We start from the raw sequence: 141,561 nt of genomic DNA, 5'->3' as shown, positions 1-141,561 counted from the left end.
AGAGAATTCTCCTCATGTGTCTGGCTGGTGGGTCTTGCCCACATGCTCAGGGTCTAACTGATCACCATGTGTGGGGTCAGGAAGGAATTTTCTCCCAGGTCAGATTGGCAGAGACCCTGGGGATTTTTTTTTTTACCTCCTTTGCAGAAGATGTGAACTAGAGCAAATGGTGGATTTTCTGTAACTATCAAGAATTGAGACTTTCAGTAACTCAACCAGAGATTAAGGGTCTGTTACAGGAATGGCTGGGTGAGGTTCTGTGGTCTGCGATGTGCAGGAAGTCAGACTAGATCATCATGATGGGTCCCTTCTGTTTTTAAAATCTGAATCTGTGATCCTGAGAGCATTCACATTCAGGAAAGCCTTTGAGTGAATGCTTAACGTTCCATTCAAAGGCTTAACTTTATGTTTAAGTGCTTTCTTGAACTGAGACCTATGGAAGCTACAGAAGGAGGTATTTAATTGAACTGTCCTTTTATCTTTAGAATGTGCCTTTTCTATGTTCTAGGCGCCAGTACAGACAATTTTAGATAAACATTCATAAATTTTAATTTTGATGTTGAAACCAGTGAGCCATCCTCTTTTATTGAGTATAGCTGGTGAAATGGATCTTATCAGGTAAAACCATGTTATGGGTTGACTTACAACCTCGTTAAAACTGATGTGTGAATGCACCCTTTACTTAAGGTAGCTGTTATACATGATGATCTGCTTGCTGAAGGTAGAGATCTAAGAGAACACGAATGACTTAAATAGAATATCTGTAGACCGTAAACTCTGTGGTGCAGGGACCATCTTTTTGTTCTGTTTTTATAAGTTGCCTAGCACAATGGGTCCCTGGTCCATGACTGGGGCTCCTATAAGCTATTACCACAGTACAAATAATAACTACTAGTAACTAATAATAATATTTTGCCCAATTCCCTTTTATGATCAACAAATTATTTCATAGCTTGCTGTCCAGACATGATGCCTATATGACTGAGCACAGACATAAGACAAAAGACCAGTTGTGCATGCTTGGAGGGAATCATCTACTTCTTGGAAAGAACTTTATTTCAGTAACAGCATTAGAGTAACAGGGCCTCACATCAGCACAATTCCACTGATTTCAGTAGAGTTATTTACATTGGTATAAGAGAGATCACAAACACACCCATGGATGATTTTTAAAAATGGAAGTTTAAATAGGACTCTGCCTTTTTGGTTATTTGAGCCTCTGACAAGATGCTCTACCTAGAAGGTCCACTGTGCCAGCTTGTGTTTTGGGTTATTTTGATCAGCTTCTGTTTATTTTATTTCCTGAGCTGCTGAAGACTTCAATTACTGCAAATGAACAAGGTCCAAATTTGTGCTGCCCAATAAACATTAGAATGAGGATTTTCCTGAACAATTATCTGCCACTATTCCGTGCCTCATTTCTCATGCTTCTAATGAGTGAGGAGATGCTGCCACCAGATCTCATGTATTCATTCTCCTCTATCTCCATATATAGGGACAAATACATCGCTGTGATGGTGCTGTAGGGGAGGGGAGGCAGCTTGCATCTCTCTCATTCTGGGGTTGCTGGGGAACAGTTCATTTTCAAAAACATGCCAGGAAAGCCCTTAGGGCTGCTGCTGAGCCACTGCAGGGAGCAGAATTGCCAGGACACATGATTGCCATGGTCACACCACTTCTCGCCTTGGTGTTCTCCCCTCCTCCAGCCCGCTTCTAACATTGTCCCCCTCCAATTGCCCTGGAAGGTCACTTGCTCCGGGTGTGTGTGGGGAGTAGAGTTGCCAACTTTCTAATTGCACAAAACCAAACACCAGTGCCCCACCCAACCCCTTCCCCAAGGCTCCTCCCCCCACTCACTCCATCTTCCTCCCTCACTGGCTCATTTTCACAAGGCTGGGGCAGGGGGTTGGGGTGGGGGGGGGTGATGGCATTGGCTTGGGGTGTGGGCTCTGGGGTGGGATCAGGTATGAGAGGTTTGGGATGCAGGAGGGGGCTCCCAGCTGGGGCCAAGGGGTTTGGAGTGCAGAGGGGTTTCCAAGTTGGGGCAGAGGGTTGGGGCACTGGAAGGTGTTTGGGTTGTGGGATCCAGGAGAGAGTTTGGGTGTAGGAGGGGGCTCAGTGCTGGGGTTGAAGTGAGGGTTGCGGGCTCTGGGAGGGAGTTTGGGTGCTGGAGGGGGCTTGCAGGAGGAGGTTGGGGCTGAGAGTGGGTATGGGCTCTGGAAGGGAATTTGGGTGTGGGAGGGGTTTTGGAGTTCAGGCTCTGGGCGGCACTCATCTCACGTGGCTCCCCACAAGTGGCAACGTGTCCCTCTGCTCCTAGACAGAGGTGTAGCCATGGCAGGAAGCTCTGTGTGCTGCCTCAGTCCGCAGGTTCCACCCCCGCAGCTCCCATTGGCCACGGTTCCTGGCTGATGGGAGATGCAGAGCCAGCGCTTGGGGCAGGGTGGGGGCAGCACAAGAAGCCTCCATGGCCATCCTTCTGTCTAGGAGCCGAGGGACTTGTCACTGCTTCCAGGGAGCTGCGCAGAGTCAGGTAGGGAGCCTGCCAGCCCCGCACCAACCAGACTTTTAATGGCCTGGTCAGCAGTGCTGACCGGAGCCACCAGGGTCCCTTTTAGACCAGGCATTTTGGTTAAAAACCGGACACCTAGCAACCTGAGTGGTGAGAGCAGGGGAAAAGCGGTTCAGCAGGTGCAAAACAGACCTGACACAAGGCTGGACCATATGGTCCCTTGGTTGCTACTTTGTGCAAATTAAGCTGATACAAAGTGTTTGCTGCTCAGGAGTGAATTCTCTCAAGAGCCACACTATTATGTAGAATACTATATGTAAGGACTTTGAGGAGGGCTGTGGAGTACTCTAGCACATGATGCATCTAGACATCTAAATACATGTCCATTCTAGGGCTGATCTGGTAATCTAATGAAAAACATTAAACTTCAAAGGGCTGCAGGATAGCGCAGGGCATCATGTGCAGTCTCCCTGAGTGCTGGATGGCTTGGGAATAGATTCTGCCTCTCAGAATTCTCTATAGGCGGCTGCACAGCTCCCCCTACCAAGGTTGATGGCTAAATTATCCCATAAATAAATGATTCCAAGTGACGATGTATGATTCCAAGTGACAACAAGGCTGTACGCTAACAGACAGATCTGCATAGTCACAAGTCTTTCTACAACAGAGTGAAAAATATTTGTAGCATTGATAAAATCTCCCGATGCTAAATTTTCCACTAAGTGGGAGAGGGATGGTTCAGACATTGCATATTAGATATACAAATCAGGCATTTTCTTGAATCAGAAAAAATTAGTCTTGGAGAATTCTACCTCTCCAAAACAAGCTCAGCAATTAGTTTGGTACAGATTAACTGAGCACTGTGAAGATTTGAAGGCAATTGTTGGAGCCTCTAGCTGGTTATATTTGTGTTGATAATGCTCTCAGGAGAGTCATAAGGAAGAATTAGAGGCATATGAGGCTTACATTTCATGTGGATAAAACTAGTAAATCTCAGCATAGGAGCAAATAGATTGTTTTTTCAATATTTTAAAATTTTCTGGAAAAAGGGCATCTGTTTCTTTTTACTGAATTTTTGGAACACAGGGAGAGGGACATGGGGCAATAACAGTGACACTTGGTATTATGAGACAACACTGCTGGGAAGAAGAAGGCAGGCTGATGTACTGGGGTTATAATATCGGGAGAAGGGTGTTGTTATTATTTCAAATAGATGATAAGGGGAAATTGAGAGAGGGAATGTGATAACTCCACATTCTTCGGGGCAGGCACAATGACTACTTTTGTGTTTGTACAACACCTAACACAACAGGAGCCCAATGGCACCCAGAGCTGGTAGGTGCTTTACAGACAAATTAAAAAATGAGGTCCCTGCTCTGATGAATTTGCAGTTTCAATAAATGGCTGTCCCTATAAAGAAAGCCTGGAAGATTCCTTCAAACCTCACAAGAATTTTTAGTTCACTCCAGTACCACGTGCAGTGAAAAATCACCTTCTTCTCCTGCATCTGCTAATGGGGGGCACAGGAAAAAATGTACTTCTACCTAGATTGTTTTATGGCTCTCATCACCATAGTTGCTCAGAGCGTAACAACTATTAATGTATTTAATCTCACAACATCCCTATGAGGTAGGTATTTATTATCATCACCATTTTAGATTTGGAAATTAAGATGCAGAAAGCTGACTTGTCCACGGTCCATGCAGCAGATCAGCAGAAAGAGTGGGAAAAGCTCCCATAAATTGCACTCTTGGGCCTTTGCATAAGATCTTATCTTTTCTATAAGCTATTTGGAGCAGTGAACTTTGAGCTGTATGTAATGAACAGGGGAAGGTGAAGAATATGGGATTCCAGCCATTTCTGTAGCAGCTAGAAGTGACAATTGGGATCAAGCAGTTGAGAATGACAGTTGAGACTCGGGAACTTAAGGGTGGGCATTTGAGGTTGGATAAGCAGTTGCTGTGTTGCAGGGGTGACAGTTGGGAATGGACAGTTGGTTATGGTGCAGTTGAGAGTGGCAGATGGTTATTGATCAGTTGGGGCAGTGGATTATGGGTCAATGAGAGAGCATAGGAAATTATTTAAGGAAGTGTAGTGAGAGCAGCAATGCCCCAGTGGGGAGGAAAGAGTCAGGGAATCTGGATCAGTTGGTGACGTGGGAGCAGAGTAAAATGTGTGAGAACACCCTCTTGTGGAGGCAAAAAAGCTGATGACAGAAAAAGCACTGGAGCAATGAAACCAGGAGCATTGCAGAATGGGGAAGGGCCACCAGACTGAGAAATTTCTCAGGAATAATGAGCCAGTTCTTGGTCTCTAAGGCCCTTTGCTTGGAGATGTTGACTTTACTATGTCTGGTCCACACAGCCTTATCTCCCCACAAGCCCAGGCAATCCAATATCTCCTGTGAACTCCAGGCCAGAGAACATCAGGAGCATGTAGCCAGCATGGGCAGCTGCTCACACCAGAGAGCTGCTGCTAAGGTGTTCTTGCCATCACCTAGGTAGTGTGACAAAGTTGTTCCTCTACCTTGGTGGGTCCTGCACTTATTGGTGGATTTGCTCACCTCAGTGATCTTCCCCTCTGGTGGAACCCACAGTCTGGGCCAACTCCTCCTGTGTCGGATCAGGAGTTGAGAGGTTTGGGAGGAACCCAGGCCCACCCTCTACTCTTGGTTCCAGCCCAGGGCACTGTGGATTGCAGCTGTCCATAGTGCCTCCTGTAACAGCTACATGACAGCTACAACTCCCTGGGCTATTTCCCCACGGCCTCCTCCAAATACCTTCTTTATCCTCACCACAGGACCTTTCTCCTAGTGTCTGATAATGCTTGTACTCCTCAGTCCTCCAGCAGCTCACTCTCAGCTTCTTGTGCCTCTTGCTCCCAGCTCCTCACACGCACACCTCACTGACTAATTGGGAGGCTTTTAACTTGTTTCAGCCAGCCCGTGATTGGCTTCAGGTGTCCCAAACAATGTAGCTATCTCCACTGCCTTCTACAAGGATCTTAATTGGCCCCAGGTGTCTTGATTAACCTGGAACAACTGCCATTTGGTTACCATGGTACCAGRGATTTGTTTAGCGTGGGGCTAACATACCTGTTCCTCACTACTTTACTGTAGCCATCTGGCCTTTCCTCATCACAGTAGACAATCAGGAAAAAAGCATTTAAAAAATGTGCGGAATTTTAAGGGGGATGGGGACTTCCGGTTTCAGTGACCCCCAGGGCAGGGGAGTTCACAATTGTGACCACATGGTCAATGTGGAGCACTGTGGGAGAGCTGCCAGAGGACTGTTAGGCGTGGTCTACCCTACGAGTTTAGGTCGAATTTAGCAGTGTTAAATCAAATTAACCCTGCACCCGTCCACACAACGAAGCCATTTTTGTCAACATAAAGGGCTCTTAAAATTGACTTTTTTTACTCCTCCCCGACGAGGGGAGTAGCACTGAAATTGACATTGCTGGTTCGAATTAGGGTTAGTGTGGATGCAATTCGACAGTATTGGCCTCTGGGAGCTATCTCACAGTGCACCATTGTGACCGCTCTGGACAGCAATCTGAACTCGGATGCACTGGCCATGTAGAAAGGAAAAGCACTGCGAACTTTTGAATTTCATTTCCTATTTGCCCAGCGTGGAGAGCTGATCAGCACAGATGACCATGCAGTCCCAGAATCGAAAAAGAGCTCCAGCATGGACTTTACGGGAGGTACTGGATCTCATCGCTGTATGGGGAGATGAACCCGTGCTAGCAGAACTCCATTCCAAAAGATGGAATGCCAAAACATTTGAAAAAATCTTGAAGAGCATGATGGACAGAGGTCAAAACAGGGACTCAACACAGTGCTGTGTGAAACTTAAGGAGCTGAGACAAGCGTACCAGAGAGCCAAAAAATCAAACGGATGCTCCAGGACAGAGCCGCAGACATGCTGCTTCTGCACTGAGCTGCAGGCAATTCTAGGGGGAGGCCCACCACCACTACCCCACCCCTGTCTGTGGACTCCTATAATGGGGTACTCTCAGTCGCCATGCCCGAGGATTTTGCAGACGGGGAAGATGAGGAGGAGGAGAAAGGGGACGAGGTTGAGGAGAGCACACAGCACACTGTTCTCCCCGACAGCCAGGATCTTTTTCTCCCCCTGACTGAAATACCCCCACAACCCTCCCAAGGCTGTATCCTGGACCATGAAGCCGTAGAGGGGACCTCTGGTGAGGGGACCTTTGCATATATAAAATATGGTTTAAAAGCAAGCGTTTTCTAATGATTAATTTGCTCTGAGAACTTGGGATTCATTCGTGGCCAGTACAGCTACTGGAAATGTCTGTTAATGTGTCTGGGGATGGAGCGGAAATCCTCCAGGAACATCTCCGTGAAGCTCTCCTGGAGGTACTCCAAAAGCCTTTGCAGAAGGTTTCTGGGGAGAAGAGCCTTATACCGTCCTCCATGGTAGGATACTTTACCACGCCATGCTAGTAGTAAGTAATCTGGTATCATTTCATGACACAGCCTGGCAGCATATGGTCCCGGTGTTTGCTGGCATTCAAGCAACATCTGTTCTTTATCTCTCTGTGTTATCTTTAGGAGAGTGATATCATTCATGTAACCTGGCTGAAATATGGGAATTTAATTAAGGGGACATTCATAGGTGGCCGTTCCTACTGGGCTGTTTGCCTGTGTCTGAAAAGAAATCCTCCGCACAGTTAGCCAAGCGGTGCGAGGGAGAGAGGCATTGGTGCTGAGCTGTTCGCATTTGGCTAGCAGGGATCTTCCCTGATACCAGCCATGCAGTTGGGGAAGGGTTAAAGCGATCATCGCAGAGAAAAAGATGGAGGGGGGGCTTCACACTGAGCTGTTCGCATTTGGCTAGCAGGGATCTTCCCTGATACCAGCCACGTGGTGCGGTACGGGGAGGGTTAAAGCGGTCATCCAAGAGAAAAGGATTGTGAGGGGGTTAGTTTGGTTTCTGCTGCTGCACGTTAATACGAAAACCGCAGCCCTAAATGGACAACTCAACGGGCCTTGCTTGGTATGGGAAAGGAGGGCGCTGCTGTTATGAAGCTTGCAGAAGCCGAAAGACTATGGCTTACCATGGCCACCTACAAGCCGAATTCTGTTGCCCAGTGTTTTTGATCTCTAACACCAAAGCTGCTGGCACTCAATATAAGATGCAAAAAATGACCTGGTATCGAAATCACATGTGCAATGTAATGTGAATAGTGTTGTTCACCATGAAAGAGTATACCCATTGTTCTGTAAAATTTATCTTTTAAAATACTTCTCTCCCTTTTTTTTCTCCCGCAGCTGCAAATATTTCAAGCCTCCCTCCTCCGTCCCAAAGGCTATCTCAGATAAGGTGGCAAAAAAAACACATGAGCGATGAAATGTTCTCTGAGCTTATGCAGGCATCCCACACTGAAAGAGCTCAGCAGAAAGTGTGGACGGACACAATAGCACAGGACAGGAAAGTGGCCTGTGAACGTGAGGAGAAGTGGCAGCAGGAAGATCAGAGGAGGCAAGATGCAATGCTGGGGCTACTGCGGGAACAAATGGACATGATCCGGCGTCTGGTGGAGTTTCAGGAATGTCAGCTGGAGAGACTACCGCTGCAGCCCATTTAACCGCCCTCCCTCCCCCGCAAGTTCCATAGCCGTCTCCTCACCCAGACGCCCAAGAATGTGAGGGGGGGGCCCTCCGGGCCCCCAATCACTCCACTCCAGTGGACAGAAGGCTGTCATTCAACAAGTATTAAAGTGGCCTTTTCCTTCCCTCCTCCCCTCCTCCCACACCCCACCCAGGCTGCCTTGTCAGTTTTCTCTCTATTTTTATAATCAATTAATAAAGAATACATGGTTTTTAAATGATAGTGACTTTATTTCCAAGCTGTGATCGAAGGGGGGAGGGCGGTTGGCTTACAGGGAATTAGTCAACCAAGGGGGTGGGTTTTCATCAAGGAGAAACAAATAGAAATTGTCACACGGTACCCAGGCCAGTCATGAAACTGGTTTTCAAAGCTTCTCTGATGCGCAGCACTTCCTGATGTGTTCTTCTAATCGCCCTGGTGCCTGGCTGCGATCAGTGGCCAGGCGATTTGCCTCAACCTCCCACGCCGCTATAAACGTCTCCCCCTTACTCTCACAGAGATTCTGGAGCACACAGCAAGCAGCAATAACAATGGGGATATTGGTTTCGCTGAGGTCTGAGCAAGTCAGTAAACTGCACCAGCGACCCTTCAAACGTCCAAATACACACTCTACCACCATTCTGCACTTGCTCAACCTATAGTTGAACAGCTTCTTACTACTGTCCCGGTTGCCTGTGTATGGCTTCATGAGCCACAACATTAAGAGGTAGGCTGGGTCCCCAAGAATAACTAGGCATTTCAACATTCCCAACAGTTATTTTCTGGTCTGGGAAGTAAATCCCTTCCTGCAGCCATTTAAACAGACGAGAGTTCATGAAGAAGCAAGAGTCATGAACCTTTCCCAGCCATTCCACATTGATGTTGGTGAAACGTCCCTTGTGATCCACCAGTGCTTGCAGCACCATTGAAAAGTACCCCTTGTGGTTTATGTACAGGTTGCCTTGGTGATCCGGTCCCAAGATAGGGATATGGATTCCGTCTATCGCCTCACCACAGTTAAGGAATCCCAGTGCAGTAAAGCCATCTACTATGACCTACACATTTCTCAGAGTCACTACTTTTAATAGCAGCAGTTCAGTGATTGCGTTGGCTACCTGCATGACAGCAACCCCTACAGTAGATTTGCCCACTCCAAATTGATTCCTGACTGACCAGAAGCTATCTGGCACTACAAGCTTCCAGAGGGCTATCGCCACTCACTTGTGAACTGTGAGGGATGCTCTCATCTTGGTATTCTTGCGGTTCAGGGCAGGGGAAAGCAAGTCACAAAGTTCCATGAAAGTGCCCTTATGCATGCAAAAGTTTCGGAGCCACTGGGAATCATGCCAGACCTGCAACACTATGCGATCCTACCAGCCTGTGCTTGTTTCCTGGGCCCAGAATCGGCGTTCCACAGCATGAGCCTGCCCCAATAACACCATGATGCCCACGTTGCCAGAGCCCACGCTTTGAGAGAAGTCTGTGTCCATGTCCTCATCACTCTCGTCACCACGCTGCTGTCGCCTCCTTGCCTGGTTTTTCAGCTTCTGGTTCTGCATAAACTGTACGATAATGCACAAGGTGTTTACAATGCTCATAACTGCTGCAGTGAGCTGAACAGGCTCCATGCTTGCCGTGCTATGGCATCTGCTTGGGCCATCCAGGGAAAAGGGCGCAAAATGATTGTCTGCTGTTGCTTTCACGGAGGGAGGGTTGACTGATGACATTTACCCATAACCACAAGTGACAAATTTTTGGCCCCATCACGCATTGGGAGCTCAACCCAGAATTCCAGTGGGCAGCAGGGACTGTGGGATATCTACCACAGTGCACCGCTCGGAATGTCGACGTTTGCCACGGTACGATGGATGCACACCGCCGAATTAATGTGCTTAGTGTGGACGCATGCACTCAACTTTACACAATCTGTTCCCAAAAATCGACTTCTGTAAAATCGGAGTAATTTCTAGTGTAGACCTACCCTTAGGATCGACATGTAACTGGTGTCTAAACTTTCGCTTAGTCACACTCAGTCCATCACTGACCATGGCTCAACGCCACTCAGGGCCCTGATGTTACTATGTCGACATAACAGGGCAGTTACAGTGATGGGAGACAAATTTAAGTGTGGACTGGTGCCCCCCTAAGTCGATGGAAGGCAGCTTCCATCTACCTAACTTTATTAGAGTAGCCCTGGCAGCAGGGATGGGAGAACCCCACTCATTGCTGCAGTGAGTGTCTACATGGAAGCACTGTAGCTACAGCGCTGCGTGTTTGAAGTATAAACGCAGCCTGTGACAGGGACAACGCGCGCGCCCCAGAAGCGTGGACGAAGCCTGTCACAGGGACAACGCGCGCAGCCTGTCAAAGGAAGAACGGCGCGCGCCTCCCCGTTGCGGTCGCAGCCTGTCATAGGCAGAACGGCGCACGCTTCACAGGCACTAGTGACAGCCCCGCTACTGCAGCCCCATCCCAATCTTGGCTGAGGGGACAGCTCTGCGCATGCGCATAGGAACACGGCTCGGTCTGCGCGGGCATCTGATGCGCAGAAGAGTCGCTCCCCGAGCTATGGAAAACGTGCAAGAACTAGGTGCATGTACACAGGGAAACCGCTTCCCTTCTCCGCCACCTCCGGACGCGCCTCGGCGCCCAGCACGTTTTCCGCGGTGACGTAGTGATCTACGCCCCGCCCCCGGTATAAAAGCGTGCGCGGGCGGCGGGCGCCATTGTGCTGTGGAGCAGGCCGCACTTCTGGGAGGGTGCGGGCCCCGCAGCACCGAGCTCTTCTCGTCTTGCCTCCCCTCTGCCCTGCGGAGATGCCGCGCGTCTACATCGGGCGCCTCAGCTACCACGTCCGGGAGAAGGACATCCAGCGCTTCTTTAGCGGCTATGGCCGCCTGCTCGAGGTCGATCTCAAGAACGGGTGAGGCGGCGGGGGCGCACTGGGCAGTCGGGTCGGCGCGGGGGTGGGGGGCAGAGCGCGGCCCCGTCCTGAGCAGGTCCCTGGCGGGGAGGGGGCAATGGCCAGGCCCTTCGCAGGCCAGTGGTGGGGCCCGGGGCTGCCGCGTGGCGCCGCGTTCAAAATGGCGGCGGTGGGGGCGCTGCGGCGGGGCTGGCTCCATTGTCCCGCCGCGCGGAGCCCCGGGGCTGGTTAGTTTCCGTGGCGACCGGGCCTCGGTCCCTGACGGCCGATCTCTGACCCCGCAGCTACGGGTTCGTGGAGTTCGAGGACTCCCGCGACGCCGACGATGCCGTTTACGAGCTGAACGGCAAAGACCTGTGCGGGGAGCGGGTGATAGTGGAGCACGCCCGGGGCCCCCGCCGGGACAGGGACGGGTACAGCTACAGTAGCCGCAGTGAGTACAGCTCCTTGCCCCGGCTCTTAGCCTTGGCGGCGGGGGTGGGGGCGGTGTTCGGCCAGCCGCTGCTGCATTGGCCGCGTATCCCTCCTGCAGAGGGCTGCTGGGTGCGTGGGACCGGTCCCCTGGGGTGTGGGAGGGATGACACTGACCATCTCACCAGGCATGGTGTGCTTGGCTATTGGGGGTACCCCTTGTGCAACGCTGGCTGCAGGATGACCTGCCAAGCTTTGCCTTACAAGCTTCTTTGCTAGCACACGCCTTGTGCTTTAGGTACCTTACAATAGAACTGCACTCATTGGTACCTGTAATGGCATATGAAGCAGACTAGGGGGGCAATTTTATTTGCAAAGTTTAAGTGTAGTCTTAATTTAGTTAGGATTCCCTACTCTTCATTAGAAGAGATTGGTTATATTAACTTAAATATTTGGAAGCTTTTCAGTGAAAAGTTACATATCTGGGTATGGTAGAAACACTCAGCTGTGAACTGTAATGTGTTTCAATTGAATATAGGGAACTTAGTGGTGGGGGGAGGGAAGGGTTTACTTGAGACAGATTGTAGGAAATATGGGAAGTGGGAAGTATCATAAAAAGGGAAAAACTCATTTTGTGTAGTTCTTGCTATACAGCATGAGTAATTCAACTGACTATAGCTTAATTGGCATGGTATTGCAGTTTAAGAATAGTAAGTGTGATATATCTTTGAGTAAACTCTAGATCAGTGGTACTCAGACCTCAGTGGTTCAGGAGCCGAATTAATGATCTGCATTAGCCAAAGGAGCCACAGTAGTGTGAATTCACTGTTTCATTTACCATAGTATTTTTCATATTTAAACAGTATGATGGGAAATATTTAGTTTTTATGTATATATATATTATTCTCTCAGCAAAATGACTGACCAAGTATCATTATTTCTAACTACAATTGGTTTATAACATAGTATAAGTGTCCAGATTGGCTGCTAATGAAATCACACAGTGTTTTAATATCATGTGCTGCAAACAGCTGCAAGAGACGGGCTTCTGCGCATCAGTCTGAGTATCACTGCGCTAGATACTTGTGTTATTGGGTGGGTGGGAGTCTGTCTTTTACAAGTTTTTAAAAATTCAAATGTATGTTGTTTAAAATTGTTGCATGTCCAATTCAAACTTTTTAACAAGTCCTTGATGTTTCAATTTAAAAGTGACCAGTGGGGCTGAGGCTGTGTCCACTGAGGCTAAGATGACTGCCTTTCCTGATTGGCCATGGCTTTTCCATACATTGTGTGACCCTTGCCCTATGACCCTTTGGCTGACCTTACCGGAAGCCATGACGACAGCAGCCTTTTGCCATTAGACGCAGGGTGATGGTGAGGATTCCAAGGGTTAGACAAAACTGGTTAAACTGAACTAGGTGACTGTTACCTTGCGTGTTTTGTGGCCAACCACCAAAAACCTCATACTGTGATGTAAGTACTTAGCGTAACTAGTAAACGTTTTTGTAAAATGTAGAAATGCATGTAATCAGTTAAGTTTTATATTTTACAATGTTCTGTAAAATAAAACTTAGCAAGGTAAATCTAATAAAGGAGCAGTCACTCTCTAACAGATCTTAGGAGCACAGACTTGTAGGATTTTAGTCTGTTTGATTTGCCATTAATATAGATCATGGCAAAATTGCATCTTTGTTGGAGGTTTAGAAAGATAAAGTCCTACTGCAGTAAATATAATCTGTGTTTAACTAACTTTTTCAGAACATTTAGCTGCCTTCACATTATGAGACAATCTAACTTTCTTTCTTTGCACAATAAAGGTGGGGGTGGTGGAGGCGGTGGATATAGCAGTCGGAGACAATCAGGAAGAGATAAATATGGACCACCTGTTCGTACAGAATACAGACTGATTGTTGAAAACCTTTCCAGTCGTTGTAGTTGGCAGGATTTGAAAGTATGTATTAATGTGAAATCTCTTAATAGAGCCGCTTGTGACTAGCAGAAAGCAATACAAGATTTCATTTTAATTTGAACGTTCTTCATTATTTTGCAGAACTGTTTTGAAATGTAATCAGGCATGGCTGTTTACACAGTTAGTTCTTTGCATCTCTTGAGGTTTGATTTGCAGTGACCTGGTTGCGCTGCATAAACATGAAATGGTTATGTAGCTCTTCTTCTGCTTTCTAAGGATTTCATGAGGCAAGCTGGGGAAGTAACCTATGCGGATGCTCACAAAGAACGCACAAATGAAGGGGTAATTGAATTCCGATCTTACTCTGACATGAAGCGTGCTCTGGACAAATTGGATGGCACAGAGATAAATGGCAGGAAAATCCGGCTGGTTGAAGACAAGCCACGGACAAGCCATAGGCGATCTTATTCTGGCAGCAGGTCAAGGTAACTTTGAAACGCTTGAGCTTTATAGCAAAGACTATTAGCTCTAATGAGAGAGGGCCTGTTATGTGTACTCTTAACGTTAAGAGTAATCATTACCTTTATAATTTGTTGATACTTCAGGGATAAGATGACTCCCAGGGGTCTGGAAGGAATGTTTTTCCATGATGTAACATTGCATAGTTGACCAGGTGCATTATGGGGAGGACGTTTCACCTTCCTCTGAAACATCAAGTATAGGCTACTGACAGATGGTATTCTGGACCTAGATGGACCAATGATCTGCTCTGGTATGGCCACTCCTGTTGCTAAAAATTCTTCATTGTAAGACACTTTGGCTGTGCTAAAGTAAGGGGGGAGCAGGACATACCAGGCTAAAACAAAAAATCTCAAATTGTTATAGAATGTCATAGATACTTTTTGAAATGTCACTAGGTCACGATCTAGAAGAAGGTCACGAAGCAGAAGTCGTAGGAGTAGCCGCAGCAGATCCCGTAGTGCCTCAAAAAGCCGCTCGCGGTGAGTAATTTGTGTGTTTAATGGTGCTTTCTGTTAATCCGTCAATTATTACCTTTAGTTGGTAACTGTTCGTATGTAGAACTGTCATGGGTACATATCAGTTCATGTCGAATAAAGATTATGTTCTTTTAAAGATCTAAATCCAGGTCACGAAGCAAAGATCGTTCACGTTCCAGATCTAAGAGCAGGAAGTCTAGATCAAAGAGCAAATCTAAACCCAAGTCTGACCGGGGCTCCCGCAGCAGATCCAAGGAGAAATCTGAGAAGTCTCACAGCAGGTCTAGGTCCGTGTCTCGCTCTCCCAAAGAGAATGGTAAAGGAGAGGCTAAGTCTAAATCCAGGTCAAGGAGTAGGTCTCGCTCCAAATCACCACAGCAGCAACCACCTGCCAAGGCTCGCTCTGAGTCACCGCCCAAAAGAGCTGCGTCAAGGTCCCGCTCCAGATCTCGTTCAAAATCTCGCTCGCGGTCAAGATCTAGTTCAAGAGATTAAGACTAGAACTCTCCTCTTACTTCGCACACTATTATGGAACATTTTCCTACTTGCCAGGCCATTAATCTTTTATGTTAGTACTTAAGAAGTTGGTTTCTTCTCTTGCAGAAGAGAATGGCCTGAGAACCAAGTAATGAGGCATAAAGGTTTGATCCGTATCTAAATTTGATGAAAAGATGAAGTTGTACAGAAATGTACAAAGCAGGAAAAAGCCCCCCTTTTTGTAGAGATTAAGCTAAACTTTTAATTTTATAGCATTTCAGCAGGAATAACTTATCTGCTGTTGGGTGGAAAGTGGTTTTTTATATTAAGTATGAGGTTTAAGTTCAGGCATTTTGAGAACATTATTTTTCCTAATTTTTTCACTGTTTTAAAATTATGGATTTTAGTAGTTTAATGGGTTATGGCTTGCTACCAGAGGCATGACAGACAGCCTTGTTGAACAGGTCAGTATAGATGATGTGGCTATCTTAATTTGTGGAAGTAGAATGTGAACTGAACATATGGTTGACACAAAACAAGGCAAATTTCAGACCAGCAATAAACTCAATTTAGAGCACTTCAGTTGTGCTGTATCTTAATTCAGCTTGCCAAAAGTTTCTTCCTTTCCCCTTCCCCATAATGATTGTATTAAAAAGCTAATAAAGGTACTATTTTGTAGCTTGACATGATGCAGTATTGCCTACACTCATGAGTAACCAAGTTCACATAATGGAAGTAACATGACTTTTTTTAGTTTCCTTGAATTCCAGGAGACACTCCAATTCTCAGACACAGTGGTGTCTTTCTGGATGTGGTCCATGTCATTAGTGTCTTGTATTGTTTGCAGGCCTCTAAATATTTACCTATTGGGTATGTAAAACAAGCTGCCTTCCCCTACGATTCATTTAACACCCACTTTGCTTCAAAATATGAGAACCACAATCCTGTTGTGTATGAATCTAAACCTATGGGATCTTAATGTATTGGAGCTAGAGTTCTAGTCTTAACAAAAGGCTTTGCTAAACCAGAGTTTGCCAATTCACTAAAATTGTGGAGTAGAATCCATCTCAAAAGCCCCCTTTATAGCTAAATTGATATTTGTAACATGCAATAGCAAACATTAGAACTGCCTTGTAATCTTTATACAATGTGTAGTTTTACTTGTATAAAATTAAATCAGTGACTCAAACTCTTGTGCTTTTATTACAGTATAGCTTAATTCTTTTCTGGCTATATTGTGTTGGATCCACCTCCATGACAAACTGTGGCTTCTTCTGGGGTAGATGCTTACTATGTAGAGAACTCATCAGGTCTCTTGATAAAACAAATGAGATGCGGTAGGAAATACTTCAGTTTATTACACATGGTATTGATCTTACACCAATGTAACTTATTGTCTCTAAATTCCTTGATTGAGAATATTTTAATTGTGGGCAGGGATAAGCATTCAGAAAGCTTCTCTTATGTTGGATGCATCTTGCATCTGCGTATCTGTCCCTGGTGTGTGTTTTGTAGGCATAAGCGACACCTGCAAACAAGGTGATTTCAGCCTGGTTGAAAGTATATCCCTTAAACAAAACCATTTGCTTGATCAATCTTGAAATAGTATTTCTATTCTTTAGTACGACACCAGTGTACGTTAGGCAAATTATTTCTTCTGGTACATTGAATCTCAGCTGAGGTATGAGACTTTCAAGTGGGGAGGGGTGTTGAGGCTCCTTGCTCACAGGGTTGCAATGGTGGGGTGACTGGGCCAAGTTTCAGTTAATGGTATTGCAACCAGGAGCATCAGTTCGCAGTGCTTGCTAGCATTTGCTGCTGAAAATGAGAGAGATTGCTCTGAAAACTTTGGACCTTTGTGGTTAAGAGATGTGCTTTTAAGAGGTTTCCTAGCCCATGGGTGTTCTCAGCAAATTTTTGGATGGCCTCAGAGTGTGGCCACCAGCTCTTGCTGGTGGTCACTCTGTTTTTCCTAAGATACTTAATTTACTTTAGGAAAAACAAAAAAAAATGCACAGATACATGTCCAAATCATTGTAATTTATTTAGCGTTTTTTTTGCACACTCAGTAATAAAAATGTGCAGTTGTCTCTGATCTTTACTGGACTTAGAATAGAAGCACACAGTTTTTTTGGTTGCTTTTTTAAGACTTGCTAACTAGCAAGTCTACTATTGTGAAAAGTGACTGTATATTTAATATCACGTTTCACAGCAGACTTGCTAGGGACAATGGGAGGCTAAAGGAAGCAGCAGGTGATGGGGTGGGTGAGACCAGGGCTGGAGCGTGGGGTTCTGCTTCATGAGTTGGGGCTGGGAGAGCCAGTGGGGGCTAGGGATGATGTGCGGGGAGTGAGACAAGGGCCATGTCTCTGGGGCTAGAACCCAAAGCCCTGCAGGTGAGGGAAGGATCCTGACGCCCATCACTCCAGGAGTGAAACCTGTATCCCACCACCCCTGGGAAGGTGGAGAACTCACACTGGGGCCTGCTCCTACAGTGTTTGTGGCTCCAGAAGGGGTCAGAGACCAGCCCCTACTTGCAGCCCTGGGGGAGGAGTGCTACTTCAACCCCCCAGTCACTACCCAGGATGCTGTGGCCTCAAGAAAAGCCCCTAGGGGCTGCGTTTGGGGAACACTGTCAGCCTATGTACAGTAGACAGCAGGGTCAAAGGACTGTTTGATTTAAAGTAGAATCCCCTTTATTGGAAAACCATGCCCCCAGTTCCATCTAGATAACATTGGAAAGGCTCATTTTGTAAGGGGCTGACTATAGCTCAAGTTGGCCGGGGGGAGGGGGGGGAGGGGTAAATGGGATTGAGAGCCCCTGTTTTAATATAATGTTGCCTCATGCCTTTGGCAGAGGTGACAGACTACTTCAATTTGGCTGTAAGCAGTACCCCTAGTTACTTTGGGATACAGCAGAATTTGCTGCCACATTCACATCCCTCTCACAGAATTGTTCTATAATCTCAACTTTGTAATGAACATGTGTTTTTCCTCCTCTTGATTGTAAGGAGAGTATTGGAGAGATGGGGCATCTTTACTAGAAAGTTTAAAAATGTTAATAGGTGCTGTATGCTAGTATTCCTACCATTGCACTAGCTACTGCAGTTACCCTCAGACTATCAGCACATTGCTCAGATTGTGTAGATAAGTCCTTTGTCTGCCAACAGCTTGACACTTGAGTGTTCATGGTAGACCCTGAAGATGTCACACACACAGCTCAATATTTGGCAGAAACATCCACGCAGTGTGCTTGTCCCACAAATAGTCCCACACATCCCCAGCCATCTAGCTGCCAATCCTAGTTTCCCACGGAATTCAGCTCAGCTTATGCACCCTCAATATGAACACACATCACACAAAGTGAGACCCATGCGGTTAAATGTGATATCAAAGAATAATCCAAAGGCTATAGTACTGAATATTTAATTCAGTTAAACTTTCCATTTTTTAATGTTAGTGAAGCTGCTGTGGAACTTCCCTTCTGAACTGTGCAGAATCCAGAGTCCTTGCTATAGAATGCCATGATATGTGACTGCATAAAGTTATGGTGGTGTTTTAGAATCATAGAATATCAGGATTGGAAAGGACCTCAGGAGGTCATCTAGTCCAGCCTGCTGCTCAAAGCAGGACTAATCCCCAGACAGATTTTTGCCTCGGATCCCTAAATGGCCCCCTTAAGGATTGAACTCACAACCCTAGGTTTAGCAGGCCAATGCTCAAACCACTGATCTATCCCTCCTCTTTCTCTGTTTTAACTTAGTGGAAATTTCTCATTCCTACTGAAATTGTCACCTCAATTGTGAATTGTACTATAACATTGTAATTAGTGTCTTAGAGCAAGTTTTTGGTAACTGATTAAGATAAATTTTCCCCTCTTATACATGCCAGAAAATAAGTGATTTTTCATATGTGTGTTTGGACTTCAAAAATTGAGTTGAAGATGATCAAATAGCAGAAATCTATGCCTTTTTTTGAAGGGTTTTCTTAGCTTTGATGTATTTGGAATTCACACAGCTAAGGAAACAGAGTTGCAAGCACACTTCATTAACAAACACTTGAAACAGTATGCCAGTTCTAGGTTGAAATCTCTTATGGAATCGTCTCACACTGTTTCTCTGTTGGGATAGTCAGGAGAGAATAACCCTCATGAATGAAACAAAATTGAATTAAAAATATTGTAAATCTCCAAGATTAACCAATTGAGGTTGCCTGCAATAGCAGGGACCCTGGACTTGATGACCGAGGAGGTCCCTTCCAGTCCTATCTTCCTATGAACTTTTTAGTATTTAAAAAAATCCCATGGTGCTTGCTGTTTAAGTTGTTACTGGTATTGCAGGCCACCTGAGGGAGACTATAAATTCAGTGATATTTGGATATAGGTATTTCTGTAGCCCCTGCCTCCCGCCATCACCCCATAACCAGGGTATCCAGATGCTAAATGAGAGGGTAACACAATTACTACACTCGTACAACTGTACTGTGGAGCGCCCTTTTGATTTTTATGTAAACACAGCTCACCTGTAGAATTGGGTTGTCTGAGAGTATTGAAAGCCTTGTTTACAACTGGTTCTTCATGTTGAAATAGCTACATAAGCCTTACACAAACATTACGTTGTTAGTGCTAATGGGTAAGTCTGGAGGGATGTAGTAGTTCCATGCTTTTCGTGTGCTGGATGTAGCAATTGTTGCATTTGTAAAAGGCTTTTTCTCAAAGGTAATACTTTGGGTAGAGGCATCCATCTGATGTCCTGTCTTTGTATACAGCAGCACTGAATTGTTTGTCAAGTTTCATTTCATTTATTTTGCAATGCTGTGGCAATTGGAGAATATTCAAATTTTTAGCTATAGAACTTTGGTATTTAGCAATTGGGAGAAGAGAGATCTTTTGTTAAAAAATGAATACTTCCTTCTCTGACCCTTCACATAGGTTGTTAGGGTCATGATATTCTTTCTATATTGCCAAGATGTCCTTCAGCAAAACAGCCTTAAAATGCCTCATTTTTTGCAAACAAAAAGCCAGGCTTTCTTTGTGAATTGTAAAAGTGGCTAACATTGTCACGAGCCTGCCTTTACGTTATTTGCCCATTGCATTTAGGTACTGAGGCAATATTATTTTTAATCTCTTCTTTTAGTATAGGCACCAGCCAGATGCTGTTAGCAGTTTGCTCTTGGAATTATTCTTTGGAATGTCTGCCTGAGACCATTGCAACTTGGTCTTAGTAGCTGATCAAACAGCCAACCTCTCACTTCTTACCTTGCTTACTGACAGTTCTTAACAGCATATGCCTCTTTAGTGGCTTGTGCGAAATGGAGGTGGCTGTCCTACTGTTAGAGAATCACTACCTTCACCATCTGTATTTATCACTACAGAGAGCCTAGCTCAAGAGACTGAATTTTACCATATACTATGTAGATAGATAGAAGGAAATGTAGCGGAGAAGCTACTTCTTTTGTATCTTGCTTGTTCCTTAAATAAACAGAAGAATTCTTCAGGCTCTAAGGCTTACAAATACCTAAAAAAAGTTAAGAAAATAAAGTACTTCAAGCTGCTTGCTTTTAACATTACTGGTAACCCAATGGAATGAGTTTTCCTAGAAATGATTCTTATAATTAGAAATCCTGTTTGAGGGCCGTCTTCAGTAGGTTGTCGTGTGTTTTGCCATTCCAGGAAATCTTCATGGGAAGAGAACTAGAGCTATACCATATTGGTAGCACAGATTTTGAGCAAGTGCAACTTGATCGTGTTAAAAGTTGAAGAAGCTTTTACTTGAATTTTTCTGGGCTAGCTAAAGCTACGCTTGCTGCTCTGATGTAAAAATTTCACCTTGCCTCCAAACAAGATAAATGCGAGTTTTAAAGAATGATGTTTTAGGTAAACCCTATTTGTCAGGTGCTATAATGCTGATGGAAAGATGGAGTCCAATGCATGAAGGGGGAAACGTTAAATCAACCTTACATTTCTACATACGAGACTATCTCCTCTCCTTCCCCTGCCCTCCCTCCCGACCTAGTGAAAGTTGCCTTGGAGTGCTCCTAATCAAGACGAGTTAATTGTATGTAGTAAGGCACAAACCCGTTTGGGAGTGTGGCACAGTGGACTAGGTCCAGAGTCCCTCTGCTAGGGGCCTTAAGCCCTGCCTGTCCCTGACCCAGAATAAGAGCAGCAAGAAGTCCTCCAGGCAGCCTAGACTGGCTGCAGAGGAACAGCCAATCAGGCTGCTGGAGAGGTTGATCGGGGTCCAGAAAGGGACTATATAAGGTAAGCAGTGGAGAGCTGGGAGCTCAGTTGCTGTGTGGAGCTTGAGGAGTGACCAGGTGACTGGCTGGTGGGAAGAGCTACAGTACCATGAACAGCTGACTGGAGAGCTCACTGCAAGTAGGACTGAAGCCCAGGGAAGGCTGCTGAAAACCAGGTGCCTGGCTGGTGGGAAGAGCAGCAGGACCAGCAGAAGGTCAGTGCGGGCAGGCTGAGGCCCAAGGGGACTGGGCACAGAACCTGGCCAAGCCAGCTCGGGTACCAAGATGGGTCCTGCTGGTGTGGTTGCAAACCGAGTCCAGAGAGGCCTGCTGAAATAACACCAGCCGCGATTACTGAGATGGGCCCTAACTGGGTGCTTGAAGGCAGTGCCTCTGGGAGAAGCCTTAAGAGTGACGGCCCCATGCCAGGGCTGTGATAAGAACTTGTCCTGTATACACCAGTGGGGGGGCTTGGCCAGAAGCCGGAGGTGCTGAAGACCTGCCAAAGAACGTCGGCTGGAGGGAGGGACGCGTTCATGGTTGTGGAATCTCCCTGATTGGGTATTTTTAAGACCAGGTTGGACAAACAGCTCTCGCACGTGGTCTAGATAGTACTTAGTCCTGTCTTGAGTGCAGGAGACTGGACTAGATGACCTCTCAAGGTTCTTTCCAGTTCTTTGATTCTATGATACACGTCTACCCTGATATAACATGGGTTTACATATAGCACGGTAGCAGTGGGGCTGCAGCAGCACTTTAAAGAGTCCAGGGCTCTGGCTGCTGCAGTGAGCCCCAGGCCCTTTAAGTCACCGCTGGAGCCCTGCTGCCGCTACCCCAGGGCTCGCTGCAGCAGCCGGAGCCCGGAGCTCTTTAAATCACTGCTGGAGCCCTGCCGCTGCTACCCTGGGTCTGCGGCAGCGGGGCTTGCCGGTGATTTAAAAGGCCTGGGGCTCCGGCTGCTGCAAGGAGCCTCGGGCCCTTTAAATCACTGTTGAAGCCCTGCCACTGTTTACCCCGGGCTGTGGCAGCAGGGCTCCACTGGCAATTTAAAGGGCCTGGGGCTCCCCGCAGCTGGAGCCTCGGGCTCTTTAAATCACCACTGCAGCCCTGCCACCACTACCCTGATATAACGGCATTTCACCTATAACGCGGTAGGGATTTTTGGCTTCCCACGACCAGATTATGTTGGCTAGAGGTGTGTATGACCAAAAAACAAAAGCTCACACCTGACTGAGAAAAGGGGGCTATTGACAAGAGGTGGGTGCTGCCCTGTGAGAAAGAACTGTGTGTGCAGGCACTATTGACAAGAGAAAGGGGGTGCTCACGAGAGGCAGGATCCAACCCCGTTACAAGGTCTTCCAATTCTGATTCTCAGCTGTGTATTAAAGACTTTACTTGTAGTCATTTTGGGTGTAAGAATAATATAAATGCTTTGTAAGCTCTTTGGGGCAGGATTTCTTTTTTACGTGTGTGCAGTGCCTACTGCAAGAAGGCCCCTCTTAACCAAGTGCTGATCTCATGTAAATAATTCCAAAACACTCCAATACAAGTCCTAAAGGTTCCACTATGGATGGAAGGGTAGTATGTCAAATTAAGGCTGTGGAAGAGATCAACAATCTGTGCCAGGCTGAATAATATCCTGCTCTAGGTGCACACTGGTGAATTGATTTATGAAGCATATGGCAGACTGAGCATGCTGCTGGGTTACCACAAAATTGAACAATGACTATCTGAATGTTCTGCAGAAAGATGTACTGGGCCAGAGCGCATTCTGCTACTCTAAAGCAAATGTCTACTGTTTTAAAGTGCTGTTTACATTAAAACTCTACCATATTGGTACATTTATTACAAATCAGTTTTTTAAAAAACATCTAGATATGTTGTTGTAGCTTCTTATTTTGCACACATCAAAGTATTTCACACAGGAAACGCGAAGCCATGGTATTATAACTGGAATGGAACAGGGAGTAGTTTGAAAATCTAATGTACAGAAATATATCAATGGTTTATGAAAAAAGACCCATCTACAAACTTTGCGTATGAAGACTTCATTTCTGAATGGAAGTCAGCTGTTACCCAGTCCTTGCAAGTGTCCTTGAATCCTGAATGGAGATGGGATGTGTGTGAGGTACCTACTTGAATTAATATTTCATACACAGAGTAGCTTTTTGTTGAACTGTTTCCACATTCTGCTTCTCCAAAGTCCAATTGTTATTGGTCTGGCATTGCCAACATTCATGAAATATCTGCATGCTTATAAATCAAAGAGCTAAAGATGGAAAAAGTGGGAGTTTGGCTCAGTGGTCTAGAAGCACTCAATCAGAAGTCCTTACATTCAGGATGTCCTTGAGCGGAAAGTTATGGTGTTAATAAATGCAGAAAGCTCTGGTAATAAAATGGCATGGGTGCAGTTGAAATTACAATACACTGAGCAACACGAAAGGTCAGGCTCCCAGCACAAGGCCAATTTAACCATGTTGCATTTCCTGTCTGGTTTATAGTGTATATTTAATAACAGGAATATATTAAGCTGCACATTTAGGGGAAAAAACGGGGGATAAATATTACTGTGTGTAGCGCTATGAATTAATCGTGCTGTGGGAACTTTTCCATTGCCTGACCTGTGATTTTTATTATTATTATTATACCTGTTAACATTGCAATCACAAACTTTTCTCTTTTTATTTGAAGAGAGGGAGATGAATAAAAATGAGCAGAGCTTAGCAGTTCTTAACTCTTAAAGGCGGCCATGTCTGCACACACATTTGCATTGTTTTAACTAAAGGTGTTTGCTTAAATTGATTAGGTTGAAGGGGTGCAAGTTTGTGTGTGGACACTTTCACGTCAGTTGCATGGGTCATCTGGATTTAGCTTAATCCAGTCAAAGAAGAGGTTAAGCCTAACAACAATACCCTTTTAAACTGAAATCAGTTTCCACTGGTTTTGTTTGTAAACAATCTTATGTAAAGAGTCTAGGTGCACTGACCTATCTAAGAGGTGGTAGACCACAGCAATCAGAACAGTATGTATCACCCAAAAGGTTGTGTGTGGTTGATGCTTTGTGGATGGGTTGTGTGTATACAGTGGAAGTATGAAGGTGTCCATGGCTTTTATGGAAGTACTCCATAACTCAGTCCACTTACACACAAGGTTTTGAAATGCAGCCATTATTCAGTTATATGTATGTCTCTCTTCAGGCCAAGGACTTTATCATCATCTCTTCATGGAAAGTGGTTTTACATATTGGTGCTACTGTAATGTAAATAATTATTTGCAATAGGAAATTTTTAATGACTTCATGAAATAGGCTTAAACATTTCTCAAACATGTCCCTTTGGGCAGGACTCAAGCGCAGAGGATTTCAGCCCCAAATTAGTTATTGAAAAGTTCTGAGCAAGTGAAAAGATGGTCATAAATGTCCTGGGTGAGTGAAGACTTCTGGCGAGGAGAGGGGCAAATTTAATAAGACACATTAGTATCCCAATTCTGGCCTCAAATGCATGCAATTCTGATTTCTCCTATGAATGGGAGGGTAGAATTGTGTGTATGCGCATGCACTATTTAACAGGTAGGAATGCAATAGGATCATGGCTCATCCCACTGGTGTAGTAGTAACCACATATAATTGCACCAGGCTGGCTGAGTTGTGCTCTGATATAGTTTTTGCATTATTAAACTCCTAGCCGGGCAGTTTTTTTGCTACTGAAAATGAGGTGGTTGTATAAAGATGTGATGTAAGGTGAAAAAACTGCTACATTTTGTGCTACATTTGTGTTCCTCAGTCTTCTGTGTATTTCAGCCTCCTCAACGACACTGTGTAATGTCAAAATGAAGAGAAAAGGGTGTAGCAAATAGTCACTCCCAAGTGTGCTGAGCAGTGAACTCAGTGAAAAATTGCTCAATGAGTGTGAGGGGCAATACTCACTTACATGCTCCTAGGGGAATTCTGCACCACACATTAAAATTCTGTGCTCAGTGGAAAATTCTGCATATTTTATTTGTCAGAATATCACAGTATAATCACGCCAGTTTCAGTTATTTTGGTAGTTTATTTCAAAATACCTGTCAGCAAGCATGTTTGTAACAATACAAAACAAAAAACCCTCAGGAAATTTTTTTTGACAGATTCCTTACTAGCTGTATTAACACATAACTTTCAATAATTAATTTAATACTGAAGCATATTTCCCATAGCCTTCAGAAGCAATGTAAAGGCTTGGGGGAGTCGGGATAACAGAGGAGCTGAGGGTGCTGCAGCCCACCTCCCGTTCAGTCCCTGGCTCAGTGCTGTCACCTCACTACCTCCGGAGCCCACACCCCAGTCTGTGACGGGCCCATCAGTCCCACGTGCGCCAATCTGTCTGTCCCTTGCCTCACCTGGCTGGTTGCCCTCTCTTCTGGCACCATAGCAGCTCCTGGTGGGTGAATGGTGTAACTGCAGCGCTTCTGCAGAATCTATATGCTACAGATGAGAAAAAATCTGTAGGAGGACATGAATTCTGCACCTGTCTGGTGCTGCAGAATTCCCCCAGGAGTAAAGACTTGCAGATTTATAGTTGCCTGATAATATTCCGCTCCTCTCCCTCTCCCGCTCCCCGGTGGTAGATGGTGCAATAGGACTAGTAACTGTCCTCATGGATATCTAACCTGATAATGATAGTTACTGCTAGTATGGTGTTTGCCCAGCTCTCACTGCTCCCCTTCTGAACTAAACTAGGGAAACATCAACGGACCATGCAGGAAATTTAGAACAAAGCAATTTGAAAGAGCCTAATAAAACATGTAGCCTGGATCTGTTAGTTAGTAATGCTTCCTCTTGGGTTGACAGTGTAACTGCAATGTGTAAAGATTTTGGACATCGTATTTCACCATTTTGATGCCCAGGAGGGAAGAGACTTTGTAATAACATCTGTCTTACATATAACTTTTTATCCATATAGCTCAGTGCTTTGCAAAGGAAGTATTGTTATCCCTGTTTTACAGATGGGGAAACTGAAGTATGGAGTGAGATAACTCAGTAATATACCTGACTCTTAGCTAGAACTTTTTCATCCATAGTTCTCAAAGTGCTTTCCAATAGAGGGCAGTAACATCATCCTCATTTTACATCTGGGGAAACTGAGGCAGGTGGTGGAAAAAGTCACCTAGTGAGTCAGTGACAGAGCCAGGAATAGAACCTAGGGCTCTTGAGTCCCACTCCAGACTAGAATCACATTACTTCACATCTCATACAGCTCTATGCCATCCCTCATTCTCTAGCGAGAGAGGAAGTGACGGGGTGGGGGAGAGTATGTCAAAGGCAGACACTTAGGGGGTGGAATGTTCAGTTTTACACTTTTCCCGTGCCACCAACATTTTGCCATAGGTCACATCTCCCTCTGTCTCCCAGCAGCTTGTGGGCAGAAGGGAAACAGAATGTGAGCGGCTAATTGGAATGGAGTCCCAGACTTGGTGGCTAGCAGGAGGAGTGATCAAACAAGTGTCTTCACTGGTGAGCAGGAAAGAACGTGCAGGGTGCGCTGCTGCCCCCAGAGAGAAAAGAAGGAAAGCTATCCCACGCAGAGCTCTCTGGTCTGGGGTAGTAGCTGACCAGCAGCTTTGTATCTGATAGATCGATGGCTGTGTCCATAGAAGTTGGACAGTCTACATAGAGAGGGTGTGTTCTTACCACCTGTTAGCAGGTGGAAATAAGGAGTGTGGAGGAGTCTAGAGTTTTCCTTGTTTAAACTACAACATCCTGGTCCCTGCTGGGATTTTACCATCTCATGTTAGGTAGCATGAGGTAAGAACATGTCTGTTTTCCTGGTGAGACAAGGCCAGAGAGAACTAGGCTTAGCATGTTTGAGTGGCCCTAGTCAACTATTTTTTAGCACTTCTGTCCCAAATATAACTGATTTCTGTCCACCATGATCACTTCACTATGTACAGCTGCTCAGACACTGCAATCAATATCATATGAATGTCTAGAGGCATATGCAATGTTCTTAAAAGCCCATTAAAAGGCTAACCTTCACTGTATTTACCAACAGTTTAACAAGTTTTCCAAGGCTCAGGTAAGCTGAGAAATATGATTGAAATAGAGCCTTGGAATAAGGATGAAAACAATTTGTCTCTTCAGAGGGTGGCTGGAGGGCAACCAAATTGTAAATATGAATATTATATTTAGTTTTGCATCTCATGTGAAAATATCCCCTACTGTACACTCAATCATTAGCCATTCAGAAGGCTCTGAGGGCCCCATGCCACTTCCACTTCAGTCAATGAGATTTGTGCCCTTATCTTCAGTGGTTCAGGTCCTATTTGCGGTGATCATGTTAAATTAAAACATCCACTCTAGAATTGTGTGTTACATCCATGTCAATAACAGAAGAATGCATTGAAGTTAATGTCATGGCCCATCCCAGAGGAATTCTTACTAAACATTGTCCCGACTGCTTGCAGACTGGTCTGCCCAATTAAATCCAGTAGCACTGAGTTGGGGGTGTGGGGGTGTGTAAACAAGCAAAAGCCCCTAGAAATCTTATAGACTATTTTTAATCAGTAAATCCCAAGGCATTTTACCAAGGGGCTCAATATGATTATCTCTATTTTAAAGACAGGGAAACAAGCACTTACCAAGGTGAAGTAACTTGCCCAATGTAATCCAGCAGGCCAGTGGCAGAGCAAGGACTAGACCTCAGGTCTCCTGAGTCCTGTGCTGTATTCGCTAGGCCTACTGAGGTCTCACTGCTTCCCGTTCTTAAGTGTCTGAAATCATGATCCTTCATGGTAAACTGCATTCCAGGAACATGATGCTTTTTGCACGTGTCTTGCTAGCTGTGAGGGTGGAACGTTCTGTCTATTCATGAGTCAGCTTCTCTCAAAGTGACTGAGTCGACTCTTTCTCCCCGAGTTGAAGCTATATGTGAATCCCCCAGTACAGTAAAGCTGGCAGAACAAGCAGCCATTGCTACAAATAATTTACCCCTGTGACACTGAAGAAAAAAAAAAAAAGGAAGAGGAAGAGCCTATTTAAAGTCCTGAGTGCATTAAGCCAACTGCAATGATCAGCTCTGATTAGTTCATCAAAATCCCTGAACTGGGTCTCTTGTTCTTTTTATGAACAGATGAAGATGTTGGGGTGTGTAGGAGGAGCTATGTGATTCTGTGCTCCTGGGGATGCAAGACTGACAGGATTACCAGAGCCAAGGGCTTGCTTCTGCTCTCCTTGAAGTGAGTGGGAATGTTGCCACCGACTTCAATGGAGCAGGATTTGGCCCAGTATGAGGGAAGACAGTGCAAGCTTCTCCTCTTTTGTTCTGCGAAGGCACCTCAGTGCTAGTATCTGTGCCAGGCCTGGTCTCTCAGACAGGTTTGCCAAAGCACCTTGGGCACTGCTACTCCAGTCTGGAATCTTTCCCAGGCGGACTTCCAGTTCTGCCTAAGTAATTGGTGTCAGAGTTTTATAATGGGACCAACCAAGGACTTGCTCCTGCACAGTGCTCTGAGCAGTCCCTAAATGCTCGAGCGCTGGAAGTTAAAGCGTGCTGGACTGGGACCAGCATGTTCATCACGTCGCAAGTCAAGCCCCAAATTCCTCCCACAAGTGAGTTAAGCCGAACAGACTCTTCCCACTCAATCTCCCCCAGGATTATTACATGTTTATTTTAAAAATTTGAAGTGATTGGAGAGCTGCTCCAAGGTGTCCGCTTGGCAGCCCCAGAGAGTGAGTCCTCTCTCTCTTTCCATTCCCAGCACAGGAAACAGAAGCAATATGGTCTGTTTGGTTCAGCCTGGACCTGGAGTGACCACATCTGAAGTTCAATGTCCATGGCCCATTCCGTCTTTTCCCATTCAGCTGCCAGCCTGAGGGCCCAATGAACATAAGAACAAAGGCCATACTGGATCAGACCAAAGGTCCATCCAGCCCAGTATCCTGTCTACCGACAGCGGCCAATGCCAGGTGCCCCACAGGGAGTGAACCTACCAGGTAATGATCAAGTGATCACTATCCTGCCATCCATCTCCACCCACTGACAAACAGAGGCTAGGGACACCATTCCTTACCCATCCTGGCTAATAGCCATTAATGGACTTAACCTCCATGAATTTATCCTGTTCTCTTTTATACCCTGCTATAGTCCTAGCCTTCACAACCTCCTCAGACAAGGAGTTCCACAAGTTGACTGTGTGCTGTGTGAAGAACTTCCTTTTATTTGTTTTAAACCTGCTGCCCATTAATTTCATTTGTAAAAGCAGCAGAGAATCCTGTGGCACCTTATAGACTAACAGACGTTTTGGATCATTTGGTGGCTCCTAGTTCTTATGGGAACAAACAAATAACTTTTCCTTAGTCACTTTCTCCACATCACTCATGATTTTATATACCTCTATCATATCCCCCCTTAGTCTCCTCTTTTTCAAGCTGAAAAGTCCTAGCCTCTTTAATCTTGCCTCATATGGGACCCATTCCAAACCCCTAATCATTTTAGTTGCCCTTCTCTGAACCTTTTCTAATGCCAGTATGTCTTTTTTGAGATGAGGAGACCACATCTGTATGCAGTATGCAAGACATGGGTGTATCATGGATTTATATAAGGGCAATAGTATATTCTCTGTCTTATTCTCTATCCCCTTGAGCAGCTGCTTTCTGTAATGCACCTGCCCAAAAGGAACTGCACTGACACCACAGGTCACCATCAGATAGGAATGACTTTCAGTTACTATGACCTGGGCTGGATTTGAATTGGTGACCTAGAGATTAACCATTGTGGTCTTCAAGCCCTTTTGCCACCCACTTCTTCAACTAAGTCACATTTGAGCCTGAGTCTGAGGAGATTTAAAGAGTAAATATTTTATTTGTCACAGGGACACTTGCAGTATATGAAACATGCAGAACTCCCTGATTACTTCATATAGCTTTGCTTAAGTAGGTGAGACCTATGCCAACCAAATGTCCAGCACTAGAGAGCTGCATGATCAATGCAGAAGCTTCATGGCTTGGCAGCTAGGAAGATGTTTGTTCCTTGTCCTTTACGATGACTTTCAAGCACATCAGTTTCAGCCGTGTCTTTCAGCAGCAGCAAGGCAGGCAGAGCAGACTGGAGTCTGTGCAAGTACATGAAAGAGGGAATCTCTCCATGCTATTGCACACAGGGCAAAAGGGAAAAAAAAGCAAAGCACATAAGCCTGGGTTTTGATATTTTTTGTAACACATTGTCAAAGAACACAGGGAAACTGGTTAATTGCATTCCATTTTGGTACAAAAATGGGTCACAGTCCTTATCACTCAATACTGTTCCCAAATGACTTTTAGATAAGCATGAACGAAGTGACAATTTTTTAGTAGAGGGATCCTGTTACTAGGCTGTCCCTTGGTGGATGAATATATCTAGGTCACTGGGTCTGAACTTTGCTGTTATGTTCTGCAACAAAAGTGTAATTTCCAGTTCACATAGATGTACATTTGCTAGCTTTGACCTAATCCTTTTGTGCATCCCACAGAGTCCTTGGCTTTGATGCCTTGTGGCAGTGAGTTCCACAGGTTAATTAAGTGTTTGTGTAGTATTTCTTTCCCTCAATTTTTAATTTCATTTTTAATGTGCTTTGCTTTCTTCCTGTATTATAGGAAAGGGTAAACAGGAGCGTCTTATTCACCTTCTCTCTACCATTTCATTACTCTATATGTCTCCATAATGCCTTCTTAATTGTTTCCTGACTACATTAAACTGTCACTATTTTTTCAGTCTTTCTTCATATGAGTCTCTTCATGTCTCTCATAATTTTTATCTTCCATTTCTGAACTCCTAATATCTCATAGCAAGGAAGGACTGGAAGAAACCTTAAGAGGTCATTTAGTCCATCCCTGCCCATGCTGAGGTAGGATTAAATGTGCCCAAATCAGCCCAGGCAGATGTTTATCTAACATGTTCTTAAAAACCTACAATGTCGGGGATTCCACAACCTCCCTTGGAAGCCTATTTCAGTGCTTAGCTAGCCTTATAGTTAGAATGTTTTCCCTAATATCTGACCTAAATCTCCCTTGCTGCAAATTAAGCAAATTGCTTTTTGCCCTACCATTGGTGGATGGAGAACAACTGATCGCTGTCCTCTTTTTAGCAACCTTTTACATTTTTGAACACTGTGTCTCCACTCTTTCTTCTCTTCTCTGGTGAATAGGTGTGATTAAAATCTGAATAAAAATTTAAAATGTCAACATTTCTATTGCAATATCTGAAACACTAGAAAAATTTGTGGTGAAAAGCCCACACCACCCCTTTTTTTTTCCTTTAAACCAACAATAGAATTAGTTGAAATTTTCATTAATTTAAACATTTTGAAAAATTTGATTCTTTGTTGCTAATTTCAAAACAAAAGGTATTGGAGGGGTGTAAAAATGTGAGTTTCTATCTAATATTAGAGTGGGTGCCCAAGACTGAACACATTATTCTAGGTAAGGATGCACCATTGATGGATATATACCATTATAATATTTTCAGTCATATGTTTTTCATCTCACTCCTTATGCACCCTAACATTTTGTTTACTGTTTGTGACCACCACTGTGCAACATATTCCTATTATTTAAAGACACCTACCTACTCCAAACACAAGATCTAAAAAAACAAAACAAAAATCTTAGTTGCTGCCTTTGTCTAAGTTCCCAAGACACACCAAACAAGACCCCTCCAAACTGAGAGACCAGGTTGATATTTTTCTCTTACACAAGCAGAGTACAACAGTCAGTGATTTTTGACAGGTTGATTTGATTTTGAAACACGTTCCTAGTGCTTCCAGTTTTCCCCTACTTCAGTTTAAAACGATCTCGTCACTAAATGAGTGAAACTAACGGTTATTTATTGTTTACAATAGCCAAGCTTATTTGGAATAGTGTCTTTTGAATTCGTATGTAAAGGATATTATTAATACAGGACAACCACTTAAGCATTCATGTTGGAAATATTCAAGCAGATCTTAAAAGTCTGACATCGCTAGTGATTAGTGTATGTTTTATGTTTCTGTGAGGAGATTATCTCGCCATTTCACTCTAATTTTCCGAATATTCCCCTGCCCTAGGTTCAAGGGGAAAAAAAAAAAATCCCCGATCCAAACCCAAATGTAAACTGGATTCCATATGTATTTTTATCTCCACAGTTGTTATAGCAACCAAAGTTCTAAACCGATGCAATCACATTCCAAAATAATGTGATGTGATTAAAAATTGACACGGGCGCGTCGAAGAATAAACGTATTGCGTTGTTATGGCAACCGGAAGAGTTAAATTCTGCCTGCTTAAATTTAAATCTGCCAAATTATCTGAAAAACCTGGAGAATTTGCTAACATGGCCATGGAGATTAACCTCCGCACTGGAGTCTATTTAGAGAAAAGCCAGCAGCAAAATTAACGGTCGAATCGCTTTCTCGTTTGCCGTGTAAACCTACTCAGCCTCATTATTCTGATTACACTCCGCTTTCCAGTGCAGACCGGATTCGGGCAGGGACAGTTGCGGATTTGCATTTCCTTCAACGCTGCCTTTCAGCCTCGCCCCTGATGTTCCTGCCCCTACATAAGCTATAGGGGTTCGTACATTTCTCTCCACCGCTGCTTCCGAAGGGGAGGGGAAGCAGACAAGACTGCAGAAGGACGGGCTGGTTTTGGTGCTATGGACGCCAAGCCTGTAAAGCCCAGAGGCTGCTAGTCTCTCAGACGCTCCACCGCCCCTGTACCAAGCCCATTCCTAGCAAAAACTCCAGGATCCCATCCGTGATGATCCTGCAGCATGTTCCAATAAGCATGGTCGCCGTTATACAGAAGGTAGGGTCAGGGCAGAGGTCGTGTGATGCTTGAACGCAGCAATCCTTGCAAGTTCAAAGGGTCGGAGCTCTTTAGTCGCTGTGACAATTGGAGACATCTTTCTTCCCCTTCCACCCAAGGCGGCGGTTGGCCGGTCACTCACACCCGGGGAGTCAGCATGGGCATTGTCTTGAAAACAACAGAACTTCAGTGGTGACCTCACCACCTTGGATGCAACTGTGACATTGGCTGCATGGCACATTTGACTCAGAGAGAGAAATTCCCCCATGTCCTATGCTTCTCTCTGCTAGTTAGGCAAGCTGTTTTTTAATACCATGTTCCTGTGGGACCAGGATGGCTGCCCGTTGGCATGGACTTGAGCAAGAAGCCAGCCAGGACAACGTTTACTTTCCCACTCTGGACATTTATTCTTTTCAAAAGGTGGGGAGGGATTCTGGAAAGTTCGCTCCACTTGCCATCCAATTAAAGGGGCCAAACTTTGCTCTTAGATATGTCAGTCTAACCCCACTAGCGTCAGTGAGCTTTGCCTAGTGTATCTAAGAGCAAACCGTGACCCCCCCAGATACCACATACCCACAGTCAATGTATGACTGTCAGTCACACTTAAAATGCAAGCAAATATTTATAAACCCAATCCCCTTTTTCAGTGGCTAACCTCTGTGGCTGGCGCTCACCACCCAGGTGTTGCTCACAAGTTCCCTGCAGCTTCCAAAGGGTTCTAGAAGAGTTAGAAATCCTGCTGCCCACAGCCATCAGATAAGTTAATATAATGGAGTTCACCAAGTGGTGGCTTGCTGGATACATCTAAATCAGGCTGGGCAAACTAAGGCCCAGGGGCCACCTCCGGCCCTTCAGACAGACCTTGAGCTCCTGCCGGGGAGCGAGGTCTGGGCTTGCTCTGCTCTGGCGTTCCAGCCAGGGAGTGGGGTCGGGGGCTTGCCCCACTCCCTGCATGCTGTGGCTCGGTGCAGCTCAAGGAAGCAGCAGCGTGTCCCCACTCTGGCTTCTATGCGTAGGGGCAGTCAGGGGGCTTTGCATGCTGCCCCTGCCCCTGCCCCAAGCACCGTCTCTGCAGCTCTCGTTGGCCAGGAACCAGGGCCAATGGGAGGTGCAGGGATGGCACCTGCAGATGGGGCGGTGGCAGAGCCACCTGGCTGCACCTCTGCATAGGAACCGGAGAGGGGACATGCCACTGCTTCCAGGAGCTCCTTGAGGTAAGTGCTGCCTGGAGCCTGCACCCCTGATCCCCTCCTGCACCTCAACCTCCTGCCCCAGCCCTGACCCCCCTCCCACCCTCAGAACCCTTCGGTCCCAGCTGGAGCACCCTCCTGCACCCCCTCATCCCCAGCCCCACCCCAGAGCCTGCACCCTGAGCTGGAGCCCTCACCCCCTCCTGCACCCCAACCTCCAATTTTGTGAGTATTCAAGGCGTGACACACAATTTCCATACCCAGATGTGGCCCTTGGACCAAAAAGTTTGCCCACCCCTGATCTAGATGGTACTCTCTATTTTGCCATGGAAGAGCACTCCATATGAGATAGCCCTCCCATGTCAATTAGAAACCAAATAGATTGAAGGTCAAAAGTATAATTGGGTTCAAAAAAGAACTAGATACATTCAGGTAGGATAGGTCTATCAGTGGCTATTAGCCTAGATGGTCAGGGATGCAACTTTATGCTCTGGGTATCCCTAAACCTCTGACAGTCAGAAGCTGGGACTGGACAACAGGGATGGCTCAGTGGATAATTGTCCTGTTCACTCCCTCTGAAACATCTATTTAGCACTGGCAACTGTCAGAAAAGAGGACATCAGCCAGATGGGTCATTGGTCTGACCCAGTAAGGCTGTTGTGATGGATCGAGAATGGGTTTGGGTGGGGTTATTCTAAATGTAGGCTCCATAGGTTCCTGTTTATAACAACCTGCACATTTTAGGCAGCATATTTTGACTCTCCTGTCTCCTTGTTGCAAACTACCACCCTCAATAGCAACACAAAATACACTGCTGACGACCAGGGAGCAAACAGACAGAGGTTAGGGTACCTTTTATATGAAACATGGACTTTAAAAAAAAAGAAAAGAAAGGGCGATGGAGCTGATACATTTATAATTCTAATTAATTAGGTCTACATTTAACCCTGATCTTTAAAAAAAACCAACCCAACAACAAGAAAACCATCAAAATATGGATGTGCTGAGCAGCAGCAGTCCCCCTGGCAGAGAAAACCCTCTTGCACGGCAGCTTCGGAGGGGTTAATAGCTGGTTAATATTTATATAAAACGGGGATTGCAGCGTGGATAACACACGTCTCCCTCCCCCCAGCCCACCCCACTCTCGCTCGCTCGCTGTATATTAAATATGCTTTGCTTGTCAATTTCTTAGCCAGTGCATTTCTGCAGGGCAGGCGGCCCCGCCCCCCCGTGTGCGCAGGCGCGCAGCAGCCAAGGTTCCCGCAGGCTCAGCGTTCAGTGACCACAGGCTGATTATTGTAGGTAAGGAATCAGATAAGAAAGTAATTTATAAACCTCTTTAAATCATCAGAATGCACCCGGGAAAGGGTGTGCGCCGTGCTATGCCCACCTGTGCACCTGGTTTGCATGCAACGCATTGCTTTGAAAATTGCATTGCCTTTGCAACTAGCTCCTCTTACCAGCCTTTTGGTCTATTTTTTGGTACTGTATCTTTTGGGAACCAAATTTTGTAGATTTTTATTGGAGTTTTCCTTTTGCAATGGGCAGAGCAATAGAACAACTCAAGAGGAGAGGAAATCAGGAGGCAAAGGGGTTTGGCAGGGACAATGCGAGTGCTTGCAACCCCGAGATGCTTTTTGTATTCCATGTTTAAAGTGAGGGAGGGTTTCTTTTTTTAACCCCCTTCCTACCCCCCAAGATAGGCGAATGAGTTGAAGAGTTTGAAAGGAAGCGAGACAGGAGGGAGAGGGAGAGAGGACAGGGGAAGGTTTGCGATGAGTTCGGAGGGGAGAAAATGGGTCATTTTTGCAAACTTTCTCCTTCGTGCAATTTCCGCTCCCCAAATTAAAGGAATTTCTGTTTGTGCAAGAGAATTTTTTTAAAAAAGAAAGAGGGAATTCCGCCATTTTGATGTTTAAAAAAAAAAATTAAAGGCTTTTCGGAATGAAGGGCTGATGGGCAACCCGATGCTAGCCCAAGCGCCTAGATGTGGGGGCAAATGCAGGCAAGGCTGAGAGCAGCAGGCTGAGCAAAGGGGGAAGGGGGGGCAGGGAATGATACTCCCCCCTTGTTTATTTTTTGCTGGAGATTCTTGAAGTGAAGATTCTCTAGGAACAACTCTGCAGATCATGTGGCTGCATCAAAGCGCTAGATAAGCAGCAGCGTGTGTAGGTCCTTCATGAAAGGTCCCAAGGTTGTTTTTTGGGAGGGAGGTGTGTTACTGTAATCTCTTTCAGGTGTGGGAAAGATCAATTCTGGGCAGTCAGACCTGGATTTTTTCCTCCCCTGTTGTAGCAGAGGATTCATAACCTTTTTGGTCCCCACCCCCCCAACTTGGTATTTTGTCTAAGTGCCGTTAATATGCAGGGACAGGTTCAGTGTGTAAAAAGATTGTTGCACTTGCTCACATTTTAATTCTCAGCTGGCTGGCAGGAGAAGGCGGGGTGAAAGGCTGCTGTGCTAGCATCCTTGGAAATGTGTGCCTGGCAGGCTATATATTTGTGAAAGGCAAGGGGGAAAATATGTCTGTGTACTGTACTGAAGATACTGGCGGGCTGGGCATTTGCTGTGAATAAATGGAGAGCCCTTCCTCCTGGAGGAGTGAGCCTAGATTAGAACTGAGTCAGAGATGTGCTTCACACTGGATCACACAACTATTATAATAAAATATCCGACATGGAGCCCCTAGTAAATCAGAAGGTGGAATATAGAGCTTGCTTTGGACCATTTTATGACTGACATTTATGTGTAATAAAGGCATTTTTCCTGCACAAACCATTACACCAAGCATGGGGGGGGGGAAGGGAGGAATATGATACAAGTGCATTAAAAACAAAAGCATATGTCAGGGTATATTGTTTGTTATTGGAGAGCTGCTGCACTATTTCCTCCTGTGGTTATATGGGGAATGTAAGTCTGCCAGGCATCCTCACAGTGACTCCTGCTGGGGGGTCTATGAAATTGTGGGCTCCTTGTTTCTCCCCTGTTCCCTGTGGTGACTTCTGTTGTGGGTTTTGGGGCCACAGGAGCAGTAGTTTGCACAGTCAATTGATGCGCCTGCCTTATTCCAAATAGTGACTCCTGCAGGAAGCCACTGGAACTGGAGAACCAATATACTTTGCCTTCCTGCACTGTTCCCTTCAGTCACTGCTGCTGGGAGAGGCCAGAACGGGAGCTTCCCTGTGTCCTGTGCCGCTGTAGTGATTCCTCGGGCATGCTCTGAGGCCGGAGTGGCCAAAGAGTCCCTCCAGTGCTGCTGTACAGCTTTGCAATTTTCCTCTTTACTGGCGGTTTTCAAATCTTGTGTGAAACCCCGCTGTACGGTGCTTGAACACTGGGGCACTGCACAGCCTGAGTGACATAACAAGCGCCACGCGGAATCCAGGAAACCAGTTCAGCCTTCGTCTTCATCCATCCTGCGAAGGCATAGCCCAGGCTGCAGGAAAAGGGGCCGTGAGTTTAGGGCAGTATTTGGATTTATTTCTCAGCTGTTTCACAGAAAAATAATGGGTGAACCCTGGAAAATGTGAACATTTTTTTGGAATATTTGTGGACAGTGTTTCCCATCCCCTTTGATGCATCTACCCAGTGAGTAGGTGTATGTTTTAATTCCATGTGAAGTCAGTGGATTGTACCTTTTTGGCAAAGTACAGCGCCTCCTGCTGGCAGAGGCTGGATCTGGAGTAGCTGCAAGCTTACCCACAACCAGTGCTCCTGCCCTGCTCCATGCAGCAACTCCTGCTGGGAGATGCTGAGACTGCAGTAGTGGTGAGCTCCCCTACAACCAACCCTTTTAGACCAGTTCCTAAAGTGACTCTTATTGCAAGCGGATGAACTTGTTGTCAGAAAAACACCTGATCCAAACAGCAGCCCTGCCTGTGTCATGCAGCCTGCACTGGGATGTTAAGAATTCCTCCAAACACTGAGCATCTTGGGAGAGGTGAGAGCAATTAAAAAGTAAAAAACAGAGTTGTTGATGTTCATAAGCTGGGGTGTGCCCCTGTAGGACACCCCAGATCAGTTGGCCGGGATGACCCACTGGAATATTACATTAGTTACACTGAAAACTTAACCCACAGTTTGCACAGCTCATAAGTATGTAGAAGTAACCCATGCTAGCTCAGCACAGCGCTCTGTCCCTGTTAGTGGCTGACCCACTTTGAGTCTGCTTCAGCTAGCGTAGCCGGGTCCTTTAGCTCAGACGGTACAGAAGTTCGTGTCTATAGAGCTACAAGTCTGAGTTCAAGGCGTGATGCCAAAGTCCTATCCAGAGATGTCGTGCTAGGAAGTCCACAGGGTAAGAAGTGTTTCTGACCCAGAATTTACTGGTTTTGTTTCTTTTGTTACGTTCATGCATTTGTTTCATTAGTGGCACTTCTGAAGCTAGTGCTGAAGGTAGCAGTCTTTCTGCTTGTCTGTCTCCCACTGGGTTCTGTGCTCTGGCCCCCATTAGGTAAATTAAAATATACAATGCAAATAACAGTCCAGTATAATAAAGGACTTTGAGATGTAAATATAACAAGGATGACAGAAATAAACCCAACACACTCCAGCCCTCCCCTTCCCTAAAAGCTTGGGGAAAACAGAGTGGGTTTGGTGGGAGCCCCAAGATTAGCAAATCCATGTCTGATCCAAAGCGGGAGTAAATTGCACACTTGTGAAACTCAGGGCCAGATTTGATAAGGCAGAGAGAAGCCAGAGATCCACCTGCACTTGCATGATTACACACAGCCATGCAGTTACTGCCATTGGGCATCTGCGTATGCAAAGGGGTGTCTCAAGGTCTAAGCTGCCAGTTCATATATGAAGCTGCAGGATCTGCAACTGCTTGTGCATTTTTGTGAGTGGACCCTGTTCTTCAGCAATCTGGCCAGGGCAGTGCAGGAACCAGCTGTATCTCATCAATCATGCGTTGCCAATCCTTGCAATTTTATCATGAATCTTCTGCTGTTTGGTGCTTTTCATAAAGCCCCAGCTCCTGGAGGCAATTGATTATGTGATAATCTCAGCTTCCATTTAAAACAATGGAGGGTTCCAGCTCCCATGGTTATGGAGTAAAATATCACCAAAGAGCACCCTAAAGGTTCAGGAATCAAGAGGTAAATGAAAAGGAACCTCATGATTTTTAAGACAATCTCATCATTTATTTGTGGCCAGATTCTTGATATTTTTGAAAGCTTGGGGTTGGCAATAGCCATGCAGGACCAGGCAGCCTGTGCCTTCAAGGGTGAGGAGGCCTTGGGCTAGCCAGCCCTGTTCAGTCAGCCATAATTAGCTACCTCCTGGCCTAAACGGGCAGGACAAACTGGGGTCAGATGGCAGATGAATAAACACCTGGGCCTCATCAAAGGGCAGAGAAGTTAGCGAACCACAGGGAAGCAGGGCTTAGAAGACGCAGAGGAAGTGGATGACAGAAGCAGCCTGGGGGTCAGCACTCTGTCCCAGGGCAGAGAGGTGTAAAGGGAGCCCAGAGGGCTGAACAGGACTCTTGTTACCCTGGAAGGGGTTACATTATAGCTGAGGCTAAGCCGTGCCACCAGCTCCCACCTGTATGGGGTTGAGGGGGCACACCTAGGAGGGGGAAATTAGGGTATGGTGTATGTGCAGTGTCCCATTTGGCCAACAGGGGGCACAACAGGTGCAGGCATGCTTGTGACACTGTGGTAGCTATACAAAGAGTTCACACTTTCTGCAGAGCTTTATTCCTGATGATTGACTATTAAAGCCCATTGGAAATTAATTTTTGGTCTCAGGCTGGGTCATAAGCAGCGTTTCTTCTCAGCAAAATGGCTGCTTCTAGCACCTCCACAAAACACTTCGGTACTTGCAGTTCTCCTAGGTTGGCTATTTCGCTTTGTCCTCCCGGAGGCTCTAAGCAACAAGACATTTCAGGGATATATTTGTACTTTGCAAATTTCCCCCAGACTTCACTGTGGTTGGGGATGTTGAATTACAACAGAATTTGGGCCAGTCCGTGTATGAACAATACAGATGTTTACTGGGAGAACCCTGCAGCTAGCAATGGCCCAAGGTGCTGGAGTAGCTAAAGCTCAGTGGAAAATTTATTTCCATTTTTTTAAAAAGAAAAATGGAAACCTTTGGAGGTGAAAACTTTCGTGGACATTTTTCCCCCTATCTTTCACTCACTCTCATGGTAACATCAGGCCCAACGCTGGTTCCTTAGCAGGTTTCCTCATTCCACCAACCATGTTTTCTTGGTCTCTTAAGTGGTCAAGATAGGAGTACCTGTAGCTTACATTAGGCCAGTGATTTAAGAGGTGTAGTGCTAATTGTTATTCTGGTGGTTCTTGCTGGATTGGCTTTCTGTTTGTCTGTCAGATTGTCTGTGCTTTCCCACAACACTCAGTACCAATTGGGGGAGCTCTACTCTGCATGGGGGCTAATCCATGGCTGACCTGAGGGGAGAGCAAATGCCACCTGTGTGATCCAAAGAGCCAGTTTTCATGCACTCGCTGCATGTGCTGTATGCAGTACAGGATTGTCAGAAACAAAAAATCCATGTTTTTGAAAACCCTGCCTGTTCTGTGCAAAGCTTTAGCAATAATGTGGAAAGTTCTTAAAAACAAAAGACCTTCCATTTTCTGTGCGTCTTATAGTGCAAACCTCAGAGAAATACAGTGCTAAATAAAGCCTAGAATATGCCACATCCCCTCAGCTCAATGAGCTTAGTAACGACAACAACAACACATCGTGGTTAGTAGTACTGAATCAAAGTGGAACTTCTATAATAATCAAGGGTTTGGGGCACAATCCTGCACCCACTGAATTTATGTTTTGCCGCTGGCTTCAGTGAGAGCAGGATTCCCTCCCCCCCCCACATCCAGCCATCCACAAATAGTTCCTTTGCAGTCACACGCTCTGACTAATACACATGATGGGTTCCCTAAAGTCTTGATTGCACAGCTGCTCGCGGGAACAGACAGTCCTGCTGGCTTCACACCATGCGGAGTATTGGAGTAACAGCAATGAGCATTATACTCGAGTAAGTGTTTCTGTGGGGTTGGGTCTTACTGTTGTCGTTTGCTTTCCTCTTGCTGTTCCCAGTTGCCCCGCCACCTTCCTCAGAATGCCACTTTCCACCTCAAACAAACATCTGCCATGAGAGATTTGTTCATCTTCGAAATTAAAAGTCACGGTCCATGTGAAACCCATGTATTTGTAAACAATACCGTGACCAACAGCATTAATAATTCCAGTCCTTATGTTACTAAATGGGGAAGAATTTTGAAAACCTAATTTATGTGTAATTGTTCGTTTACTTCCAGCATTTATTTCAGTCTGGAGGATAGAACTCCAGAAAGTCACTTTCACATTTGTTTAGAGTTGTTTCCACTTTTGCAGGTACTTCCTGCTGCTGGGTTAGCACTGCAGGGGGCTGAGTCCATGTATTTGAAAACAACTGGCTTTGGTGGGCTATTTTAAAGGTGATTTGGAGAATTGCCCATTGGTCCGAGGCTCTAGAAAAGTTTATTTAAATTGTTACCTAAATGTAAGTCAGCTGGGGACCTTGAATTAGAGATGGAGATGGGAGAGCTCTTTTGGTTTTGGAAACATCTTCTGGCTGATCTGGGGCCACGTTTTTTCTAATATGGCTTGGTTTAGACACATGCAGTGTGAAATGCTGGCTCTGCTGGAGCCAATGAGGCCTGTCAAACACTTGTCAAGGATGGTCTAGATCAGGAGTTCTCAAACTGGGAGTTGGGACCCTTCAGGGGGTTGTGAGGTTATTACATGGGGGGTCACAAGCTGTCAGCCTCCACTCCAAGCCCTGCTTTGCCTGTAGCATTTAAAATAGTGTTAAATATAAATGTGTTTTTAATGGGTGGGGGGGTTGCACTCAGTGGCTTGCTGTGTGAAAAGGGGTCACCAGTACAAAAGTTTGAGAACCACTGACCTAAATAATGCTTAGTCCTGCCATGTGGGCAGGGGACTGGCCTAGATGACCTCTCAAGGTCCCAGCCAGTCCTACGATTCTATGATTTTAGCCCAAATGTGGGTGCTTCAGTTATTTTTGGGTGGAGAGGGAAGATTGTGTGGTTTATTATAGAGCTGTTTGCTATGAAACGCTGAACAAAAACAACTCTGCCAAGTGCACGCTTAGTCCTTGAACCAGCAGGTGACTTGTAGGTGTCTCACTTTAAGCATGAGTCACCCCATTGAAATCGTTGCTGCTACTCACATTTTTAAAGTGGTCTTGTCAACCACAAGTGTTCAAAAATCATGATCCAGGCCCCCACAATCATGAGATTATTTAAAAGACAAAATAAAAAATGCTTGGTTCTTTATATTTGCCTTTCAGGATCTGAGTCTTTAGGAGTCATATTTTCTCCACAACCATGAGGCCAGAAATTCCCTTTAAAGAAAAAAAAGCTGAGACTGTCAGAGTCACCTGGCTCCAGGAACTGGGTCTCTAAGAAGAGCCCTAAATAGCGTGAGACTCACAATAAAATCACAAGAGTTGGCAACAGAAAGTGAGGCAGGTATTTAAATACCTTGCTGAAGTGCGGCCTTAGCTGATGAATTTGGATGGTCACCTACTGCACATCAGTGCTTATTGTGGCTTTCATGCTCTATAAGTACGTTTCTAGCTTCTCTTGACGCAGGTATGAAAATACAAACTGACAGCTAAGACGGAGAGTTGTCCTGGCAATCATTTGCAGCCCTGGCATAACTTCCTGTGCATTTCCAGTAGAGACCACAAATCCTCCCTTCTCATCTGATACAGCTGGATCCAAGTGCCATTTCTCACTGGTCTCATATCAGCCCTACCATCCATCTTTCCAGGCCATTTGTGACAGAAAGCACCATTTGTATAGCACCAGAACACACTCTTTCCATTCACCTTGTACTGTCAGTCTGAGCAACCTGTCTGCTTCATCTGCCTTCTATGCTCAGGCTGTACACCCCAAAATATCTACCTCCCACATCCGTCCAGATGGGATTAAGATCCCATGCATTGGAAACGGGCCTGAGACGGACCTTTACTCTCATGGCCCACATGGTGAGGTGGGTGTGGAGAACTCATTTGCAGTGAAATGAAGAGATGCGGCTAGGGATAAGGTGCATTGCTAGGACTTTAGCAAGCATTCAAAAATCAGGAGACATTTAAAAATAAGTAAATGTAGGGGTTTTTGAGCCTTTAGGGTCCATGATTTTCCAGCTTTTCTCCATCACCGTTGGAAACTTTTATTTTGAAATGAAAGCTGAGGTTGTCATATAGTACAGCCTCAGAGTTATGAACACCTCGGGAACAAACGGAGGTTGTTCGTAACTCTTAACAAAATGTTATGGTGGTTCTGTCAAAAGTTTGCAACTGAACATTGACTTAATACAGCTTTGAAGCTTTACTATGCAGAAGAAAAATGCTGCTTTCTCTTTATTTTTTTTTAGTAGTTTATGTTTAACACAGTACTGTATGGTATTTGCTTTTTTTTCCTTTTTTTTTGGTCTTTGCTGCTGCCTGATTGCATACTTTCGGTTCCAAATGAGGTGTGTGGTTAACTGGTCCATTCATAACTCTGGTGTTTGTAACTCTGAGGTTCTACTGTATTTTCATGTGACTCCGTTAGCTGGGGATTTACAAAAAACACCAATTATTGTTAGTCTTGTGATAAAATTTTGAGCGTTGGCAACACTGAACCCCAGTTTTACAAATTTGGCTGTAATGACCCTCTCTTAGGTGTGAAGTGACTTTGTCTCCCCGCCTGTCCTGTCCTGTCGTCCTGGATTTTATATCCTCCCCCAAATCTAGGAAGCTGTTGAGTGTCACCTGAACTTTTTGTAATCTCAAGATTTAGTTGCATGTTTGCTACAGATCTGTGTCCCAGTTAGGTGAGTGGCACGGGGTGGAGGGAAGGCAACAGTTGGGATGGTTGTTTACAGAACTTTCACTCCACATGTTCCGACTTTCGTATCTTTTATTTATAACTTCCCTGTTGTAACAGGAAACACAATGAACTGCTCCGACTTGAACTCTGTTTTAGTGATTTTTGGAGGAGAAATAAAATCTAAATCTAAATTTATTATTAGGTGTTTAAAAGGGAAAAATAGTAATGATGAGAGATCCTAATCAAAATGAGTACCGGTTGTTGAGGGCAAAATACACCCCCTGCAGCGAGCCAGCCAATGTCCATACATCACTTCAGTCCCACTGCAGCCTGTCAGAGTTTTGTAAGATATTTCTTACGATAATATTACTTTAAAAAAATGATTTTATATGTACATGCTGGCCCTCTGCACCAAGGTGAGGTGAGTTGCACTCCTGCGGCCTGCATATCGCTTGGCTTGGATACTGAAACTAGACTGGTCTATTTTGCTTTCTGTTTGTAGTCCTTTTCCCTTGGACTTCTCCTGCACTTGCGTAAGATTTTGTTGTGGTTTGGTGACCTGACTCTCCTCCAGGGTGATTGTTTCAATAATAGTAATAAAGAAACCTCATACCTTTCACAGCCATTAAAAATAGTGGATCTGGATTAGGTTTTGTAAAACCCATCCCATTAACAAAGCCTAAGTAGCTGATCTGGGGACAGATTCACAAAGTTGCCTGATAATGCAGATAGGTGCCCACTGGGGTTTACAAAAGCACCTAAGCAGGTAGATGCCTAACTCCCATTGACATTCAATGGGAGTTGGGTGCCTAACTCACTTAGGAGTTTTTGTAAAATCTGGCCTATGGTGCTTGATAGTGTCCATTAAATATTTCCTCCAGGAGCATCTTTAGAGGCTTTATCTTCCATTGGGTGGGGACGGTATGTTTTGATCCAGGAACTGAGCTGCATCCGAGTAGCTGGATATTCTCCTTTCTCACTCCTAAAGCAAATCTTCAGTTTAAAGGGATAAAAGAGTGCACCGTTCAGCCTTATCTTTTACATTCTTCTTGCAGTGGTCACAAATACACCTTCAGACATTGGGAAACAAGATAGAATAAAATCCCAAGCCCTGCAGTGGTGCTAACTTGGTAACATCTGGCTGTATTGCCTTGCTTCAAGGGCCACTTGTTCTGCAAAGAACCAGGTGCATTGCTGTTGCATATAAAAGATACACAGCTAGTTAATGTACAAAAACCACCTGCTGGCATACAAGACTATGCACTATAGACTCATAGACTCGTAGGTCAGAAGGGACCAATGTGATCATCTAGTCTGACCTCCTGCACTAAGCAGGCCACAGAACCCTACCCATCCACTTTTATAACAACCCCTAACCCATGACTGAGTTATTGAAGTCCTCAAAATTGTGGTTTGAAGACCTCAAGCTGCAGAGAATCCACCAGCAAGTGACCCATGCCCCATGCTGCAGAGGAAGGTGAAAAACCTCCAGGGCCCCTGCCAATCCGCCCTGGAGGAAAATTCCTTCCCGACCCCAAATATGGCGATCAGCTAAACCCTGAGCATGTGGGCAAAAATACAAAGTTCAAATAACCTCTTTGCTCCTCATAGGATATCAGTGTTGGAAGGGAACTCAGGAGGTCTTCTAGTCCAACCCCCTGCTCAAAGTAGGACCAATCCCCAGACAGATTTTTACCCTAGATCCCTAAATGGTCCCTTCAAGGACTGAACTCACAACTCTGAGTTTAACAGGCCAATGCTCAAACCACTGACCTATTCAACCCCTACCCCCCTATTGTTCAGACGCTTTTATGTTAGTGAAGTTGTTGTTATGCTGTGCAAATAGGTTCCAGAATCAGGCTGTTCATAGATTGATTGATTTATTTTTTAAAGGCGGAAGATTCTGTTGTGATCATCTGGCCCAACTTCCTGCATGGCACAGGCCAGAGAACCTCACTGGATAATTTTGACATTAAGCCCCCACCTTCTGTTTGAGCTCTATAGCATATTTTTTAGATGTAACATGGTGTAAAAGGTGGGATCCGAACCCAGAGCTCCTATAGTAAAGTTGACTCATAGCGGCAAGTATATTGTTAACTGAGATTGTTCAAATCCATTATAGGAAGAAAGTTGATGTGAGAGTTCAGTGTAATAAGATAAATAGATCTATTTATGTTTGTGTGTACAGTCTGTTAATATAAAGGGCATCCTCTACTGGCAAAGGGGAAGATGTTCATGATGTGGTAGGTTCAATGAAGTTGTAATTGTTACGTAGTGCAGATGTCCTCCTGAGTCCAGCTCTGAACAGCTGTGATCTGACGAGCCTTGTAACCAAGTGTGAAAACAGGTAGCCTTGTCCTGTCTTTGCTTTTTCAGGTGCCCCATCCCTGAACTTATGTTCCCTCATCTCAGCATAATTTCCAGGTCACTGTTATCAGTTGGATGACCTGACTGTGGGTATCTTTTCTGTTCTTAGGCCTGGGTCTATACTAGTGAATTTCTCTGGCATAACTGTGTTGGAAAAAACCACCCCCCTAATTTATATAGCCATGCTGGGATACTGCCTAGGTAGACATGGTTAGACTGGCAGAAAAATCCTTTTGCTGGACTAGCTTTTTCAGGTCTGCTCTTTGCTAGAAAGCTTTACCCGTAAACATGCCTTAGTTTGGCATATCTCCGCATGAGTCCACACTCAATTTTGAGTCCTGTCGATAAAACCCTTCCTCTCAGAAGCTCAAAACCACCTGCCCATGTGACATATGCCATCTGCTGGCACTGTTTTACCGGTACAGCACCAGTGTTGGTGCTCTTACCTCACCCGTTCGGGGAACTGGTTTAAGCTATACAAGCAAAATAATTCTTTTGCCAGTACAAAAGCTACACTAGGTTATTATTTTATTTTTTCGTGGTATTACTGCACCGGTATAGCTAGACTGGCAAACCTTTTGTAAGGTAGACAAGGCCTTAGTTAACAGAGCATCATGTTGATAAAATGTTGCTGCTGACCCATGTCTGTTTTACACACATCTCTGCTCTGCGGAATCCCTGCTTTCTAGATTATGTCCTGGTGCAGATCTCTGTTCCCTTATACTATTCCTACTCTTTATTATTTTATCTTTGCATTTCCATTGCACCTTTCATTTGAATAGGAACATTCTTTAATTACACTAATTAGTTTACCCTCCCCATACTCCTGGCCTATTATTATCTCCATTTTGTAGATGAGACCTGACTGGCATGTAGCCTTTGGCTAATATCACCCTTCCTATCTGTCATCCTCTCTGAAATGCTTAAACTAAATAAGCCTGATTGTGCTGGACCAGTCAGAAACTTGATAGTGTCACTGAAATACAGGCCTCTCTCCCAGGAACCAATGTTCCCTCTAATTTTTTACATCCATGTGTGGAATGAATTTTGTTATGTGCACCAGTATGGAGGTGATGTGGGGCTGAGGGGTTTGGAGTGTGGAAGGGGGCTCAGGGCTGGGGCAGAGGGTAGGGGTTCGGGGGCTTCAGGCGCTGGCTAGAGGGGTGGGTTCTGGGATGGAGCCGGGGATGAGGGGTTCAGGGTGCAGGAGGGGGCACAGGGCTGGGGCAGAGGGTTGGGATGCAGGGAGTGAGGGCTCCAGCTGGGAGTGTGGGTTCTGGGGTGGGGCTGGGGATGAGGGCTTTGGGGTGCAGCCTGTCCCAGGGCTACAGTAGGGAGAGAGGACTCCCCCCAGCCCTCTCTCACTGCAGCAGCCTGGGGCCAGGGCCAGGGGAGAGGTGCATCTCCCCGGCTGTGGCAGCTCTAGCACTGACACCGGGGGAGAGGTGCCTCTCTCCCCCTGTGTGGCCCTTGATAGCCTGCTGCGCGTCCACACAGCTTAGAGGGAATGTAGCCCAGGACTAGGGACCGTTTGTGAACCCTGGTTTAAATCAGGCATCGTAGCAAAGTTCAGTCTTCCTAACCATTCAAAAGAATATTAATTAAAAGAATCAAGTTGTTTAAAAAACGTTGTCCCTAATGCCAGGAAAAGCCAGGCCCTCTCCTGGTCTGACAGCAGGGCCTTGGCTACAATATATTGAGCGATAGTTGAGGAAAAGTCATGACTTTTATGCTGTTGTCTATCATGGGAGCTCCTTCTGGAAGAGAGTGGGACTGGTGGCACTATGTGCCACCCATAGTTAGTGTTCCCACGCGGTTCGTCAGACTGAGTCCTGCTCCAACTCCTTCTGTCTTTGTTCCTTCCCTGAGTTCATACCACTCAGGCTCTAACTGGCCTCCATGCCTGCTGGTTGGATTCCAGGTTTATGCCACCTGCCCAGAGGAAGTGATGGATGGCAGAGCGGAAATGGAGGTCATGAGAAACACCAAGGCGAATGCCGCTGGAGAGGTCAGTGTCCATCTGGTCGCCAACGAGAACACATTGCAGAACACACACCTGCCCGCGACTGCCTTCATCATCCCAGGTGGGTGTTCCAGACGCCAGCGGTTAAGTATTTACCAGAGGTACATTAGACAGCCTCCATCACCGCAGTATTGGAGCACCTCACGATCTCAAATGTGTTCATCCTCACAATGCTCCTGTGAGGCAGGGCAGTGCCATTATCCCCATTTCACAGAAAGGCAGCTGTGGCACAGAGAGACTAAGTGATTTGCCCAAGGCCACTCAGAAGTCTGTTGCAGAGCTGGGACTTGAACTTAGGTCTTTCAAGACCTAGATTAGTGCCGTAACCGTAACCTTTCTCCAAATAGCTTGGGACGTTTCCTCCATTCATGGAGTCATCCCCTCCTTTGGGGCTAGATCTCTACCACTTGAGCCTCGAGAGCACCCCCATTAGACAGCAGCAGTAGGCTGTTATCATCTATGTGGACCAGCCATGGGAGGGGAAGGCAAGTTACAGTAATAGGCTTGTAAACTGTAAGAAATATTTGCATAGCAGATTCTCCCCCATGGGACATGCATCAGGGCTTGGGGCCGGGATGGTGTTCTGGGCATGCTTGTGCTATAAGTGTTAGTCTTGTTTAAGATCTTGTGTTGATCCATCCAACGGATACACCGCAAGCCGGGGAGCTGAGGCCAGGCCTGTCCCCACTTCTCAGGGTGCTGGCAGGGTAACAGCACCTAGGGTTCACTGTCAGGGCTACCAATGGGGATCAGAGCCCTTGGATATGGGTGAACATAACTGTGCAGCTCAGTTAGCTAGGCCATAGCCTCCCCCACAGCCCCTTCGCGCGCACTCTCCCTCCCCTTTAACTCTCCCTCCCATCCCGTCTTTGTTTCACTTTCTCCCCCACATCTCCCTCCTTCCTGTACCCAGCTGTGCAACGTAAGCCCTGAAAGTGACCCCTGCTAGGAAGGGTTTCGAGGTGCTTCCTTAGATTTTCTCCACCTCTTGGCCAAGGGGATGACTTGTGCTTCCTTGGAGACGTTCCTGGCCATTGGAGAGCTGGTGCTTCTCCCAGGATTCCTGTGTCAAAGTGATTCCCAGCACAGTTCCCAGGGGTAAAGTAGATGTTAGCTATCACCTGGGGGTGGGGGGGATGATCCAGCATGATTCCCACATGCTGCTAACACCCACCAGCCAGTCAGGACGATCGGCAGCTCTGCTTATCCCTGTCAATGTATGTCCTGGGCGCAGGTAGTAGCCTGATGCCTGTTGATTGCAGTACTTTGGAGTGGAGCGGAAAGACCGGGTGAGGGTTTCCAGTAGAAAGCAGGCATGGAGCCTGTTGAGGGGTGTCAAGATGAGGACCAGGAAGCCAGGATGGGGTATACAGAGCAGTGGGGTGTTCTCACAGACTTTAATTTAGCAGCTGGGCCATTGCATTCTGGGCAAGCTGCTGGGCTGAATGTGCAGCCCAAGCTTTGGCTGCACGAAATGGAGGGGCAGGGAAGAGCTGCCTGGAAGCCCTGGTGGATGTTAGAGCAGCTGAAGTCTTGCTCTAACTCACCCCAGTGAAGGAGAGATGCAGCAGAGCTCTGCTCTACCGTACAAATATATTTTACAGACCTCTGAGAAATAAGAGGAAGACCAAGGACGCAGTAGGCCCATTACTCAATGAGGGAGGGAAAAGCGATAACAGAAAATACCGCAGTGGCTAAAGTGTTTGATGCCTTTGTTTGTTTGTTTTTCACCGAAACTGTTAGCAGTGATTGGACAATGAATATCGGGGTAGGATCTGGCACTAAAACAGGGAAAGAGCAAGTTAAGAATTACTTAGATAAGTTAGATGTCTTCAGGCAGAGCCTAACAAAATCCATCCTGGAATACTTAAGGAACTGGCAGAAGAGATCACTGAGCCTTTAGCAGTTATCTCTGAGAACTCATGGAGGATGGGAGAGATCCCAGAGGACTAGAAAAGGGCAAATGTATTCCTATCTGTAAAGAGGGCAATAAGGACAACCCAGGGAATTATAGACCAGTCAGCTTAACTTCAGTACCCAGTAAGATAATGGAGCAAAGAATCAAACAATCAATTTTTAAACACCTGGGAGATAAGGTGATAACAACTAAGAGTCAACATGGATTTGTCAAGAACAAATCATGTCAAACCAACATAACATCCTCCTTTTACAGGGTAACAAACCTTGTGGATAGAGGAGAAGCGGTAGATATGATATATCTTGTCTTTAGTAAGGCTTTTGGTACTGTCTCTCACATGACCTTCTCATAAACAGACTAGGGAAACATAGCCTAGACAAACCGGTTATAAGGTGGGTCCAAAACTGGTTGGAAAAGCGTACTCAGAGAGTAGTTATCAATGGTTCACGGTCCATATTGAGTGAGGTCCCTCCAGGATCTGTTCTTGGTCCAGTTCTAGTCAATATCTTCCTAAATTATTTGGATAATGGCATAGGGAGTACACTTATAAAGTTTGTGCATCGTACCAAGCTGCAAGCACTTTGAAAGACAGGATTAGAATTCAAAATGATCTTGACAAACTGGAGAAATGGCCTGAAATAAATAGGATGAAATTCAAAAAAGACAAATGCCAAGTACTCCACTTAGGAAAGAACAATCAGTTGTATTTATACAAAATGATGATGTAAAAAAAGAAAGCTAAATACGAGTCAAGAGTGTTACACTGTCGCAAAGAAAGCAAACGTAATTCTGGGATGTATTAGCAGGCGTGTTGGAAGTAAGACACTAGAAATAATTTTTCTGCTCTACGCAGCAGTTGTATCCAGCTCTGCATGATACAGTTCAGGAAAAAGGTGGACAAATTGGAAGAAGTCTAGAGGAGAGCAACAAAAATGATTAAAGGGCTAGAAAACGGGACCGACGAGGAAAGATTGAAAAAATGTGGTTTCTTTTTTCTGGAGGAAGGAATACTGAGGGGGGACAGGAGAACAGTTTTCAAGTATGTAAAAAGTTGTCATAAAGAAGAGGGTGATAAATTGTGCTCTTTATCCACAGAGGACAGCACAAGAAATAATGGGCTTAAATTGCAGCAAAGGAGATCTAGGTTAGACATTAGGAAAGCTTCCTAACTGTCAGGGTGGTTAAGCACTAGAACAAATTGCCCAGGGAGATTGTGGAATTGCTGTCATTGGAGGTTTTTAAGAGCAGGTTAGACAAGCACCTGTCATGAATGGTCTAGATAATACTTAGTTCTGCCTCAGTGCAGGGGCCTGGACTAGATGACCGCTCGAGGTCCCCTCAGTCCTACATTTCTATGATTCTATGGCCCGCAGCACACTACCTCCATCCCCTTTTGCTGGAAGTGGCTGCACCGCTTTTGCCAGCTTTACACCTGCACAAGTTACTCTGTGCAGGAGGAATTCTCCGCTGGCTGCCTCCAGCCTGAATACTGTCACTTTCCACCATCTGAGCAATGCAGAGCAGCTGGGGCAGCTCAGGGAGTCTGGGTGGCTTCCATTGCAGCAGTCCTGCCACGAAGGAACCAAAACCTGGGTTGCTATGACCAGGCCTTTGTCTGTGAGGAGCAGCTGCTGTTTTTTCACTAGCTAGGGAGTCATTTACTGTTCCCAACCATTGCAGCTGCTCACGCGCAGGCCTGTGCCCAGTGTGCTCCATAGCCCAGGGAGTCATTGGAGCGCAGCTCCAGCCTTGGCCCTCATGGGGATGCTGAGCAGACTCAGAGGGCTGGAGGGGACAGAGGCACGGTGCTCATCCAGCTGATTCTAACTGGTGTAGATGAAGTTTAAAATGTCCTGGGCCTGATTCTCATTTGCACTGTGACCCTTTACACTGTGCTGACTTTACAGGTGTAGCCGTAACTGGCACCTGCATTAAGGTCCAGAGTGTGAATGTAAAGGAGAATCAGGCCCTGTTATTCCTGGAGTTATTCCTAACTGTAACCCAATGAACAGTTTGGTGCTCAGCCCCTCCTCTCCCTTTTCCCACCTGGCCTCAGTCCTCCTCTCTGCTCTTCTCCCATTGCAGCTCCTGCCCTGTCCCTCCAGAATTCAATGGGGGGCTGTAGAGGTGGCATGCAGCTCCCTCCCATGCCCACTGAGGTGTGTTAAGCTCAGAATTGGGGCTTGATTCTGCAGGACACAGAACAAGTAGCTGCTGCTGTAAGGCAGGTCAGACCTGGCGGATTGACACCTTTCAAGGAAACCCCTGGTGCAAACCTAAGAGTCGAGTGTGCGAACAGAGTGAGCGCAGACCATGTGCCTGGCATCCCTCACCCCCTTGTGCTGTATTTGTCTGCTGCCCTACTCCACGCCTGCTGCGTGTACGTGAAGTGTTTGTCCCTCTTTACCTTTTCAACCTTCTCCAGCAAACACAGCCACCATCAGCCTTCCCGCCAGCACCTTAGAGATCCAGCGATTTCCGCGGGAGCTGCAGAGAAGCGCCGGTGCTGAGAGACTGGAGAGGGGGGCAGGGAATGAGCCGATCACTGCGACCGTCATCCCCCAGATCAGTGGGGTGCAGACCTGCAACACCGTCCGGGTACTGGAATGGAAAGATGGAGTGGCCACTCTGCCTGGCAGCAACTTAAGAGTAAGTGTGGGGAAGCCAGACCCTTGTACACTAGCACCCTTAACCCTGGCTGGGCATGTCCATGGACAACTATGAACTGGCAGGTTATGCAGCTGTTTTCCTACGAGGGCAATAAGAGCATCTTCTTGGGCTCCTGCCCTCCCGGTTCATCCTTAGGATTCCACCTTCTGAGACTGTTCCTCATTCACAGAGAATGAGAGGGAGCCCTTTAAATCCCTGGCCAGCCTTTGGATGGAGGATGCTGCAGGTGTGCCCACAAACAGGTAACTGCACATGCTGACCTCAGGAGCAGACCTCAGTGGCTCTGCATGGTCCAGTGGCCTTTCAGAGCACAGCTATGGCGCCAGTGCATGTACGCTTTTGAAGGCCAAACCATGGCATCCACCATTGAAAGGCTGGCCCTAAAGGTATCTGATCAGGACTGTCTTTAGAGGTAGTTTGGCTGGTGTTTATGCTAAGCACTCACCGGGGCTGGCTTGGTAGCTTAGTGCTAGTGATCCATGCACAACACACAGCTGCGGTGCCTAGACTGTTACAGTAACCAGTGTACCCCATCCCCTCCACTACCTCACCCAGCACCCTGCCTCCTCTGGGCTGTTCCAGCCTCCAGACAGCACTTTGCCCCTCCCTGCTATGTCAGCCACCAGGCCAAACCCTGCCCTCTCCATGGCAGTGAAAAGCTTTCCCTGAGGTTGAACAGCGGGTCAGTGAAAGGGCTGGGTGGAGACCCCACAGCTCCCATATCCTCATCCTGTTCTTTGCCCCCTCTCTCACTTGGTAGAGCTGATCTGGCATGTCCAGCACCAGGGGAAGGGTTGACTTTCATGGGGGAGACAGGTCAACAATGTTACGTCTGAGTCCATTAGTCCTTTTTGCCTTATGTTTTTGTGATGGTCACCATCTTGGCTGTCACACCGGGGATTGAACTAGGAGCCTTCACATCTAAAAATCACAAGCTGCTACAACTTGAGCTAAGGCTTCCAGGTGGGGCTGTGCTAGACTCTCATCCCTTGTGGGTGGGCCCAAAGGGAGACCAGTGGGTTACGCTTTTATCTTTCTTCCCTTTTGTGTTTGCATTAATAACACAGTTTCGGATAAATGAATATGGGACGCTGAAAGTGGTGAGTGCAGATAAGATCCCCCCGGTGGAACCCCTAAAGGAGGGTCATGCGGAGAGAGATGGAGAGTTGGAGGTGGCACCCACCAGCAGAGACAATCCAGCTGCTGCTCAGGGTAAGGATTCTAGCTTGGTTGTAGGCACTCTGCTGGACACCATAACTTGCAGAGTGCGGGGAAGAGCCGGCACATTCTCGTACCTGTGGCTTGGTGGGTGGGCCTCGGGCTTGGGAGCTTCCAAGGGAGTCCCACTTGCTTGCACTGGCTCTCTTTGGCTCGGACGTCTTAAGCATGTGGAACGGTGTTCATGTCGGTGGTGGTGTTAATATATCTGTCATACTGGGCCATGGCGAGGGCGGGTTTCTGCTGGTGCCTCTCCTCTGAAGTGATCTCAGACCTTAAAGGGAGGGTGGGGGTGGGGGTGGGCTAAGTCACAATGGACTCTGGAACCACTTCAGCTCTGCCTCCCCAACCCTTCCAGAAAGATCCGCACTCCTGCCCCTATAGACCGGCGTTTGGTTTTCCCTAGTGGGAAATCCAGAAGGCTCCTTTATCCACTTGTTGTTGATGTCTTCTGGAGGGCCAGTAGCCCAACAGACATGTTGGCCTGTCCCAAAACCCCAATGGCCGGCTGGAACCAATGCATCATTTCAGGCAGAGTTTCCATGAGGCTTTCTCCACATAATCTTCTTGCCAAGGAGTGAGACAGTCCATCCTGTCCATGCCCAGCCCAGCAAGCAGCTGTCCACTAGACCTTGCTGACCACAGGGCCTGCTTCCAAAGAGCCTCCCTCAATCCTGCCCCAGAGCTTCAGCCTCCCCACGGTATGTGTGTAGTGACTATGCCTACCCTCGAGCCATATGGGAGGCAGGTGTCTCCTGACCTATGCAGTTCTCCTTCCCTGGCGGCTCTCGCCCTTTGGAGTTCACGTCCCTTTCACTCTGTCCTGCTGCAGATGTGCCTGAGCAGTCCAAGCTGCTGACAGCAGAGAGCATGTGCCACTGCGATACCTGTGGCCGGAGACATGTGTCCGAGGGGGCCCGGGAGGGCAGGGGGTTCTGCAGCGAACACTGTCATCGGCAGTTCAAGGAAAGGTAATGGAGACGCTGCTTTGAGTGGGGAAAGAAGAACCTGCACCTTCAGAGGCAAATGTGCTGAACCAAACCCTGTCTTTCTCAGTCCAGCCTTTGTTCTCTAGAGGAGGGGGATACAGGCATGAGTCTCCATGGGCTGGGAGACCCCTCTTGTTCCTGCGGGCAGGTTATTCTTCAAGCAAACTCGCAGTGAGCGCACTGAAGTCAGGGTGGGTTTTGCAATTGATTGCAGCAGGGCCAAGCTTTCACTCAAATTGTTTGTGGTCTCAGTGTAGGAGTGGGCTGAGCTTGGCGCTATGAGAAGCTTCCCCAGGGAAAGACGTCCTCACATTGGTCCCCGAAGGACACGTTTTCCCTTATCTGATTTCCCAGCTCAGAGATGAGGGCAGACCACCACATGTAGATCTGGATTTCCAGTGCCCTGTTATTCTGGGTTGCTTGGATCCAGGCATTTGGTCCAGACCGTTCTAAAGATCAGTCTATTTAGATCTGGATTTCAGGCACCCTAGTGTTCGAGGATACTTGGACGCAGGATTTTCTTCAGCTTATCTCTTAATTTTGACCTCAAGACACATGTTCTTGGTAGATTGCTTATTTTAATCATGAGGAACACTGTGTGTGTGTGTGTGTGCATGCATGCACGCACATATGTGTGTGTGTGTGTATAGGCACTGGAGGAGGGATTGAAAAGATGGTTGCTTCTCAGACTGGTGTTGGCCACACAACCTCCCTCCATGCCAGGCCCCTTCGAACCAAGTTTGCTGACATCTCATCTCTTTCCAATGTGCAGCATGGCTCCTCTCTGCTGATGGCATTACGGTTCCTTCTCCTCTGCAGGTCTGTCATAGTGGAGAACTCTGCTGGCAGCACTAACGCCACCAAAATCCTCAAGCCAGTGAAAAAACGGAAAAGAAAGGATTACCAGAGCCCTTCAGAGGAGGAGGAGTATGAATCAGAGCAAATGGTAGGGGAGAGGGCCGGCATGGAGGGGACAAGATCACACACAGATACTTCTCAGTGGAGAGACTAGGGCACCCTGCCATCGTGTGTGTGTGTCCCCCTCCCCCGCTTCTTTTTTTTTTCTTTATAATTGTCAGTGCTGTATCCATTATATGTCGAAGTATTAATCAGAAACTGACAACTTAATTCCAAAGAGCAGAAAGAGAGAGGAGGAAATAGACGTCCAAAGGGACTGACCCTTGAGTCCTGTAGATGTCTTGGGCCACATTTTCAGAGGTCTTAGCCCCTGGCTGGAGGTTGGGTGCTGAGCACTTCTGAAAACCGAGCCATGATGGTGGATGCTGAACACATCAACCCCCAGCCCTGAGCTCTGTGAGAACCCTGGCCTCGTGAGCACGAAGCACTGAGGAACTACACTTACAAACCAGAGCACATCTGCCTCAGTGATCCAGATGCTGCGTTCTGGGGCATAAAGCACCCACTGGCTGAAAAAATAAGGCGGCACTGCCCACAATTAATTCATCTTTAGTGAGGTCCTTTCAAATCCCTTTCTGACAGCTTCGGTCTACTCACAAGCCAGATCCTCTTGGCTGTCCCTTTCTTGGATTTGGGTGCCCAAAAATTCTTGAGCACCGTCATAGTCAAAGAAAGTCTGAGACATTACAAGGATGGTGAGTGACTGACATCAGTTCTCTCTACTTTCGTGGTTAGGAGGAGAAGCAGGAAGAGAGAAAGAACTCAGGGGGAGACCCCACCATCAGCAACATGGAGAGAGAAGAGTGGAGCATGAACCAGCACGGTAAGGGGTGTGGCAGGGCAGTCTCTGGTGGCTGCTTCCCATGCAGCAGCAGCTACAGGCAGGTAAAAGTCAGCTACAGTGATCTGCTCACCATCCAGCCGACAACAACTCGGAGGCATTTCTGTAGCTCATGATGCCACTGGAGTCCTCCCAGTGAAGTGATGTTACCTTGTATCACATGGATGATTAGCCATAGGAGCTACCAGATTGGTTCAGACCTAAGATCCGTCTAGTCCCATGTCCACTCTCTGAATGCGTCTAATTATAGGATTAAGATTTGGGTTCCTATAGCCCCTTTCCTACCAGAGATCTCCCCCAGTGAGGAGAAGATGGATGGCCCAGGGGTTAGGGTGCTGGGTCAGTGGTTAGGTAGACCTGGGTTCAATCCGTTTTTTGCCATAGACTTCTTGTGACCTTGGGCAAGTCAATTTGTTTTTCTATGCCTGAGTTCCCCCATTGTGCAATGGGGCTAGTAGCACTTGCCCTCCTCCCAGGGGTCTTTAATGTGTTAAAAATTGCAAGGTGCTCAAGTTCTACGGTGAGGGGACCCAGATAAACATCTCAGATAGGCACATACCAGTACAAATGCAGCAGCTCACACTCAGCCTTGCCAATTGGTTAGTCCCTGTGCTAATGGATCTGGCCTGTCTGTGGCTGCTTTGAGGACTCCCTCTTGTTTTTACAGCTGTTCCTGAACCTTTGCTTGGATTAAAAGGAATGGGACTTGGGTATTTCTCTCCTACTGGAGGCTGTGAAAGTCTCAGTTATTGATGCTGACTGGCTGCAGAATGTATCTGGATTCTCCTCAGGGGTTTCTGCACTGTATACAGTATGATTCTTTTATTGCATGACCCTGGGCCCCACTACAGGCAGTGACACCATGTAGAGGGATAGAAAGAATGCTGGGCTGGGTCTGGTCTGCATGGGAGATGGCTTTTCATTTCCCCCTTTCCAGCTGAGCAGATGGACAGACAGGGCTTTGGCCCAGTGTTAGGCCTGGATGAGCGGTGCCTGAGGTCTCTGGGGATGGGAGCAGGTCACAGAGAGCAGGATACAGCCCTTTTTGTCAAGGTGCATCACTCACTGGGAAGCCCACCTCTGCCTTCCCCCATCTCCAAACATGGGTGAAAGTGGTTGGATGCTGGTGACGGACCCTGCGGACTGCACACTAGGGTGAGGCAGGGGGATCTGGTCTGCCTTTCCCCTTGCCTGGACCTGCTGAAGGGTCAGTTCCAAAGCAAACTAACCAGATCTTCAGCCGCGTCTCTGAGTAGCTTGTCTGTGAGTTTCTGTCGAGCTCAGGTGCCAGCGAGGAGAAGAAAGAAGGCTGGTCCTGGGCATCCTACCTGGAGGAGCAGAAAGCCATCGCTGCCCCTTCAAATCTGTTCCAAGAAGTGAGTTGAGATTTTCTTTTCCAATTCCTCCTCTTCTCCTTTCCTTTTTTCTCTTCTCATCTGCTCTCCATCTCGTTCCTGTTTTCCTAGCTGTGGGCAATGCCCAGTCCTTCATCCTGGGGTAACTAATTGTCTTCCTCCGCTGCTCTCCAGCTTTCCTCTAGCCCTCCCCTTTGTGATTTTTGCCCCCCACTTGAAGTCTGTTTGATCAGCAAGTGCCCTATAGAGCGATGGCCCTGTCAATGCCCTTCTCCTCCATCCCCTTGATTCTACTCCACCCCAACCTTAGCCAGCTTCCTGCTGGATGGGAAAAGGTGAGTCTAATTCACTCGATGAACCGCTCTCTCCTGCCCTTGTCCGGGTAAGAGATGAGCCCACAGCTCCAGCTGCAAACACCCGTGCGCTTAGGGGAGGCTCATCTCTAGGCTGAGCAATAGAAAGCGCTCAGGGGAGCATGCATGGCAAGCCAGTGCTGTCATGTTTCCTGTCCCATCGGCAATGAGAAAAACAAATCACAGAAAACAGAGAATGGCTTTAAAAAAACAAAAAACCCATTGGTTAACCCCAGGACTCTGTCCTCCAATGGGCTGTGATGGGTGACTGGAGCACGTCTATTTTTCTCTCATTTTCAGTACCAGTCAGTTGCCCAGCACAAGAACGGCTTCAAGGTGGGGATGAAGCTGGAGGGGATTGATCCCCAGCACCCTTCGATGTACTTCATCCTGACTGTGGCTGAGGTAAGATGTGGGACTGAAAGGGACCTCCTGGCTTGTCAAGTCCAGTCTCCTGCTATTGCAGGGAACCTGGTCATGTGATCCTGTTGTTAAACGTATCTAGCTCCAACTTGACACTAGTTGCATGGTTTGTCCCCATTCCACCTACTGGGAGGCTGTTCCAGAACCTCCCTCCTCTGATGGTCTTCAGTGTGACACTGCCATTCCATGTCCTCCTGTGCAGCCGCAGCTACAGGCTGACAGCTCCTGCCTGCCTTTCCCAGCTCCTCCACTGCCCTTTCCTCACGCGTGCTCACAGCCGTGTTGTGTGAGGGGTTTCCAGGGAGAGAAAGGAAATGCTGTGCAGGAGGTGGCTCAGTAGACCACTCATGGGTCACACCGTTAGGCCATCCGTTCAAACCCAGGGTTGGCTGGCAGTCACCTAGACCGTTGCCTGGCCAAGCTGCTGGTTGTGAAATGCACTGGTGATTTGGCAGTGTAGGTCAAGTGAGTTGGGGGTGTCAGTCGGGTTGGTAGAGGACGGGTGGCCACATTGCAGAATCACTATCTCGGTTGGTGGCCATGTTAGCACGGTCATCAGAGGAACCCAGGAGTGAGTAGACCATGGAGACGAAAGTGCCCTATGGCCCCTTGATTTGCTCACTCTTGGACAGTCTGAGCCATGTTGGTGGGGCAGTGAGTAGGAGCTTGTTCTTCCACTGTCCATTCTGCACCCATGCTGTGGATAAACAGAGGCCTTCAGTCTCTAGGCGGTCAGGCCAGACCCTTCCATTTGCACTACATTCGTGTAAGGTGCACAGTCCGTGACCTACGGCACTCATGGGCCAGCAGTTGAAGTCTACTCAATCCTTCTTCAAGGTGAGAAATTCCACAAAGCAGCCGATTTGTTTGTTTGTTGCTGCTGGCATATTTTTGCCAGGGCAACAATCTCTTGCAAAACGCTTGGGAGAAGGAGAGAGGGGAACCTGCCCCTGTGAGGTCTTTCTAAGCCTGGATCCATGCCAGTGCTGACTGCGTCACCATTTCACCCTGTGGCCCGACAAGAAAGGCTGGCTATAAAGTCGGAATCTTTCTGTGGCTGTTGCTGAGAGTAGAAGTACTGGGGCCAGTGGCTCAGCGCCTGCCCTGTTCCTATGTTAAATGCACAGATCTCTCAGACTTCAAATGCACTTCCTGACTCCTGACACCAGTGTGTCAATATGGCTCCCCGGCCTTCTCAGCAAGCTGTGAAGGAGGTAAGTGATGGTGCTTGTGCGTGGGCTGCCGGACAGACTTCTTAGGCACATGTTGCTTGAAGGGGGTTAGAACACACACGGGGCAGTGCAGCTGGGGACACACTTATCCTTCAGTTCCTTTCCCCTCCTCGCTGCAGGTGTGTGGGTATCGGATGCGCCTGCACTTTGATGGCTACTCCGAATGCCATGATTTCTGGCTGAACGCCGACTCCCCCAACATTCATCCTGCCGGCTGGTCTGAGGAGACGAGGCACAAACTGCAGCCCCCCAAAGGTAAGAGGTCGGTGACCTCAGGACTGTGGACGCTGCTGCAGATGGGCCTTCCCCTTGTGTGCTGTCAGTCAGGATGCGTGGAGCCTGTGGGACCCCTGAGAGCAGGAGAAAGCCGGTTATGTCTTCATCAGTGCTCAAGCTGAGGGTGGAGGCCTGTAGAGAGAAGAGGAGACAGAGTTGCTACAGAGGGAGGAGTCAAATTCTCCCATATGGGAGGGCATGGCACAGTATGTTAAAGTAGGGCTCTGTCCCCTCTGGAGGACTGGGTTCAAATCCTGGTCAGATGCTGAGCCTTTTAGTCCCAGGTGTCATGGTCCCAGCCAGGAGTATGGTGGGCAGCACTGAAATGCAAATGTGTAGGGCCTGATTCGGCCAGGGGCTGAGCACGCACACCAATGGGAGTTAAGATTGCTTGTCGCCCTTTGCCCCTGTGGCTAGTACCAGTACTTCAGCATTCCCCATTCTGAGCATAGGAGGTGCCACAACCACTACGCTGCCATGCGCACCCATTCGGGAGCGATGATGGCTGCAGGATGGTAGAAGGGTAGATGTTGGGCAGGAGGTAGTGGCCGGATGCTGGTTCCCCAGTCTGATGCCTAGGCAGTGTTTTGAAGCACAGCACAAAGGCACCACGCCTGTCCTTGCGGGTCCTGCTGGCCTGTGGAGGAGGTGCTGCTCTCTCTGTACGTTTGCTTCTGTCTTTTCTTTTCCTGAGGGTGTTTAGGTTACAAGGAGGAGGAATTCAGCTGGTCAAACTATCTGAGGATAACGAAGGCTCAGGCAGCTCCCAGGCACCTCTTTGTGACCCCAAACAATGTGAGTGGCAGATCCTCTTCTTCCTCCTTCCAAGTGAACGCCTCTACGTTCACATGCATTTCCCCACAGATGGGATCTCCCCACCAGTTTTGCTTTGGCCTCTTTCCCCCAACATCTCCCCCCACAATCTCCCCCCAATCCCAATAGTAATGCTGTTCATGAAAGGGGGGTTGACCCACAGAGAGCAGGATCAACGTGTTCATGCACCGTGCACACAAAGAACACTGTAAGTTAGTGACTGTGTCACCAGTGTTGGGGGTAGTTCAGATAAGGGAGTTTTGTTAGGACCCATCGCTAATACAGCCTGTGTCTACACTTAGGGTGCCATGTGGAGTACAGGCATTACATGTGTAGCTACACGCCACAAAGAAAGGCTCCAGCAGTGGGGAAAGGCTCTGGCAGCATGGAGGTAGCAGTGTAGACGTGGGAAGCACTGCCTGGGTGTGTAGAGAACTGTATAAGATTTATACCAGGGGGTTCAGGCATGTAGTGCGCTTACTCCACTCCTACTCACCTAATCTGTCCCTCACCGCCTACACTGCTACTTATACCCGTGCTAGCAGGACGTGCAGTGCCCATACTCTATCTGCTGCCATAAATCTAGATGTTGCCACAGACAGAGATGGTCAAAAGTATTTGTTTAAAAAGATTTCCAGGAAAATTTTTTTAAATGTTCTAGATTTTTTTTTTCAAACCGAAAAAAAGGTTCAGTTTTTCACCTTTCTCCCTCTTTCTTCCATGTTCTCTTCTTTTTTCAGAGGCAAAAAGGAATAGAAAAGGGAGAGAAAGAGGTGTGGGGGGGTGAGACCTGTAATATTTTTACAAAGAACCCTGATCAAAATATACTTTGACATTTTCAAAATGTTTGGAAAAAAACCTTATCAGCCCTTAAACAATAAATAATAACAATCCATCCTTGTCTCACTGATAAATTCAATACCAACAAATGATGTGTGATTATCACAACAGTTTCTCACTCAGCTCTGTCAGTGCAGTATTTATGACACAGGGTTTTATGTAAATGTTATATCTGAGAAGACCAGACCAGGTGGGTGTGATGAGAGAGGAGTGCAGGAACTGTGGACCAGATGGGAGGGGAGTGCAGGTAAGGGAGATTTAGGATGAGAATACTACCACTGTCTTTCCTCATGTCAACTCCTAGTAATAAAGATTGGTGCTAGAGATTGGAAAGCAACAGTGGAAACAAGTGGCTTCTTGTAGATCCTAATTCAAAGGGAAGCTGTTCTTGTCTGGGACTGCAGCATCTAGCAGGGGCGTGGCAGTCTTGATTCATCTGTATCTTCCCAGATCTGTGAGCAACTTGCCCTGCGACCTAAGCCATGTCATGTAAATGTCCTGTGCCTCAGTTTCCTTACCTCTGCGTGCTTCCCAGGGGCACTGTGAGGCTAAATTCACTAATGTTAAAAGCACTCCGAGCCCCTCAGATGGAGGGCACAGGGTTACTGCTCAAGCATTCCATATGGTGCCAGCCAGCAGCTGCTCAGGGCATGGTGGGGACATAGCCATAAGAGCTAACTGACTGGTGCCCAGATGCACCTACCCTGTTTCTCTCCTTTCCCCAGAATGCCGTTCCCACGGGATTCCAGGTGGGCACAAAACTAGAAGCCGTGGACCGCATGAACCCTTCCTTGATATGCGTTGCCACGGTGACGGACGTGGTGGACAATCGTTTTCTGGTACACTTTGACAACTGGGATGATACTTACGACTACTGGTAAGAACACGGGCATGACCTTCCAGCACTGCCTCACCGTGCTGCTTCCTGCAGTGACTGATACTGGATGCTTCCCAGGATGTGGATAATGCACTTGTCTTGGCCAATTGTCTGGTACTGTCCTGAGGAAGTGAATTTCTTCCTGCAAGCATGAGGAAATATCAACCCTTAGAGGGACCAAGCAGGCCTAAGTGTTCTTGTTCCTCACTGCAGTCTCTTCTAGTCCATGATTCTATGTCTCTTATTAAAATAACTCTAAAGACAGGCCTGAACCAAACCCTGCTTCTGAGCCCATCTGAACTTTGAGAAAGTTCACGCCTCGAGCCAAAATTTGCAGCTGAGCTCAGGCCCATTGTGGACTAATTCTGCACAGTTTAAACTCTGCTACAAATGCAGAATCTCTAAGTCCAACCTCATAATCAGCAATCTCTGACCCTCTCACCACACACCTGGAGAGCGGCAGCATCACAGAAACTTGGTGGAATGATGAATATCTATGGGACACGGTAATACCAGGGTTCAAAATGTATAGAAATGTGCAAAATATATAGGAATGACAGAGTAGGTTGTGCTGGTGGGGGAGTGGCACTGCATGTGAAAGAAAGCACAGTGTTAAATATAGTAAAAATCTTAAAATGATTCAAACAGGCCCATAGAATCTCTATGGATAGAAATTCATAATGAGTATAGCAATGGGAATCTCTGATCAGTATGGTGACTGTGACTGAAATGCTCAGGGAGATTAGAGAGGCTACCAAAGCAGAAAACCCGGTAATAATGGGGGATTTAAACTATCCCATATTGATTGGATACACGTCCCCTCAGGATGGGATGCAAAGATAAAATCTCTAGACACCATAAATAACTGCTTCTTGGAGCCACTAGTTCTGGAACTCGCAAGGGGACAGGCAATTCTTGATTTAGTCGTAAGTGGTGCACATGATCTGGTCCAAGAGGTGAATGTAACTGATCCACTCAGTAATAGTGACTGTAATGCAATTAAATTTAATATTCTTGATAGGGGCAAAATACCAAAGAAACCAACCACAGTAGCAATGAGGAATCCGGTGGCAGTTTAAAGACTAACAGATTTATTTGGGCATAAGATTTCATGGACTAAAAAACCCACTTCTTCAGATGCATGGCATGAAAATGACAGATGCAGGCATAAATATACTGACACATGAAGAGAAGGGAGTTACTTTCCAAGTGGAGAACTAGTGTGAACAAGGGTCAGTTCAGTCAGGATGGGTGTGGTCCACTCCCAATAACTGAGGAGGAAGTGTCAGTACCCAGAGAGGGAAAATTGCTTTTGTAGTGAGCCAGCCACTCCCAGTCCCTATACAACACAGTAGCATTTAACTTGAAAAAGGGGAGCTACGCAAAAAGGAAGAAGCTAGTTAAATGAAAATTAAAATAAATAATCATGAGTGAAATGCCTGCAAGCAGCATGAAATTATTTTAAAGCACCATACTAGAGGCTCAAACTAAATATATACCCAAATTAAAAAAAACAAACAAACAGTAAGAGGACCATAAAAGTGCCCCATGGCTAAACAACACAGTAGAAGATACAGTTAGAAACAAAAAGACATTCTTTAAAAATTGGAAGTCAAGTCCTATTTAAGAAAATAGAAAGGAGCATAAACTCTGGCAAGTCAAATGTACAAATATAATTAGGAAGGCCAAAAAATAATTTGAAGGGCAACTAACAAAAGATACAAAAACTAACAGCAATTTTTTTTAAGTACATCAGAAGCAGGAACTCTGCCAAACAAAGAGTGGGGCCACTGGCCAATCGAGGTGCTAAAGGAGCACTCAAGGAAGACAAGGCCATTGCGGGGAGGCTAAATGAATTCTTTGCATCCGTCTTCACTGCAGATTATGTGAGGGAGAGTCCCATACCTGAGCCATTCTTTTAGGTAACATATCTGAGGTATTGTCCCAGACTGAGGTGTCAGTAGAGGAAGTTTTGGAACAAATTGATTAAACAGAGCACTAATAAGTCACCAGGACCAGATGGTATTCATCCAAGAGTTCTGACGGAACTCAAATATGAAATTGCAGAATTTAACTGTGGTATGTAACTTATCATTTAAATCAGCCTCTGTACCAGATGACTGGAGGATAGCTAATGTAATGCTGATTTTTTAAAAAAAGGCGATCCTGGCAATGTTAGGATAATAAGCCTAACTTCAGTACCAGGTAAATTGGTTGAATCTATAGGAAAGAACAAACACACATAGATGAACACAGTAGGCTGGGGAAGAGTCAACACAGCTTTTGTAAAGAGAAATCGTGCCCTACCAATCTATTAGAATTCTTTAACAACAGGTGAGCAAGGGTGATTCGGTGGATATAATATACTTGGACTTTCAGAAAGCCCACATCAAATGCTCTTAAGCAAAGTAAGCTGTCATGGGATAAGAGGGAAGGTCCTTTTGTGGGTTAATAACTGGTTAAAAGATAGGAAACAAAGAGTAGGAATAAATGGTCAGTTTTCACAGTGGAGAGAGGTCAATAGCAGGTTCCCCCAAAGATCAGTACTGAGACTAGTGCTGTTCAACATATTCATAAATTACACCTCTACCCCGATAGAACGTGACCCGATATAACACAAATATGGATATAATGCGGTAAAGCAGCGGGGAGCCCCGGGCCCTTTAAAGCGCCACCCAAGCCCCGCTGCTTTACCACGTTATATCCGAATTCGTGTGACGCCCCAGGCCCTTTAAATCCCCACCCGAGCCCCACTGCTAGAGCTCCAGTGGTGATTTAAAGGGCCTGGGGCTCCCCACAGCAGCTGGAGCACCAGGCCTTTTCAATCCCCATTGGGGCTCTGGCAGCCAGGCTCAGGCGGTGATTTAAAGAGCCAGAGGCTCCAGACACTGTGAGGAGCCCTGGGCCCTTTAAATCCCCACCTGAGCCCCGCTGCTGTAGCCCCAGCAGCGATTTAAAGGGTCCGGGGCTCCCCACAGCGGCTGGAGCACCAGGCCCTTTAAATCACCACTAGGGAAGCCGGTCCAGTCCGGCACGTACGCTCTACCAGATCAAACCCGATATAACACGATCTCACCTATAAAGCAGTGAGATTTTTTGGCTCCTGAGAACCGCGTTACATCGGGGTAGAGGTGTATCTGAAAAAAGAGGTAAACAGGTGGCAAAACGTGTGGACAATACAAAATTACCCAAATTAGTTGAAGTCTAAAGCTGACAGAAAAGACTTAGAGAGGGATCTCACAAAATTGGGTGGCTGGGCAACAAAAAAGGCAGATGAAATTCAATGTTAATAACTGCAAAACGGTGCACGCTGGAAAACATGATCCCAACTATAAATATAAAATGTTGGGGTCTAAAACAGCTGTTCCAGCTCAGGAAGGCTAACAATGTTAGGAACCATTGGGAAAGGGATAGATAATAAGACAGAAAATATGATGCCATTATATAAATCCATGGTACACCCACACCTTGAATACTGCATGCAGTTCTGGTCACCTCATCTCAAAAAAGATATATGGGAATTGGAAAAGGAACAGAGAAGGCCAACAAAAAATGATTAGGGGGATGGAACAGCTTTCACGTGAGGAAAGATTAATAAGACTGGGACTTTTCTGTTTAGAAAAGAGATTAGTAAGGGGGGGGCCGTGATAGAAGTCTATAAAATCATAAATGGTGTAGAGAAAGTAAATAAGGAAGTGTTAGTTATTCCTTCTCATAACACAAGAACTAGGGGTCACCAAATGAAATTAATAGGCAGCAGGTTTAAAACAAACAAAAGGAAGTATTTCTTCACACAATGCAAAGTCAATCTGTGGAACTCATTGCCAGGGGATGTTGTGAAGGCCAAAAAGCACAGGAGGGTTCAAAAAAGAACTAGATAAGTTAATGGAGGATGGGTCCATCAAGAGCTATTAGCCAGGATGGTCATGGACATGACCCCATGCTCTGGATGTCCCTAAACTTCTGACTGCCAGAAGCTGGGCCTGGATGAGAGGGAACGCATCACTCGATAATTGCCATGTTCTGTTCACTCCCTCTGAAGCATCTGTCACTGATCGCTGTCAAAAGACAGGATACTGGGCCAGATGGACTATTGGTCTGATCCAGTAGGGCTATTCTTGTGTTCTTATGATTACACCAATTTCTTTGTTTCAAAGCACTGAGAGGGAATGTTCAGCCATTACACCCACCTCTCATCTCTTATCCTGGAGATGTCCAGGGCATGGCCCCTTTAGCAAGAGTGTAGTCTGTTCGTGCCCTGGCTGTGGGAGAAGGAAAGGTTGCTGTCCTTCATTTTAAAAGACTCAGTTTTTCAATGGTTTGGGTTATGTTTCTCTGCAGAGCTTCAGGCCAACAGTGCCCAAATTTTGTCCAGCTGAGGCCTATTCTAGGGGGCTAGGAGCTGCCCCTACAGAACAGACAATGAAACAGATTTCCCGCCACTCTTGTCTGTAATACGGAGGTGGGACCTGTGGATCCTGTAGGTCCCAGTGTGCTGTGCTCCACCGGGATCTAAGTGAACGATCCAGGACTGGCCTCAAGCTCCACGCACCACTTAGCCCCGTGGATCACCTCCATCTGAAACTTCACGGACTGGCCCTGTCTTCCTCTCCAGAAGTAAAGGAGCAGGGAATAATTCACTCCTTTGCCTCTCCCAGCAGTGGGTCCATAGGAGTAGCGAGATCTGACTTGCACACAGGCCCATTGTAAAATTCTGGGCTTCGTTTATTTCCCCCTCGGAAATTTGGGGCCCCACATGTTGTAGCACTGACCCTGCCAGGACTTGCTGTCATAGGGGCCACTCCTCTCTGAGGAGGGTAGCCACAGGCTGTGTTGTACAATGCTTAGGTTGGCACATGGCTATTAGGCCGTGCTCTGGCCACCAATGTGCTGAGCTCTCCCAGCTGGTGCCATCCCTATGGCAGGACACCTGCCCTGGCTCTGAGGTCCTGTGCAGTGCCATGGAGAAATCATGTGCATGCCCTGGGTGTGACTGTACCTGCATCCCCTATGAATGTATATGTGTGTGCTGCAGGTGTGACCCCAGCAGTCCATACATCCACCCAGTCGGTTGGTGTCAAGCGCATGGGAAACCCCTCACACCTCCTCAAGGTGAGTACGCAGCCAGAGGCTGTATCCCCGTCTGGCTTCCATGAGCTGAACCCTAGAGAACTCCCACTGTGGTGTATTGAACACACTTGGGACCACGCGCTAGTGCCCTGACTTAGCTGAAGGCAAGGGGAGTTTCGCTTGAGTAATAAGGAACTCTGGATTTTTACCCATGGGAGGTGTTTTGTTGGGTTTTTTTTTTTTTTTAAAATAAGGACAGGCCTCGAGGTTGCTGCCAGCAATCCCTCATGTGCTATTTCTCACTTTTCCCCAACACAGAACACACACCTAGCTCCTTGCTAAGGACTCTGGGTAGTGTAGTCCAACAGGCATTTCCTGTACTGAAGTACTATAATGAGAACTACCACTAGAGGGCAATCAAAATACCATGTTTTACCCTCATGCCATGGCCAGCTGGGACCAATGTGAAGGGGAAATGCTGAAAAAACCCTGCTCTGGATTTAGCCGTGGTCATCCATGTGCAGTATGTTGGTTCTGACAGGCTAGTTAATGAATTAAGGGAGAGCCCAAGCTGTCGGACATGGGCACAGGTGTCACTCACTAATACGTCCCCTCCCAGGAGTGGACTTGGGGCACAGAAGGAATTGACATACATCCAGGAGTTTCCAGAGTTCCCTCTGGTCCCAGTGCAGACCTAATGCTGCATTGGTCCAGTGGGATAGCAGGGAATTGTGGGACACTCCCAGAGGAGAAGCAACTCAATATGCCCATTGTTTTCATGTCCAGACTATCCCAACCCTGACAGTTTCAACTGGGAAAAATACCTGATGGAAACTGGAGCATCTGCAGTGCCAGCTTGGGCCTTTAAAGTGGTGAGTGCTAGTGCCTGGCTCTGCCGGTGCAGTCGTGGGCCGGTGAGCATTGGGCCTCTGGAGACTCCACTGTTCTGATGTGGTCTTTAAAGTGGCGTCTAACATAGCCACTCCCTCATATAGAGTCTCAGCAGGGCTGGCTTGGACCATTAAAGCAGGGGCGCTGGGTCCGTGCCTTCTGCAGACACTGGATTTCAATTCACGCTCCAGGTCTCGTATTTGGAAACTGTACCTGTGCTTTGCGGGGTTTGCCTGGTGGGTTGAGCCACAGAAACCATTGCCACATATTGCCTGGGGGATCATTGCTGGGCAGTGCCACCCCCTGCGTTGGGGAAGGAAACAGCAGCTGTGTATAATCCCTCTCTCCTGGGTTTTGGGATGTGATGCCAGGAAACCAGATTATCAGCCTGGTTTGTTAGGACCAGGGGTGATGGGAGATAACCACAATGCACTGAAAGCTGCCTTCAGACAGACAATAGCGCATCCAACCAGCCCAAAAGGCCCCTCACCCTGAGCAAAGAGTTTTCATCATGCATCAGCACAGCACTGGTCTGGGCCTCTCATTGGCTTAATCCTGCTCCCAGGGCTGGCTCTACCATTTTTGCTGCCCCAAGGAAAAAAAAAAAAAGCTGCCCAGACTATGCCACCCCTTAGCATGTGCCACCTCAGGCACATGCTTTCTCTGCTGGTGCCTGTAGCCGGCCCTGCCTGCTCCCACCATGTCTGTTCAACTCGCTGAACTGCAGAGACCCACTCTGGGCTCCCAGGCCCTCAGTCATCACCTCTTGGTGAGAGACCCATGTTGCTCTCCCTTCTGATGGGTTTTTTTTTCAGGCTGCATGGTTCCCCACCTGCAGTGCGATATCCCCGGCAAGCAGGCTGCCTAACCAGGCCAGTGTTTGGGCTTTGCTTTCTCTCCAAAGGCTATGAACAATGTAACTGCCAGCAGTCACAAGTCACCACCCAGCTTTTTCTAAGCAAGCCCATTTATTCTTAACATGGGAGCATTATAGAGAAAACAATAGAAGTTCCTATATGTATGCTAAAAGAGATCACCCATCAGTCCTATGGAGTCTCAGGAGGCCAAAGTCCATCCAACCCTTGCTAGGCAGGATTGGGGCCCGCTTGGACAGAAGGCCCTGAGTCTTGAATAAATAACCTGCATTTATCCAAGTCCTTTCTCTGTTGGTCTCTGGACATTCTACTTTGACCCAGTGTATGTGATCCTCTCCAGGTCGTGGCAGCTCTCTGAAGGTGTAACAACCTGAGTGAATTGGCCCAATCACCCCCCTCTATTGTTAGTTCCTGGAGGTCTGTGGTCCCCCTCCTCCATGGAATTACAGACTATCGCTGTCCCACAATTACACTGTGACACCCTGCTGGGGTTCTCAAAACAGTGTGCCACTGTGTCATCCTGTAAGCCAGTGGGACTCACCCATGTGGCACCTCCTGCTGGTTGCTTCTGGGAATTAGCTCATCCAGCCTTCGGAGCACCCTCTGCAGGCCGGTGACCCCTGCCTCAGGGCCCCTGTGTCCCTCCTGGACCTGGTGCCCCATTATCTGGGGTGCTTCCCCCCTGGCAGTATGCCCCTCAGTCTTGGGGTCTCTCCTCCTTGGGGAACCCTCACCCCCCATTCCGCACCTCACCTCAGTCTTTGGCTACTGCCCAGTCTCAATCTAGCCCACTCATCACAGGCAAGGTTGGGTTTGGACCTGCTGCTTCTGCCTACCCCTTTTGGGCTGCCCCCTGCAACCTCAGTACCTATTTGGCCCTCCTCTAGGCCATAGCCTGGGGGTTTCCAGGCCAGAGCTTCCCAGCTCCCTGGGCCTCCCCCCCTGTTTCAGGTCAGGTACGCTCCCAGCAGCCAGGTCCCTCCCTCTCAACAAACTAGAGAGAGTCTTTCGCTCCTGGCTTCCCTGGCCTTTATGGGCCAGCTGGGTCTGTTTGGGGCATGGCCACAGCTGAGGCTGTTTCCCCAGTCAGCCCACCTTTTCCCCCAGCCCCAGCCCTCTTTTAAGCCCCTCCAGGCAGGAGCAAGTGACCACCCTGCTACACACCCTCTCAGCCGCAGCAACTGAGAGCTTTGGTGCTGCTAAGCTCTGTGTCAGCTCCCTGACAAACCAGCTTGTCTGCCCTGCCAGCAAACAGTTGAGGACTCTGCAAGTCCAGACCTTTCCTAGCAAGTAACAATCGGTGAACTCCAGTTCCCGAGTTCTTCAGAGACATCTTTCCGCAGTGCATAGCCCTTGCTCGCTGTAACCCTCGCAAAACCTTGTCAAGTTCACTGCTTTCAAGAGACAATAGCATAGCATCTTATTATTGTAACTGGGGTTGACAGACCCTTTACTCCAATCGCAGCACTGTGTTGGCTTACAGTAAAAGTAAAACAAGTTTATTAACACAAGGACAGAGGTTTCCATGTTACCAAGTAGAAGGCATTGAGACAGAAAGGGTTACAAACAAACAAAAGTAAAAACACACCTCTAAGATTAAATCTTGACTTAACCAACTAGAGCAGGGATGGGCAAACTATGACCCGGGGACCTCATCCAGCCCTCCAGATGTTTTAATCTGGCCCTCGAGCTCCCGCTGGGGAGCAGAGTCAGGGGCTTGCCCCACTCTGTGCAGCTCCTGGAAGCAGCAGCATATCACCCCTCTGGCTCCTACATGGAGGGACAGCCAGGGGCCTTGCACGCTGTGTCCCCCCCCCCTCGAAGTGCCTGCAGAGAAGGCAGCATGCAGAGCCCCCTGGCTGCACCTCCAGGTAGGAGCCGGAGAGGGGACTTTCTGCTTCTGGGAGCTGCTTGAGGTAAGTGCCACCCAGAGCCTGCACTCCTGCCCCTTCTTGCATCCCAGTCCCCTGCCCCAGCCCTGATCCCCCTCCCACCCTCCGAACCCCTTGGTCCCAGCCCAGAGCACCTTCCTGCACCCCAACCCCCTCACCCCTAGCCCCATCCTAGAGCCCGCACCCACAGCTGGAGCCCTCACCCCACCATACACACACACCAACCCCCTGCTCCAGCCCAGACCCCCTCCCGCACTCTGAACTCCTCATTTCTGGCCCCACCCCAGTGCCCGCACCCCCAGCCAGAGTCCTCACCCCAACTCCCAATTTCATGAGCATTCATGGCCCGCCATACAATTTCCATACCCAGATGTGGCCCTTGGGCCAAAAATTTTGCCCACCCCTGAACTAGAGTCTTTTGTTCAAAGAAGTTTTTATCGCCACAGTCATTCTTCCAGCATGGCTGGTCTGTTCTTTAGTCAAACATGGAGCTCAAAGCACTCGGTGTCTTTGGCTCCTCTGATGAAGGATAATTATGGGGTTTTCTCTGCTCCCTTTTATAGTCCAGTAAACCTTTGTAATGTATTCTTTGAAAAGCAAACCCAGATACCTTTCTCTCTCCTGCTGGGGTGTAGACACCATGGTGTCTTCTCCGTCACTTCTTAGTTTGATACAGGTTTTGACAACAGTGTTTTAGGTGTAGTAAGCATGTCAGGCCTGATGAGAGTTGCTGATGTAGAGTAATGAACCACCAATGGCCCTCTGTCACAGATACACAGTACAGTACAATTTCCCAAAGATATTACAGGAAATTGCCATTGTCCTCTCGATTCGCCTCATTAAGCTCCGAGGCTTCTAAAGCCAGAAGGTCTGTGGCTGTGGGCTGGCTTTCGCTGAAAAGCTACATCTCTCTGGGATGTGAAAAATCCACACCTGAGTGACGTAGTTAAGCCGTCCTAACCCCCATTGACCCAGCTACTGCCTCTCAGGGAGGTGGAATACCCACAGCAATGGAGACACCTTCTGTCTACACTGTGTAGTAAGCGTAGTTGTAGCTGTGACACTGTAGTTTTTTTAAGTGTAGACATAGCCTTTGATGGCAAGTGTGTTGGAGAGAAGCTGGGGGCATTCAGAGCTCCATGCTGGATGTGGCAGACCCAGCCCACAAAGAGGGAGGGGCTGGGGGAGGTACACAGAGAGTGATAGTGAAGGCAATAGGAGCTTCTTGGCTGTCCTCTGACCTTCTGCATTCTCTGCTCCAGCAGCCGCCCCACAGCTTTCTGGTGAACATGAAACTGGAGGCGGTGGACAGGCGGACTCCCTCCCTCATCCGCGTGGCCAGCGTGGAAGACGTGGAGGATTACCGGATAAAGGTGGGTTTCCCACTTTCTGCTTAACTGCCCCTGTAGCTTGCTCCTCCTGCCCACCCCCATCTTATAGTGACTGATGGAAAGATTTGAGTGCAAAATATGTGTGTGCGTGTGTGCATGCACCAGCCAGCCTGCCCGCTTGCACACCCCCGTAGGGAAGCTGAGGCTTTTCTCTTCCTAGGAGCAGACCCAAATTAAGACACCGCCACATGAGGACCTCTGTGACCCTGCTACCATCCCTCCTTGGTGCGGCAGCAAGTTTAGGATGAAAGGGGGCTGTTCACATCTCTTGGAGTGATTGTTTCAGGCTGTCTGCAGACTCTGGTGTGCATCTGTTACACTGGCTCACATTTTCATCATCCATGAGGCTAGAAATAAAAGCTGAGATTCTGATATTCTCACGTGACTCCAGGAGCTGGGGCCCGGAGCACAGACCTCCAATGCCTCTGTTTAATGCCAAGAAGCCCATGTGGGTTTAATACTCATTAGAGAGGGACTATGACGGTTAAGCAGTGACCTGTCACCTCATCTCCTCAGGTCCATTTTGATGGCTGGAGTCATGTCTACGATTTCTGGATCGATGCGGATCATCCAGATATCCACCCCGTGGGATGGTGCTTGAAAACTGGACACCCGCTGCAGCCTCCTCTCAGTAAGTACCGGTGCCGATGCCAGTGCTGTTACTGCAGGCCCATCTTGCCGGCGCTGTGCCCGAGGCCTCATGCTGCGAGCGTTTGCTCTGACATCGCCTGGCCAGTAAGTGCTAGAACCTATAGCAACTCTGTGCTGTCACTGCCCCCTGGGCCAGTGAGCACACTGACACCATGAGCAGTGCAGGAATACCCACTCCCCAGTGCAACGCCAGCAGAGCGGTGCTAGTATCCGAACAGACTCCAGCTGCACCCACTGTGCACCTCTCTCAATGGCATCTGGCACCAGCACTCCACACAGCAAATCTCATAGCCCCGCACTGCCCTCTTACGGCAGTGGGCATTTTGTCAATGAACCAAATCTGCAGTGGTGCCATTGAAGTCAATGGACTTACTCCAGCTTGATACTAGTGTCAGTGAGTGCAGAATTTGGACCATTCACTCCAATGGAAGCAGGATCAAGCCCTCGGTGTGTACTGGTCCCTGCGCTGATCCCAGCAGGTTATTATTCTTACCGCCAGTAGCAGTAACAAACTTTGTTGGTTCTTCCATGGAACCGCTTCCACTTTCCTTTTCTGGGGCAGTCCCAGGTATGTGGCGATTCGCAGCATTAGGCTGTGGGATGGTTTGCAAAGTGACTCTGCTGAAATGGCACCTTCACAGTCAGCAAATCTGCTCCCCGCGTGCCTGCAACCTGTCAGTTGGCTCTGGGGCAGACCCTGGGCACAGCTCCCTGAGCTCGGTGTGAGTTCCAGGAGAGGAGGGAACAAAGAACTGGGCCCAAACAGGGGTTCAGTACTGTCAGCACTACAAGGCTAGCACCACTAGGGGCTGTGAGGCCTGGGATCTTCTGCAGCGCTAAGAGCTGGCTCAGCTGCAGGCTGGTGCCAGAAGCAGGGAAAGCCCTGGCTGGAGTTCCAGAGGAGCGCTCCAACTTGCAGAGCCAGCAGTCTTTAAAATCAACGTGTTCACCAATCACCTGTGGTGGGAAGTGCCAGCACCCAGCAGCTTTGTTGTTAGCCTGGGGTAGCAGGCGGGTCATTGTGGCTCCGAACCCATGACCACATCTCTCATTTGCTCTAGGGCCAAAGGAACCCGCTGCTTCTGCCCACGGGGGCTGCCCGACCTTGGGCTGCAAGAGCATCCCTCATACCAAAGGCTCCAAGTACAGCTTTCACCACAGGTGAGCTCCCCACAGGCAGCCCAGGGGTTAGTCCAGGCCTCCTGTTCTGCTGCTGAAGGAGGCTGCAGCCCTGCCGGGCCAGCAGTGGGGGCAGCAAATGGGGGCTCTCCTCTGCAGCTGCTGACCTCTGCCTCATGGGGACTCCCACAGCTCAGAAGCCCCCACCTGGCTATGGGTCCCCTGTGCTCACACACCCCGGCCCACAGATTAACCTGACCCCTCAGGCTCCTTCCACCCAGCTGGCAGCCCTCCCCTCCATCCCTCTCAGTGCTCCCCCAGCCCAAGGCAACCCCTTCTCTCCTCCCCCCGGGCCTGGAGAAGTGAGAGCAGGGAGACCCCATAGCTGCAGGGAGCAGGGGTAGCATGTGCTAAATTAATGCCCCCTGGGTCTGTTATCCCTGCTCTGGACCTGCCCCTTCTGCTGCTGGTAGTTCACGCACAGCAGAGAAGCCTGGTGGGGCTGGAAAAAGCCCTGTGTGCACCAGGAATCCCCCCAGTGGTGGTCTCATGGTTCTGCGCCCTGCAAGGCAACCATACAGTATCTGTGGCATGGCTGATGAGGCAGGGCATTACTGGGGGAGCTTAGCCCTCTGTTTAGAAGCTGAAATCAGTGAGCGATATAAAGCACTGTAGGTTTAAGGAGATGTAGCAATTAACTTCCCCGTGTCCTTCCAGATGCTTTTCTGGCCCATTCTTCTGGGACTTCTAAGAGGATCCCGTTGAATCAGGAGTGGTAGGAGCCGGGCCCCTGCAATGCAGCATGAACTGGAGCAGTGGGAGATGTATGCTGCAAAGCTGCAAGTCATGAGAAACTCAGACTTTCCAGCCCCTGAGGATTTCTCTAGCCCTAGCCCGTTAGCCGGTCCCCTGAGACCTCACCCCTCCTCACTCCCCTGGCTTTGGGGCCGAAGGAGTCATCTGGATAGTGGGAAGGAGTAGAGATAATATGACCTCTGGTGCCTGTGACTTGCTCAGCAAGTGGCACGCAGTGCCAGGGTATTCCCATGGGAAGCGTGATGCTACAGGGGACCTGTCAGTTAAGCAGCATGCCCATGTGACTGGAATCCTGTGGGATTTGTGCAGGGAACTTTGTCCTTCCTATCCGTCAAGCACTCTGAGTGCCCAGGGCTGAGGCTGTTTGGTGGGGCAGAGATAGGGTAATGAGCAGCATGGGCAGCAGCAGGGCTCTTGCCCATCTTTCTCCAGGGCTGGTACCCATTTAAAGTGTCTCTTCCAAGTGTAACTCTCCGCTTCCCCTCTGTTCTCCAGGAAGTGCCCAACACCAGGCTGTGACGGCTCCGGACATGTGACAGGGAGATTCACGGCTCACTACTGCCTCTCAGGGTGCCCCTTGGCAGAGAAGAACCAGGGGAGGCTGAAGGCCGATCTCTCAGACACTGAGGCCTCGGCCCGCAAGAGGAACCTGATCGGCTTCTCTCAGCGAAAGAAATCCCGACATCATGGGAGGTAGGGAGCGTGAGGGAAAGAAGCCTGGCTCAGCGGAGCAGACAACCTCGCACAGAGGAGCGTCTGTGTGATGCCCTGGGTTAGTGGAACTTTGTCCTGCTCTGTGGCTGGTCAATGGAGGATGGCCACCTGCCTGAACCAAACTGTACCATAGAATCTCTATGGATAATAATTCCATGCTCGAATAATAAGAATACAGCAGTAGGGATATATTACCGAGCACCTGACAAGGATGGTAATAGTGACTGTGAAATGCGCGGGTGCTGTCACCGGTCGGGCACCCAGGATGGGATGCCGAGATAAAGGTCTGAACTTTAATGACTGCTTATGAGCACGCCTGTCCGACCCAAAGGAAGTAAGCAATTCTGATTAGTCGGATCAAGTCCAAGAGATGAATATACCTGGACCGTTTGGTAATAGTGACCATAATATAATTAAATTTAACATCCTTGTGGCGGGAAAAACACCCACAGTGACCTAAAACTGTAGCATTTAATTTCAGAAAGGGGAACTACACAAAAATGAGGAGGTTAGTTAAACAGAAATTAAAAGGTACAGCACCAAAAGTAAAATCCCTGCCAGCTGCATGGAAATTTTTTAAAGACACCATAATAGAGACTCAACTTAAATGTATACCCCAAATTAAAAAACATAGTAAGATAACCAAAAAAGAGCCACCATAGCGAAAAAACAAAGTAAAAGAAGCAGTGAGAGGGAAAAAGGCATCCTTTAAAAAGTGAAAGTTAATAGAAAGGAGCATAAACTCTGGCAAACGAAATGTAAAAATATAATTAGGAAGGCCAAAAAAGAATTTGAAGAACAGCTAGCCAAAGACTCAAAAAGTAATAGCAAAAAGTTTTTTCAGTACATCAGAGGCAGGAAGCCTGCTAAACAACCATTGGGGCCACTGGACGATCGAAATGCTAAAGAAGCACTCAAGGATGATAAAGCCATTGCAGAGAGACTAAATGAATTCTTTGCATCGGTATTCACGGTTGAGAATGTGAGGGAGATTCCCAAACCTGAGCCATTCTTTTTAGGTGACAGATCTGAGGAACTGTCCCAGATTGAGGTGTCATTAGAGCAGGTTTTGGAACAAATGAATGAACTAACCAGTAATAAGTCACCAGGACCAGATGGTATTCATCCAAGAGTTCTGAAGGAACTCAGATGTGAAATTTCAGAACTATTAACTGTTGTTTGTAACCTATCATTTAAATCAGCTTCTGCATCAAATGTCTGGAGGATAGATAATGTGATGCCAATTTTTAAAAGGGGGCTGCAGAGGTGATCCTGGCAATTACAGGTCAGTAAGCTTGACTTCAGTACCGGGCAAACTGGTTGAAACTACAACAAAAAACAAAATTGTCAGACATATAGATGAACATAATTTGTTGGGGAATAGTCAGCATGTTTGTTGTAAAGGGAAATCATGCCTCACCAATCTATTAGAATTCTTTGAGGTGGTCAACATGCATGTGGACGACAAGGGGGATCCAGTGGATGTAGTATACTTAGATTTTCAGGAAGCCTTGACAAGGTCCCTCACCAAAGCTCTGAAGCAAAGTAAGCAGTCATGGGATAAGAGGGAAGGTGCTCTCATGGATTGGTAACTGGCTAAAAGATAGGAAATAAAGGGTAGGAATAAATGCTCGGTTTACAGAATGGAGAGAGGTAAATAGTAATGTCCCTCAGCAATCTGTATTTGGCCCAGTCTTATTCAACATATTCATAAATGATCTGGGAAAAGGGGTAAACAGTGAGGTGGCAAAATTTGCAGATGATACAAAACTACTCAAGATAGTTAAATCCCAGGCAGACCGTGAAGAGCTACAAAAGGATCTCTCAAAACTGGGTGACTGAGCAACAAAATGTCAGATGAAATTCAGAGTTGATAAATGCAAAGTAATGCAATTGGAAAGCATAATCCCAACTATACATGTAAAATGAGTGGTAACAGCCACTTTAGATCCCATCAAGAGAGAGATCTTGGGGTTATTGTGGATAGTTCTCTGAAAATATCCACTCAATGTGCAATGGCAGTCAAAAAAGTGAACATAATGTTGGCATCATTAAAAAAGGGATAAATAATATGACAGAAAATATTATATTGCCACTATATATATCCATTGTACCCCACATCTTGAAAATTCAAAGCAGATGTAGTCACCCCATCTCAAAAAAGATGTATTGGAATTGGAAAAGATTCAGAAAAGAGCAACAAAAATGATTAGGGGTATGGAAAGGCTGCTGTATGAGAAGAGATTAATAAGACTGGGACTTTTCAGCTTGGAAAAGAGATGACTAAGGGGGGATATGCTAGAGGTCTATAAAATCATGACTGGCATGGAGAAAGTAAATAAGGAAGTGTTATTTACTCCTTCTCATAACACACGAACTAGGGGTCACCCAATGAAATTAATAGGCAGCAGTTTGTTTTAAAACAAACAAAAGGAAATATTTCTTCACACAACGCATAGTCAACTTGTGGAACTCCTTGTCAGAGGATATTGTGAAGGCCAAGACCATAACAGGGTTAAAAAAAAAAAACTAGATGAATTCATGAAGGATAGGTCCATCAATGGCTATTAGCCAAGATGGGCAGGGATGGTAGCATCTGTTTGCCTGAAGCTGGGAATGGGCAATAGGGAATGGATTACTTGATGGTAACCTGTTCTGTTCATTCTCTCTGGGGCACCTGGCATTGGCCACTGTTGGAAGACAGGATACTGGGCTAGATGGACCTTTGTTCTGACCCAATGTGGCCGTTCTTATGTTGCTCCTATGAGAGGCAGCACAGCCCACTGGACAAGGCACTGGGCTGAGAGAGGGGTTCTGTCTCTGGCTCTGCTGGTGACTTTGGGCACCTCTATGTGCTTCAGTTTCTCCTCCTGCTCTTTGTCTGTTTCATCTGCTTTGACTGGCAACTCTTTTGGGCAGGGACTCCCTCCCGCAGAGCGTTTGTACAGACTCTGTGGGGTCCTGACCTCAGGTGGGGCTTGAGGGAGCTATTGTAATGCTGCTCCTGACTAATGGAGTTAGTCCTTTTAGCTCAGGGGGTAGAAGTCTAGGTCTGTGATTTGGAATTAGGTTATGTCTGCATTTGCATGCCTCCCTGGATAATAGTCCAGGTACCGCTAGCACACGTACCTGCACCGAGTGACCATATATGCTGTGCTGAGCATGAGTGTATTCTGTGCACAAGCATATACTGGCATCCACATATACTGGTATCCACACTTTTTCAGTATGTGATGATAGCACTACTATTGCAGGGGTGCATCAGAGGAGACATTCTGGGAAACCCCCTTGCTGGTACTGTATGCTGCCTTCACACATTTGGCATCAGCAGCTCCTGGTTATCTCTCCCTTCTGCCTAACTGCATTGAAGAAATGAAGCAAGTCCATGAAGATATTGTTCTGCTCCTGCTGACAAAAGTTCATGTAGTCCAGTACTGGCTACTGGACAGAATAAGTCCAGAAAAATTGAAATCAGCAGATAGATAGATGACTGAGAGGGCGAAGGAAAATCCACTTGGTCCCATAGAACAGTTGAATGGCAGGATAGCAATGGTATGCCCATGAGTGGGCCACTGCTTCTGATCCCAAAGAACCAGCACAGTGTGGTGGGACCACATCATTTTGGAAACCTGAGATGACGACCAGTGGCTGCAGAACTTCTGAATGAAGAAGCAGAGCTTCATGGAGTTTTATAAGCAGCTCGCACCCACCTTCCACTGCCAGATCTCTCATTTTCAGAAAATCATACCAGTACAGAAACGGGTGGCTATTGCCCTTTTGTAAGCTGACGACACCTGCCAGCTACTGTTCAGTTGCAAAATTGTCTGGAGTTGGGAAGTCAACTGTCAGGGTGGTGATTTTACAAGTTTGCCAAGATAGCAATACTGTAATCTACACACAGGCAGTTGCCATAACCAAAGTCCTTGAAATTATAGTACGATTCAGAGGGTTTCTGAAATGTGCAAGAGCCATTAATGGAACACATCCCAGTCCTTTGACCACCAAAAAGGGTCAGTGAATATGTGAACCATAAAGGTTACTATTCACAGTTCTCCAAGGCTTAGTGGAAGTGCAACGTTGGACTCATGGGAAAGGTTCATGACACAAGGATGCTCCGGAGATCGGAATTGTACTACAGGGAGGAGAAGGGACTCTATTCCCCTGAAACAATGTGGTTCTTTCCCCACATTCCTCACGTACCTGCTTCTAATGTGGTTCAGGAAGCTGTAACTCAACCTTGCCAATCCAAGAAAAAGGGAATTCAACTATAGACTGAGTAGCTGTAGAATGATAGTGGAGTGCACGCTTGGACAGCTGAAAGCTCGTTGGCGATGCCTGCAAACCTGCTTGGATGCCAGTGAAGCCAACACAGTTTTCATTATCGTGGAGTGCTGTGCCTGCCATAACATGTGAAGCCAAAGGTGAATACTTCCAGAACAAGTGGGCACAGGACAGATCTGGCTTACAAAGCCTAAACAGGCTGCAGGCCCCCACCTGTGCGCACACTGCTGCTAGTTCCTGGCAAGCAAGGGAAATTCGTGATGCTGTTTACTCGTACATTATGGATCAACATGGAGCTAGAAGGTGACTTGGGACTGGACTGAAGGGCACTTTTGTGATGCTGTGGTGCTCCTGGAAAAGCTCAGTAGAGCAATGCCACATTACCGGTATTGTGACATACCTTGGTGGATTGGGATCCCCTGCAGCTGAGAGTGACTAACTGAAAGCAGAAAATTGGGTAAGGGCCCTCAAGGTTAACACCTCTGGCTGTGTTTTTGTGCTGCAAAGTGTAATCATTGAGCAATATTCTATGTCCCGGTGTTTTACACATTCCTTCTTCACAATGCTTATCCAGTGCTATGCACAAATACACACATGGCTGCCAGTGGTGATGATTTGTTGGAGGGTGGTAAAAGCTCTAGTGTCATGTATCTTCACTGTTCATTTCCTTTTGTATTGTCTATTAAATCATTAACTAAAACACCTTTTATAGCTGTTAACTTCTCTTTTGGTTTTCATTCCGGTGCTTTGGACAGCAACAGTTATTTCACAGCTTAGCTCATTGCCCTTGAACCCTGTTGTATTGTTCTATCAGTGCCAATAAAGCAGGTCTTCCAGGGTCCTTCTCTCCTTGCCTCTGCTGCTCCTGTCTTCCTGCCAGAACGGGTTCCCGATGGAATGCTGAGACATCGAAGATAAGGCCAGTGTCCCATTTCATTTATTCTTTCGAAGGAGCCTCCAGAATCCCCCCACATCCTGAAACTCTGCTGCTGAAGGCCACAATATTGATACTTGTCAGGATCCCAGGAATGCGACTGTCACAGCCCCCTTCCATCAGTCAGCATTTGCAACCCACGAGGAAGGAGCCGAGGGCAGAAATGGTAAGATACCTGCAGTACTGTTGTTCAGATTGACAGTGCAGCAAGGGCTGGTTGGGGTGGGGTTCAGATCCTTTCAGGGGTTACGTTCCTAGTTGCCTATTTCTTCTTTAATGGCTGGCCATCATCTGGAGAACTTAGCAGCATTCAAGACACTGGAATGGAAAAGAGAAAAATGGTTTTCCAGTCCAGTGGAGGAGACCCAGCCATCTGTGAACAAGAGATGCTTCTGTTAATGGTCACTCCTCTACATATTGCTGAATGTAGAGGTCTGGTGAGCTACGAAGGTGGACCAAGAACATTTGTCCTGCCACTAAATCTGAAGAACCACCTTGAATTTCTGCTACACCAGAATTTTTCTGAATTATGCTAAAGGTCTGGGAGGCAACTGACTGACTGTATTCTCAGCTAGCAGACTGATCTCCCATGGAAGAGGAATAGAGAACCACAGAAAACATCCATCCAATCAGTAACCTTCTCACCTTGCCGGCAAATCCGGCCCCTGTGTCCAGCAAACACCATTGAAAGGTGCAGGGAAACAGTCCCAAGTGTATATTCTTCCCTAAACTTTTGGATTAATACTGCACGCCAGTTGCCTCTCCACTGCTAAGGGACAGGGCACTGAGTTTGTGGAACCACCAGAGCAGACGCTTCACCCACCCATGCTTCTTCTGGCTACTTCAGAGAGACTCTGCATGGGGAGAGACTCTGCATGGGGAGAGACCAGCAGCAGGGACTGGGAACAGTAATAAATATTTCCAGTGGTACAGGGGGAATGGACTACTTTGATTTTCCTCGGACAGACAAATGGTTCCTTTTCCCTTCCCAGACCTAGGCGGGCCACCACCCAAGCCATCAACCACTGCACCCCTTTCTGCATGGCACCTGTTTGCAAGGAGAAGGAAAGAGGGAGGGAAGGGGTGTTTTGGGGGTCTTTAAGCAATCATAAATGTCATACAACTGTTCTATTCCCTCCCTCCCTTCCCCCTCAGTCCACGTGGCCCAGGGATTTGCTGTTCAGAATGCTGGCTGAGAAATGCACAGACACAGGGCACAGTGACTGCTTGTTAATAATCCTATTATAGCTCCCCCGACATGCTTTACACTGGTTTGTGGCATGTCTGTAAAATCATTGATTTGCAGCTATGCTTTGTTCGAGGACCATATTGGGGTGCAGTGGGGCAGATGGAGGGGGAGGGCTGCCTTCAGGCATGTGTTTCTGGAGCAGGAGGGGATATTTCCAGGGAGTGTGGGGATTTATTGTAACTTACCAGCCTCAGATTCTGGTTCCTGCCATGGCTCGGGGTCCCCCACAGGCTGCTCAGGTGTCAAGGTGCAGAATCACATACTCCTGTTCCTCCAGGTCTCTGGGACTTCCCCCACGGTCCCTTCTGCCTTGTTGCCTTGCCCCTCATCAGCGTCCCGTTGTCTGATGAGACCAGCATGGCTGAGGAGGGGTCATGATTCACTGCAGAATCACTACTCACAGACCGAGATAGCACCCGGTCCAGTTCATCGTAGCAGAGTCATGTGCTAGGGCCTCTCTCAGAGCAATTGCTGGAGTCCTTCACCCTTCAGTACAGGAGCCTGAGGGGCTTCATGTGCTCCTGGCACTGGGATGGACTCTGATGAATGCTTCCTACATGAAACCTCCCGGTAGAGGTGTGTGTTCTTGCCGATCCGGGTGAAGTTGTGGAGGGCGGTGTCCTCTGACCACACATTGATCAGCACCTGCGTGTGCTCTTGGAACATAAGCCATGATGGCTGGTGCTGATTAATACAGTTAATGTGAGACCGGATCTTAAGAGCTCAGCGCAGGTTGCTACTACCGCTAGTAACGGGAGGGTTAGGAAACTTTAGATTTGGGTAAGGGGGAAGCAGCAAAGGTATCAATGCGTGATGGGAATGGGGCTGGTTGATGTGGTACACACCCTTTGTCCATGTCCACAACGGGCTGTAGAACAGGTCTGGGGACATGCCACAGCACTGTCATGTACATACCCAGACTCCCCATGTGTGTTAGATTTCCCGTACTACACTGTCCTTCAGGAACCTGCTTCAGATGTGGACAATAGGGGGGTTATGGCACAACAAGGCACATATAACCGTTATAATCACAAGCGCAGACGTAGCCTTAGAGGTCCTTGGTTCAATCCCTGCTAAAGGATTGTTACCTGTGTCGGTCATTTGACGGTACAGTCCTCGCTGTGCCGACAGGCGGTGCAGTTAATGAACACACGCTGGTTCCTACAGCACCTCTGAAATGGTAAAGCAGACAGCTTGCAAATAAATCCTCTCTCGTCTCTCTAGAGGGCGACCTCCAAAGTATCGGAAGATCCAGCAGGAAGACTTCCAAAGTAAGCACCTTTACCCCATGCTGCTGTCTTTTCATGGAGAGAAGAGGGTCAGGGTGCCCCCAAGGATTTGGGAAGGGGATAAAAAGTTTTTGACCCCAGTATCACCAGATTGGACCTGGCCCAGGTCAGCAGCAAACCCCAACGCTGAAGGCTCTTTGGTGACCTCTGTGCAATGAGTTTGCGAGCGTTGGTCTATTTCCTGGTGGGCAGGTTTCATCACTACCATCAACAAAAAATCCAGCACAGTTTGCTTAATCTCAGCAGAGAGGCCAAAGAATGAGCCATCCTCATGGCTAGAGCCTGGGTGGCAGGGCTGAGCGAGGCACATTGTCAAAGCAATCTGGAGGTGCTGCCACTGGTGCGACTCCTACTATCCCTGTTCTGTAGATGCAGAAAGCCCTGCTCTGCAGGGCTGTCATGGAAAATCATGGAATATTAGGGTTGGAAGGAACCTCAGGAGGTCATCTTGTCCAACCCCCTGCTCAAAGCAGGACCAATCCCCAGGCGCTTGTTGCCCAGGCAGTATGTTCACTCCAAATCAGCAGGAGAGAGACTGGGAAGGATCCTGTGCTGAACCTGTGGGTATGGCTTTGGAACGGCTGGTCTGCCTGGGCTGAACTGCCCTGAGATTGGAAATAGAGACCAAAGTGAAGATCAAGATGTGGGGCCAGGTCCTCAGGTGGTGTAAATGGACATAGCTGCCCATGACTTCAGTGGGGCTATCCTGATTTCTACCAGTGGAGGATCTGGCCGCTGTAATGTGACTTGATTTTGTATAGAGGCTGGGCTCGCCATAGTGGGGCCCATGAAGGCCCTGACTCAGCAAACGTCGTAAGCACATGCTGCAGAGATGCACAGGCTTTAAGGACAGAAGAGAGCCTTGTGACTCTCTTGTCTGACCTCAGAAATGAAAGGTACCATAACTTCCTCATGCACCGCCTGCGAGAGCCAACGCTGGTGGGATTTAAGCACACGTTTGCAGTGCACGTGCTTAAGGGCTTTGCGATATCTGGGCCTCAAGCTGGACCCAGTTTTACTGAAACACGTGAGACATACGCAGACTGAGCTGTGAACTCCTCCAGCCAAACATGCACAACTGGCAGCTTGACCGCAGGGATGTTTGGGATGGGAAGTGACTCTCCCAGCCCTAAAGTACCAGCCTGCATAATTTCTCTCCCTCCTTCATCTTTCCATTTAAAGTTGTTTAATGTTTAGGTCTGACTATAAAACCCCTGTCCTCAGCCTGTCTTTATCCCTCACATAATGCCCAGCTTGAATGTTGAGGTCCAAATTGTTAAGGCTAAGATTTAATCAGGGGCATTTTTAGTAAAAGTCATATAGTGGTCAAGGACAATAAACAAAAATTCATGGCCCCTGACCTGTCCATGACTTCTTCTAAAAATACCCGACTAAATCTTACCTACTCCTAAGGTGCTGCTGCTCTTGGGGGGGAGGTTCCTGGGGCACCGCTGCTTCGGCAGTGGAGGCTGATTGCCTCTGGCTGCCTGCAGGGCCACCCTGGGACTGCTGCTCGGGTGGCCCTGGGGTCAACCGCACTGGCCGCTGCAGCTGTGGAAATCACGGAGGTCACGGAAAATCATGGAATCCATGACTTCTGCGACCTCCGTGACAGACTCGCAGCCTTACACATTGTCATTGGGTTTCTTAATACCCCCCCCCCCCCCGAACTGGAGACCATTAGATAAAAGGCAGAGTGTTATTAACGCTTATGGATCTAAAGGAAGCATCGAGTATTAATATTCTGGGCTGTGTACTGCCCCAGGAGATGTCCCTTGGTGCAGTGTGTGCTTTCTGGGAAAGCCATGCTACAGACAGCACCAAGCCAAGACTTAGTGCTGGACTTCTGTGCAGGGGAGAGGAGCTGCCTCTCCCAGGCCACTCTGGTCCTGAGCACAGAACACCTAAGGAATCTGCACCGGCAGATCCACCAGCCCTGCCCCTGTTTCTTCCCTGGTCTCAAAGCCATGTGACTAGGTGGGGAGGCACTGGAGAGCTGAGCTCCACGACCCACAAGCTATGCCTCATCTCACAGCAGAACAGACTCCTCTCTGTTGCTGCTATGCTGGGGCAGGGTCTGTCCCCTGCTGCATGTATACTGACTGTAAACTGCAAACCCCCCCACCCTGTAGCGGTGCCCCTTCACTATAGCTGGCTGGCATAAGTGCTTACGGGCATCTTTGAATATATCCCCAGTCCAGCTTTTTTCTTTCCCTCTTTCTGCCCTGCAATCCCCCCTCTTACCACCAGAGGGTTTGCTGATACTTCAGCATGTGACCAATATAACCAAATGTATTGGAATGGTTTTTAATCTTTCATGCCACAACCTGAAAGCTAATTCCATGCCATCCATCCCTTTGTGCATTATCACTGTGAGCAGAATGAGCTGCTGAGTGGCCACTAGGGGACAATAGCAGCTTTTACAGCAAGAGCTGATCTGATAGTGGCCATGCCATCCAGAATTCTGAATGAGTGAAACAAATGAGATCACTGATCATGAACTCAGGGAAGTCCTTACTAAACTCATTTAGTGAGGGAAGAGACCAACCTTGGTAAAAAATTAAAGGGACAGAGTTCGGCCTGAAATTCAGCTTTGATTTAAAATGAAAGTTGATGGGTGGGTGTTTGCAAAACGGACTGTTGAACAGAAGTGTTTTCATAATTAACAACAAAAAAAATCATGAAATCAGGCTTTTTGAATGTAAACACCCCTGCCTCATAGCACTGGGAACCTACAACACAGCAGCCAGGGGCTAGGGCAGAAGAAGCAGAAAGTGACACCATCTATAAACAGAAAGTTCAAATCTTTAAATTCTTCTCAGTTTAACTAATGGTAACTAATGGTAACCCAAGTAAGGAGATATACATAATTGTCCTTACATATGTGCTTATAAAATATAGGAACCTTTTGTAATAGAGAGATACCATCAAGTTAAATAAGTGCAGTTTGTTCTGCATTAACTATTGCTAATAGACATTTTTTTTCTCTGATTCAGCGTAACATCAGTCATGTCATGATAAAGAGATTTGCAGTGTTACTGTAGCCATACTGGTCTCAGGATATTAGAGAGACAAAGTGGGTGAAGTACTATCTTTTATTGAACTAACTTCTGCTGGTGAAAGAAACACATTTTTGAGCCCTGAAGAAGAGTTCTGCGTAAGCTCAAAAATGTGTTTTTCACCAACAGAAGTTGGTTCAATAAAAGATATTACCTCACCCACTTTGTCTCTCTAATAGAAAAAGACATCATCGTGATAGAAATCTTGATCATATCTCTTTATTCTGACATGGTTGAGGTTCTACTGTATTGGAGAAGAATGCCATCTGTTTAGCAATAGTTAGCACAGCACAGACTGTTCTTATTTGATACCTGAAACCCCTCCAGCTTCTGCCTTGAGCCCCCATGCCTCCTCAGCTCTTCTTTCAGGCACTGCAGGGCCTTTAGGATGAAACTGGATTTCCTTGGCCCTTCGCCTTGAGTAACGTTTTGAATTTTTCTTTGCCAGCTATTTCCTCGGACAATATGCACCAGTCCCTCTTCATGTCGGCCTTATCTGCTCACCCTGACCGCTCCCTGTCCCTCTGCTGGGAGCAACACTGCAAACTCCTGCCAGGAGTGGCTGGCATCACAGCAGCTACTGTGGCCAAGTGGACCATTGATGAGGTGAGGGGGTTTCAGAGACAGCTGGTAAAGCAGAGAAAAATGTAGACCAGGATGAAAGAAATAAAGGGTCAGATTTCTAAAGGCACATGTGCAAATCCCCCAGTCCACATGGCTCATTGTGTGCACATGTCCTCCCTGGCATGTTCACACGCTGTGGTTCATGTCCGGGTTAGGAAACAGCGAGTGTGTCCTTTTGCCCGGGGGGAATCAGCAGGGGTTGCCAGCGGGAGCTGCACAGGTTCCACAGCCTCTCCGATTCCTCCCAGCTCTCTGCTCCCTGTGAACCACTCATCTCACAGACTCGATCTAGGTGCCCCCACTCATCCCAGCCACGGGTCTGATTGAGGGGTACCGCTCTTCTCATGTGATTAGCAGTTTCCAGCTTGGCTGGAACCCATCGCTTGAGGCTGTGCAAGGACATGGCCGGCAATCAACTATTTACTTATTTATTTTATTACACATTTTCCAATAAATCCGTTTTTTTGGAGTTTTTTTTTTTTGGTAAGTGACAACTTAGTTGAAAAGTAAACCTCAAATCAGCAGAGAAAGGGACAAGTCAATCCCAGCCCCTCCCTGCCCACAGTTCTATCTGAGCTCCTTATTAACACCTGCTGCTGCTGACAAACACTGCTGTACTCCCCCACTCAGCTACTCTTGGACACTCCCACCACGCTGCCTCGCACTGCACTCTGTTGTCAGAGACCTACGGCCTTGGCCCCAAATGCTCCAGGGCCCATTGTTTAGGGAGTATATTTGTGAGGTACCTGATGACCTGTGTCGCCTTTCTGTGGACAGCAGGCATCTGCACTCAAGTATGGTAGAATAAAAGGCGCTTTGCATCCCGTTCGACCCACGGCTTATATAGAAAGCAGCAGATCTTGGCTGGAGCAGGGCATGCAGAATTCCGGAGACTCCCAGCTCTGTGGCTTGTCCTCTTAGACCCTGAAAAGGCAGCTCTGGCAGTGAGATTTCAGGCAGGCTAATTCCCTGATTCTGTGTTTCCCTCCTTGTCTCTTCCAAAGGTCTTTAGCTTTGTTCAGACGCTAACGGGTTGCGAGGACCAAGCCAAACTCTTCAAGGATGAGGTAGGGGGATGGGGTTCAGTGTGTGGGTGGGGGGAGCAAAGGAAGCCCATTTGCAGTTGGAGGAGGATGGGAGAACAGGCTGCCTACGTGGTTTCCTGCCACCAGCCTCTGGGACTCTGCCCTGTTGCTTCTAAAGCAACAGTCCTTGAGAGCATTTGTTTGGGATAGCACCGGCGGCAATGAGAGAAGAACACACTGATAGTGACCTCAGACCTCATGGATCCATCCAGATATAATTAATAGATACGGTGACACTCCATGTATGGGGCAAGCCCGGTCCCCTGTGAGCCGGGGGCTTGGGGTAGGAGAGCTCCAAGCAGTCAGTGGGGGAGCAGAAGCAGAGCTGCACTGTAGGCAGTGGAGCAGCCTTCTCCCAAAAAGCCCATGGGTCTGCTTAGTCCCAAGTCCCCCACTCCCCTCCATTCCTGTTGCGGGATCTCTGTTACTGGGGATTATGTGCCTAGCTGGAGTCCCAGAGCCAGGCTGTGTTTGCAGCTCCAGTGGTTGCAAAGATTTTGGCCCACACACAGGACTCGTTGGCAGAGAGAATCACTCGGACATTCATTCAGAGCTGCCGGGGCCGGCTGACTCAGGGTGCTTTGGTTGCTAGAAGCATCCCAGCCTGTCCAGTAGATGGCCTGCATTTTTACCTGCTGTGGCACCATTTTCCATTGCCACTTACCAGCCTCCTAGTGTGATGGGTCTGGGAAGGAGGCTAGGCTTTTCACTGAGAAGAAGGCAGGATCATATGTCCCGTGTTTGTAGCATCCCTAGCTAAGTCCATTCCAAGAGCCACCTTGCAGGCCACGCTCACGCATCTGCAACTGTGCGTCTCCACCCCCGCTTTGAAGGGCGTGCTTGTTTGAACACATGGCCCTGAGAGGAGGGGGTGGAGATGAGCAGCTCTGGAGCCCAGATTTCCTGTGAGCATGGTGCACACCGGACCCACCCCCCTCTCTCCTGCAGATGATTGATGGGGAGGCATTCCTTCTGCTGACTCAGGCCGACATCGTCAAGATCATGAGCGTCAAACTGGGCCCAGCACTCAAGATCTACAACGCCATCCTCATGTTCAAAAATGCCGACGACACCTTAAAGTGACCACATCCCACAGCCCGGGACTGCCCTCAGCACTGCAGCTGCTAAGCTGTCTGTCTGGCTCACTGGAGCGGAGACCTTCTCCACTGTAGCAGCTGTAAAATCCTGCACGCTCCTTCTCTCTCAGTCGCCTTCTCTGTCCTTGCACCAAACCCATCTCTCTCTGTCTTTCTCTTCACCTGTTACACTTCTCCTCTGGCCTGGTGGGGGAGCTCTAGTCTGGGTACTGCTGACCAGTGCTCTCTCCCACTGATGAGACAGAACACGGATTTGAGACGGGATGACCCCCTACCCTTCAAACGCTTCTGACTGACCCTGTTCCATAGGATGACGTGTGTGTGTGTTTCAGGACTGATGAGGTACAGAGGAGAAGGTGTGGGGCTTGAGGGATAGTGTTGCTGCTCAAGAAAGCAAGATCAGAAATTTTGGTGATCTCATAAGAAATAAACTGCCTCCACACACCCTTCTCTCACATACATGAGTGCACACATGCTCGTTTAGAGGGATGATTCATTTTCCCTTTTCTTAGCAGTTGAAGAGGATTTTCCCAGCGTATTTCACTGTGTTGGGGCGGGTATTTAATGCTCTTTCGAAGGAACATTCTCAAGTAGCTTTTGATAACAATCCATTTATTTTCTCTCCAGTTTTTGTGACTCTCACTTTGAAGCTGGGGAGTAACTGTGCTTTGCCCCCGCCCTGGTTCACCTTCGCCATGAGGCCAACTTGAATTTTCTTCCATTTCCTTCTGTTTCTCATGGGGAATGAGCCCATAGTGCTATTTATGCTGCAGATCTCTTCGCTGCTGGGGGAGGGAGAGGGGGGTCAGTGTTTTATTACTATTTATTATTTGTGCTGCAGTAGCAGCTAGGAGCCCAAGTCGTGGACCAGGACCCCACTGTGCTAGGTGCTGTACAGACACAGAACACAACAGTCCCTGCCCCAAAGATCTTACAGTCTAAGTATAAATATACCAGCCATGTCAGCACAGCTCTGGGAATAAGGTTAGTCAATTAAGTTGTGCCTCCTCTGCTGGGTAGGTGGCTGCTCTGCAGCACAGACATCCTTTGCAGAGGCAGAGTGGCCTTTTCCTTTCCGTCTCAGTGGTGGGGTTTTTATTTTCAGATCTCAGCAGCCCTTTGCCATCAAACTGTAAGAAAGTCAAGGTGGGCCAAATTTTTGCCCTTAGCTACTTGACACACGTCCCCCTGGGACAAGACTTGGAAACTGCTTTTTCAAATGACAATCACCTGCTGGTTATTAACTAGACAGTCTCTTGGGATTGTCTAAGAAAAGGTCAGTGCAGCGTGTGTGATGCTTTGCGACCAATTGCCTTTACTCCAGCCACGTAAAAGCTTCCTGAAGGACCAGTCAGAAGAGGTGTAGGCTGGGTGGAGGGACCACAGTCCCCAATCTGCACTCTGTCAGGTTAGAAATACTTGCATTCCCAAGGTCTGCAATTCCTTAAAGGAATCAACCTTTTCCTTTGCTTCCTTCCCCTCCCCACAGTCATTGAAGACAGGGGTGAGAGCTTCTACCATATGCACCAGCAACATGTCTCATAGCAACATGGCATATGAAGTCCACTTTCATGTACATATGGGTCAAATTCATGCTAGGCTTCCCATGGAAATGCAGCATTTGACTCTTTTTTATTATTGACTTTTTGGGGTCACATTTGACCTGCCATTCCAATATTTGCTGCTTGCTATTCATGAGAGATTTTACACAATTTATGGGGTTTTTTGGTAAGCGTTTGGATTTGTTTTGCAAGTTCTCTTTCTTTCCCTTTCATTTTCTTCCATCTGTTCAAATGCTGCCATATGTTCGTCTGTGGGGAGAAGCGAAATGGGAGGAGAGGAGTTGTGGGCTCTGGACCCAATCTTTCCCTAGATGCAGCCTGATTCTCAGCAAATGGTTCCAAACCGGCCTCCACGTCCAAAGAGGAGCTCTTCTCCTGGTTTGCTGTTGGTTGGGAGGAGAGGAATATGAGGAGCAGCCTCGGGATACAATATGGCTTCAGCTTTGGGACTCTCCATGTCAACCTCCCTGAAATATTTCCAAACTTTATCCTGAACACAAGCAAGTCTCCTGGTTAGCTCATTATATCCCTGCACAAGGCTCAGTCAGTGTCTATAGGAAGCATCTACTGCAGAGAAAGAAAGGAAGAAGTCTCCTGTTCTCATCAGCTGCAACTCAACCTGCTAAGTGACTACATTCCTCTTTTAGCTAAAGGTGAGCTAACCAGGCATAGTGCTGGCCGGATGCTGGAGGGGCACTCTGGGTTCGGCACTGGAGTGGAGTGTCAGATGCCTGAGTTGTGCTCTGCATTTGAAGCTACAACAAAAGATCGAGTGGTTGGTTCCTGTGGAGGCTGTTCCAACAAGTGGGCCATTTTGAAGGGGACGGGAGCTATAAATGTCCGCCCAGGATTGTCTCCAAAGAATCTCAGTGGCCAATGGGATTAAATCTCCTGTTCTATTACTGAGACACTGGGTGAGCTGTTCTCTGGCTACCTGACACCTTACAGACTTTCAGATGGATTTCTGGGCTCCTGTGAAAATAACTTCCTGATTACTGGTGAGACTCTTAGTCTGTAGCCACCTAAGAGCTCCATGGCCAAACTGTGCCTATCCAACCCTTGTATACTGTTTCTAAGAGGTTGACCTGAATGGCTTTCTCACCTCCTTGCAGTGTAACCTTGGACACAGACCGGACTGGACTCAAGTGGTATGCCCATCTGTAGGAATGGTCTCTCGGGGGGAATTCTCTTGGGTCAGAGCTCTCCAGAAAGATAATCCTCACTGGAAATATGAAATGAGATAGAACGTGTGTCTGTGTGTGTGTGTTTGTGTTAATGACAGCGTTCTTATATCACACTTTCTTAGCTGCTGTCTCAACCACGAGTCCATTCCCCGCTTGGGTTGACTATTTGAGGTATGAAGCTTCTGAATTGGTCTGGGTGAGAGAAATACAAATTTTTGTAGATGGCCAAGGGCTATGTACTGTTAAAGCTTGTAATGTTGTTATTTTCTTAAAAAAAACAAAAACCCAAAGCAGTGCGTGTATATGAGAGAGCGAGAAAATCTATTGATGCTGTTTCCTCTACTGTTTGTCCAACTCTGTGTTCTGTGGCACGCTCTGTTCCCTGAAGGGTTGTGGTTCCTGAGATGTGGCAGCACTTGAGTGTGGGAGCAGGAGGACAGCCCTTCCCTGATTGGAACTGGTTGGGAATTATCTGTCTAGATGGTTTTTTGTCAGAAAACATTGACTCATCAAAATTGAAACTTGGTTCTGATTAAACTTTTGGTGGGAAGGTTCCTCAGGTCCAGGATATAATTCCTGGTCAAAACCAGAGAGAAATCCCAGAATTCCTCATAACCTCCATGGCTATGATACACATGGACTTGACCCTGGATCTCCCATAGCCCAGCTGAGTTCCCTTGCCATGGGGCTATGGTGTTTTCTGGGAATGGGGCTCTTTTTCCTTTTTTTTTATTTTTAGAAGCCTGAAAGCTCTCAGTTTTGTCCCAGTGCGGACCAGAAAATTTTTTTAAATCTTAAAAACTGGATGGGAAAAACGTTCCCTGCCCAGCTTTCTCCCTGACCCCGATGGGAAGGCTGAGAAGGAGGAGCTTTATCCTCTGTTCTGAATGCCTTGTCAAAATCACTGTCGGTCTCTGTGGTACGTTTGTGCCAAGATCTCCTCCCTGTTTTAAACTAGTTAGAAGCCCCACCAGCTGAGGGAGCCTTGAGGCCCTTGCATAGGAAAAGCTAAAGCCCCCACTGAGGGTCTCAATCCTTAATCTCCCAACAGACCAGATTTCTCACTTGTGGCACTCTCAGAATTAATAGAGTTTCACCAGGGTTGAGCTTGGCCCAGGAGTCTTCTCAGCGCTCCTTTTGGGGGAGGCTAAAGCAGCTAAAAATGTCTCAAATGAACTTCTGAGTTGCAGCCTCTGACTATGCCTGCCCATCCGGAGGGAAGCATAGGGAAGTTGGTGGGACTGGGACCTGGTGGGGCAGAGGTGGCACAGAATTATCTGCTGGGGCCAGGCAGGACCATCAGCCAGTCCTTTGCCCCGTGACGGCAGCAAATTCCCCTCTCACGTTACAGTGACGGTTGCCATCGGGTGCTGATAACAGCTACGTTGACTGTGATTGTGACACTCTGCTGCCCTGGGAAGGCTGCCAGCGTTATGTGTGAGCTCAGCCAGGCGGTGGGGCTGGCCCCTGCTCTGGTTCTAATTCCCATAATCCCCGTGCCAGCCCAGTAGCCAGGCCCATGGGATGGGAGAAGAGCACAGTCCCCACACTTCTAGGATTTGTACGACTTTTGCCAGATACAAAGTGTCCCTGGGAGCAACTCTCGCTTCTGAAGCAGCCTGGTAGAACATGGGCCGAGGGGTGGGGTGAGGGGTGTTCTGGTCCTGTCCAGAAAGTGTCTGCCCAGTGTCATGAGGAATTTTCCAAGTCAGCAGGCTGACTATAGGATTTTCAGAACACTCAGTCTCTTCCTCCATTTCCTCCCCATCCCTTTTCCTCCATTTATTCTTGCCCTCCCCGCCCCTCCCATGTGAGAGGATGGAGAAGGAAGCAGCAGATCCCTTTCCCAGATTCCCATGGCAGACAGAAGGTCTGATGCCTGGTTCATTAATGACAACCTGTCAGCTAGACAGCCCATCACTCTTCCCTTGGCTAGTCTGGCGATAGTAGCGGGCCTATCACCACATGGACAGTCTAAGGCAGAGCCAGTTGGAGCAAACAGGGCCATGACCCTCAGTGGAGTTTGGTTCAGGCCCCTGTAAGGCAACATGGTCCCATGTCCAATTCAGGTCTGTTCCCAAAAGTGGCAGAGTCTCTTGATGATGGGTTGGGTAGTGGTTCTGCAGATCAGGGGGTTGAGCAGAGCAGCTTTCAGTGTAATGGGGCAGCATCTTGTTAGTCAGAAACTTTGTGGGGGGAGGGAAGGGTGGGAAACATACTAGCTAGGAACTCATGGGGGGAAGAATGGGGTGTCCTATCTCTTGCTTCTTTCCAGAACTATGAGATCCAAGCTATTTCTGCACCGACTTCAAGCACTTTTTTAAAAGAAAATAAATCCAAATTGTCCAGGAGATTAGGTAGCTAGGAGAACTCAAGGAGAACCTTTAGACTTGAGTGCAATGGTGGAAATCAGAAAGAGGAGGAGGGAGCCTTTGGAAGTCATTACTTGGCTGGCTTTTCTTCTTCCTGTCATCATAATTTCTTGGGCTGACGGTTTATCCCTCGATGCCAAGGAAAGGGTACTAGTAGAAGCCTGCAGCCCAGCTCTGCCCAGCCCCTTTATTTTGGGGAGTGGGGTTTGCTGTTGTTTGGTTGGGGGGAAAGGGGCTTGTGTTTTGGAAGGCACGTATTTATGACAACGAAGCTCTTTTGCACTTTCATTCATTTTGCACTCGTTTAATTTCTGTTTTTGTTTTTTGGGGATTGGCACCTTTTTTTTTGTGTTTTCATGACGAAAATATTCTCGTCGTCGCTGGTGCAGCTATTCTGGAACTTTGTGTCCTAAGTATACAGAGAATTAACAAACAAACAAATCAAGATGTGATGTGTTTTTGTCAGTGTTTTAAAATACAATAAATCAATGTGAACGATGGAATTATACAAACCTGGTGCCTGGTTATTAATTCTTAGCCCACGTGTTGCCCTTTTCAGCCAGACCTCTCCAAGTGCTCTGCAAAGGAAGGTAAGTGTCTTTATCTCCATTTTGCAGAAAGGGAAACTGAGGTACAAAGAGGAAAAGTGATTTGCCCAAGGTCATATAACAGAGCTAGGAATAGAAACCAGGTCTCATGACTCTCAGCATAGTCTGTCTACTGGACCACAAGTGCTGTTTAAGACAGAATATTGCACAGCCCCAGCCACCAATTAAAATTAGGCCAGGAGTACAAAGACCGGGCACATACCATATGGAGGACAATGGTAGATGAAGTCCGGGGCCAGAAGCTGATCTCAGTTATAGTACTGAAGGACATGGAGTTGCTCTGGATTTGCACCATTGGAATACAGCAGAATTTGTCTCCAGGGGGGGCAGTCTCTCTTCACCATTTCTGGCTAGGACAGATGCCCATTGGAAGGCTGTGCAGAAGTCCTGTAGGGTAAGGGGAGGATTGACTGCAGAGGGGGTGGCTGATCCATGCCCGAGGAGAGAGAGCGTGCTTCAAGCCTTGAGAAGGCCATGAGATAGTGCAAGGACAAGAAAAAGAGAAGGCCACAATGGGAGCAGAGAGAAATGAAGTTCCCCATCTGGCCTCGTCCCCCTGCCCCTACAGTAGCACAGCCAGAGGGGCTGGTAGCTCAGGGCTCTGTCTCCTCAGCAGCAGAGCCAGAGGGGAAGCAACACTACACAATCACCCTGCCCTTTGGTTGCTCTTGCTTCTCCTGGGCTCTCAGCCTACCTTGCCTCACCTCAGGCTTTTGTTCTGGGACTGTTTGGAGGGGGAATTTCTTGGACCAGCTCAGAAATCTCAGAGGTGCCATGAATGCTGTAGTTGGCACAACTGCCAAAGAGGCCAAGGAAAGGGAGGCCTGGGTGGAGAGACAGCAAATCCGACTGCTCCTGAGGAGCCCCATCTCCCATCCGTGTGCTCTGTGGCTCCCTCTCCGTTTGACACTGTGAGTCTGCTTGTCTTTCTAATATCCTGGGACTGATACGGCTACAACTATGCCGCATGTCCAGCTAGGGGCATTTCCCCTTCAGGCCAGAGTTCTTGTGGTGTCTCAGCTGCTGTGAAGGGCCTCGATATACGATTGGAAAATTCCACTCTGCCTCCAAAGCCATGATACCATGATTCATACCAGCCCCTTAACGCCGCCAGCACGGGCGTGGGGCATGAGAGACCTTTAAGCAACTGCTGAGCTGTCTGACATGATAAGATCTCTTTTGCATACCAGCATTTGCTGCCATGTTCAAGAGGTGCAGACAGAAATATTGGTGCAAGGTTAAACAGCGCCCTAAGGGTCAAGGCAACCACTGATTCACTCTGTGAAGGCGAAACTCCTGGGCATCAGGCTTTCTTACCAAAGGGGAAAGCAGCAAAGAATCCTGTGGCACCTTATAGACTAACAGATGTTTTGGAGCATAAGCTTTTGTGGGTGAATACCCACTTCATCAGATGCATGACTCTGATACTTGATACCAAAGGGGAGTTTCTATTCCACAGTAATCTGTGGCAGCAGGGAATACAGCCAAGTTTGACCAATTCCAAGCCTTGTAGAACAAAGCATGTACAATCTATCTCTGAGAGAGGCTTAAGCTGTCCCAGAGTTCGGGGTGCTGGGATCCAGCACCTTGATTCAGTGCATCAGAGAGTTTGGGGACTACCTGCAAAGTCCAGCCTTCCCCAGCTGTAACCTGTGTCCCTCAATCCATTGGCTCCTCGCTGTATGCTGCCCCCACAAAGCACTGTGTCCTTGCAGCGTATTATAACAAGAGTCGATCAGGAATTTTTTGATTAACCATTGTTTTTGCTGAAAAATGCAGATTAATCGAAACCTAAACTGTTTGCGAAACAGGGGTTTTGATGAGTCTCCTGACTTGTATAACTTTTGAGAAAAAAGTTTCAAAGTTGTTGAAAAGTTCTGTTTTGACATGTTCACACGGAAAAGTTTTGGGGACTTTTTCTAGTTGAAACAACTTCTTGTTTTGAAATGTCAGTATTTTTTTTAAAGGAACAAGCTCAAAATCAAAATGAAATGTATTTAACATGATCAAAGCAAAATGTTTTGATTGACCTAGATGGAATTTTTGCAGCCATTTTTGTGGTCAGTTTTTGTCCCAATTCAAGATGGGAACTTTTTTTTGACATCTCAAAAATATTCCCTACATGGAAAAGGCATTTCCTGCCAAGCTGTAATTGTAACATACAGCCAGGAGCTGGACACACCAACTATTCTGGTGGGAAAGCCTTTTATGTTTCCATTCAGGAGTCTCTTTATCTCCATAGAAACAACACCAAACCCTCACTTTTTCATGGTTCTTCGTACACCTGTGACTATTCCATACAGGGCTGCAGGAGGCTTGTAGGGGGCTATAAATCACAAGGCTATTAGGGAGCCATGAGAACAGGAGAATCCAGCATTTAATGGGGACCTTCCACTGATGTCATCCCACTTCCATTCTCTAGCTCGGGGTAGGCAACCTATGGCACACATGCCGAAGGCGGCATGCAAGCTGATTTTCAGTGGTACTCACACCGTCTGGGTCCTGGCCACCGGTCCGGGGGGCTCTGCATTTTAATTTAATTTTAAAGGGAGCTTCTTAAACATTTTAAAATCCTTATTTACTTTACATATAACAATAGTTTGGTTATAAATTATAGACTTACAGAAAGAGACCTTCTAAAAATGTTAAAATGTATGACTGGCACACAAAACCTTAAATTAGAGTGAATAAATGAAGACTCAGCACAGCACTTCTGAAAGGTTGCCGACTCCTGCTCTAGCTGTTAGCCGATGGCTTGTGTCTGGATTCAGGACTCCTGACATTCCCCTGCCTCTCTTGCTGCCAGCGTTTAGCAGGTGACACATGCTTAATTACCTCAGCTAGTGCCCAGCATGTGATCTGCCTTCGGAAAACAGAGCACTTTGTTCAGACCTTTTTCACTTCCTTTCTCTGCGGTGAGCTGCCCTCTAATTCTTCAGCAGGAGATTTGTCCTCACCACCCCCAACCCCCGTTGGCTCTCCGGGACCTCTGTGTCCCCTCAGAGCAATGGCAGGGTAATAATTTACTTCCTGGCGTAAGCTACTCCTTGAGAATATTCCTTTTGACCTTCAGACTAATTCACCAAAACAAAAACAGAGAGGGGGTGTGTGTAAATAACACCCTTATGCAACTGGTACTAGTTACACACTCAGCTTTCTCCAGTGCTGCATGACTGGACAACCCTGCCTGGTTGACTTTCTCCTTTTGGCAGGTAATGTTTTGGTTTATCTACTTATTTATTCCCTGATGGTCCCTCATTCTGGGGCGCACAAAGGAGCTGGTTTGAGGGAAGCTTGGTCCTTGATCATGGATCATAAAAGGGTGTCAGCAGGCATGCTGGAACAATTTATAGAGTGGGGGTGCTGAGACCCATTGAACCAAACTGTAAACCCTGTATATAATGGAAACCACTTCAAGCCAGAGTGTGCTGAAGTACTTACAGCACCCCTAGTTCCAGCACTTATGGGGGTCAGAATCTAGGGCCAGAGAATTGACTTGGGGCGGGGGCTGGTCCTTGGGCACAGACTTGTTGCTACAGGGGTGGCAGCAGCAGGCACGAGAGGCTGATTTCAGAAGCATGCTTGTTCCCCTCTTCAAAATGATCAAACTCTCAGAAACATTGAACAGAAGTGGGAAAAACTGCTTTGGGAGGGACAGTTTCTCTTGTTTTGGAGAGTGGTGTCATGTGTTCTCTCTCCCAGAAGGGAAGAGCCACTGTGTGCTCAGTGTAGAGGTGTCCTGTCATGTCCCCCCATTACCCTCGTTGTTTTGTCTGCTCCTCAGAGCTGATTTTCCCAGGATCCATTTTCAATAAGAAGCAGCAAGAAGCATTTTATATGATATGTGTAAATTGCTATTTAAAAACCAGAAAGGGCAGGGAACCCTGGATACAAAGCTAAATCCCCAGGGCAATCCAAGCCAGCCAGGGCTGAGAAAACAAGCCCTTAAGCCACGACAGACAGGACTGTGTCTGCACTAGGATTTTCAGCTGTATTTTCAGCTGGCTCCCTCTCAGCCCCTCAGGAACGGGGGCTCAGCTGGTTGTCCCACTGGTGCGTGCAGGGTGAGCAAAGTTCAACACCCCCATCCTCCCCAGTTTTAACAGCACAGCTTCATTCTAACACTGGCACCATGAGTGAGTTCAGCACCAGCCCACTGCAGGATAAGGGGGACATGTGTTGTCAAGCACATTGGGGGATTGAAGCACAGACACAAGTATTCTACTTTTATTTCAACAGCTAGCAGAAGGGCAGCAAGCTGTCAGGGTTGGGGGTTTAGCCCCTAGTGGGGCTTACTCTGCCCTTGGGATAATGGCTTTTGTCAACAGCTTAAGCATTGCTTGGTCCAATCTGGACTGGTCAGCCCAAGACTGATCCCTATAGACATAGGAAGGTGGGCAACGCCAGCCTGCAGCAGCCCCGCAGTCCATCTAGCTCAGCATCCTCCTGCTGACAGCGACCATCACTAGCTGCTTCCCAGAGTGATAGATCTTTGCGGGGGAGGGAGGGCGTTAAAACATCCCCCCCGCCATGCCTTGTGAGGTAGAACTGGCAGAGTCAGACTAACATCCTCCCCTCTCATGGAGGAGTTGGCACCCGTGCAGCAGGGGGAAGGGATGTGGCCAGTAAAAGGGCAGATCCCCTAGGTCTGCTCTGCTGCATGTGAGAAGGAAGGACCATGGAGTTTAGTACAAAGGGAAGGGAGTGCGCCCAGCTGGAATGTTGAGACGGGCTCAGCCCCCTCAACTGGACCAGGTTTTAGCACATCGAGTGCTATGCTTTTTTGAATATTTGCCCGTAAGTATCACTGTAACAACCTCTGGGTGCTGAGCCCTTTTGGAAAATCTGGACTATATGGTGGGTGCTGAGCACTTGGAAATCAGATCTGAGTGCTGCTGAAGGGCTGCCCCCAGGTCCTTTTCTTTATTACTGTGATTGAGCTGGAATTTTGGCCTTGTGCAGTGGCCCTTTGAGTTAGGTTATTTATTCTATGCATCCAATGAAGTGGGCTGTAGCCCACGGAAGCTTATGCTCAAATAAATGTATTAGTCTCTAAGGTGCCACAAGTACTTCTGTTCTTTTTGCGGATACAGACTAACATGGCTGCTACTCTGATAACTGTTATTTAAAAAGGCGTCCCACACGGACGGAAACATTACAGCTGGGTGCCCCTATTTTACATTTTTCTGCTGAATGAAGAAGACCTAGAAGCTTTGTTAGAAAATCTCCTGCATTTTAGATTAGCAGTTCAGCTCTTATCTACCCTGAAGCTCTATAGAGAAATAGAAAGCTATTTGATTAAGGTCAAAAAACTGTGCGGGGGGAGGCAGATTGTTTAAAACTCTTTGTTTGCTTGCTTTTGTTAATATTAACATTAAGCCAAACACCTAATAAATACTTGGAAGAAAGAAAGTCTTTGTGAAAATGTCAACAGCACTCCTTTAATTAAGATTTGAGAAATCTCCCAGTATTAATGTAAGACCTCCAGCAAGTCCTCCTGAAAAAAACCAAGGGGCACTAGATTTTTGATATTCTTATTTTAAGGCAAAACAAAATAGAAAATAATACTTTAAAAAACCCCAACCATCAACAAAATCTACTCAATCATTCTTATTTCTCATAAAGAGGCAAAAATAGGCAATATCCCATTTTTAAGAAATTACCTTGCTATTCTATTCTATATAGGTTCTTATACCACCCTTAGCACTGTAGTATCTGAGCACCTTCCAGAAGCGCATTAAGCATTTGTAGGTCATCTTTTCATGGCTGGCTGCAAGTAACTAATTTTGTATGCTAAAAAAAGGTGTTGTTTCAGAGTAGCATCCGTGTATTAATCTTGTTTGGACCATGTAGATTCTGGTTCATGTGGGCAGTGTTGTTTCTCGTAATGACGACAGTTAATATTATTACTATATAAGTGGATGTCTACAGAATGTGGTTCTCTATAAAACAGCCTCTGAAGGAATGGGCACAATATTTGGAAGCAGATGTGTGTTAGTGCGTGTGTGCTTGTTTCTGTGTACGGGTATGTGTGCACTACAGAGACTACACCGACATAGCCATGTCGGCAAAATGCTGTAGTGATTGCAACCGACCCTGATGGAAGCAGTTTTTCCGTGTAGGAACACCTGGTGCCTGAACAATAGTAGCTATATTGGTGGAAACATTCTTCCATCGACATAGCTGTGGCTACACTGGGAGTTAGGTCATCAGAGCTATGCTGGCCAGGGGTGTGGTTTTTAAAGACCTCTCACCAAAGTAGCTACGTGTTGACCTTGCTTTTAAGCGCATGAGTTGTTTATGTATGTGAGTACTTCTCTGTGGGGGGTGGGGGTTGGGCTGGACTGGGTTGTATAGGAACAGATGTTGCCTCCGTCTTGCAGTGGAGAGGTAAGTGTTCCTAGTACAGACAGGGCCTCAGATGGCAGTGCTTACAAATTAACCCCTTCATGGCTGTCTTCCCTACCTGCTAGGCAGGTCTAATCATTTCAAGGGGGGGTCTCAAATGAATACAACAGCAGGAGTAAATGTGGGTCGAAGGAGGAAGCAGCAAAGAGATTCAAGTTCCCAAACATGCATTTCATCTGACAAAATACTCAGCCTGTGTTATGAGCTAATAACAGCCTATTGAAGACCCATGTGTTGCGATTGGTAAATGCTCAAGGGGGTCCAGAGCTCACTCTTAGATGTGCCAAAGCTGTGTCCCAGTACTCGTGATACCACATGCTATTCATTTAATAATCAGGGAAAGGTGAGGGGGTTAAAATCTTTTAAGGATCACGCTGCCAGTTACATTGGGGAACACCGCTGGCTCGGATGGAGTCACACGGTACTTTAAAGGCATTGGGTGCTAGCAGCTGCTGTCTGAAACATGGCCTGGTTTATAGCCCGGGCACAAGAGGGGCCCACTGTCAGAAGCTGTAAAGCAACTCCCATCTAGGTCAGCTGCTGCCTTAACGTCAGAAGAAGAAGTTGGCTGTTTAATATTTAATTGCAATGTTTAATCATTAAAGAGCCTTGTTCCTCTTCTGACAATAAAGTCGACATCGAAGGGGAAGAAGGCATTGCACATTCTCTCACCTTCCCCGCTGCAGGCATGGCACAAACAATACAATTCCTCAGCAAGAAGGCCTGTCTGTGCAGACACAGTTTATAGCTCAATCCTGCTTGGCCAATTAAGCCTTGTGCCATCATGGGGCCTTTCCCGATACTGGGCTGGGAAATGGGAGCTCAGGGGCCAAAGTCACTCTTGGGGTAAGTGGAAATCAAAAGGACTGCACCTATTAAAGACTCTGAATTAATCCGATTAGTTAATAGGCCTAACACCCTTAGTGCAATGCACTGAATTGATGGGACTGTAGCAAGGATCAGAGTGGCCCAGTTGTGTGTGTACATCGCACTGGAAATGGAAAGGTCAATGCCATTCAGTGGCCTGCACTTTGTGACATGACCGAGGGCTGTATTGATCCCTAGCGATCGCTCTGAATTAAGAGACAGGTTCACCCCTGGGCTGGCAAAGGTGCTAACCCAGAGAGGAGAGGCAGCTCATGCCTTGCCTATTCAGTGAGTGTTGGGGTCAGTACGGCCCCACGGCACAGGCTAGGCCTGCTTCATGGGCCTCTATGTGATTTTGTGAGAGTACAACACTGCCAGGGAGCAGGTCTGCCCCAGTCACACCTCCTCAAACTTCTTACCAACCCCTGGCCTGCCCCTGCTCCACCTCCACTCTGCCCTGGAATTTACCCCGAGCTGGCAGAGTTGACTGTGCACCAGGCACAGAGGACCCGAGCCATGGGCATTATGTCTGCCCTTTGGCTCGGCCCCTGCCTGGCACAAAGGGGCACCTGGGGACAAAGCCAGGAGGGTGGCGGATGCGAGCTGTCTTCTTTTTTACCTTACGGCTCCCAGGCCGAGAGAGGTTGCAGACACAACTGCATGGCAGCCTTTCAGCAATATAGGTTGGCAGCCTTCTCTGGCTGGCTGGCTGGCTGCTGTCTCAGGAGAGTGCTGCCTCATCAGGCGTGTGGCCCATTCCCAGCTCCAGGCTGACTACAGAAGGGAACCAGTCCTTATAATCAATACACAAAAACAGTTACTAATGATTCACTAATTGTACATTGCATTTACACCATTCTTTTCATTTCCACTAGGCTGTGGGCCGGCCTGATCCTTGGTGCAGTCCCACTGAAGTTAGCGCAGTTGCACCAAGGATGAATTTGGCCTATTGACTAATCAGATCAATTAAATCATCAAATCCTTGCCAAGTAACAGAAAAGCCCAACCCTATGGATTTACCAAACACATTGTAAACCTTTTACCTTGTCTAGGAATCAGTCAATACCCACTGTGATGCTAGGGGATGGTGTGTAGTAAAGGCAGCTTCTTGGGTCATGTTCCTGAGACCAGGAGCTAATGTTGAGCGTGCTAGCACACCTCTGGGCATGTGCTCTGCTGGCTTCCAACCTGCATGACCTGATCTTCATCTTCACAGGAGAAGGCCAAGAAATTGCACAGCTTCTGCGAGTCTCCCTGCTGGACGTCTACCTGCCTCCTGGGCCCTGAGGAAGTGGAGCCTACTCACCTGGTGCCAATTGCTGAATTGATAGCAGAATTTCTCAGACAGTGTACATCTCTCTGGGCTGACTTTATGCCCATGCCCTGGTCAGAGGCCCCCTCCACAGCACTGGGGAAGACTAAGGGTAATGAACTTGACTAGTACATATCTCAAAAGTCAAGTGACTCTCCGGGCCTGGCTGTGGGAGGTGTGGGGCCCCAAGCTACAGGGTGGGTGGGAGGGACTGGAAAGGGGAATGAGGCTGGGGTTTGCCTCCCACTTCAGTATTGGGGCTAGAAAACAGGTGATGACAGGAATTGGGCCATGATATGAGTTGCTTTTAGGGGCCCTGCATTAACCTCAGCAACTCACAACGTACTACCCCCCCAGCCCTCCGACCCCAAGCCCATTGACGTCAGCAGGAGCCCCCAACTTCTCCAAAATTCAGCAGTTCTAGGCAGTCACTTGACTGGCTTTAAGCCTATCCCTGCAGTTTTTCTGTGGCCTGACATAATGTAGACCAGAGGGAGAATTGTAATATTGCTAGACAATGAGTCTGGACAGTAACCTCACAGCTGTACTGGGTGACTCTGCAAGCAGGGCTGTGCTGCACAGTATGTGGGCTGTAGCTTTATAATGCCTACAGCCTGGGATGAACTACAACCAAGGCCTGTCAGTCAGGTCCTACAGCTCTCTCAGGCATGACCTTAAATAACAACAGCAATGGCCTTGAATGTGCCTCAGCTCTCTCTGAGCTGGAAGTCTGTGGCCTTGATCCCAGGGTATGCCTACTTTATGGAGACTATACTGGCATAGGTCTGCCAGCACCACCCTGTAGTGTAGAGGTGGCCTATGCTGACAGAACAGGGGATTCCATCAGGGTAAGAACACGATCATCCCAAACGATGAAGCATGCTTCTGCTGACTTAGCTGTGTCTACTCAGGATTATGCTGGCATCACTACACAGGCCAGGGGTGTAGCTTTTCAGGCTCCTGTACCGATATGGCTTTCAAGAGTAGACCAAGACTAAGGGTTTGTCCACACTACTTCATCGCAAAAGTTTTGTCCTTCCGGGTGTTAAAAAATCACACACACACCCTGAATGACAAAAGTTTTACTGATGAAAAGTGCCGGTATAAACAGCTCTCCTGCCGACAAAGCTGCTGCCGCTTGTGAGGGGTGGAAGTTTTTTGTCTGCAGGAGAGCTCTCTCCTGCCAACAAACAGCAGCTACACTGCGCAGCTTTTAACGGCATGGCTGTATCTAAAAGCCTTATGCCATAGCCTTAGTGTTAAGGACCTAGCGAAACCTGCCCTGGGGTCAGACTGGCGATGCCTCTCCTCTTCATTGGGAAGGAGGAAGAGAACTCTCTTGATTGGATTTCTGGGGGCAGCTGACACAGATTCTGAGGCCTGGTCTACACTTCAGAGTTAGGTCAACATAAGGCAGCTTACATCACCCTAACTGTAAGTGTCTACACTATAATGATGCGCCTGTTGATGTAAGTTGCCCACTACACCGACCTAGTAACTCCACCTCCATGAGAGGCGTAGCGTTAAGGTCAATGTCAAGGTGATGCAGTGTCCCTCTACACACTATATTGCTTACATCACCTGTTGACTGCTAGCCCTATGCAGGGTTAACAGTTAGAACCCTGCTGCCTGGGGGAGAGCCCCCACCACAGCTGGAGCCCCCAGCCTGGAGCTGTCAGCCCCTGGCAGTGGGGCTCCAGCTGTCAGTGCCCCACACACTTAAGTCAATGGATGAGCTCTGCTGAGAACACGCATCGCCGAGAGCAGGAGCACAGTGTGGCGTGAACCACCACTGTAATTGCTGCAGTGGTTGTATGTCAACTTACCTGAAGTGAACTGATTTTTGTAGTGTAGACATGGGGCAGGATTCTTTTAGCCCCATTAATTCTCCCTTATGCACAACTTTCCTGCTTCCTTTATCCCACTTGCTGGCAGGAGACTATTTTCTCAGAGTCCTGAGTTCCTATTAGTTCCTAAAGAGCCAAAACTCCCCCCTTGTCCATGATTTTAGGAACCCTCTGGCTTTCTCCTCTTTTACCTCAATCTTTTCTTGTGCTCATTTCCTTCCTCGGCTTTGGGAGAGGCTCATCCTACCTCCCTTGCCTTTGCTTATCTGGAGTCACAGTTTCAGGCATCTGTGTCTCATTTGCACCTACAAGGTGAGCACAAAAATGGTGTGTGTGTGCATGTGCAAAAGGAGCAAGCCTTTACAACGGGTTTGCCATGGTCTAGTGGTTAGAGCAGGGGAACTGGAGTCAAAGGGAAAAAATCAGAAGAGCATAAATGTATGTTTTCAGATAGAAGGGGAAAAAACACAATTAAAAATATGTAATGTAAAGGCTTTTGACTGGATTAATTTCCTAAAGTTGAATGCAGTGGCAGTGCCTTTGTGTTTATCCCTTTTGGATTAGTCATACTTAAAGTGTTTAAGGTCAGAATTATGATTGCACCAACAGTCCTCTACCTAGAGCAGGGTCCCCTTGTGCTTGGTGCTGTACGAACGGAGTGTCAGCCCCTGCCTCAAAGTGCTTACAATCTAAATAGACCAGAGAGTCAATGAGGGAGAAGGCACAGGAGTAGAATCAACATTTTCCAGACTGTTATATGTTTACACCATTACACCTTGCGATTAGCACAGGCTGAAATCTTTCTCTCCAAAACATTTTTTGACAGAAAGTGGCTTTTTGACAAAAGCGAATTTTTTGTGGGGAAAAAAGATGTTTTTATCAACAATATTGAGGTTTTCATGTGGCGGGGGGAGAAGCAGAAAATTTTGATTTGAACACAAAACATTTTTGTTTTTGGTTGCTGAAAACCTGAAAATGTTTAGCTTACAGTTTTGTGATAAAAACCAGAATTGTTCTGAATAAAATTTTAGACAAAAATTATGTTTGTCAAAAATTTTCCTGGGAAAAAATAATCATTTTCTGCTCGGCTCTAATTGCAGTAGATTTTTAGCTAAGAACTTCAGGATTTGATCTCATGGGAATAAGAAAGGTTCAAGCCATATGATACTGCCTTTCACTTCTTACATGATAAGCAGCAAAACAGTTAACAATGTTGACATTTTAAAGTATCGTATCTGAGTTATCTTTGAAATGAAGGGAGCTGAAAGCTATTGTGTCAGCCACTCTTCAAACTCAGGAAGAGGTTGCTGTATCAGTTATACTTGGGTCACGTATGGAAGGTTTTCTTGGTAACCATGACTGACACAGATTTTTTTTTCTAATGAAAGCTGAAACTCTGGAGGAAAAAAAATCAGAATTCTGTCCTTGCCCCCACCCCAGTTAGACCCTTACACCCTCGGGGTGGGGGGGGGATATGTCCTACTTTGTCTCATAAGGTGTGATCCTACCCCCATTGAGTTTATGGGCATAGTATCACACACCCTTCATGCTTTGATGTCCTCAGTACTCACTTAGCATTTTACCTTAAAAACAATGCAAAGCACATTATTTTAGGATGACATTCTCTGTCACCTAAGAGTAGTAGATTTGATTGGCAATGAGACTGAAATCAAAGGGAAGATGTTTATTTTTAATGAAATGGGAGATGGTAGCCCCTTGATAATGGGTATTTCCTCCCTCCACTTCTGCTTTGTTTCTGTTACATCAGAAGATTATTGACACCTTCACTGCATGCTTCTGGCAGCAGTTTCTTTCTCTCTCTCTCTCTCTCTGTGAGTGTGCACGTGTGTGAATTTACTTCAAGTGAAAAGTGCCAGATTGATAGCCCTAGAAATTGAAATCTTTCCTTTTTGCAGAACTCAGGTAACAGCAAAAGTAGTAACCATTTGTGTGAACTGTCCCTCCAATGCACCTCCAACCTGTCTGTACTACAATGTATAGTTTTTAGCTGATGTGTAACCCAACAGCATTAGCAATTGTGGTGCAGCCATATCCCCTAGGGTAGATTAGTCCCCATGGCACCTGCAGCACTTAACCTCTCCCAGGATGCTAGCTGTGAACGTGTCTATTTTTGTGATGTGGGCACTTGCAACTGAGGCCCAGCAAACTCATTTCATACATGCCACCAAACAGCAGCTCAGTCTCCTACACAGTTGACCTAGTAACCTATATGGTCCATCTGCAGCTTTAAGAGAACAGCCATTCATTTATGAGTATGAGGAAGCCCACCCAAATCTAAGGCCTTGTCGTAGTGAGGACTTCAGCCATAAGTTGCCAGCCAATGGTGGAGCTACACCAGAGCAAACCCCTTCTGTAGCTAGCAAAGCAGCTGGCAGCCACAGTCTGCGGTGGTGTAGGTGAACCCTTCCTGAGACTAGAGCTCAGGTCAGGTCTACACTATAGATCTATATTGGAATAAAGACGTCGCTCAAAGATGTGGAAAAATCCACCCCTCTGAGCAACGTACTTACACTGACTTAACCCCCCGTGTAGACAGCGCTATGTCTATGGCGTAGCTTCTCCTGCGAATATAGCTACCGCCTCTTGGGGAGGTAGATTAACTACAGGAACGGGAGAAGACATTCTCATGCCGATAGGAGAGTTTCACTAAGGCTATCTCCACACTAGAGACTTTACAGCGGCACAGCTGGACCAGTAAGATCTCCTGTGTAGCTGCCCTATGACGGCAGGAAAGAGCTCTTCCGTTACCGTAATTAAACCACCTCAATGAGCGGCGGTAGCTATGTCAGTGGGAGAAGCATAGTGACTGAAGTAAATTTTGCCGACATAAGTGGCAGTGTAGACGTCGCCTAAAGCACTACCAAGGCCACTGAGCAGCTGTTGCACTGTACATGCAGACAAGCCCCAAGTGAAATTTTTCAGCCGAAACTTTTTTTTGAAAAACAAGGCAGATTCAGCAGCACCAAAATGTTTTGTGAATTCACATCAGTTTCACTGAATTGTTCATGTTGAAAAACAAACAAACAAATCCCCCCAAATTGAAATGATTTGATTTTGGGGGGGTCAAAATGACTGGATGTTTTTGAATTTTCCTTTAATTCTATTTTTTTTTTTAAAAAAAAGGTGAAAACATAAAAAACACTTGAAATCTAAAGGAAACATTTCATTTTGTGGTGAATAAAATGATTCATTTGACTTTAAAACAAATGTTTCTTAATTCCAAAAATGTTTGTTTTCAGGTCAACCTGAAACTATTCCCTCCCCTGCCCCAATTTTTCAGAACTGCCAGCAAACTGGAAAACCCATTTTTGGCACAATACTCCTTGAGTGCAGAGTAAGCTGCACCAGTACAGGCGTGCCTTAGAGCAGCTTTGCCTAGCTGCGCTAGGGGTTTGCCTGGAAGTAACAATACTAGGAGCTTTTACTGGGGCACCATTTTGTTACAGCTGAACTCTGGCCACAGTGGGGGGGAAAACTCAGAACAAGCTTGCAAACGTGGGTAGGAACATGTGGCAGGTAATCCAGCAGTGAAGGGGTTAAATGGCACAGTGAGCAGAAAATCAGGGGCTGTGGGTGATTTGTGTGTTCTGAAGAGGGGGGTGGGGAGTGGGAGACAGCTCCTCTCTTGCACTGTCCCATACTGGCCATCTGAACTCGGATGCCTGCCAGGCATTTCATTGGTTCTTACCAAATAGGCCCATCCTTCAATAAAACCTCCCTGCCTCATCATCACCTACATGCCAGTCTCAAACCTTGCTCTGCCTTATTTCTTCCAGCATGGGTGTCTTAGCAGCAGATCAACTCTCTCTTATGCTCCTTTCTTAGCTTCCTCCCCTTGGGCCTGCAATAGAGACAGCAGCCCTGGCAGGAAGGAGGATGTGTTAATTTCCTGGGGTAGGCCTGACCATTGTAGCAGCATTTGCTGTTTCACTACAGCCTTTAAAAGGCACATGCTCAGGGAGGGCAGCTGACTGCGGTGTGAGTGCCGGAGAGGATGGTAAAGCTGGCTGCTGAGATGTCTTTGAACCAGCCTGCTGTGGATTGCTTCCCTTACTCCAGGATGCTGGCTCTGCTGGTAGAAGTGATGACGGGTGTGTGTGCGCTCTTGATACTTCCTTTTCTGTTCTTATGGGTGTTTTTTGCAAAATGCCGGAGATTTTAAACACCTGGCTGTTATTCTGGCTTGTCGGGTGTATTTGTCTCGCTGTTCTAAGATGCGGGTGAGTTCGGCTGCCTGTCTGTGTGCTGATCCATATGGGAAAGAGGTGCCCTGTGCAAAGCACGGCGCTAGAGCTTGCCCTGCTGCTGCGACCTTTTTGTCGAGGAATCAGAACACAAGGGTTGTGTTTTATTCTGTGGGGTGCCTGCTCAGAACAAAGCTCCATGCAAATGTGGACAGGCCAGGATCTGTGGGATGGGTAACTCACCAATTAAAAGGGAAGATATCTCCCTCTGCTTATAGCCTTTCCTCATGTGGTTGGCTAGTTCCTAGCCCTGAGCTCTGCAAACCCCACTCAACTCTGGGGAGGTGAAAGTGTAACTGGGCTGTCTGGCCTTGGGTTTCTCTATCTCTTAGATACGTGGCAGGTGAAGTTGGAGCCTTGGTTGGACAGCTAAAGCAAACATTGGAGGAATGGCTGGTCATCCCTGAGCACTTGTACAATGAAACCTTAGCTGGGGAACAACTCTGTGCTCAGACTGTCTCTATCTGTGTTATAGGGCAGCAGCTCTCAGCCTTTCCAGACGACTGTCCCCCTGTCAGGAATCTGATTTGTCTGGCATACCCCAAGTTTCGCCTCTCTTAAAAACTACCTGCTTACGAAATCAGACATAAAAATACAAGAGTGTCGCCGCACACTATTATTGAACAATTGCTGACTTTCTCATTTTACCATATAATTATAAAATAAATCAGTTGGAGTGTAAAAACTGTACCTGCATGTCAGTGTATATTCAATAGAGCATTCACTCTATGAAATTTCAGTTTGTGCTGATTTTGCTAGTGCTTTTTATGTAGCCTGTTGTAAAACTAGGTAAATATCTAGATGAGTTGATGTACCCCCTGGAAGACCTCTGTTTAACACATACCCTGGCTGAGGACCAGTGTTCTGGGAAAGCTGTGGATTGGTTTTATGTGTCACAGGCCTTGGCTACACTGGCGCTTTACAGCGCTGCAACTTTCTCGCTCAGGGGTGTGAAAAAACACACCCCTGAACGCAGCAAGTTACAGCGCTGCAAAGCGCCAGTGTAAACACTGCCCCAGCGCTGGGAGCATGGCTCCCAGCACTGTAAGCTAATCCCCACGGGGAGGTGGCGTATCTGCAGCTCTGGGAGAGCTCTCTCCCAGCGCTGGTGCTGCAACCACACTCGCACTTCAAAGCGCTGCCGTGGGAGCTCTCCTGCGACAGCGCTGTACGGCTGCAAGTGTAGCCATACCCTCAGTGTTTTCTCTGTCAGTAATCACACCTCTCTCTGGTTAGCTGCAGGAGCTTGGTGACTCACCACACCCCTCTTTAATTCAGACCTTCAGGCTCTTAAACCTATGTTTCTTCCACAATACAAACTGCCTGCACAATTACAGCTTCCCCGTCCTTACTGCCACTTCCTGGCAAGAATAAGGCCAAGGTCCCTGCTCCAAGGAGTTTACAATGAGGTTAGATTGGACATGAGGAGGGAGAAATGACATCAGAGAAGAGGGATGGGGAGTAGGGCTCGCACAAAACAAGGCTATGAGGAGATTGTCTCTTCTTGCAAGGTAAGAATCATGTTTCTGATCTATATGGAGGGAGAGTATTAAATAATAGACTGGCACGGGAATGTGGGTCACGCTGGTAAAATTGTGGAAAGAGGGTTTTGAGGAGGCAGCTGCTTGCACTGTGCTCTGAACAGAGTATATTTTTGCAGGGGCTGTTATTAGCTATAGTGACTGCTTCAACTTGTGCGGTGGCATGGCTGCTGTGAGAATGGGTGCCAGCCACCGCTGAAGTGCCTCTGGTCTGCTGTGGAAAGTGACTCTTTCAGCAATAGGCTGGAGGTGGGGCAGGGGAAGATGGACAGGTGGATGGGTTCAGCAGCCCGTCTCCCACCGGTACAGCACTCCTGTTATGTAAGTGAACTCGCTGGGATTCGTGTGCCTTATCCAGTCTGGGGCTCTTGCTATTCCTCGAGCTTCCCTGCAGCCCCAACAGAGGCAAGAACATGGCAGCCTTTCTCCTTTTCGAACTGATTGCTTGTGTATCTTTGTGACCTATTTCTGGGCTTATTTTTAGTTTTAAAGTGTGCTGGGAAGATCTCCAGGCTTCAGGGCCAGGTGGATCTGTGACTGCCCGCGTACCTGCTGTTGGGTTTGAATCCCCCGGAGGGGCAGAAGCTGCCTTGACTTAAGAGAAGGTAAACCTCGTAGAAAAGGGATGTATGTGGACCAAGTGGGGAGGGATGGTAGGCCTGGCTCTGATCACAGCCATATCAATAGGTGCCTTGAAAATAGTACTATGTGCCCAGGGATGATCTCGAACTAAAACCAGCATAGTGTTACTCAAATGCATAAGAAAATGATGTCCCAGTCCCTGAGTGCTCCAGTTGATAGATACAAAGCAAGCGCTGCTATTCTCCCATAGTGACTTGTCAAGTAGTTTCACTGATTCCAGCAAGAAACCACTTGAGAGGACCTTAAAATGTGCAGAAGCTATGCTAACTCTGCCCCGCACTCCCAACTGACTGCCAATACTGTTCTGTTGTGACTGAGCCAACCTTCACAAGCCTCGTCCTGTGCCTTGCCTTGGAGGAAGAGACTAGAGCCCAGTGTCTTTTTGGCTTGCTGGCTGTTGAGAAAAGTAAAAAATCCAAACAAATATGTTTTGGGTCAAACAAAATGTTTTTTTTCTTTTCTTACTTTTAGTTTTATTTTAACCTGTTTAACTTCGAAATGAAGAAAAGCTGTTTCAAATCGAAGTCTCAACGTTTCACTTTGAAAACATCAAAATGAAAAACTTCTGAAAAAGTTGAAAAACTTTTTAGCTTGTTTGAGCAAAACAATTTGCTGAAATCAGCGCTCGCTCACGGAATGCATGGGGAGAACCTAATCTGCAGGGGGGGAAATGTTTGTTGAAAACTTTTGGCCAGCTGTAGAGGAGACTAGCTCTCTTGTGGTACAGGTACGTCTACACTGTGATAAAAGACCTGCAGCACAGCACAGCTGCCCTGGATCAGCAGGCTCAGACTCAGGCTGCAGGGCTATAAAATTGCAATGTAGATGTTTGGGCTTGGGTGGATCCTGGGCTCTGAGACCCTCCACCCTCACGGTTCTCAAAGCCCAGGCTCCAGCCCAAGCCTGGTTGTCTACACTACAATTTTATAGTCTTGCAGCCTGAGTCTCACAAGCCTAAGTCAGCTGAGCTGATTTGGGTTCCGAGACCTGATGCTCTGGGTTAACTCAGCGTAGAGTCCAGTGTTTCTCAGATGCGGCCACCAGTGGCTTTTCTTGTGGCCAGAGCCTCCTGGGCTGTGACTAGGGGGAGGAGAGGCAAAGCAGCAGCTCTTCCCCGTCCCAGTTGCTCCTGGATGCACCGACTTAGTGCTGGCTGCTGGGGCTGCAAGCAGGGGTTGAGCCCTGCCCCCCTCTGGAGACAGCTGGGGCACAATGCAGGAGGACCAGGCAGCTGGTGAATTCCCCACCTTCCTAGGGGTGGTGGGGCTCAGGCTTTGGGCTTCACCCCTAGAGTGGTGGGGTGGCAGGCTCCAGCTCCCTGGCTTCAGGCTCCATCCCTGTCTCCTAGCCATGGGTCTTTGGGCTCTGGGTACAGGACTTCAGACTCTGGCACTCCACTATCTCCTTTGCCCCCTCAACTCCGTTGCTTCTGGCCCCTACTGCCTACCCTGACCCCCCCCATCCAATTTGTCCCCAGGCTTGCCAGGGCTGAGTAAGTCTGCTGTGAAAAGTGATACTTTTATATTTGTTAATATCACTTTTTTACAGCAGACTTACTAGCTAGCAATAAATTAATTACAATGATTTGGACGTGTATATGTGCATATTTATTTGTTTTTCTTAAAGCTAATTTTCCTAAAGTGTGAGAGCATCCACCAGCAAAAGTTGGTGGCCGCACTCTTAGGCCACCAAAAAATTTGTCCTGAGAACCCTTTACCCTTAGTGACCTGGAGAGACCCTCTATTCTGCCTTCTAGGGGTTAAGCTCGGAGCTACCACTTCCTTCTCCATTATGACCGGAGTCTGGAATTTGAACCTAGCTCTCAGTTACATCCGTGCAAATCAGCAGTAAAATCAATGAGCTTACATGGGTGTGAAACTGATGTGAATGAGAGGAGAAGCAGGCTCATGGGCCAGATTTTCAGGAAAGCTCCATACTCAATGTGCTGAGCTGTCTTCAAAAGGTGGCTGCTGTGGCTTGTCTGCAGTGGTCACCGGAACAGAAATACCTAAACCACTTGTGCAAACTTCTTTGGTTTTGATACTAGTCGGCATAGATGCTCTTACTGCAGGGTAAGGTAACGCTATTCTGATAACTTTAATTGATTTTTTTTTTTTTTGCTGGTTTAAGTTATATCAGAATAGGGGTCTTTTATTTCACAGTAAGAGTATCCATGCACAGACTAGCATCAGACAACTACAACCAACTATTTCAGTCCCAGTTACCGCATAGCCAAGTCCATAGGCCCCAGAGATGAAAGACTTTGCATCCTTATAATTCCTCCCTGCCCTTTAAGGATGTCTGCTACTTGAGATGCCTCTCATTCCCCCAGTCCCTGTGGCTTGGGTTAAGGTGTTCTGCAATTCAGGGGCTGCCAGTGTGCTCTCAAAGCCAGTGGTCGCCATCTTATCCACTGCAAAACTGGTTTACTCTTCATATAGCTCTCCATTTTGACAGTGATATCTGGCCAGTTTATGTGACTCCCTTTCAGTGAGCAGCCTGGTCCGTGTCATCATAAAATACAGCCCTCTGATATCCCGGTAACCTCAGGGGAGGGCAAACAAACTCTAATGCAAGCTTTTACTGGTAGTGGAATGGAACAAACTTCTCCTCTTATCAGGGGAGAGAAAAGTCCAGGTAAATGTTACAGTCCAGTGCACTTATGTTGGGGGGGATCTGTATGCAAATGGAGTATGGTCTTTGGGCACCTGGGAAGATGTTCATGCAGCCGTCACTGCAACAGGAGGCACACCTAGCATCGCTTTCTCGTTCTCATGCAACAGCACAATGCTGCTATCTTACTGGGCTCATAATGCTACAGGGAAATGACCACATAAAGGTTCATTCCACTTCTCCCGCCCCGAATCTATAGTAGGAGCTTGTAAAGTTGGTTATGGCGTCACCAAATCTAAATCTTGGGTCCCAGACCCGCAGACTGTGCCCTGTTAACAACTATTCAGCGCACAACTACGCCTGTCTGTTCAGAGATTTGGCTCCCCTGCCAAATTCCCAGCCTGGTGTTTAGGCCAATATGGAAACATCTTCTGCAAAGTGTCATTTGTTCATGTTTATCTCCAGACATATTACCTGAGCAAAAGGAACTCCTAGCTTAGGAGGGCTTGTACATCTGCAGCCAGTGCTGCTGAGTTTGTCCTGTAGTACCGCTGTTCAACACCTTTTGAATTAAATACTATTTTTCATGAATATACCTTCTCCTTTTCTTTTTCTTTAAAAAAGGAATCTTCTGGTTTTTTTTTTTAAAGATTCTTTTTAAATAAAAAAGTTTTGATTTTCCTTTCTTTTCTTCTCCTACCCCACTATTTTCTGTGGCAAAGCAGGGGTGGGGGTTGAAGGCCCAGAATTTTTGTGAAAATATTTATTAGCTAACCAAAAAAATCATCCCTCTTTGAAACCTGCCATGTTTTTATATCTTGGGTATGTGTATGTATATGTGTGTTCAAAAATGCTCCCATTTTTGGATCCTATAGGATGGGGGACCAGGAGACAGGATTTCTGGGCCCAACTCTTCCATTGTCTTGAACTTATTGAAAAGTGACAGTAAAATGCCACTGAATCAGAAAGGCAACATTTGACACGTGCTTTGTGATGGTGCGACTGACGACACAAGATGCAGGACAACAAAATCTGGCCCCCTTAGGGTTTAATCCTGACTAACCCTGGCTTGCTGTATGTTGTTGTGCAAGTCACTTCAGTGCCATGACTGGGTGTGTGGAATAACAGGGCTTGCTTGAGGATGTTGTGAGGCCTGATTCATGCTTTGAAGTGCTAGGAGAGCCCTGAATGAACGGGGGGAGGCTAGAGCCAAGTATGATGTATGCCAGTGTAAACACATCTGTCTTGTGATTTTTTTTCCCTGCTGGGAGACTAAGACCCAGGGAATTTTTCTGAGAGGTGATTTGTGGGGGAGGCTTATGCAAACCAGACCTCTGGGGGGTCCCCATCTATCAGCACTCATTGGTTAGCTTGTAAACTGAGGAAAGGTCCCTGATGGAGGTGGAGGAAGCTGTCCTGGCCCCTATAAATGCCCGGCTAGTCTGGTGTGTGGGTAGAGGGGAGAAGGAGGTTGAAGAGCAGGGCAAGGTAAGCTAGGAACAAACAGGCCTCTGTGTTCTTGTGCTCTCACCACCAGCTAATCAGCTTAGTTTTCTAACTTTTCTTTCCCGCAGATCTTATAAAGCACGGGTGTGAGAGGATAGAACAGACCATCAAGGCCTCAGGCTCCAGGCTGTGCTCCTAGTGAGTATAAAAGCCTCTCAAAGGGACACTAGCTCTTTAAAACGCAGCCTACTAACCTCTGCTCTAGACAATAATTGGTGAGCAGAGTGGACTGGCACGGGCCAGAATTGTGGGCAGGGCTCTGGGAGCTGCTTCCAGCACAAACAGGCACAGCCAGGGAACGTCCCCTGCCATGGGACTGATTCTGCTTTGGAGAAGGGGCTTTCTCTACCTGCTGGGAGTCCAGGTGGCCCGTGTTTCTTGCAGAGGGGGAACGTCTTGCTGTGAGAGATCACACTGGGTGTGTGAGTGTGTGTGGGGAGACCTAGAGGGTGTTCAGTGTGCGGTTTGGCTGGCTGGTTACAAGGGGCGCAGAGGGGTGGGGGTTTTCATGGGCCTGGATAATGCTCCAGAGATGGATGGACCCACCCATATGTCTGCAGAGCTTCCTCCAAGACAATATGTGAAGCTTTTGGGGGGTGGGGTGGGGGGGAGGAGCTTGGTTTTGATAGTATTTAACCTTAGCTAAAGGTGAGGTGTGAGGGCTTAGAAAGGGAAGCGGGGCTGGGGCTGGCTCCCTTTGTTTTCATCTAGATGAATCCCAACTACAGAAAACCAGCTCCCAGGAACTAGAGAGGGCCAAGCTACAAAGTGTCTCTTTTGGTTCTTTCCTGTGCCTGTCGATCCAAAGTGGCATTTGGAGCTGGTGGCTCGGAACCACCACTGAGCCCAGCTCTTTCCTAAAAGGTGCCCCTGCTAATGCTGATTTAGCTCCTGCAGCCCAGAGCTCCTCCAGGTCCAGGCCTGCTTTGCTACCTGGGCTAGTAAAGTCTGTAAAACTGTGTCAGGTGTGTGGACCTGGTCTACGCTGGCTTGGGAAATGGCATCAAAACTGGGAAAAGCCGGGTGGTCCAACCCCGCTTGCATTATCTTGGCTTCCCTGCAGAGCCAAAAGGACCGTCTGGATCTGGAGAGGGGGATTGAGCCCCAGCACATCACGAGACTGAAAGCGTGGGGTGCGTAGCATCTCCTCTGTTCTCAGCACCTGCTTGAACTTCTATACGGTGGGTTGAGAAGAGTCCTCACCTGGGCTGCTGCACTAGATGGTCGCAGTTTTTGTTAGGCAGTAAGGTCCCCCCTCTTAAGAGCCTGTGAAGTGTGACTGTGTGAAAGGGTCACATTACCCCAGGGCCAGCTCTCTCTGCAGCAATTGGCCGAACCAGAGTTGCTCTGACGAGACACTGGCTGTGTTGGAATTCTGGCTGGGTCTGTTGCAGCAGCAACATCTGCACTCTGAGCTCCGTAGAAGTGTGGGAGGCCTCTTTTCAAAAGGGACCACTTTTTTGGAGGTGCCTTTTTGGGGGAGGGGCACCCAATCTGAGGCCCTGAGGGCCTGACTTTCAGTTGAAGCCAGTGGAAGTTTCTGGTGCTCAACAGCTGGGAAAATGCGGTGCGAGGCGTCACATGTAAAACACCCAAACACAGAGTGTCAGAATCAGTGGCCACTCCTGAAAAGTTTGGCCTGACAATTGAGTTTTAGATAGTCTTGTGGCTGCTCCTGGGCACTTAAATACCTTGGGCGTGATTCATCTTGGGCCTGCACCTTGTGCTGTCACTTACATGGGTGCAGAGTGAGGGCACTAACTGCTACCCAATGAGAGCGCTTTCTGTACCCCCCTCTGCACCAGTGGAAGCAGCTATACAAGCTGCAGGGCAATGAAGGATCAGGTCTCATGGCTCCAAACGTTGTGCTGGAAGTATGATCTGTGAGGCCCCAAGTTACTGGGTAGTGAAATCCTTTTTCCTGCTCTATTCATTCTCATCTGGGAAGATCATGCAGGTCCCCTTAATGGGTGCCTGCTTTCCGTGTGCTGAAGGTTGGCTCTGAACCCTGACAGGCTGGGGGCTAAGTGCTGACGAACAGTCTCTTTGCTGGTTCATTGTATTATCATTTATCTTTTTATTTCAAGTGCTGAAAGAGTTGCCTTCTTAATGGACCGTTCCAAAAACCCGGATAACAGCCCCCAGGTAAGGTTCCGGCTTGCTGGCTCCTATGCAGCATTACTGTTAATTGTAACAGGGAGGAAGGAGACATTTGTAGGAGAAATGTGAGCTGGAGAACTTAGCCTTAATCCTTCTCCCCTCTCAGAAAAAGGGAGGAGTTGGGGTGTCTCTGCAGACAAAGAGCAGTTTGTTTGGAATCGTTCCATTCCAGGTATAGGGGAGAGATGACCCTTGTCTTGCCATGGGTGGGAGGTGACTCACGACACCCCACTTTCGCAATCCCCTTGAGCTAGCTCCGGTTATTGCAGGATTCTTCAGCCACACTGGGAGCGTCACCATCAAGTTGACTGCAGATCTTGAGCCAGGACACGGTGCCCAAAAAACTGCATCAGGCTGGGCACTCTTAACCCCCCACCTGCATGTTTGATTCATTCCTGCCACGAGAATCCTGCAGGGCTTCAGTGCGTCCATGCTGATCAGGGTCCTTGTGCTTCACCTGTGACTGTTCCTCCAGCTTATCCCCTGGCAGGGCTGTAGATCCCCTTCACTTCCCCTGGAGCTCAGCTGGTCAATCACACCTCTCCATAGGTGGGGATTCTTTAGCTCCACCCCATGCTCGGAATGTGCATGTGTGTGTGTGTGTCTTCCCACTGGACAATCTCTCACTGCAAAGGGTGTTTTGGCAGGGTGGGGGGTGTCCCCAGGCTTTAGTCCTTGCAGACTCTACCCTATAAAACCAGTACACTCCTCCTGTTGGCCTTGACAGCCTCTGGGATTGCTTCCTTCTAGCACTGCCTTGTCCCTGTGGTCACTGATGGATGATGCTGGATGGAGAGGAGGGAGGGAGCTGCTCTGATTCTGACCAGGAGTCACTGTGGGAAGCAGGAGTGCAAGGAGCATGAAGGCCTGGCAGAGAGGGCTTATTTCCTGTAAAGTGTAGGGATAGGGAAAATCCCCCTGTGGCTAGAGGCGGGGAAGAGGAGGGAAAGGATCTGTGTGTATGGGGGATGGGCAGGAAGAGAATGGGCTCTATTCCCCACCCCTACTCCCAGCCCTGCCCAGTATTACCAGAGAAAAGCAAAATTCCAGAGCTTTAGCGAAGCTTTCAGTTCTGAGTGGTGCTTGAGCCATGGGCTGGATTAGTGCTGTTGTCAGGCTGTAGGATGATTAATTTCCTGGCTCTGAATTCCAGCCCTGAGTGTGCTTGGCAGGTGTCTAGGGTCCCTGCAATGTCTCTAGCAATGGGGTCTGTTAGTGCTACAGAAACCGGCAGCTCTCCCCATGTGTGCTTGCATGCGAGTCCATTGCTCAGCGCAGACGGTGGCAATCACCCATGTGTTCCTGCGGCCTGTGTGACTCGCGTGCAAAGAGGGCCCAGCGAGTGTAATGCTGCAAGTCGCTTTTCCTGGCGCCCAGGATGCTCGTCTCACACGAACCATGCTAGCAGCTAAACCTCCTCCTATCACTCCTTCACAAGAGTAGTTGCCTTCCGAGGGGCTAAGTCAGGCAGATGTGGGGCCTGCCTGGGTGCATGGGATTTGACTGATGCCATTGCTTTAGGACATGAGTAGAGCTTTGGTGAGGAAGAGAAATGAGATTTCCCCTCCCCCCGAACTCCCTTTCCCCCCATTTCTTGTGCACAGTGTCCAGGGATGGACCTCCTTCTTCCCTCCTTCTGGAGGGACTTATCCAGCCAGGTGCCAGAAGATTTGTTCCACTCTCACTGGTGAACTTGGAGGAGTTGGGGTCTGGTGTGGGTGAAGGGGTAGGGATAAAGCCAACTGCTCCAGTCTAAGGGCGGCTGTTAACTGAGATTCTGACTCAAAAATAGGCTGGCCATGTCTGTTTGGGGTTGTGACACATGACTTCGTGCAGCAAGTGAAAATATGTCTGCTTTGAAACTCCTCACTGGAATCCCATGTTCCTTCTCAGGGAAATGCTGACTAATTGCTTAATGTCTGTGTCCCCTCCAGCCTCTGACACCGACTGACAACATCAACCTTGGCCCGTCTGCTAATCCGAAGTAAGTAGCCTGCGTTTACCTGGGAGAGTATTGAACCCGGTGCACAAGGTGAACCGTGCAGTGAAAAAACTGATTGGTTTCCCATCTGATTTGCTCCATCTGAGCAAAGAAATCATAACTAGCAAATGGCCCAGGTGGACTCCCATATAGTGTGTATCTCAAAGGTCAGCACTCTGGGGGCTCAGCTGTAGCTAGTCACATGTACAGGTTTCTGCTTTGTCACTTTGACCAAGGTTACAATCCTAATCTCCTGCCCACACTCTAATGCCCCTGCCCCCAGCTCCTTGCTTTTGCTGCTTCCACCTGGTACTTTGGTTCCCTGTTAGGTGGGGGAGGGAGACTCTTCCTTATTTTGATTCTACTGCATCTCCCTGCTGTCTGCTTTATCAGCCAGAGCCCCTCCCAATCTTCAGAGAGAGAAAGCAAAGAGCTTCATTTGCACCTAACCTTCAGGTGCATTTGAGGATTTAACGGCTTTCTCTGCCACTGTCATATTCAGAAGAGCAGATTATCCGGGTGACTGGGATACTTGGCTAGGGATTCCACCCCACTGCTGCCCTTGTGTGTCTGTATTGCACCATACAAAACCTTTACCTGCTGGATTGCTGCATCTGTGACTGGAGGATGGAAGGAAGCTTATCTAGTGAATGAAGATTATGTCTTCCACCCAACTTCCAGGGCTGACCCTCCTTGTGTACTTTTGAAAAAAACCTTAGTTGACATTTAGCCAGTGGAATGGGTGGTAACCCGCTGTCTCCTTGTCCAACAGTGCCAAGCCAACGGACTTTGATTTTTTGAAAGTTATTGGGAAAGGAAGCTTTGGAAAAGTAAGTGAGTGTAGCTTGGGGTCGATCGTGGGTTTCTGAAGGCGTCCTTGTATGGTCTCCTCTTTTCCCTTGCTGAAATAGTTTCCAGCAGCAGCGGAGTGGGCTTCATTTACTCCTCCCTTGAGTAGCCCATCACCAGTGCTGAAACAGGCCTGGGAACAAAGAGGCATGGAAGAAGGTGAGTGGTATCTTACTACCCCACAGGTGGTAGGAGGGAAGGTATAAGAGCAGCATTTGAAATACTGCTCATCTTGGCACATTCTCACATAACTAGGAGAGTGTCCCTGGGCATGTCTGCTTTGTGAGATGACAGTGATCCTCTAGAAATGGGATTCTCTCCCTCTGTGTTCTGAAACTGCTCTAGCTGGATACTGGGTGGAATGAGGGGAAAGTAGCTGGGGAACTGAGGGGAAGCTTAGTTTGCTGTATGCCCTTGTCAAGGGATGGAAGGAGAAAACACCTGGCTGGCTTCTCATGCTCTAAAATCGTAGCCCGACCCCTTGTGCAGTCACCTGCACTAGTCGCAAAGGTGGTGTGAAACACTAACGAAATAAATCGGAATGGTGTAGAGCACCAGAGACCCACGCCCCTCGCCTCGCCCTTCTGCTGTAGGTTCTCCTGGCCAAACGCAAGTCTGATGGGATGTCTTATGCTGTGAAAGTCTTGCAGAAGAAATCCATCCTGAAGAAAAAGGAGGTATGTTACAGACAAGCCCTCTGGGGAGGGGAGGAGGGTTTAACTTCTCTTCTTGGTGCTTTTTCTTCATGATAAAAGCAAGGCATCATACTAGTGTGTCTGTGCCTCTTGCTCTAGTCACCACTGGTGTGCACCCCGACTGATCCTCAGTTTATCAGGAGGATCGTGGTGCAGATGAAAGGAAAGCTGAACAGCAATGGCTTGATCATGGTGCAAACAAGCTCTGCCACTGCTCAATCCTTGCCCACCCAGCCCCTATGTCTGCACTATAACTGTTAACAATATTTCTGCATCCACACCAAACCCTGGGCCTGATCTTGCAAATACTTACTAGCAAGCATAGTGCTTACAGCTGTGAATAGCCCCATTAACTTCACTGATGAGTACTCGCAGTTGTAGGCACTGTCTTGTGTTCCCAGGAGGAGGCCCTGGGCTGTAGACTATGGCTGCTAGTGCGTACCACAGTATGGAGTATGCGTGTGTTGTGATGTGCCGCAGAGAGGTAGGAGGGGGAGGAATTGTCAAACATGGTTCTGGAGGAATCCTGCTCAACAGGCCTTTGCTTGCTAGCTCAGTCATGCTCCAAGGCATCCTTCCGAGGGACTGGGTATTGACCTTTCGGATACTAAACCTAGTCACCCCTAGGAATGGCCAGTTGGCCTCAGAATGAATAACAATATCGAGAGCTTGTTGAGAACCTTCCATCTGAAGATCTCTCAGCACTAGGTGGCCACTCGCCTGCCAGACTCTGGAATGGAACCAACTGACCTACTAACACATCTTTGGCTGGTTCTGCGCAGCAAACCCACATTATGGCGGAACGCAACGTGCTGCTGAAAAACGTGAAACATCCTTTCCTGGTGGGCCTCCACTACTCTTTCCAGACCTCCGAGAAGCTCTACTTTGTGCTAGACTATGTCAATGGAGGAGAGGTGAGTGCAAGAGTACAGCTGTCATTTTAGACTCCCACTGTACATTAACAGTCCTGGATCTATTTGTCTCCCATCAGGAACCAAGCTGTGGATGTTTGTGCTAAAGCAGTGTCATGCCTGTTTCTGAAATGACCTTGTTCAGACTGGACACACACTACTGTGGCATTCATCAGTCCAGTCAGAGACCTATCTTAGGAACGCTGCGTTTTGAATGAGACTCTGGTGCCAAGCACCTTAGAAATAACATCTGGTAAAATCTTCCACATGCAGTAGCCTGGCCCCATAGGCACTCTCTGATCTAGATTGTAAAATAACCCACACACCCCTCACTTAACTTTCTTGCTTGTCTTGTGGCTTCAGCTCCAATCTGTCACATGTGGGCCTTCTCCTATTGGTGCACAGCAGAGGTCGAGCTGTCCATCAGTGAAGGAAGATCTGAGGCAAGGGTGATGAGGGAGGGGCATGGCAGTGTCTCAGACCACTGGGGGTCAAATCTGACTATAACTGGCTGCCAAAACTCTAGTGTGAGTCCCTCTCGTCCATCCTTTCTAGCGTATGGAAGCTGCTCTGTGGCACCACTTGCTCTCCCATTCCTGAACCTCAACTGAAAGCAAATGTTGAAGCAGCAAAGGCTCTTTCTATGCTCCATCACGAGGCCTGGTTGAACCTGACTGTTCCCTGAGGGGATCTAAGATGTGTCATTGCCAGACATTGTCTCTGATGATTAGCCTGTTTACAGACTGCACTTGAGGTCCAGTCTACACTACACGTTGTAGTGAGGTGGAGGCATGATTATGTTGTGACCAGATTGACTGTAATGGTGATGTTGGGGGTGGCATGACTGCACCCATCCAGGATGCTAAATAAGGCAGCTTGGCTCTAGCTAATTCAGTATGACTGGCAGAGTTTACTCTCTGCAAACCGCAGTAGTCACTCGGTGGCTGGCATTCAAATAGCTTCGCCTCTTTGTAGGAGGAGACTTCTTTCTCAACAAGCGAAGGCTTGAGATTAGTAGCCCAGCTGCCTCCGGAGCTCTCCTTCTTGGGAAAGAAATTTTAGTGGTGGGGAGAGGGGTTAGCTTTCAATGGGAGTGAACAGAAGGCAGAAAAGGGGCTGTTCAGAATGTCCCTGCACATGGCAGCAACACTGCGGGGAGGGGATGACGGGAGAGGGCTGCTCCCAAGTAACCAACAGGCTCTTTCCTCTCTGTTCAGCTCTTCTTCCACCTGCAGCGAGAGCGCTGTTTCCGTGAACCTCGTGCCCGCTTTTATGCAGCTGAAGTAGCCAGTGCAGTAGGGTACCTGCATTCCTTGAACATAATCTACAGGTAGGGTGCATGTCCCTGGTGAGTATAGCAGGCACGAGTAACTCCCTCTTCCCTGTTCCCTGCTCACCCTTGGCTGCACCTAAGTGTGTGTAAAATATTGAGGAGGGGCAGGAAACTACTTGATATTGTAACCGTGCAGGCATGTTACAAGGGGCACTCCTAAAAACAAAGTGCAGAACTACTGGGCAGGGCTGCGCTGTCTTCCTAAACTAGGCTTCAGAACTATGCTTTTGATCCAGGATCTCCTGTGTATTTCAGAACTTCTCATGTAGCATCTCCCTGAGCCCCTTCCCCTGATTTCCCTCTTTCAGTCCTTGAATGAGGCTTTGGCTTTGAGAAGGAGGGGACGAAGTTAGCTTGGCTTGTTTTGAATGGGAGGAGAAGGTAGTTTAGTACAACGCATGACAGGCAAAGTCTCTGGTCAGGAAATTAAAGATGTTTCCCACAGCAGCAGTAACTGCCACACTGTGCGACCAGATGCTATAGCATATGCCTAGCAGCCTCTCTAGCCTTACAAAAACACTAATATTTGTATATCAAACACATGCTGTGCTGATTCACTGCTGCTGCGGGAGCTATAACTCTAGAGTTCCTGATGGCCATGGCATTCTCATAGACCTCAGTGCACCAGACTGTCAACATTTCTCAGTCCCCTGCAGTCCCCATTCTTTTCAACTGGAGCTGTTGTGCGTTGAGCTCTTTGGAAAATCTGGTTCAGCATCACATCTTTCTCTTCTTCTAGGGACTTAAAACCTGAAAACATCCTCCTGGACTGCCAGGTATGTTCAGCTCTCTTGAAAACACGTCTGCTTCCTGCATTCTCTTCACAATTTTTTTTGTGCATGCTAGCTTGGGTATGACAGAGGAACCATGAGTAATTACTGCCTCCCTTCCCCCACTCACCAAAATTACTTGGTATACCCCACATCCGTTCAGTAGGGGGAGCCACAACACTGACTTGTAAAGCAAGCAGCTCTGTTAACTCTAAATACACATACTCCCTCCTGCTACTCAGTAGTTTCCCAGAGCTCAGATGTTAGCATTTTTGTTATATCCGAGCACTAACCCATGGAAAAAGCATTTTAAATATCCCATATGGCAGGTCTAGGCTTGAGCACTGTAAAGCTCCACCAACCAAGCAGTTCCCTGGACTGATGAAGGGCTAATTGTTCAACTGATCACAGGGCTTTGCTGGTCAGTCTGGCCAGTTTAATAGATACTTATACCTAAGCATGGCAGAATTTTGTTTCAGTTTTTTTTTAAATAATGTTGACATAAATTTTTAAATTTTCACAGTTGCAGGAAATTATGGCGGGGGTCATACACTGGGGGGAGATCAGATAATTATTTAATTATAGTTGACATTGAGATTCAAAAAGTCAAAGCTTAATAACTATTTTAAAATGCAGATTGTCAGTATCACGTCAAAATATACAAAGTACTGGTAAATATCCTTAAACTCTAAAAAGTTCTCAAGCAGCATTTTTCTAAAACTGAAAAAAGTGTACATTTTATTATTACGGATAGAAAAGTATATTTTTACATCTGTTTGTGGGTACAGTGAAATTGACATTTACTGATAAAAATCAAATCCTTACAAGCCTACATTTAAACCATATTTTTGTGAAACGTCTCCCGTCAGATTTCCTGTTCAATCTGTTTGTATGTATAAATGCCCAGCAGTTGCAAAGCTGAAAGGTGCACATGAAAACAGCAAAGGGGGCTAGAAATCCATGCACTCCCAGTAGGGAGAGCTTGATAAGGCTGAAATCCCTTCTCCTCTTTAGGGACACATAGTACTGACAGACTTCGGACTTTGCAAAGAAGGAATGGAGCCAGAGGAAACGACCTCTACTTTTTGTGGCACCCCAGAGGTACAGTATGGTCAACTTTCTTGTTAACTGAGAATTACTTAGGCACTAACTGCCTGACACATCAGAGCTGCAGGTGCTCAGCTCCTCACAGAGGTGTCAATCAGAGCTGTGTGTATTCAGCATCACTGAAAAATCGGGGACCAAGATCTGAGACAGTCTCAGCCTCTTTTTTGACATGCATGGTGCTGAATATGTTGGCATGTTGCATGAAAGGAACCAAGGAGGCTAACACGTCCTGTTTGTTCCCCATTGCTGTCATACTAGTTTGGGTCCCACTGAGTTCTTATACCCTTTTACAAAAGCATTATTCCCTTTAGCAATGTAACACTGCCACCCCCCATTTCTTCCCCTTCCTCCCCTCCACTTGCATTCCTACTGCAACTGGTGGGAGAGGGGTAAACTGCTGAAAAACAACCTTTACCTTGGGGCAACTAATGTGTCCAAGGTATCCTGAGGTAAAAACACAGTGGAGACAAGGCACTTTGGTTTTACCACAAGGTGAACTAGGTGAAGTCTGCACTAAAGTGTCTTCCCTGTGGTTTTTACCTCAGGATAGCTTGCATGTGTTAATTACCCTGTGGTTTTAGAAGTGAAGACAAGGCCTGAGTTTAATGTGTGTTTGAGGAGGGCCTAGTCTCTGTTCCCTGGAATGGTGCTGAAAACATGTCTGTTCTTGATGTGGGGTTTAGAAGGGTTGAGGAGGATCCATTGCTGATGACCATTATCAGTAGCAGGGCCCAAGTTTAGATTGGACCAATGGACTGTGAACCATTGCCTCTAAAAAGCTTACTCGTGTCAACTCGGTGTCCTCTGTGAAACCTAATAATGATGACTTTTTTTTTTCCAATGCCACCCTTGCAGAAACTGCTGACTGACTCTTATATCCTTACCGTGTTTTCATTTTAAACTTTGCTCCACAGGTATCAGGTTTCAAGACTTAAACATGCAAATAAGAGAAATTCACCAGGGCATTCAATTAACAAGAGAGAGGCCTGGTATACTCACAGATCTTTTTTGTACTGATATAAATATTTTAGTATGGATGCAGTTTTAGTATGGATGCAATACAAAGGTGACATGCATCTGACGAAGTGGGTATTCACCCACGAAAGCTCATGCTCCAATACGTATGTTAGTCTATAAGGTGCCACAAGACTCTTTGCTGCTTTTACAGATCCAAACTAACACAGCTACCCCTCTGATACAAGTATAAAGGTGCTTACACCAGTATAACTTTACACTGATAAAACTATCCACACTGGGGGGCGGCGGAGGGGAGGGAGGGACAGGGCTGTACTGTTGTCACTACATTATTATAGTTAAAGCATTACAATTTTTGCATGTAGACAAGGCCTTATTTTAACTTGTGACAGGATGGCTTTTACTAAACTGATTAGTACGTTGAATAAACTTGCTTTTAAAATGTTGCAACTTTTTTGGCGGGGGGAAATCCTGCTGATTCTGGAATGGGTGTTCCTGCAGAACCTGGCAAGACTTCCAGTAGCCATGGTGACAGCCTTGACACTGGAATCCAGGACCTTCTCTAGCTACGCTCCTTGATTATAATACTTACTCCTGTAGCTATGAGCACAGTGTTCCAGATATTTACTTGCTGCTGCCCCTTAATTCACAGAACACCAAGTTAATAGTCACATTGTCATTAGCGTCTCCTGATGACGCAGGTTGTGACCCTCTCTGCTGCCTTGGATCTTGTGACATTACCACTGCAAAATAGCTGTAAAATGCTACCAAGAAGAATAGGAAGTTTTGTTTCCAGCACAGGTGTAAATCATAGCAAGGTAAAATGTGTCTCCAGCCTTCGTAGAGCATAGTAGGGAAAGCGCTGCAATCTGTCCACACTGACAGCTGCAAGTGCACTGGCATTGTCACATTAGCAGCTCTTGCAACAGCCACAGAGAGCAGTGTGTTGTGGTAGCTATCCCAGCATGCAAGTGGCTGCAACGTGCTTTTCAGATGGGGGGGTGGAGTGTGACAGGGAATGTGTTGTGTGTATGTGTGGGGAGAGAGAGTGGATTTTTGGGGTGCTGAGAGCATGTCAGCATGCTGTCTTTTAAGTTCAGACAGCAGCAGACCCCTCACCCCCTGCCTCTCTCTCTCACACACAGCATTACACAGTAATGGTTGTTTTGTCCCGGAGCAGATAAGCAGCAGACTGTCAGAAACGGGCATATCCACATTCCTGCAGCCATTCTAAAACAATGACAAGAGTGACCACTTGACTTAAGGGGATTATGGGATGTTTCTGGAGGCTGATCAGAGTGCAGTAATGCAACACCTCATTCACATTTCAGCCAAGGTACTCCAAGTGTTAATCTTCTCTCCGAGGTGGAGTACCAGGAGTGCTCTAGCCCTGGAGTCAGAGCGCTCTACATGCCTTGCCAGTGTGGAAAGGGAGTGAGCTAGGGCACCTGGGGCTGCTTTAATGCACTCTAACTCACAAGTGTAGCCAAGCCCTTAGGTTATAGCCCCAAGCCTTGTTAGCCAACACAGCCAAAAACTCTCCCTGGCTTTCTCCTGGATCATGCTGTGTCCTCACCAGCTCCTGCCTGGGTTTCGTTTTATGCTTCTGCCTCCCTCTCTTCTGTCTCTTCTTAGTTTCTGTGTGTTCTGCCTCTTCCCCCTTACTCAGCAAACCCCATCCAGCCATTCAGTCAAAACTCCTGGGCAGGTTCGCAACCCACTTTGATCTTAGATGAGGTGGCTTCTGATTAACTTATTCTGACAGGTCTGTTTATGGAAAGGTACATTCACACCCAGTCTCAAAGAGACAGTCACCAGAACCTCTTGACATAACAGGAGTCTTCATGGTAGATACAGGGACGGGAAATCTGCAACTTCACAGTTGATTGAACTCTATTAGTCAGCCACTCATGATTTTGGAAATAGCTGTGCATCTAGGGCAAAGAGCCATACCACTGGTTAGAGTTCTGCTAAAACTCCCTTCCTCAAGTTGCGTATAGGAAGATGGGAGCTTCTCAAACTTTAGGAAAAGTTTAGCTCTAGAGTCAGTCCTGTGACAGGGGAAAGTTCTACTTTAAATAAATAAATAAAAAAAAAGCTGGTGGAAATCACAGCTCTGAACCTCTCTAACGCTTTTATTTAGAGATTAATTAACTGCAACCTGGAATGTGTAGTCATGGAAGCCTTTGTAATTTGTCTCAAACAAAGCTCTCTGACTCTTCACAGTACTTGGCCCCAGAAGTGCTAAGAAAACAACCCTATGACAGAACAGTAGACTGGTGGTGTCTGGGAGCTGTCCTCTATGAGATGCTGTTTGGGTTGGTGAGTCTTAAAATCACGCACTGCAACTTGTTGGAGAGCAAAGAGATGCTCCTTAAAGAAAGCAATGACCTTTTGAAGGCTGTGGGCCACTAAAGCAGTAGTTCCATGTATAGGGTACCATGACATGGACGATTCCAACATAAATGAAAGAACTAGTTGAAACAGTCATCCTAATGTTGCTGAGATGAAAACATTTAGCCTCCCTCGCGCACACTGTAGAAATGGAATCTGATGAATTGTCTCCCACAGGTCTGAAATTGTTTGCATGCTTCATTATGGTATCTCATGTCTTATGTAGCTGATTTTCTCCTCTCTTCCCTATCAGCCTCCCTTTTACAGCCGGGATGTGTCTCAGATGTATGACAATATTCTACACAAGCCACTCCAGATCCAAGGAACCAAGACCATGGCAGCTTGTGATATCTTACAGGGACTGCTTCACAAGGACCAGAAGAGGAGGCTGGGGGCCAAGATGGACTTTGTACGTGGTGTTTCCCATCCTAACCTATTCTCTTCATACACAGCCAACTCCACCCCTCCTCCGAGCCCCTCTCCTCTTTCATATCTGTTCTACATTGGTTGATCTTAGTCTTAGGAAGACTTCAGTGTCAAGTGGAATGACATCTCTCCATAGCAGAAAGCAAGCTCCCTCTGGGTAAACGTTCATTATTCAAGCCCTGGACCTAGCTTCCTTGCAGTGTCCCATAAGGCTTGGCTTGGCTACTTTTCAAAGCACCAAGATATTGCTTGTATGCGACTTGTGAATTGCAATCTCTTCAGGGGTGTATCTAAATACAACTTTGAGGTGGGGCTTTGCAAGTGTGTGTGTGTTTGTGTGGGGGAGGGTGAGGGGGCAGGGGGAGTTAAGCTCCATGTTAGCAACACAACAGGAGGCTGTGGCTCAGAACTGGGCACAGGATGTTAAGACCTGCAGAGGGGACTTTATGCTGTCATCAGGGCCGGCGCTTCCATTTAGGCGACCGCTAGGATTTGGCGGGGTGGCATTTTGCCACCCTAGGCGACAATTCGGCGGCGGTTAGTCCTTCCACGCTCTAGATCTTCGGCGGCAATTCTTCGGCGGGTCCTTCACTTGCTCCGGGACCCGCCACCAAAGTGCCCCGAAGACCAGGAGCGCGGAAGGACCCCCGCTTAGGGTGCCAAAAACCCTGGCGCCGCTCCTGGCTGTCATGGTTAAAGGTGTGAGGAAGGGCTGGGTTGGTAGCATGTAGTGTCCCTGTACCATAAAAAGGATACAGTAAACTCATGAAGTCTTTTGTGTTGGGGATACTCCAATCTGCCAAGATGAGGAACATTACAACTTGTTTTTTTCCAATATGCTGTATGTAGCTGTAGAGCTACAACCATCCACTATCGGGGAGCCTGTGCCTATTTAGTGACTGTTGGAAAAGGGATGGTTGAGGAGGAAGGTGGCAGGAGAGTGATTATTTCCCCCCAACCCTTCTTTGCAGCTTGAGATAAAGAATCATGTGTTCTTCAGCCCAATAAACTGGGATGACTTGTATCACAAGAGGATCACTCCTCCCTTCAACCCCAATGTGGTAAGTGGTGGTGGCTGATGCAAGTTTTCCCTGCATAACTTTAATGGGAAGGGAACTGAGACTGCAGTGGTCAAAAGTCCCTTGTTCAAATATTCTAGCTGCTTCTAGATGTGGGGGGTTGGAGGGAGGAGGGGGAAAAATCATCATCCTCTGGAAACTTAAAAGTAACTTGCATCTTCTGCCTGTCTGTTCCTCCTCAACTTCCCATAGTACATCACCGCTTCTAGTTGCTCCACTTATCGGGGGATGCAGTCGGCAAGTTCTGTGACAGAGGATGGGGGGAGAAACTGTGTGTGTAGCAAAATTCCCCCTCTTCCCCTGCCCCACTGCTAGTTGTCTTAGTTGATGATTTCTTCTTCTTTAGTGCTGTTTAAGTATACTTCCTGAACTGTAAGCTAATGTCTCTTTTGTGGGAACATAAAATAAAGATTTGGTCACAGCTGTCTAAAACAGTTCTGTCTAAAGAAATAACTTGTCTGAGAGCTTAGGCCTGTTCATCTGAAATGATGTTATACATGTTTGTTTGTTTGTTTTTTTAGTCTGGTCCTGCTGATCTGCGACATTTTGACCCAGAGTTCACACAAGAAGCGGTCTCAAATTCCATCACCCGGACACCTGACTTAGCAGCCAGCTGCTCCAGTGCCTCAGATGCTTTTTTAGGGTTTTCTTATGCACCGACTGATGGTTTTTAAATAGGACTTGGGAAACCTAATTTTAACTGATGGTCTTGATTTTAAAATGGCACTGTCCTCTGTTCATGACTGTTAAAAGAAATTCGGACTAGCACACTAACTGGAATGGACCTGAGCTCTTTCACTGTGATGCAAAAGTTTTTTCCTCCTCTGGCAGGGAGGCTGCGGATCATCCTAGTTAGAGATTTTATTCCTACAGAATGGAAGTTAACTCCATGGTCTTATTTATGTTTAGAAGCTTAGTGCCATCATTCATGCCAAAACCACATCTCAGTACACTGCAAGTCACTTACCCAATAACAACTGGCCTACTTATTTTGGAAGTGTCTATGTAACTGTGCTTCATACACATAGCTAGTCTGTCTCCTCCATCTTGTCTGATTGCTCTATCAATGGTGAGGAGGAAATCTGTTCACACTATGGGTATGTCTACGCTAGAAACGCTACAGTGGCACAGCTGGAGCACTGCAGTTACATCACTGTAGTGTAGTCACAGAATGGAAGGAGTTCTTCTGTTGCTGTAGTAAATCCACCTCTCCGAGGGGCAGGAGCTAGGTCAATGGAAGATGTCTTCCGTTGACCTAGAGCTGTCTACACTGGGGCTTAGGTCTACGGACTTAACTACGTCTCTCAGGGGTGACATAGCTAGGTCAACCTAAGCTTTACGTGTAGATCAGGCCTGTCCTTATGCTGTGACAAGTCACTGTGATGGGAAGATGGCATTGGATTTTTTACTTAAATATACACATCAAGCAAAACTCCCTGAACTTTCCTCAGTAACATCTGTTAACAGCAAGCCAAAGGGTAACTGACTGGCACTAATGTGTGTTTAGTTATATCTTCCCTCCCTTCTTTTTAAAGGAAGGGCAAGATCCTTAGCTGATGTAAATCAGCATAGCTCTGTTGACTACAGTGGAGCTACAGTAATTTACACCAGCTAAGGATCTGATTTGGAGTCTTTTTGATGTAGCCACTTCAGTCAAGCTATCACTTGACAAGTTTGTGCATAATCTGAGTGTTGGACTAAACTACATTCCACTCTTCCAGGCTGGGAGCTCTGCACCCTAGTAATGAGAGGCAGTTTCCCACCAGCGTTAGGAAGAATTCAGATCTCCCAAGTATGAAAGTGCTCCAAATCTTACGTGTACTAGTACCTACTGAATACCCCATGGGCAACTACCAATCTGAGCCCCCAGATGATGTAGGTGGGAGTTTTTTTGAAAAAGTCTCCCAAATTTAAATGGAACCTGATGTTGTTCTGAATGTGTGTGTGTTAAAGGCTAATTTATTCATTCTGCCTTAATTTAAATGCTGGAGTCTGGATTGTTTTTGTTTTTTTTTAAAACATTATTCATTATTCTGTCTCTGTGGGGAGGAGAAAGGGGAATAAGGTCTGATAGTGTTAGGAGAATCTCCTGTACTGGTCCACACGTGGACACTGTTAGCATGAAAAACCTGGATTTCTAAAGACTGGTCCAAATGAGCACCTTGTCTTCTGCTCTAGAAGCTCTGTTGACATGCTGGAGCACTTGTGATACTTGCCTTGAAAAGAGAATGGAAACTTTTTTTTATCTTGCCCAATTTTACCTTTATTGTACATATGGAAGTTATTAATAAAAAAGTTCTATTTTAAAGTGAATGCTCTAACTTATTCACCTCCACAGCTTGTCTGCAATTCTGGGGAAGGGGAGGAAAAACCCAGGGTTTCCAATGAGCTATCTAGCTTTCCATTTGCTGGAGCATCAACTGATGTCCGTCCCAAAACTGTGTGACCAACTTAAAACTCTCACTTGCAGCTGTGGCTCGGAGACGATCACCGCCTAGTGCTGGTTTACTGCAGCCCCCCAAGAGAGGGGGGAATGGACAGCAGCTGCACGCCGAGTGAGAAGGGCATTATGTGGCTAATCGCCTGGGGTGGGAGCCCATCCTGCACTGGCCCGGTGCCCGCTCCCGAGCAGCAGCCTCCACTCCAGCAGCCCCAGCCCGGGGAGCAGGGTGCTGGTAGCAGCGCTGCACGCAGCAGCTGATGCTCAGAGCCACGCCGCTCCGTGGGTACCACGAGCAACCGATCCTTTGCAGCCTGGTACACGCCACCCTCCCCCTACAATGGTAGAGTCCAACTTCACCCCCGTGCCCGCGAATAGTAGGTACCACTTTCCCGTCCCCTGGAATGGTGAGGGGAGCCGGCGTGATGTCATCACGCGACGCCTGCTCCCGCCGCGTTGGTTGCGGGAGTGTTTCCGTGAATACGTTCCCTGCGCGTGCGCACAAGGGCGGTTGCTAGGCAAGGCGCGGCCCTTAGTTACCGCTCCGAGGTCAGCGGAGGGGCGCGGGAAGATGGTGGCGAGTCCGGGGGTAAGGCCTGGGCGTTCACTCCTCCCTCCCTCCTGTGTGGGGCCCAGCGGGCTCCTCCGCTCTCGCGTCCCCCTCCTCCCCGGGGCGACGGAGGGTAGGATTGTGAGGGGCAATCAGAGGAGGGGGCTGGGAGGTCCATGGAGACAGCAGGTCAAGGGGTAGCCCCAATTGCCCACCCCCCATGCACAGTGCCATCCGGTCCCATAGAGAGAGCAGGTCACAGCATAGCTCCCCCATCGCTCATGTAGCGTCAGCGTGCTACCCCCTCGCGTGGAGACAGTGGGTCGGGGTAGCTCCCGCCATGCACTGCGCTACCCTGCCCATGGAGACAGTAGGTGAAAATGCACCACCTCCATGCTCTGTGCCCTTCCCCTCTACCTCCAGCCCCATGCGTTGTGCTACTCTAGTATGGAGATAGCTTTATTATTTATATTGCAGTAGCACTTAGGCACCTCAGCCCAGAATTTGGACCCCATTGTGCCAGGCACTGTACAAATACAGAGCAGAAAGACAGTCCCTGTTGTCCCAAAGATTTAGCTCTATGTTTAGACCTGCTTTGAACTGGGTTAGGTGACTCAGTGGTAAAAATGCCTTTGCTGCAACAAGTTAGTAGTGCAGTGGTGAGAAACTTAAAATGCTAGTGTCAACGTAATCTAAGTTTAACCAGCTAACCATCTGATTCTCTGCGATCGTGCTTCAACCCTGGCTTCCAAGAGACTACTACAACTACAAAGGGCCAGAGGTAGTGGTTATTAATTCTATTTATAGAATTCCAGCAGTGTGGTAGCTACTTTACAGCAAGTAGACAAGGTTCTTGTCCCAAATAGCTTAGCTCAAGGGTGTCATATTTGCTCTTTGAAAACCATAAAAGATTGCAGCTCTCATTTTAATGTTATTTTTTTGTGATTTTTTTTCAGTACAAAATGTTAATGAATCTAGTAACTTTCTGATTACGTATATTGAGGAAACAAAATGAGAAAGCTTGGATGCTTCTTGGGATGTTGTCTTTCCTTTTTATTGCGTAGGGATGTTTCTTCTTGTAGGTTTTAGTTTTATTTCATATTTCTGTCTATATGTTGTTTAAAATTGCAGTAAAGGTTTTAAATAACAACAACAAGAGATTTTAGGCCTAATTTCTCTAGTTTAGATGAGTTCCATTCTGCACCAACACATTCTCTGCCAGCTAGCAACCTGTATGCATGTGTCTCTTATTCAGAGACTGGTCTGAAATAGTACCTTTTTTGCTCATCCTTTCTGATTTTGCTTCTCTCCTTTCCTTTCATTCTTGAGGTCACTATGGAGACAGAGCTTCGGAACACCATAGTCTTCAATGCATCCAAAAAGGAGATTTTCACTGTCAACAGTGGTTACAAGTCCTTACAGAAGAGGCTTCGTAGTAAATGGAAGATACAGAGGTGAGGGATTTTCTTCAGCTTTCTTTTTCATGCTTTGTAGCATAAGGATGAAACTGACATCAACAAGTAATTACATGTAAGCTATTTGGAGATGGGACCATTTTAATGCTGACTTTGGGGGGTAATTCATAATATGGAAATGTTTGGAAATGTTAATAGAAAATTAAAAGGATTAGTTCCTTTGGTTCTACCCAGTGACATTAGCTGTAGCTCTGCTGTTGCATGGTATTGGAGGACTTTTATTTTGAACTTTCAGATAGTGCGGCAATGGAGAGGACAGAGCTTAGCTGATAATGGTGAGGTTCCAAATGTGTGTGTACTAGTTTGCACTGCATGGAATATCTATTGATAGGCAAAAATGTCAAGATAATTTGAACCCTAGCCTTTTTACATCAAGTTTCTGGAATTGGTCACCCACCTGCTGTAATCAGAATTAAAACACAGAAAAATTAGAGTGGGGCTGATTGTCAGCTGATGGAAATTGTCATAGCTCTAGTGAAGTCAACCAAGCTGCAGCATTTTATATCAGCTGTGGATCTGCCACAGTGTCTTGCTAGAATACTTATTTTCCTTCTTCATCAGTTCAAATTTGTAGTTACTTATTTGGGATAATCAAATTTAAAACCAGAGTAAACAGATGTAAAGTGACTGACTGAAATGACTTGCTTTGCGTTCTTCTGGCTAGTTCTTTATGTAAAGGCAGCCCAGGATTCAGTTGTGGACTGTATCTAAAATTAAAATGTAATGTGTCTCTTTATTAACTTATTAATAGTTTAAAAGATGAGATCACATCCGAGAAGCTAGCTGGGGTAAAATTGTGGATTACAGCAGGGCCCAGAGAGAAGTTCACTGCAGCTGAGGTAAGAAATATTCATAAAGAAGAAAAAAAGCCAATAATGGTTTGCAGATTAGTTATGCTTCCAGATTTGACTAGGAACACAGAAAGTGACCCAAAACATTCTGTAATAGCATTGTAGTTTGGAAAGCCTATTTTACATACATTTAGATTTAACGCTTCTTGGTCTTTTAGCTACTTGCAACCAACTTGACCTTAAAACTACTTATGCCTCATTTCCATACAGTTCTTTGGAATTCTGTATTTAGAGCCTCTGATTGTGTTCTTGTGTTTTTTCCATCTTATTGTTTTAGTTTGAGGTTCTGAAGAAATATCTAGAAGAGGGTGGGGATATCCTGGTAATGCTGGGAGAAGGTGGCGAATCCCGATATGACACCAATATTAACTTCTTGTTAGAAGAGTATGGAATCATGGTCAATAATGGTAACTTGAACTTTTTTAGATGCAAACCATGTATGGTTCTTTTTAGAAATTAGGGTTTCAAAGCCACTTCCTTATAAGCCTTCTTTTTCCTCAAGTGTTTATATCTATTAGGGGAGAAAAAAAATACTTTGAGCTGAGTTATTCCATACTCATTCTCAACCCAGCAGTGAATTTTTTTTCAGCTTAGTAAAATTCCATCAGCTGTTCTTGCAATATCCAAGTGTAAATAAGCAGTGTGTCCTCACCAAATAAGACATTTTTCAGATGTTTTAGTGTCAGTTGGATAGTGGGTTCACTTTTTATTGCACAGAATGGTATTGAGTTCATCATAGTTTTGGAAACCTCTAAGACACAATTGAACTTGTTGAACCAGATTTTTTTGTTTTAAACCTAGCCTCCCTGTCTGCATTTGCAAATAATTGCAGGTTCAAGTGAAGCAAGTAGACACATGATTGTGCCTGCATTTTAGGTGATTAGTCTGCATAACTTCACCTGAATTTTGAAATAAGTGTTCCCACTGTCTTTTGATGCCTGAAGCTGCAGGTCCAAAAAGGGGCCATAGGTTAAGGCTGTTCCAAGTTATGATGGGAACCAAATAATTCTCAGGGTTATAGCATTAGAAATAGGAATCGAACCCACATCTCATTACTTTCAATCTCATGTCCTAAGGACTAGACAAACTGCGTCCATAAAAGATTTAAATTTCTTCTTTTTTCTTTAAGATGCTGTGGTGAGAAATGTATATTATAAGTACTTTCATCCTAAGGAAGCCTTGGTCTCCAATGGAGTTTTGAATAGGTAATTGTTTTGGGGATATAGACCTGTGAGTAACATTATTGCAAATCCATGCAACTTTAATCACTTGTTTCCACCTCTTCTAGGGAAATCAGCAGAGCTGCAGGGAAAGCAGTGCCTGGGATAATAGATGAAGACAACAGTGGAAATGACTCTCAGTAAGTGTATTTTCCTCACCAGCATCTTCAAAGGAAAAATTTAGCACAGTCACGAAGTGTCAAATTACCGGGCCAGGGGAATGGCTGAAGTACCCAGTGCTTCTATTGGGATGTCCTAATGCATTTCTTGGGCCTGGTCTACACTACACATTTAAACCGAATTTAGCAGCGTTAACCGAATTAACCCTAAACCCATCCACACAGCGAAGCCCTTTATATCAATATAAAGGGCTCTTTAAACCGATTTCTGTACTCCTCCCCGATGAGGGGAGTAGCACTGAAATCGGTATTGCCATGTTGGATTAGGGTTAGTGTGGCCGCAATTCGACTATATTGGCCTCCGGGCAGTATCCCACAGTGCACCATTGTGACCTCTCTGAAAAGCAATCTGAACTCAGATGCACTGGCCAGGTGACGAGATAAGCCCCGCGAACTTTTTGAATTTATTTCTGTTTGCCCAGTGGTGGAGCTCTGATCAGCACGGGTGGTGATGCAGTCCCAAATCCAAAACTTCCAGCATGGACCGTACTGAGATACTGGATCTGATTCGCTGTATGGGGAGACAAATCTTTCTATCAGAGCTCCATTACAGGAAGATAATGACAAGCATTTGAAAAAATCTCCGGGCTTTGATAGACAGAGGCCACAGCAGGGACTCAGCACAGTGCTGCGTGACAAGCGTAACAGGAGATGCCAAAGAATCAAATGGACGCTCATGGAGGGTGGGAGGGGGACTGAGGTCAGCTATCCACCATGTTCCCGCGTCTCTCCAAAAAGCATTTGCATCTTGGCTGAGCTCCCAAAGCTGAAGGTCATAAACAGTTGTCTGGGGTGGTTCAGGATTAATATCTCGATCAATTACCCCTCCTCCCGCCCGTGAAAGAAAGGGGGAAAAATCGTTTCGCCTTTTTCAATGTACCATATGTTTACTGCATGCTGCTGGTAGACGCGTGCTGCGGCGCTGAACAGCAGCATCCCCTCCGCTTCCTTTTCCTGATGGCAGACGGGTATAAATGGTGGAAACCGTCCTCATCATCCTGAGTGCTCCTGGGGTGGCCTTGGTGAGGTTGCGGCCGGCGCGCCTGGTAAAAATGGGAATGACTCCTGGTCGTTCCGGCAGATAGTACAAGGCTTGGTAACCGTCCTTCTCCAATAGCAGCTGGAGGCTGAGCTCCATCATCCCCCCCTCCCCCCCGGTCATATCTAAGAAAAGATTCTGTATGCCTGGGTATCATAGCAGGGGCGGCTGCTGCTCCTCCCGCCCCCCACTCTTTAATGTCCTGCCTGGACTATCATAGCAGCTGAGGCTGCCTCCCCCTCATTTTATCTCGCTAAATCGTGTTTCTTATTCCTGCATTTTTATTACTTCATCACAAAATGGGGGACATGCCATGGTAGCGCCGGAGGGTTGGGGAGGAGGAAGCAACGGGTAGGGTTGTTGCAGGGCACCCCCTAGAATGGAATGCAGCTCATGCTTATTTTCGCGGTATTCTGAGGGGCGTTTGACAATGAGTCAGCTTGTGCGTCTCTGGTTTCTAGTTACACTGTCCACTTATATTTAGGCAGGAACGACTTATTTTTGCACAAACATAAAGAATGGGAATGCCGGGAAGCGATTCTCCCTTATTTTGTCCCAATGTGAGCCCTGGACAACCCTCCTGCTAGCGAGGCTCAGCTCCATGAGACACCATGACTATAGCAGCAGACGGTTACTCAAAAGAGCTGATTAACCTCATCGTCCAATTTCCAAATGCAGTACGATGCAAACAAATGAAATGTAACTATCATCTTCATCGCCAGTTTAACAATGGCAGACATGTTATATAGAGGATTGGTAAGTCTCTGGTATTGAAAGGGCACAATTATGCTGTTGTGTTAGCACTGCTAGTATGCTTGTCTAGCAGCATCCACAATACAAATAAGTGACAAAAGGCCAATATGGGATTTCATGGTTTGCCATGCATATTGGCGTCTGCCAGGGCAATCAGGGGAGAAAAGGGGGCAAATGATTGTCTTTGCGTTGCTTCTAGATGTAGATCATTGTGCTGGGTTATAGGAGGGAGGATTTAGTGGGTAGAGTTATGGGGCGACGTTTACCCGCGAATCACTGCGACGCAGCTGTTTGGTGCACCATCATAGCATGGGAGTCTAACCCGGAATTCCAATGGGCAGGGGAAGACTGGCGGGAACTACATGGGATAGCTACAGGATAATATCTCACAGTGCTGTCTGGAAATGGATGCTAGCCTTGGTACATGGACGCACGCGGGCCGTTAATGTGCTTAGTGTGCGTGGTGCCTACTCGACTTATACAATCTGTTTTAAAAAATTGGTCTTCTGTTAAATTAGAGAAAATCCCTGTGTGTGGATCTACGCCTTGGTCTCGCCTTCTTGCTTCTCTAGTTTCAAGCCTAAACGGGTGAATTCTTTAGCAACGCTTGCCAGCCAGTCTAAGAGTAACAGTGATGGGTTCTGAAGGGAGTCCCATCTGTTCCTACTGTCCAGACCTGTGATGATTAAATCAACCTTGTGTGTGGCTTTGAAAAGGCTTAAAGGACATAAAATGGTGACCATCCTTAGTACCCTGCAGACTTGTAGAATTGAGTGGGTTAGGCATAGGAGTCCCGGGGAGCAGGGAGGAGGAAGGTGCTAATCCAGGGAAACTCATACACTTGAAAAAATTGGTGGTTTTCCCTCTTTCCTTCCCCTTGTAGTTCCTTTTCTTTGCTGTGATGCAGAAGAATACTGAAGAATCATCAGCCTTTCCATAAAAACTGTAGCTAATTGTGTTCTTTCTTATGGTTTATTTTGGGGATATACTGATTATGGTCCTCATCACAGGGAGGAATCTAAGTGTAGAAAGATTTAGTATAGTTACGTTCCGGAGCATTTATTTGTTTGAGAGTTAATTACCCCTACTTGTCTCTCATATCTAGGAATATCTGAAAGATAACCAAAAGGTTCCACTTAAACTTATTGAACATTCCAACTATAAAAAACTCTAGAAAGAGTCCCAGATCTTATTCTAGTCAGCAAGATTTCAAAAGTGTGCTTTTGTGAGCCTGCACTGTCCCTGACAAAAGTCAGGATTTATGCACCCAGACCATGACTTGTATATATGCCAACTTATGCATATGAAAATGTGAGTCTCAGCTTGGTTAACATTGCTAATGCCTCGAACTACAAACAAGCATTGCAGGATTGAACATCAGGAATATCATCGATAAATCTAAAATTAACAAATCTAGTCTCTGAAATTTAGCAGACACTAATAAAATGTTTGTATTTTCTGCAGGGCTCTCACTTTTGTGTATCCATTTGGTGCCACACTGAATGTGATGAAACCAGCAGTGGCTGTTCTGTCCACAGGATCTGTCTGCTTTCCACTCAACAGACCCATTTTGGCTT

At 47.2% G+C, this 141,561-nt stretch overlaps 4 protein-coding genes and 1 pseudogene across 12 annotated transcripts in view; all 5 read left to right on the top strand.

Moving 5' to 3' along the window:
• The first annotated feature begins 6,076 nt into the window (after window positions 1-6,076).
• On the top strand, window positions 6,077-8,128 carry LOC142047759 (uncharacterized; annotated as a pseudogene).
• Window positions 8,129-10,814: 2,686 nt separating this feature from the next.
• On the top strand, window positions 10,815-16,037 carry SRSF6 (serine and arginine rich splicing factor 6). Its single transcript, XM_032769614.2, has 6 exons — window positions 10,815-11,053; window positions 11,338-11,486; window positions 13,282-13,415; window positions 13,650-13,858; window positions 14,291-14,374; window positions 14,509-16,037. Exons 1-6 carry the CDS (start codon window positions 10,947-10,949, stop codon window positions 14,864-14,866), a joined length of 1,041 nt encoding a protein of 346 aa, XP_032625505.1. The 5' UTR covers window positions 10,815-10,946; the 3' UTR covers window positions 14,867-16,037.
• Window positions 16,038-35,317: 19,280 nt separating this feature from the next.
• Window positions 35,318-90,391, top strand: L3MBTL1 (L3MBTL histone methyl-lysine binding protein 1). Of its 3 annotated transcripts, none has more exons than XM_032769665.2 (22): window positions 35,318-35,374; window positions 48,209-48,371; window positions 52,654-52,877; window positions 53,966-54,110; window positions 54,949-55,087; window positions 55,925-56,051; window positions 56,759-56,846; window positions 58,149-58,240; window positions 58,873-58,977; window positions 60,347-60,482; window positions 61,198-61,298; window positions 62,882-63,033; window positions 68,069-68,145; window positions 68,890-68,975; window positions 73,024-73,134; window positions 73,669-73,783; window positions 74,865-74,964; window positions 76,234-76,431; window positions 84,141-84,187; window positions 87,713-87,870; window positions 88,893-88,955; window positions 89,922-90,391. In XM_032769665.2, the coding sequence occupies exons 2-22, from the start codon at window positions 48,236-48,238 to the stop codon at window positions 90,054-90,056; spliced, it is 2,535 nt and encodes an 844-aa protein (XP_032625556.1). In that variant the 5' UTR covers window positions 35,318-35,374; window positions 48,209-48,235; the 3' UTR covers window positions 90,057-90,391. The 3 variants fall into 3 exon arrangements, with proteins under 3 accessions (XP_032625556.1, XP_032625557.1, XP_032625555.1); XM_032769666.2 differs by lacking the exon at window positions 35,318-35,374 and adding an exon at window positions 41,433-41,517 and having other exon boundaries at window positions 61,207-61,298; XM_032769664.2 differs by lacking the exon at window positions 35,318-35,374 and adding an exon at window positions 41,433-41,517.
• An 8,410-nt stretch (window positions 90,392-98,801) lies between these two features.
• On the top strand, window positions 98,802-133,752 carry SGK2 (serum/glucocorticoid regulated kinase 2). Of its 5 annotated transcripts, XM_032769656.2 has the most exons (15): window positions 98,937-99,008; window positions 104,288-104,495; window positions 116,866-116,935; window positions 118,885-118,942; window positions 120,892-120,941; window positions 121,711-121,768; window positions 122,381-122,464; window positions 123,265-123,396; window positions 124,611-124,723; window positions 125,466-125,502; window positions 126,511-126,597; window positions 129,805-129,900; window positions 130,226-130,381; window positions 131,370-131,459; window positions 131,999-133,752. In XM_032769656.2, exons 2-15 carry the CDS (start codon window positions 104,444-104,446, stop codon window positions 132,149-132,151), a joined length of 1,236 nt encoding a protein of 411 aa, XP_032625547.1. In that variant the 5' UTR covers window positions 98,937-99,008; window positions 104,288-104,443; the 3' UTR covers window positions 132,152-133,752. The 5 variants fall into 5 exon arrangements, with proteins under 5 accessions (XP_032625548.1, XP_032625547.1, XP_032625549.1 ...); XM_032769657.2 differs by lacking the exon at window positions 104,288-104,495 and having other exon boundaries at window positions 98,802-99,008; XM_032769658.2 differs by lacking the exons at window positions 98,937-99,008; window positions 104,288-104,495 and adding an exon at window positions 106,472-106,542.
• A 663-nt stretch (window positions 133,753-134,415) lies between these two features.
• Window positions 134,416-141,561, top strand: part of IFT52 (intraflagellar transport 52) — a 25,874-nt gene continuing 18,728 nt past the window's right edge. Inside the window, exons 1-7 of one of the 3 annotated variants that reach the window (XM_032769647.1) lie at window positions 134,416-134,506; window positions 135,797-135,921; window positions 136,694-136,781; window positions 137,071-137,200; window positions 137,923-137,998; window positions 138,082-138,153; window positions 141,449-141,561. The exon at window positions 141,449-141,561 is cut by the window's right edge and continues 14 nt beyond it. In XM_032769647.1, coding sequence (XP_032625538.1) covers window positions 134,489-134,506; window positions 135,797-135,921; window positions 136,694-136,781; window positions 137,071-137,200; window positions 137,923-137,998; window positions 138,082-138,153; window positions 141,449-141,561 — 622 coding nt within the window. In that variant the 5' untranslated portion in view covers window positions 134,416-134,488. Of the gene's footprint in view, window positions 134,507-135,162; window positions 135,249-135,796; window positions 135,922-136,693; window positions 136,782-137,070; window positions 137,201-137,922; window positions 137,999-138,081; window positions 138,154-141,448 lie in introns of those variants that run through there. The other 2 variants (XM_032769648.2, XM_075072304.1) reach the window with 2 other exon arrangements.

The sequence above is a fragment of the Chelonoidis abingdonii genome, chromosome 14, assembly GCF_003597395.2.
Source record: "Chelonoidis abingdonii isolate Lonesome George chromosome 14, CheloAbing_2.0, whole genome shotgun sequence".
Classification (NCBI taxonomy): domain Eukaryota; kingdom Metazoa; phylum Chordata; order Testudines; family Testudinidae; genus Chelonoidis; species Chelonoidis abingdonii.
Note: the sequence above shows the minus strand (reverse complement) of the source record. Positions and strands in the feature narration are given on the sequence as shown.

What these genes read in the sequence shown, in the direction of transcription:
- SRSF6 (XM_032769614.2), top strand. Translation starts at nt 10,947, where the DNA reads ATGCCGCGCGTCTACATCGGGCGCCTCAGCTACCACGTCCGGGAGAAG. An exon ending in TATTCTGGCAGCAGGTCAAG is followed by an intron (nt 13,859 to 14,290) that starts GTAACTTTGAAA and finishes AAATGTCACTAG; the next exon opens with GTCACGATCTAGAAGAAGGT. An exon ending in GCCTCAAAAAGCCGCTCGCG is followed by an intron (nt 14,375 to 14,508) that starts GTGAGTAATTTG and finishes GTTCTTTTAAAG; the next exon opens with ATCTAAATCCAGGTCACGAA.
- L3MBTL1 (XM_032769665.2), top strand. Translation starts at nt 48,236, where the DNA reads ATGGATGGCAGAGCGGAAATGGAGGTCATGAGAAACACCAAGGCGAAT. An exon ending in CATCGGCAGTTCAAGGAAAG is followed by an intron (nt 55,088 to 55,924) that starts GTAATGGAGACG and finishes TCTCCTCTGCAG; the next exon opens with GTCTGTCATAGTGGAGAACT. An exon ending in CCAAGTGGACCATTGATGAG is followed by an intron (nt 87,871 to 88,892) that starts GTGAGGGGGTTT and finishes TCTCTTCCAAAG; the next exon opens with GTCTTTAGCTTTGTTCAGAC.
- SGK2 (XM_032769655.2), top strand. Translation starts at nt 110,246, where the DNA reads ATGGTAAAGCTGGCTGCTGAGATGTCTTTGAACCAGCCTGCTGTGGAT. An exon ending in ACCCGGATAACAGCCCCCAG is followed by an intron (nt 118,943 to 120,891) that starts GTAAGGTTCCGG and finishes TGTCCCCTCCAG; the next exon opens with CCTCTGACACCGACTGACAA. An exon ending in TCCTTGAACATAATCTACAG is followed by an intron (nt 124,724 to 125,465) that starts GTAGGGTGCATG and finishes CTCTTCTTCTAG; the next exon opens with GGACTTAAAACCTGAAAACA.